The following is a 144,179-nucleotide window of genomic DNA, read 5'->3' as shown; positions in this document are numbered from 1 at the left end:
AACAACCTTGCCCTGATTTTGATTTTTGCACATTGACCCAAGTTTTGTTTATTATCGTGATTTTCAACGTAATGTTTCACTATGTTATTCCAAAAGGAATTCAGATACAGTGGTGCCTTGCATTATGACGTTAATTCGTTCCAGCGAAATCGCTGTAGAATGAAAGTGTCATAATGTGAAATAAAAAAGCCCATAGAAACACATTAAAACCCGATTAATGCGTTCCTATGGGCTTGGAACTCACCGTCCAGTGAAGATCCTCCATAGCGCAGCCATTTTTGCTGCCCGTACAGTGAGGAATCCATCCCAGAAAAGAGCGGGGAGCCATTTTTTTCCCAGTGGCCATTTTGGAACTGCCGATCAGCTGGCCGAAAATCATCGTTTTGTGAGAATCGGTTCCTGAAGCAGGGAACTGATCATCACAAAGCAAAAAAAGCCATTTAAAACATCGTAAAGCGATCGTCGTGATGCGATTTTGTCGTTAAACGGGGCGCTTGTCTTGTGAGGCACCAGTGTAGTTACTTTTAGTTCCATTTTTAAAAAAAAATCAGAAGGGGATAATTCACCAGCCAGTGCTACGAAACACCTAAATAATGAGGCCAGTCAGCCATGTAACTCCAAAAGTAATGAACACAATCACCTTGAAATTGTTGTTATGCTGTAATCCTGATGTAATTTAGTACATTCTGCCCTTCGTTATCACAAAAAAGAATTCATTACAACTTACTTGTTCCTTGCAATTGCTTATTTCCAAGCTGGGGCACCAGTCAAGGAATGTGGCTACTGGTGTGAGAATGGAAATGCTGGCAGGAAAATGCTGTGTTGTTCATGCCGTGTGAGAGCAGCCCAGCAAAATATGCTGTATCAGCCTTTTTGACCCTCTACAGCTCACAAATTGAAATCTTTAATAACTTAAATAAATATGTGATATAAATATATATATATATAAACCCACCAGTATGGTTAAAATAAAACACCAGTTGAAAAAAAATATGTAAACCTCTATAGGAGCATCAAAATAAATCCTGAAAGGTCATTATAATCTGTCTATTTGCTACAAAGGTGCATTTAAGATCATATTGAAAATAAAATAAAACCTCCAAGATATTATGAAGGGCATCACATTTCTTGGGTGAACATTGCTGGGTCACAAAAGATATTGCTTTTAAATATGTTTAACTACAGATTAACATAAAGGCTGTTCTGTTTAGTTTCCAATAAAAAGGAATTTGTTTCGCACTTCACTCTCCTCCCAGGGGACCTGAGCCTCGGTTCGGTCTACAGATGAAGAGGAATGAAGTACAAACTGACAGATGCAGACCAAATGGCAGGCTAGACAGGAAATCCTGGACATATCCTTGAAGAGAAAAGGACGGCTAAAAAGTGGAAACAGGAGCCTGGGTAGTATGGTGGTTAGAGAATTGGAGCATTTCGGGCAAGAAGCACCCACTCAGCCACAAAGCTCACAAGGTGGTCCTCTCTTGGACTGAACTACCTTACGGCATTGTTGTGAGGATGCAGCGACGAGGAAGAAAGCTATCTACATTGCCTTGAGCTCTCTGGAAGAAAGATGTGATATAAGAATAAATATACTGCATAATTATATAAGAATAAGTCATTATGTGTTTGTGATGTTCCCATACACTCAAGATAATGGTCTTAGCAGCCTTTATAACAACCCTGTCTTGGTTGACTGATATTATTTTAGGACTAAACTCAGGGGTGGCGCAATCCACATGGAGAAAATGTATTTGCTGGTTCACATAACCATACAACACTTTTTGACTTTCTTTTCTCAGCTGTCTGTCCCAATATTTTTGGCTCTGCACATACGGAAAGGAAAATGTTGCGCCTTCATAGACCATGAATGACAGTAACTATATAGGGCCAATCAACTCCAAGTATTTTGTTGTATGAAACACACTCAAATGCTCTCCCATTCTGCCCACAGTTCTGCTGCACCTATAGATTAGCCTTTTATGACATCACACATCAGCTTTGTAAGGTAACTACCTCACTCTGACTAATGATAGTGCTGGCACTACCACCATTTCTAGATGAAAATACCAGCACTAAAGGCATTCAAGAGAAAATTGGGCAACCATCTCTCAGATCTGCTTTGATTTGGATTCCTGTATTGTCATCTAATGACACCTTTAAGTATAATCTTGTCTAAGTTTTCACAGGTTGTAGTTTAAGTCTTCAGATGCACCATAAAATGTACCATGCAACTGAAAAAGTGGATTCTAGTCCTTTAAAGTATATGCCCGATAAACATTGGTTGTCTTTAAGGTGCTACAAGATGCTTGGCTGGCTTTTTCCCACCTATAACAATTTAGTTCATGCTTGGGTTAGTTTTGCTACAGACTACAAGGTTACATACAGGGATGTGGTGGCACTGTAGGTTAAACCGCTGAAGCCTCTGTGCTACAAGGTCAAAAGACCTGCAATCGTAAGATCGAATCGATGCAACAGAGTGAGCCCCTGTCGCTTGTCCCAGCTCCCATCAACCTAGCGGTTCGAAAGCATGCAAAATGCAAAAATGCGAGTAGATAAATAGGTACCACCTCGGTGGGAAAGCAAACACTGTGTCTAGTCATGCTGGCCACGTGACCACGGAGGATTTTCTGTGGACAAAACGCTAGCTCTATGGCTTGGAAACGGAGATGAGCACCGCCGCCTAGAGTCAGACATGACTGGACAAATTGTCAAGGGGAACCTTTACCTTTACCTTTTTACAAGGTTACATAGTTATCCCTCTGAACAACTAGTGCACATCCAAATGTATCATCATGAAGAAGCTTTTAGCTTACTCCACTGAATGTAAATAAATATTAGTCATGGGCACCTCTATTCTCTAGTGCACCACTAATGCTTATGTGGACTGCAAAGCAATTCAAGCCTGAAAGTTCAATAAATATATAGTGTGCCAGTGGCACAATTTAACCAAGGTGGATAAGAATAATGATCTCCTTGACAACATTTATACAATCTCTGGAACATATGACAAATGTATTTACACTCTCCAGAAATGCTTGATGCCACTTTCTTGGACATATTCCATTTTATTGGCTGCAAGACAAATCCACTGTGTGCCTCTGAATATACACATTTTTCTTCAAAGAAAAGACACATACACCTGTCTCTAAACTTTCCTTTACCCTACAGCTTCAGAACCTTACATTAGCCTGTGGGAAGAACTATGAAGGTAGACTTAGTGGCTTTCCATTAACTGGCCCTCTAGTGGTTGCAAGATATGGAAATACAGTAACACTCAAGGAACAAACAAGTTAGAAAAATGATGCACAAATAAAACAATGTTTGAGAGCCTAGGACTTTGATGATGCATGTGGACCAGAGTGACTAATTACACATAAACAACAGGACACTTACATAAAATTGCACATTTTCTTACACATACAAGACACAAACCTAGAAATGATTTTTATTATTGAAACAATTTAAAAAATACAACATCTGAGCAAACAGGTCTGTGAACAGTTGACATGTGTGTCTGCTGAGACTTACCATGAATGGGTCCTTGATTCTCTTCTCATGGTTCATCACAGTGAATGGCTGGTTGCTTACCTTTGGTGCAAGTGTGGTTTTTCAAGCGGTCATCTGTGTATGCGTGCATAAAGCCAGTCTTCCGAACCTTCCATTGCTGAGCTCCTTCCTTCTATTTTGGCAGGACTCTCACCCACCCTCTCTATCGTGCTTTTACTGCACAAGCCCGGCAGCCTATTCTCAGTTCCAGTCTGCCAGAAAGGAAAGGCATTGTGGCAGGATGTGTGTCTCCACTGATGACCTCCTGAAGAAACAGTTATTCCAAAGGCAAAATACCCAGCAGTGTCCTCTTGGATGAGGTAGGAATTCTCAATGCGTTCTGCTGTAGGAGACAATGAAGAAAGTAGTCCGGGACTGTTGCTCACGGAAGGAAAAAGGAAGGAGAGGCAATAGCACAGGTGTGGCAGACTGCTGCTGGACCTTGGCTAATACAGAATCATTAATTGTAGGTGACAGCTCTTTGATGTTGATCCCGAGGGACTTCATCATGCAGAGGACCTGATCGGTGGAAGGCTGATGGTCCTTGGATGAAGACATTGATGCTGTCTCCCTCACAATGATCTTTGATGAGGATACACACGGTTTACTTTTACATTGTTAAAAATGAAATATTTCGCCTCTGTCAATTAAGTCAATATTTACGTAGCTGTATCTTTGGGGTTATTCCCCTCGCGATAAGTGTTTGCTGTTGGCATTGGTTAATGTCTTCCATCTGTCTTTGTCATCTCCTTAGATGTAAAAACTTTGTGCCGTAATAGAAATCAACTTGATTTGATTCTAAATGGCTTTAAATATTTTATTGTACAATATTGTAATGGATTATATTATATTGTTTATATTGTTATATCTGATGTATGTTGCAATGGCCTGTGTGCCACGCAATAAACTTACTTTGCTTGCTTGCCCTATTTACACAACGGGGGGACATTGCTGTCATCAGAGTTGTTCCGTGGAGCACCCCTCAGGGCCATGGAGGATTCAAGACAAAATGGACCAGAAAGGCCATAGGTAATGAAGCAGGAGAGGCTGTCAACACCACCACCAGAGGTGGGCCCATGAAACACACATCAGGAAGAGGTTGAGATTTAACAGTAAATGGTGTGAAAGATATTTGGTACACTGGTAAAACTGAAGCAGTTTGGCAGAGGGTGATCAACACACCTTGGCAACGGTGCAGCCAAGGCGTGTGCAAGCAGATCCAGTCTGAGTGCACAGGGTGGGGAATGGAATCACTGCTGATAGCAAGGAGGGAGAGTGGCAATGTCCATGTATAAGAATGGTGAGAGTGCCTGTGGTACTAATAATGAGAATGGTTATAGTGATGGCATGGAGACCTAACCCAAAGTGAGGAGAGTGTTAGGTGGAGTGATCACAGGAAGGTATCTGAGTGGGAAGTCTGGTGAATATGCATGGTAAGTACATGCAGGGGATTTAGATCACAAACGAGATGGAAAATGATCCAAGTGCACCCCATAGTGAGAGACATCCAAAGGTGGCGAGAGATAGATATCATGGGGCATAGCCGATAGGTGATGGTGTTGCTGATCTTGGTCAGGTGAGTGTGGCTGGTTTGAGGATGGATGGATTGGGCCTCTTGAATTGTACTGGATATGATAACTTTCCAGCCAATGGGGATGATACATGGCAATGGACAGGCCTGCAAGAGTAGTAGCAGAATCTCCAAAGCAGCATAGGATGCCAGTGGCTGTTGAGTGAGGAAACCTTGTCGGACCACATCAGTATATGATACAGTAGGAAAGTCAGTATCAAAAAGCAATGTTGAGGATGGAACAAGGCCCAGGGCCTGTGCTGACAACTGATATGTTGTAGACAAAACAGAATTTGAAGGTGGAGGAGGACTAAGGGTTGGTGCCAAGGAAGTTAAAACAGGACCAGTTGGAGTCAGTATAGAAACTACCATGAAGAGAGTTAGTGGCAGAAGAGAATGAGAAGATTCTGATCTTGGATGAGTAGGTAATAGCAAGATAACTGGGCATGGTTGTCTGTGCTTGGAGTGCTCATCCACCTTATCTTTGGCCTTCTTGGGCTCTTTAGCCTCTGAAAGGAGGGTGCTTCAAGGAAGCATACTGGAAACCATGGCTCTCTGATGACTGAAATGGGAAGGGTGGTAGAGAAATGATCTTGCTCCAGGTCAGCATGGGCACAAGTGAGGTGGCAGAGTGCCACATTGGCCATTTCTGCCCATTACAGCAAGGTGACGTTTGTTGATACTAGATTAAGCAATACTGACATGAGAAGGTGGCTGCTTCTTGATCATTTGCTTAGGGAGGGCAACCACTGTGGTGTGCAAAGACTTGTTTTGAGCTGCATGTTCCACTGCAAGAAAAGGCAGAGCCTGGACTTCCAAAAGTGGGGTCCCTGCTTTGCAGATCCTGCAGAGCTGCAAGAGGTTGGCCTCACCAAGGCAGAAAAGGCAGCATAAGTGGCTATCAGTGAGGCTATACTACCTCCACAGGAAAGCCACTTTTAGAAAAGGGCTTTAATGGCCATGCAATTGGGCTATGCCTACTGCAAAGTAGAAGAAAAAAAAAGAGAAGAACCTGTAACCATGGTTCCTCAAGTGGTACTCTGTGAATCTACATGAATGGGTTAATCTGTTCCTGTGCAGGACCACTCAGAACTTTCTAGAGCTTAAAACATGTGATTAGTAGGACGTTCCCCCATGGAGTGCATGCTCCGCCCACCTGAAGGTCCCTCTGTTCCTAAAAAGTCCACCGTTGTCAAAAATATAGAGACGACAATGTGATGGACAGAGGGGAGGATGGACAGGACGTGTGGATTCACAGAGTACCACTCAAAGAACCACGGTTACAGGTAAGTAACCGTTCTTTCTTCTTTGTGGTCTCTGAATGGACATGAACGGGTGACTAGCAAGCTCACTTACCAGTTGGTGGGACGTCACGTTAGAAGTGAAGTAAGAACAGCTGTGCTGAAGCCAGCTTCCTTTTTTGGCTATGATGTCCAGTCAATAATGTGTAATAAATATTGAGGGTGTAGACCAAGTGGCAGCTCGACAGATGTTAGGAATGTTAATGCCGTGAAGGAGAGCAGTAGAGGTAGAGATGACCCTGGTGGAATGGGCTTTGATGGTGTGTGGAGGGGGCTTACTCGCCAGGTCATCTGCCAGGGCAATAGTCTGGACTATCCTAGATATGGTCTGTGATAAGGCTGGTGAGCCCTTGCATGGACCATGATGGCAAATTTGGAGATTTGCGGAAGTCCTTTGTTCTAGAAACATAAAAGGTTAGGGAGCATCTAACATCAAGCATATGCAGCATGTGCTCTATATCCAATGACGGAGAAGGAAATAGAGATGGAAGAATGAGGAGTTGATTGAGGTGAAAATCAGAAACAACCTTAGGCAGGAATGAAACATCAGGACAGAGGGTGACTTCATCAAGATGAAATTGAAGATAAGGGGCATCACCTCTGAGAGCTGCTAGCTCACCAACTCATTAGGCAGATGTGACGGCAACCAAAAATAGAGTTTTGAAAGACAGAAGCTTGAGGTTAATGGATTGAAATGGATTGAAAGAAGAACATGAAGGACAGTTTGGAGTGACCTTTGCAGAAGTGGTGGTCTCTGAGGTGGACTGATGTTGCGGAGGCCTCGGATGAATCTCTTTAAGGTTGGGTGAGTGAAGAGGTGGGAAGATTCTAAGGCAGATGGTTGGTGAACCACAATGGTAGAAATATACACCTTTAGGGTGGAACGAGAGAGCCCAAGGTGGGAAAGGTGTAGAAGAAAGGAGAGGAGAGTTTCCAGGAAAACTGGTATTGCAGAGAGTCCTTTGGAAGCAGCATCAAAAAGAGAGAGATGTCAGGCTTGGAGAGACCTCATATTGAGCCTGGTGTACTGGATTACTGCTGTGGTTGAGGCCATGAGGCTGAGTAGGTGTTGAGTCTGATGTGCTGAGACGAAAGCAAAGGGTCAAAAGGGGCGTATTGCAGCTTTCAATTTGCCTGTTCTCTTGCAAGGAACAAAGGCTCTGGCGACAGATGAGTCAAGACAAACACCAATGTAGTCTACCGTCTGAAAAGGTTTGAGACAGGATTTGATGAAGTTGACCTTGATCCCGAGGTCTGCCAACATGGAGAGAGCAAGGTGAGCTTTCAATATGAATCTGCAATGATCAGCCAATTGTCAATGTAAGGAAAGACTGTTATGCCTTGCAAGCGGAGATGTGCTGCTATTGGTGTGAGGCATTTTGTGAAGGTTCTCAGAGAGGTGGAAAGACCAAAGGGAAGAGAACAGAGCTGGTAAGTGGTGTTTTTGAAGTAGAAATGGAGGTACCTTTGGTGACACAGATGAATAGAAATGTGGAAATATGCATCCTGGAGTTCTATCACAACTAACCAGTCATCGGGGCAGAGGGATAACGGTGTCGAGGGTGACCATCCTGAAGTGATTGGGTTGGATGTATGTACAGTATTGAGATGTCTGAGATCCAGAATGGGGCGAAGACCTCCATTTTGCTTGGGGACAAGCGAAGTACTTGGAATAGAAACCGGTGTGAAGATCTTGGTTGAGGACTTGTTAGATGGCCTGTTTCTGGAGAAGGAGTGACACTTCATCTTGGAGGACAGGGGAATACTAAGTATGTATTAGGTGTCCTATGGGTGGGAGTTCTACCAACTCGAGAAGGTAACCGTGACAGATGATGGAGTACCCAGTGGGGTATTTGTTATAAGAGACCATTTTCGGAAGAAAGGGAAGAGACACATATAAAATGATATATGTTGGCTGATTTCAGGCTGAAGGAAGTCAAAAATATTGCTTGTCTTCTTTTGGGGGCGACGGAACGGCTGGCGATGCTGAGCCTGCAGTTGGGGTCGGAATGTTAAAGATGTGGAGGTGGATGGTTCAGTAAAAGGTATGTCTGATGTTGAGGGTTTGAACTGGCAATAGGGCTATTGTTCATACTGTTGCTGAAAACCAGAGGGTCAGCGCCACTGGGGGCATTGGTATCAGTATGGCTGCTGTGTGGAGTAGGACTTAGCAGTCTTCCTGATCTTATCGAGGTTGTCCATAACCTCATCTCTCTTATCACTGAATAGACCTGCGCCATTGAAGGGGAGGTCTTCTATGCGGGACCTGGCATCATTAGTAATGCCTGCTGAGCGGAGACAGGCGTGGCATCAAAGCACGACAGCCATTGCCATAGCCTTTGAGGCAGCATCGGCAGTATGGCGAGCTGTGATACATTGTTGCTTCACAAGGGTGGAGGCTTCAAGATGGACATTAAGTGCTCCAACCCTGGAATCCTCTAAGGAGGCCTGTAAAATAGGGAGCACTTTATTCCAGAGCTGCCTATGGTAGCAGCTTGTTAAGTGGAAACTTGCATAATGAAGGAAGTCAAAGAGTAAAGACGGTGTCCCAAGATGTCCAGTTTTCTGCCCTCTCTATTTGTTGGAGCTACAGAAGATCTATTCCGAGCCCAAGAATTAGGTGCAGGATGTTTAGTGAGGAAATAAGTGTTGGGGTCATGAGTTTTGTAATGGCTGTCCACCCGTCTTGATATTTGGAGAGAAGATGGTGGCTTGTCCCGAGATTCCTTCACAAGATCAAGCATGGCAGGTATGAAGGCCAGGCTGAGAGGTAGGTATTTGTCCTGGTTGATATAATCGAAAACAAGGTCTTGCTTCAGTGGTGGAGGCTGTGTGACCTTAAGTTTGTGGGATCTTGCCATATGAAGAACAAGTTGAGAATATGAAGTAAAGTCCTCAGATAGTGAAGGTGGATGAGTGTCTGCCACATGAGAATCAGGTGTGGTTAGATTGGGGGGAGACTCCTGAGAGACTTCTGAAGGGGAACCTTGGGTATCAGAACCTGTAGTATCTGAAGAGTATGATTGGTGCCGAGGCTTCAATGTGGTGGTCCGAATTGCAGTACAGTGGTGCCTCGCATAACGTTTTTAATTGGTTCCAAAAAAAAAAACCTTATGCGAAAAAAACTTTATGCGAAACACCATTTCCCATAGAGATGCATTGGAAACCGGTTAATCCATTCCAATAGGCACGGATTGCCGTCCTTAAGCGAAAAAACCCATAGGAAACATCGTTAAACGATACAATGTATCCTCCATTGGAATGTATTGTAGCTGACTCAATAGGTTTCAACGGCTTTGCGAAGTCAATTTTTGCAAAATTAAGTGTGTCATAAAAGGGTAAAAAATGGTTTTAAATGCTTGGATTAGCTTCTGCACCCTCTAAAACGGATGCAAAAGTTAATTTGGCTTTGATCTGACTTTTCGTTAATTAATGGTGAATTTTTTTCCCCCAACTTTTGACAGCTGTCAAAATCTGACAGCTCCATTATTTCCTATGGGGGAAGAAAAAATTCACAAAAAATTAATGAAGACTCAGCAACTGTTCTAAATTCTTGGGTTCGTTAGAGGACCCCCTAAGTTGTGTGCAAACCTGATTTGGCTTTGATCTGAACTTTCGTTAATTTTTTGTAAATTGTTTTCTCCCCCATAGGAAAGCATGGAGCTGTCAGATTTTGACAGGTCCATTGGTTCCTATGGGCCAAAAAACAAAAATTCACAAAAAATTAACGAAACGTCAGATCAAAGCCAAATCAGGTTTGCACATGACTTAAGGGGTCCTCTAACGAATCCAAGCATTTAGAACCGTTTTGGACCCTTCTAAGACACTTTTTAAATTGAAAACAAAAAAAACGTTAAGCGAAGCAGGGGACCTAAAACCAAAAACGTTAAGCGAAGCATGGTCCCAAAAACGCTATGCGAAAATCGCCCATAGGAAAAAACGTTATACGAAGCACAATCTGCCTCTGAAAAAATAAACGTTAAGCGAAAAAAACGTTAAACGAAGCAAACGTTAAGCGAGGCACCACTGTAATTGATAATCCCTATTCTGTGTCAGTTGGAGGTGCGGAAGAACCCCTATAAGTAGTAGTTACTTGAACGGATGAGGATCTAAGTTGAGAAAGGGCAGTACTAGGCTGTGGAACAGAGATGGGGGTTGGTATCGAGGAAGTGCGGGAACGCTTGGAAAGATGTTGGTTGGATGGCTGAGATAGATGGCATTTGAGGGCCAATTTAGTTGGTACAGAAACTGCTGGAACAGGTTGAGGTTTTAGTTGGGAGGAGTGATGTCGGTGTCAAGGCAGAGATGGTGACAGACGGGGAGGGTTCAGGTGGATAGGCGTAGGCATATCGGACCTTCTTTGACTTAGTAACTATTTTCAAAACGTGGATCAATGTCATCGCCTTGATATCAATACTAATCAAATTCTCCACAGTAAGGGTCTCGGTACTCAGAAGACAGATAGTAGCGAGAAGGCTTCTGGATATAATAAATCTCTCAATGTGGTAGATCTTGGTAAGAGAGCAAGAGATGACGCCTCTTTGCTAAGTGTTTGCGAGGGGGTGATTGTTCTAGGGAGGATTATGAGTTGGAAAGTTGAATGATTGTCGCCTGCCTTGTGGATGGAGGGCTTGAATGGGCTGAGGACAGGCTGGAGATAACATCAGCCACCAAAAGGCCAATACTAGGTGAGACACTCATTGCGGAAACTGGAGCCTGGCCAGGAGTTAACAGGAGAGGATCGTCCTCCTCTGACAGAGTCAGGTATATCTCTAGAAGATTCCTCGAAAATCGGCGTTGGGAGGGATGGCTGACCAGATGGAGGCTCAATAGGTTGAGAGGGCTTGGATGGGGTTTTTAAGACTTCTTTGCCCTAGCATGCTCCTGAGCCCAAGTAGATGATGACTTCAGGACCGATGTCTTCAATTTCAAGGAGGGTTTTGAGGTCCCCCATTGTTTTGGAGATGGTGTGGTCGGAATCAATACAGGTTCAGTAGTCTCCTGCCTGGGAACAGGAGTCAAAGTAAGCTCCATGGACTAGGTAGGTGGTTTAAGTGACTTTTCCCAAAGGAAAGAACAGAGACGCTGGAGATGGAGTTTGAGAGGAAGCTTGGTAAGCCCCTTGCACTCTGGACAGGAAATAGGTCTGATGTTGCTCCCTCAAACAAAAAGGGCTGCGGTCATGGCCATCTGATAAGGGGATTTTTTTCGCACATAACATGCACTGCTTAAATAGTCCCGGAGGGGCCATAAAAATGGCAGGAATGGGGGTGGAGGGGGGGAATGAAAACAGTAAAAAAATATTGGGAAAAACAGAAGAAAACGTAGCGGAAACTCGTGGGGAAACATCAAGGAAAAAACAATCGTGAAAGCCTAAGAAGGCAGAATTGTAGACAGAAAAAGATACATGATTGATCAAAGTACGTGGCTCTATTCATCAAGGCCTGACCTAAGTGGCAGCTCAAACGAACTGAGGGACCTTCAGACGGGCAGAGCATGCACTCCATGGGGGAATGTTTTAAATCACATTTTAAGCTCTTGAAAGTTCTGAGAAGTCCTGCGCAGGCGCAGATTAACCCACTTGTGTGCATTCACAGAGACCACAAAGAAAAAAATACAATTTTGTCTTTTTAAAGAAGTGGGATTGCAGAGAATTCGGGTACAGTAGAATTCAGTAGCCCTCTGTACCATGTTTAAACTGACAGATACTGTCACCAGGTTGAATATAAGCAAACTGTACCTGAAATTATGGTGAAATGCACAATATGGCAACAGACACAACCTTGTTCCCTTTGTTTTATGGCAGATTCGGAATCCGTGGCTGTCTAGGTTTCCAACTGAATAAGCTGCTTTAAACAATGCAAATTGATTGGGAAGGCAGGGTATACTTAAAAAAACCACATTTCCCCCCAAAATAACAGTCAAGTGAAGCCTTGACTGTACCCAATAGCAATGTACCCAAGATTCTTCTTGTGAAGGGAATATGTTTTCAAGTTGCTGACATATGAAGGTAGGGAACATGGCATGTTCCCTACCTTTGAGAAGATCCACTGGAAAAAAAATCTGGTAGAAACACAACCGTCTAGGTAACAGACTTAAATAGCTTCTTCCTATTATTTCACTGCAGAGGTCCCAGAATTTGAGCAAAGGATGGTGGATAAGTACTAGCAACTCTTTGAACTACTTCTGCCCATACCCTTACAACAAAACATACATCCCACATTCGCACATCTCAGAAGAAACGAAGCAATACAGCTATTTTTGTGATTATAATTTTTTTCTGGAATGGTTATTTTTCCAAATTCATATTCAAATTGTTTTATGTCTTTTTTTAGAAGTTTAAACCATTCCATATTATCTCTTTATTGCAAAAAGTCAACATGCATCTTAGAAATTCAGAGTGTAATCAATAAAACAAACATTACATGTATGAATTTAAATGTATAAACAGTTAGAAATCCAACAATATCTCCTAATATACTATTACACAAGTTCACAATCTTGTAAAAACTATAATACAAGTTTACTATACACTGAGAGGAATTTAATATTCCTTTTCACATGATTTTGTTAAGAACTGTTGAAGCATCTCCACTGTAGGTGAATATACATTTTTCAAAACAATTTTGGGATGCTTTTTTTTTAATCCTCAAGGATTTTAAAAAATAAAACAAAGAGATTTCACACCACTGTTAAACTGACAATTTATATAGCAGTAGCATTAATATCTGTAAAGCTCTGAGGGCGTGATTCACTGACCATTTACAATGTGGCATTCTTCTGGATTTCAATGGGATTTCACACTGCTTAAGTAGTCAGTGAGGTGCACTCCACATGTGGTAACATTTTATTTTAGATCAATTTAGAGTTCTCAAGTCACTTGGTAGGTACATATTTATATTATTACGCTTGTCAGTTATGGCTTATGAATGTGAAAGTGACAATTTCACAGCTATCAGAAATAAAGTGTTACCAGAAATCAACTACCTAGTAACACGGAAGGTGTCCTACTAAGTTCTAATGCACAACACAGGGAGATCCATAGCCATGTCAAAATCAAGGTCACTTTAAACTAGTTTCCTTTTTCCCTTTGTAGTAAATGAGTTACCACTATGCTGCCCATCACTTATATTCTCACTAACACAATCGTATGCTTTCAGTACATGAGCTGAGGAGCACCAACTTGGTTTATGCTTCTGGGCTGAAAAATCATATTAGGGTGTCAGTAGAGGATTTATGTAAGTCAACAAACATTAAAAGAAAAAAGAAAAGAAAAGAAGGAAGAATTAAAAAAAAAAAACCCTCATTGAACAAAACATTTCCCTATTGGCCCTTATATATCTCTCTCCATGGGGGAAAAATCCAGAGGACAGTCATCCTGGTCTAAACAGAATGCTAACAAAATGTTATTTAAAACCATATGAAAAGGAATCCCATCTGTTCTAACTATGCTAAAGGCTATGGAAATCTCTCTTACAGCTTCACTCACTCACTGTAATCTTCCAATACAAAAATACAAGAATTTTTATGGAAATCTAGATGCTGGTAGTTTCAGTACACAAAAAGCAAAATATTTACAAAATTACAGTTCTTTAAAAAACCCTGTACAATATATATTTACACGCACACACACATATATATAAATCCTTTGTTCCCTCTGTCATTTGATTGAACTATCCAGATTCCAAAGCATTCTGCTGTGATGAGTTGATGCATCTGATGGCTACATACTGAGCCACAGGGGTTCCAATATATGTTACAGGAAATGAAAGAGCAAGGCTTTGCCTGTTAGGATGTGCAATGTTCATGCTTTTTTCCTTATAACTTAACTCTGTTGGATTCAACATTACTAGGAATGTAGCAATAATCTAGAAAACCAAGGCTGTCATGTAAAGGGGAAAATTGCTGTCAGATTACACTTCTCTTCAAGTTTACCTGGAACATAAATTGCTTATGATTTGGACTTTACATACTACTATATGGATACTGAGTAAACTGTACTCAAAATGAAGAGGAACACTTCATGTTGCGAGCCAAAGCTTAATTGATTTAGGGCTTTTGATATGTAGGGTGGATCTAGTAGCAGGTGTAGTGACATATTTGAATACAGGACTTCTAAAAAAAGATGTAATTAATGTTTCTATTTGTCTGCACTATTGTTTTAGTACCACAGAAATTAATACAGTAAAATCTCTCTTATTTCTTTGACCTTTACATTCAGAATGCACTAGCTTAACATCTTTCTTTATATAATATGGTACTCATTTCTACTGAGTACAGTACAGAGGCACTAAAAATGAAGGTAATGACACAGGATAATGTGCTTAGGCTTAACAACAGGAACAGACCACACAAGTTAAGAATATCTATTGCCCTGTCAAAGCTGAATTATATTAACAAGTTTTCCCCACAATCTATATCAGTTACCATGTGGTGCTTTTTAAAAAGATGTATGTGCAGGAGAAATCCAAAAGCATGCAGAAAAAAGGCATCCGAGTAAGCCAAAGTCTCGTAATTCCCTCTCCTGCATAACATTCATTTTATAAAACTTGCTTTGTTTGGAGTTAAGCGCTGTATCACTCCAAGCTCTGATTCAGTATTTATTTTAAAACTGGATTATTTTAGATTTGCGACTTCTTGGGCTAAAGGAAAAATAAGTTAAATGAAATACTGTATAAGCCTAAAAAATTAAAAAGATATCAACCAGTAAAGGAGAAGGAGGTATAATGGACAGCTACTTTGGAAGGGCTAACACACATTCACCACTGTTGGTTGCTCTTCAAGCCTCACTGTGTATTCATTTTTAATATAAATTGTGTATGAGGCTCATATATGTTCCACTGCAATAAATGTGGAATGCACAGCAACAGTTGGTGAACTGCACTCAAGGAATAAACAAAAAGGTCTGTCTGTGGATTGATAGTCATCGAAATATTGTGACAGGACGTTACCATCAGTGCTGTTAGAGAGTAAGTTCTGCTAGATAGCCTATCTCAAATAGAGGAATGTAGGAAAACTTATGTCTTCTACATACTTGTCAAATTCTTGATAATCTGAGAAGTTAAAGTTACACAACCAATTAATTGATTTAACCCTAATGAAGGGATTTCTTAATCAGAAAATTCAATCCATGTTGCTATTCAAAGGAATGTCACATAGAGTTTTCATCTTGGATTCCACAGTAGTATATAAAGCCTTTTTTGTCACTGACAATATACTAATCGTATTTTAAAAAAGGAATTAACACAAACTGGGTTAGAAAGACTGGTGCATATCATCTGTAGAGGATCAAGTCACCTTCACAACTCTGTGAAAGCTTTGAGCCTTTGGCTGATCATAGCTACTTATTCGTTAAGTTTATATGTCAAACTTATGCTTGCTCTCTGATACATATGAAAAGAAAAACAAAAGCAGATTTTTGGCTCACTGACTTTCTTTAAATAATTTGTTTAAGTTGTAGACCAAGAAAATCTAAAACTATGTGATTCCACTTCAAGTTTCATCTCCTCCAGGAGCGGGATTCATCTTCATCTTCATCTTCATCATCGTCATCTTCTGGTAAAAATAAATCTGAGGTTTCAGTTTCCTGAACAAAGAGAACATACAATACAAAATGTGATTATTACAGCAGATGACATCCAAAGATTCAGTGCATTTTAGCTACATGAAGTATAAGACCACACAGAGAAAACTGCAGAACATGGAGATCCAATGGTGAAGCATGGGAGATTTTTAAAGTTGTAAAATGGACTGTAAATCTCATATTCTTGCAGATTTTGTTTGGGGAGTTGTACTGATTGTAATTTTTTTGCCATATATATATATATGTTGCGAGGGGAGAGAGAAAGAAATAGAGATGCTTTCCCTCTTTCATTAATTTTTTTATTTGCTATTTGGTTAATTTATTGTGTATTTATTCTATTAAACTTCCATATTTTGGTGAATTTTTACGAACGGTTTGTATTGCTGTTTGCTTTTGTGTATGCCAGGCAGCTATCTAACTCCTTTCCTTGTCTTTTTTTCTATTGCGCTGCTCAGACCTAAAGGGTCTCTGTTGTGCTAGGTGGGTGGCACTGCAACCAAACTCATACTATTTTTTCTAGTTGTTTGGTGGTTTATTGTTTTTTGAATTGGTTAGTGGGTGACCAAGGTATTTTTTTGCTCTGTGTTTAGGACTGGTGGCATATTTTGGCTGGAAAAGCATCTCTGTATGGCCTCACGTGGTGATGTACATGGGGGTGGGTGGGGTGCAGGTACACTGCCACAGGCTTTCTTTCTCTCCAAATGAGTTCCTGCATAGGTCTGATGATGCTTTTTTTTTCATGTACTGTTGCCTGCTTTTCTAGTAGACCAATTCCCTGCTGCCTTCTTTCCCTGCTCTTTTGGAGTAGCTTTGAAAGAGTATGTAAGGCTTTTGAAGGGCTAGAACATACAAATGGGAATCATGGGAATCACATGTATAAATAAATAAATAAATAAATAAATAAATAAATAAATAAATAAATAAATAAATAAATAGGGAAAGGATCTGAAAGAGGTGGTTGCTTTTATGTGAAATGAAAGAAGCAGTACATGAAAAACGAAAGAGGAACTCACAAAATAAGTTGGAACCAAAAGAAATATCAACATTTTCACTATGCATATCTCTAATCAGAAGGACTTTGTCACAATACAAAGAGAATGCATTCAATCCAGAGATTCTTGCTGGATTATTATGCATACAAGGATGTTTGTAGAGTTAGATTTTTTAAAAAATGTTCACTTAGAAATAAAGATGAAGTTTAAGAGATTTTAAGGTACAACTACTCAAATGCTGGTCCCATACCTCTTCCTTGGGTTCTTCCTCTTCAGTTTCCGTAGATACAGAGGGTACCTTGGGTTTATGCCATGATATCTGAAGTCGCCGGTCTTTGAACTTTAATCCTTGGTTGGCAGCCTAAAGCAGGATATTCAGGAAGGCAAAAAAAGCAATTCATGAGATGATTTTTGGGTACATACGCTGTCTAGAGACATCTCCCTTGACTCAACAAGTGCTTGATGCAGCTTTTCAGTTGGGGCAGGGGGACTTCCAGAATTTATGGGATTCCAGTTATCATTAGCCATCCTGACCAATGGGAATGAATAGTGGCAACAGCAGCTCATCAGCAGGTGGTGGGCCATAGGTTCTCCACTATTTGTTTATATTGCCTACCCATAAGCCTTTTTCAAAAACTCACAATCTGTTTGAGAGTAGCAAAAGGATTTAAACATTCAGCACTTGGAACTCTGAATTGGAAACCCAAAGGGAGATGGCTTATCTCTGCAGCACCCACAGTCATATTAACTGCCTCAGAGGCTGACGTTTGCCTCTAAATACAATAGTAAAGAAGTAGCAAAACATTCTTCTGAAAGCATCAAGAACTTGTTCCATCTTACTTACATTTTCAGCTTCCGAACGCGACTTAAATGTCAAAACAATACTTAAAGGAGACTCCTCCTCTTGAAGGCCTTCAATATCTCCAAATTTCTGTAAGACACATAATATGAATAAAGATCCATGCCTGCTTTTCCAGCATGCTGTACGCCAATGTAGTGTACGGTTTCAAGACAATGTGTGGCATAGTTAGTAGTGTTCAGTCAGACCAGGAGGAGCCAAACTGAAATTGTCACTGAACCAGACAGTTCAATTAATAATTTTGAGCCTAGTACATTATCTCAGGCTAAGTCTACCATACATGGCTGTTGTCCACCAAGTGTATGGCAGGATTTTTTTTAATGGCGGTGGTGCATACATAATATACCTCAGCTTTTATACTAATCTTAGAGTACTAGCAGGTTTGGTGTTCTAGGATTTCTAAAAGAAATGCATCAATCTGTGTTCTGTTCCCTTAATGACATTTTGCTTTTGTCCATAATCTTGTCACCACAAAAAAGCAAGCTCAAGTCAAGTTATATCAGTCCAGGAGACAAGCATTGCTGGATTGATAGGCAGAGACAAACTGCACAGTCTGGAAACACCTAGAAACAAAACCTGCCCTATCTGTGAAGAAAGAGCTGAAATGGCAGTAACTGCTTGGTGCTAAGCTCTAAGTCAATCATTGCAGAATGATTCAACTGACAAATGCGCAAGACCCTCCAGAACAGCTTTGATTCTATAACTCCCACTGAAAAGATAATAATTTCTTGAGATAAGCAGTTTCCCATAGAACAGCAAGTCTGGAAGAATGATAAAGTGGAAACTTCAGAAGGATATGGGCTGGGACATTTTATCTCTCCAGAATTAAATCAAATACATGAGGAACTGATGCGATTCTATTTCAGCTAGAAAGGACACTGGACTAACTGTAAAAAACAACTGATACTGTACTTAAAATGAAGGAAATTTATTTTTAGGCCATCTTTTGTGTTTTTATGTTATCCTAGTGACCATATACAAGAAACTGAAAGTGTTAATTATAACTTGATAACTTACTGAAAAGTGCTGCAGTAACTCATCTTTCTCCTCTTCCACGAATCCCCAAATGGTTAGTGATTTGGGACGGTGATCCACTACCATATGATTCCCCATCCCTCTGCCTCTGCCTCCACGTCCACGCCCTCGTCCTCTGCTTTGACCAGACATCGCTTTTCCACGACCAGCAGGCAGGATACCTAAGCGGGCAGCCTGCAGACAAAAGAATATGTTTCACCTTTCATGGACTTTGTGCTGTACAGTACATACACTAAAATTAATATCACAGTTAAGAAAACAGTGAACCTTATAAACTCACCTCCACCTGTAACTGTGTCAACTTTTTCTTTAATTCAGTTGTATCCTCCCCTGAAGACAGCCTTTTATGAAAGTCCAGTTCTGCATCCAGAAGTTCTTTTTGTGCCTTTGAAAGGTTGAGATGGTGAAACAGAAGAAAACATTTGTATTTGTTCTAGTTCTCTTTGTATACAAACCAGTGTTAATATGTTTCTTGTTGCCTTAGAGCTCTTTTTGAAATTGAAATAGGGAACCATTCAGTGTTAAATATTATAAAACAGGTTATAAAGAGGGAAAAGTAGCAAAACAGATTTATAGTGTTGGTACTAAATGGGAAAACTGAACCAAACTGCATTTGACTACTGGACAAACTGGAGACTCATCAGAAACCTGAAGATTCTGTTTTTTAATATTCAAACACTTCAGCAAAAAGATGCTAAGTAGGGAAAAGAAGAGACAATTTTAAAAATATTTCGAATTCATTGGCCAGTATCCTGTTCAGTATCTATGCATGTGTAGAGCTCTAAGTGTGGAAGCCACAGCAACAGTCTGATCAAGTGCCGGTCACGAACAACCAGACGCTGGACCAGCACTTTGATGAAATTCCACAGCTGGAAGGCCTTGTGTATAATACCAAATAAGATACTGATCATTCCTCCCCAAAAATTGAAACTCAGTAAATCTCAAGTTTTAGAAGTCCTTATAAAAGTTTATATATATATATATATGTGTGTGTATATGTGTATATATATATATGTGTGTGTGTGTGTATATAAATAACAGATTCAGAATGAGTACGTTTATACCAGCTAGCCAATACACTGATCTCAACAATGAACACAACACCCTTAATGCAGCAGATACATGGAATACAACACAATAACATAATAGTTACACCACTATGGTTCTAGTGACTAAGGCACAAGCATTCTTCTGATGAATGAAGTTATTAGTAGCTAATCTATTCACTGCAATCCTAAAGACTGTTTCTTTTCTTTTGATTACTACTGCTCCACATTTATATCTTCTTATTGTATTTATTTGATTTATATGGCACCCAATTACTGCACACACTACTATGAGCAGTTTACAAGTTAAAACTTGCAAATTTTGAAGACAACAATCTGGCAATTAAAAAAGAAAAGAGAAAACCCCAAAACAAAAATAAAATATTAACAGCATCCGGCAGTCTCATTTGTTAAAGACAGTATTAAATAGTCCTGTTTTTAACAGATTCCTGAGGGAAGGAACCTGACATATCTCCACTAGTAACCTGTTCCAAAGAATAGGGTTTACTTATTTGAAAATATGAAAATAAATCTAATTTTCAGTCTCTAGAGCTGAAATAGGGTTTTGAGTGGTAACTAGAGCGAAAGATTTCATGACATGCTAAAAGTGGCACAAACTCCTTTATCTTCTTTGCCTCAACAATGGGCTGGCATCTTGAATTTGAGACAACAGTCAGAGGATGCCTTGTATTCTGAATGTATGTCTTTGCCATACACAGGCAACAACTCAAAAAAGACTTATCAATCCTCAAACCATATTTCTTTCAGAACCAAAAGAAAGGAACATGATTTCAGCGAATTATGTACTTCAGATAAAGTGAGACAGCTTGTCATGACAAGACATGAGCTGTATCAGACCAAAGGCCTACCCAGTACAGAATACAATGGCCAAGCAAATGGCACCAAGAGGCCCACAATGAGAACATGAGTGCAACAGCATGCTTTCAGATAAACTCAGGGAAGCTTTGAAACAAAAAATGCATGAAGAAGAATATGATAAATGCTTAACATAAAGATTCTGATCCATGGCTCTGATCATGTACTGAAACTGGATTCTATTGGCAGCAAACTGATACCAGATTTTAATATGAAAACACAAGATCACAAACATCAAGACTACTCACCTCTGTTTTGGATTTCAGCTTTGATGTTGCAGTAGCAGCAGATGAAGTTTTCAACTCATCCTTCAACTGTGAAATTTTAACTGTTAGCTCCTTCAGTGTCTTCATGATCTCTGCTCTTTCTTCTGGTTTCATACCTTTACTTTTTTCCAATTTTGATATTAACATCTGTGAAAACCAAAATAAGACAGCAGATTGAAAATCCTAAAAACATTCACTAACTTCCTTGTCTACTGAAATAAGCACACATGGACGTGTTAATATTTAAATAAAAAGAATAACCAACCTTTTGACATTCTATTTGTTTCTCTAGCATTTCCTGCTTTTTCTTCCTCATGTCTTGCTGCAGCTTCATTGCCTCCTGGTTAAAAAAAATTGCTTTGAGTGTGCTAGATGGCAAAATCTAATTACTATGGCTTGGAAAAGACAATTAAATCATCATCTTAGGTGTTGATACAAACAGTGTAATTTGAATCACAAACTCACCCAATGTTTTACTGGACACCACAGTTATGTTCCATGATACCCCCACAATTTATGACCTTGCTTGTACTTATGCTTTTTGGAAAGTTAAGCCTCATCATGTTTTCTGGGCCATGTGAAAGAAATACCAACTAACTAACTAACTAAACAAACCAGTCACTCAGTCTTTGGTCACATTCCATAACCAGCTCGAAGTCAGCTACTGCAGCAAGCTCACCATGCCCAGCTGTTCTTGCTTCTCCCCTAGCAAGCATATTACAGATCATGTGCTCATCTTTTGGGATCCCCTAGCACTAAGTAATTCTACAAGGGGAAAGTTTCTGTTGGAATCTGTGTGTTGTCTATGTGTACTCAAACTTCCATTTTAAAAAGTCAGGAAGTTCAGTTCTAAGAAAACCACGAACACCCCCACTACCTTCCATTTTATGAACATGTAATATTGTGCTTCTGTATCCCTTAGTATTCACAACACATTCACACCTGTTGAAAAAAACAGCCCTGACAATTGTTTTGTGTTTGCGTGAGAAGTGGTTAACTGATGAAAAAAGGAGTCAGCTTCTGAGATTTTCCCTTCTTTGGTGTCACTACGTGAATGCTAGTGAGCACAAGGGATAACCTGTAGACCACCATGACTGCTTCCATTGGTGTTGTCAACATTCAGGCTGTCCTTTGCTTTTTAAAGCCTGACATACTTTTTTCTGCTGACAACGCAGGCAAGATGTTATGCAGCAACACTGGGCCACTTCCTGGCATTTTGAATCATGGATACAGAAGCACAAAATCCCACATTCAAAAACTGGAAGGTGGTTTTTTTTGGAAGAAAAAATATTTTTTTGAATATTCCATTTTAGAGTTCAAAAGAAAATTACTATAATATGCAAAAAATTACCTGTTTCTTTTTAAAAACTTCTTGGACATCATGAGATTTATTTCCTACAACAGGTTTTATGGATGTTTTCAAACTGGAGGAACTGTAAACCATCTTTGTATGGCCAGCTGAAGCAGGAAACATCTGAAAACAAGAGGTATCATTTGTAAAAATTGTCAGGTGGCTCTCTCCAAGCAACCTACTTTGATACAAAACTTTTAAAGATGAAGTAAAACTGTATTTCCTTGATTTGTTCAAATACTAGAGATATTAAGGCATTAAGAGTAAAGATCTAGAAGTAACTAGATATTTGGAAACTGAAAAGAAAAAAACCCCTCAACATACAGTGTATCACAGAAGTGAATACACCCCCTCACATTTCATAAATATTTTAGTACATCTTTTCATGTGACAACACTGAAGAAATGTAAAGCAGTGATCATAAAACTTATATAACTAAATGTGCTGTCTCCTCAAAATAACACAACACAGAGCCATTAATGTCTAAACCACTGACAACAAAAGTGAGGACTTCTCATTTTGTCATGTCTACCAAAACCCCACCCACACAGACTGGTACCTACACAAAAACTCCAACCATTATCCATAACAAAAAAGAGGCATAATCAAAACACTGGCGGACCGTGCGAATCGGAACTGTGAAGCTCAATTTCTCAGCACCAAACTCAACCATCTGAATTGGGTCCTGCAGGCTAATCCAAGAGCCATCAAACTGAGAAAACAATACTGAACTGAAGAAGAAAAACAGCCACCCACAAATAAAGTATTTCTGCCATACATCAAAGGGGTCACAGACCACATGGGGAAACTTTTGAAAAAATACAACCTACAAACAGTATTCAGGCCCACCACAAAAATACAACAAATGTTATAGTGAGCAAAGGACAAAAGGGACCCCCTCACCACTGCAGGAGTATACTGGATACTTTGCAGTAATGGCCAGGGATATATAGGGACCACAAAATGCAGCATCTGCACCAGAATCAAAGAAAATGAAAGACACTGCAGAGTAAAACAATCAGAAAAATCGGTAGGAGCTGAACATGCACTGAAACAAACTGGATATGAAATCCTATTTCAAAAAACAGAAGTACTGGACAACACCAGCAATCATTATGTTAGACTACACAGAGAAGCCATTGAAATCCACAAACATCAGCACAGTTTCAACAGAAGAGATGAAAGTCTAAGAAAGCCTGGCTCCCAGCACTGAAAAATACAGCCTGCAAAAAGGTCAACAAACTCTACCTGGCCACAAGGACCAGTGATCACTGCACACAAAAGACCAGCTATCAACACTCATCAATCACAGTGACAGATCATCTCCCCCCTTATCACAACAATACACCCATAACAAAAAATACCTTGATCACCATAATCACCCAATCTCCTGAAAAGGACAAAAAACTGATCCCATAGCTACAAATATTTAACTATCCCACACACTACACCAGAACACAGACAGAGTTCTAACTCCTGTCCTCTGAAGATGCCGGTCACAGAGACTGGCTAAACATTAGGAAGAAAAAACCCCAGAACATGGCCAAACAGCCTGAAAAACCTACAACAACCAAATTTTAAAACTGTTTGGTCTGCAGCATGTCTGGTCTGCATTTTGAGTTCCACTGGAGGCAGTAATCCATTCAGTTCCCATTACTATTTGTCTTCACTGAAAAGTATTATGTACTGGTCCACAATATCAATACCAATGCTTGTGATTCTTAGTGTGTGCAAAAATGTGTATACCAATGTGGATATAAAGTTTCCATCCTAAGCCAGAAATAAAAACAGGTAGAAACCTGAACTTTGGCATTACAAATCAGAAGATGCAACACCCAGACATGGAATGGGTCCAAACAGAACTACTCTTTTCAATATTGAGTTTTCATAGAGGGTAACATGCATCATTTGATTCACATGCTCACACACCTGAGCATCCTCTGCACTTGACTGGTTAAGTACCAGATGTTGAGAGTCTGACTGACTTCCACCAGTTGCTCCAAGCCGATGTTTAACTGGAATCTTGTTAAGGACGTAGGCACCTGATGTCATTGGCTTAGTCACCTACACAAATGTGTATTACACAGAAAAATTTGAGTATGCATTTAATCACTCTCTTCTCTCTCTCTCTCTCTCTTTTTTTGTAATATTGACATCTCACAGGCACAACGTATTTTTTTTCCTAAAAAAGTTTAGGAAAAAGAAAAGCATTCAGGTTGGGTGTACCTTTGGCATAGTGTTATGCATGGTTGCTGCTGGAGCCTGAGCCAGCACCTGTTGCTGCAAATGAAGCTGTTGATGAACTGTTGGAGGTGGCTGGTGCTGGTGCTGGTGCTGAGAGGGTTGCAATGGGGGCTGCTCACTGTTTTCCCGGTGCCACAATACTCGTATAAACCGATTGTTCAACACAGCCTCGGTGCTGGAAATGGCTTTTCTGGCTTCATCATTGGTTAAGTACTGAATCAGAGCAGCTTCAGGATCATTCTTGAAGGCAACCTAAAGAATATGCATTGAAATATGTAAGTCAACATTATCCAATAATCATCTTAGTAAAATAAAACATATAAGACATAATACAGCATTTAACCTTTTTATCCTAATCAAAAGGGGTCCAAACTGAAACTTACAGAAAAACGGATGCTAATTACATATAGTATCTAGCATTCCTACATTTCCCAATAGATAATAAAAGCACTAGAAGCTTAAGAACTAGCAACTGCCTCAATAAAACACTACACTGACCTCTGATACCAGTGAGCTAACTCTATGCTGTTACCGAAGTACTAGTAAATCATTCCATGTAGTATTTTGATACAGTGTCAGAATGGTTTTTCCAAAAATATCCTAAAGTAGGGTAAGTGAACTGTGCTCCTCTGAATGTTACTGAATTCCCAGAAGACCAAGCTAGCATAGAGAGGGACATCATCAGTTGGTTGTCTGCATGAATGCTGGACTGAATTGTTACAACAGAAAATAAGGCACTGTAGGGCAAATATATACTATATCTTAGTTCTCTTATTATTGCTCTTACTATTGGAGAAATGAAAGGGATCTTTGAGGAAATGCAGTTCAGGACCTGCAATGCAGGAGGCAACCACATCCCTACCAAAGTGTTATCCAGCTGCAAATGAAATGCCTTCCTAAGAGAGCACTACTCCTGAAACATATACAGTCGTGCCCCGCTTTACGATTACCCTGTTTAATGACGAATCCGCTTGACGGTGAGGGTTTTGCGATCGCAAAACGATGGTTTGAATGGGGTTTTTCCACTCTGCGATGATAGGTTCCCTGCTTCGGGAACAGATTTTCAATTTATGACGATCAAAAACAGCTGATCACCGGGTTTCAAAATGGCCACTGGATGAAGAAAATGGCCCCCTGCTGTGCTTAGGGACGGATTCCTTGCTACACAGGCACCGAAAATGGCCGCCCCTATGGAGGATCTTCGCTGGACAGTGCGTTTTCAGCCCATTGGAACAAACTGAAAGGGTTTCAATGCATTTCAATGGGCTTTTTTATTTCGCTCTACAGCGATTTCGCTGGAATGAATTAACGTCATAAAGTGAGGCACCACTGTACTGCTGAACAGCTTAAACTGTCACAAAGTATCTTTTAACGTTCAGCCAAAATATGATTCCTTTCAATTTTCATGCATGGGTGCGAGTCTTGATCTCAGTTATACTGTAATATAACTTAACAAAAGGTGATGTTATTGGATTTACCTGAATATTGACAATTGTTCCAAATTTGCTGAAATGTTCATTAAGTTGAGTAATATTATTCAGTTCTGGTGGTATTTTACGAACTTCCAATTTGGTGTTTGTATACTGGTTCTTCTTCAGAAATCCTGGCTTATTCTGGTTGTTATTTGCTTGTCTGAATATGGGGTGGGGGAGAGAAAACAGGCTTATGTTTATATTTTCAAGAGATGAAATTCAAAGGAAAAAGCATGAGGGTTTTTTCATTCCATAGTACCCTAACAACTGCTTTGCTGGATCAAATCAAAGCTGGATTACAAGGCAGCGAAAAGGGTAGGGTGAACCCAAGGTGAAGGACCTCTTATATGCCAAAACATACCAGGATGGGCCAGCACATGTCAGCTGGGTGGAAGGAGCAGTATTTTGCTCTTTATCTCCCAGTTTCTTGTGCCACTGTTTTCTCCTTCCCCAAGTTCATTGTCATTGATTGTAATGAGAACTAAATCCATATCAACTATGCCTAAGATGTAACCTCATCATACGATTTGGGTATATGCCAAGAAAATGAATTCACACGTTCTCTTGATTCTTCCCCTTGATATGTTCCCCTTTCAGATAGTGACACTGGACCTCCAATGCCAGAGAGGCAAGGACTGCAAAGGTCTCCAGTATGGCTGGGAGGGGGCTACAAAAGGCTAGGTCTTCCTACTCAAGATACTTCCATATGCAAGCAAAAAAATATACCAACCTCCCCACCACTCCTTCTTTACCCACAACATTGCCACAGTTTAGCTCAAGTTCTAAGTTTGCTTGTTTTCCTCTCCTGTGCTTTCCAACTAGTCATGCAAATCACTCAGGAAGTAAGCACAAAGCAAATCAGATCATTTGGAGCTTTGTGGGCAGAGTTCTATGCTTCTTTTGCAGTGAATAGGATGCTAGTCCTTGGCATTAAAATCCAAGTTTACTAGGTGGGTCTGGGGCAAGGCACTCTCATCTACACATCTTACTACACTGTGGCAAACCTAAGTCTTTATGTCTTCAAGCAAGCTCCTCCACATCTGAAGAAGAAACATGTTTTAGTCACTAAGAAAGAAACATGTTTAAGTCCCAGAGAGTCAACTGGTGGGGTGGGAATTGTACACAAACCTATCTCAGTGTGCAAGGATGGGAGAGGGATGTTAAAGGGATGGAGTAAGGGGGAGCTTCAGACTAATACCCTGTTTCCCCCGAAAATAAGACCTAACATGAAAATAAGCCCTATGATTTTTCAGGATGCTTGTAATATAAGCCCTACTCCAAAAATAAGCCCCAGTTAAGGGAAACCCTGTCCTCCACCATTGTGCAACAACCAGAAGAAGATGACATGACTGTATTTGAATAAATGTAGACTGTTGTACATGAAAAAAAATAAAACATTCCTTGAAAATAAGCCCTAATGTGTTTTTGGAGCAAAAATTAATATAAGACCCTGTCTTATTTTTGGGGAAACACAGTAGGAGGCATTAAGCCCCTTTTCCAATGACTCCAATACAACTAATTGCTTTCTTGCTGTTAACAGCACAAGGATCAGTGGAATCAGGGAGAGGTCACACCATCCTCCGCTCTCAGCTGCTTCCTTAATAATAAGTCAAATGGAAACAGCAATCTGCCCCCTTGCTTGCCAACAATGACTAATGAATCTAGGTGGTGGAGAAAAGTGGTAGACTATACAGACTGTTAGCAAGGGTTATGAATACAGCAATACATCTTGAGCTTTGTGTAAAGAGTGAAAATTTAACCTCAGCTATTTGGCCAACATCATGACATGAGCCAAAGTGCTTGTCCTGCTGCTGGACAGTGATAAGATACAAAAACCCTAAAGAGTTGGTTCACATCCCTTCCCCAGATACTCCTGCATGTTACTTAGGAAGAATTATTCACTATTTCTTACAAGAGCTGACCTCAGTTTGCCAAGTCACCAGCAGGATATAAAAGTTCTTACTTTCCAATCCAAGGTTTCTTTGGAGTTGGCCCTTCTATGGTATTTGAAACTCGCTTCCTGTTTTCTGGCTCAAGTACCACTCTGGAGACACTAGTGTTGTTATTTGTAATGCCAACTGGAGGCTCAGTCTGGATGATAATATTTGCAGCTGAAAAGAAAAAAAAGAATTCCATGTGTGCAACAACTTGGAAAGTTACTGTATTTACAAATGATAATATGCGAAATGCTTAAGAACTCAAGAATTTAAAGCAATACCTATTCATTTCATAGAGTACCTTCCCTAAGCAATTGGAAAAAAAAATAGCTGAAGTGGTTGGTTGGACACAAGCTCAATATTTACAATAGGATTGTAACAGAAAATACAAGAATAAAAAAGATAAATTGGTTAGCCCTAGACTAGAGGATCTCCCACCAAGCAGTTATTTCAGTACTACTGCTTGTGAAAATTGTGCTGAATCCATACACAGGAACCTTACTAAAGTACCCCACTAGTTATATGAGCATTCTCCAGGAAATACTTCCCAACACTGGATGTCCATCTCGACTCCTTAACATCATCAGGTCCTTTCATGAGGAAATGAAGGGCACTGTAGTTTTTGATGGCTCAACAGCAGATCCCTTTGACATCCCAAGTGGAGTGAAACTGGGATGTGTTCTCGCGCCGACCCTGTTTGGGATCTTTTTTGCTGTCATGCTGAGGCACGCTTTTGGAACTGCAACAGAAGGTGTCTATTTCCGGACTAGATCAGATGGAAAGCTCTTTAATCTCTCTAGATTGAGAGTAAAGACCAAAGTCCAACTGAAATGCATGCGGGACTTCTTCTTCTCCGATGATGTAGCTGTTGTTGCCCACTCTGCTGAAGACCTCCAACAACTCATGAATCGTTTTAGCAAGGCCTGCCAAGACTTTGGACTAACAATCAGCCTGAAGAAAATACAAGTCATGGGCCAGGGCGTGGACTCACCTCTATTACCATCTCCACACAAGAATTGGAGGTTGTTCATAACTTTGTGTACCTTGGCTCAACGATCTCTGACACTCTCTCCCTAGATGTCCAGCTGGATAAACACATTGGCAAAGCAGCTACCATGTTCTCTAGACTCATAAAGAGAGTATGGCTTAATAAGAAGCTTACGGCATATACCAAGATCCTGGTCTATACAGCCTGTGTCCTGAGCATACTCTCGTACTGCAGTGAGTCCTGGACCCTTTCTGCATGGCAGGAGAGGAAGGTGAACACGTTGTCTCCAACGCATTTTTGGTATCAGCTGGCAGGACAAAGTTCCAAACAGAGTAGTCCTACAACAAGCTGGAATTTTTAGCATGTATACATTACTGAAACAGCGACGTCTACATTGGCTTGGGCATGTCGTGAGAATGCTGATGGTCGGATTCCAAAAAATCTCCTGTATGGAGAATCAGTGGAGGGAAATTGCCCCAGAGGGAGACCACAGCTGCGATATAAGGATATCTGCAAATGGGATCTGAAGGACTTAGGAATGGACCTCAACAGATAGGAAATCTTGGCATCTGAGTGTTCAACCTGGAAGCAAGCAGTGCATCATGGCCTCTCTCAATTTGAAGAGACACTTGCTCAGCAGGCCGAGGCAAAGAGGCAGTCCCGAAACCAGCAAAATCAGGGAGCTGGACAGGGGACAGATTGAATTTGTCTTCAGTGTGGAAGGGTTTGTCACTAATTGGCCTCCTCAGCCACCCTAGACGCTATTCCAAGTCCTCCATACAGAGCATGTTACCATAGTCTCTTGAGACTGAAGGATGCCTAATCTAAATTCTCTGGGATCACCAATCATGTCCCCATGCCTAACAGAGGAGCTTAAAGTTGGGGCAGGTAATTTGACAGAACCACCAATATATACAATAAAATCATTTGAACGACTAGAAAAACTTGTCTTTCTATCCACAGTTTCAGTACCAGCATCCCAATCAACCACCTGATTTGACAATTAAAGTTGGTGCAATTCAAGAATTATGCATTCATCTGACTGCATCTTAACACAAGCCATGTAAGGTTCTTACTAATTAAGAGCACTGGTGGACAGGTAGATATTCTAAACTTTTTAAACGCATTCTGTTATAATGTCTTCTGAATAAACAGGAGGAAGACTATTTTTATAGTTCTTTCTCTGTGGTCAGTGAGAACTGGAAAATTGCCTTCCTCCTTTCTCTTCTAGCCTCTGTTGGATCTTGGTTCCTTTTGTTTGTAGAAAATCAAGTCTGGGCCCAATTCACCTGTTCTGGAGTCTGAAAAAGTGATTCTCCTTTTTCAAACACTTTAAATTAAAGATCAGAGGAAAAGCAAGTATTCAATGTAGAAAATCAAGTGACTAAACACAGCATCTTCATTAGTGTTACCTCTTGTAGTGTCCTGCAAAACAAATATTGAAATGTGCTCAGTCTGGACTCGGGACACATGATCTCACCTCTTGGATTTGTATCCATCTCACCAGACGTTAGGCCAATAAGATTTGGACGCTGCATTGGTATCCTTGAAAAAAACTGCCGATACTGTGATCTACCAGTACTGGTGATACTAGGGGCTTCTGGATTATAACCATCCGGTTCATATGTATCTATTATAAGAGAGACACAGAATGGATTCATGGTTAGTTTAAAAAAACCAGTGAGTTAACAAAACACTACTTAGTTAACAAACCCTATGTGTATGTTTCAACTAAAATTTATTTACTATATTCTACCTTTCAATCACAAACTGTACTCAAAGTGGCTAGTAGCACTAAAATATAAAATTGCATTGAGAATGGAAGTCAGTTTGTAACAAAGAGCAGCCATCAGTTAAAACATACTTCAGAGAACGCAATGGAAATGGAAAGCATAGCAAGATATGGTTAAGTTATAATACATGTTTGTTGTGGGTTTTTCGGGCTTCTTGGCCGTGTTCTGAAAGTGGTTCTTCCTGGACACAGCCAAGAAGCCCGAAAAACCCACAACAACCATTAGATCCCGGCCGTGAAAGTCTTCGCGAATACATATAATACATGTTATTCCAAAACAATTTCAAGTTCTGTTACAAAAAAATCTGCACCATGGCTGAAATCCTGTTGCTTAGTGTTGTAAGTAGCACTAGAGTCGGTCCACTGAAACAGTGGAGTATTGTGGTAAACTCTGTAAGTGCTATTGATTCAAATAGGCCTATTGTGGTTGTGACTTACTATGCAACTAGTCAGACTAGAATAGGCCCATTTAAATAAATGGAAGTTACAGAAGAGGGTCACCAAACAAATGCCCACAGATTTAGGCCCTACTCTAGTGCGGCTTACTGCACAAAGCAACAGGATTTCAGTCAATATATGATGCATGGATCATGCCAAGTTGAGCTCCAGATAAGCCAGCACTAGATGAAGTCTTATTCATTCATTCACACTCCATCTTTCTCCTTAAAAAGGAGCAATGGTGGTTTTACATAATTAAAAGACAGCATTTAAAGCTAACAGTGAATATACAGTACAATACTAAAAAAGATCAAACAAATACTATACCAAAAAACAGTACACAAAAGCAACACCAAAACACATTCAATGCAGCAAGGTACAAAAATCCCTTTTGAAACCCCATTCAGGCACCCAGTCACTCAGGGAAAGGTTACCTGAAGAGAAAGGTCTTTGCCCATTTGCAGAAAAACAGAAAAGATGGGGTGAGCTTGGCTGCCTATGGGAGGAAGTTCCAAAGTCTGGGAACAGCAACAGAAAAGGCTCTTGCCTATGTCCCCATCAAACACACCTGTGAAGGTGGTGGGATGAGAGAAAGGCCTCTCCTGATAATCTTAACATCCCAGGAGGCTCATAAAGGGAGACATGGTCTTTGAGATAGCTTGGGCACAAGCTGTTTTGGGCTTTATAGGTTAGAACCAGCACTTTGAATTGTGTCCAGAAATTGATCAGCAGCCAGTAGAGCTGTTGTAACAGAGGGGTTATGTGTTCCCTGTAAACAACCTCAGTAAACAATCTGGCTGATTGGACCCACTAACGTTTTACTGGCACTTTCCAGAGGTGGCTCCACCATAATTCAGCCTGGATGTAACAAAGGCATGTGTCACTGGGGCCAAAGCAGACCTCGCTAGGAAGGGGTGCAGCTGGCACCTACTTTTAATTGTATAAATGCACTCCTAGCCACTGCTGAGATGTAAGCATTGAGACTCAGATACAAATCTAGGAGTATCTCCAAGCCAACAAAATGATTAACAAAAAAGTGAGAGCAAGAAGGGTTGAAAAGAAAGTTGTAAAATGGAAAACAAAAGATTTATGAAGACACTGAAATCTCATTAAGCTACATGGTATACTTTCAACAGTGTAAATTCTTTCCTGTCCTGAATCCCAAGTCATAAACCTGATAAGAGTAGAGGTGTGTCAGTTTTGAAACAAAATGAGATACAGTAGAATATAACATGTTATTTTTTTTACAAAAATTTACAAAAAATTTACAAAAATCCAAATTATTGCAGATTAAGTACTTCATCTAAGCCTAGGCAATTTAGATAACCATTTTCTTAGATATTTCTGTTTCCAAGGAGTAAGCATTCAAGATCCAACAATGACTATCATAGATTTTTCTTAAGATCAGAAAGGTGGAGTACATATCATTCACTGCCTAAAATCCAGTTGTAACAGGCATTTCGTGAAATTATGATGATTTAATTTAAAACTCTTTAGCCCTCCCCTCCTCACGTCCCAAGGCTTCCTAAAGGATCCCTTTTGACCAGCAAAAATTTTAGGAGCCTCAGAACAGGGATGGGGGCTTTAATATGGGAAAATTACCATCAGCAGTCCCACTGTCAGATTGGGACTATCAGCAGAGTTTTTCCAATATTAAAGTCAAAAGGCTTTAGGTTTTCCAATATTAAGGTTTTCCAGTATTAAGGCCAAAAGGCTTCCCCAGGGCAAAAAGGATCCCTAGGCAGCCTCAGAACCTGAAGGGGGGAGGGATTTAGGAAGTATTAAAGATTGATGTTGCCAGGTGATGACATCATCACCATTTATGATTCACATAGTTGTGCTGCAGGATTTCAGCCACAATCTCTTCAAGGATATGACTGATTCAGTTACCGTATTTTTTGCACCATAAGACGCACTTTTTTTCTCTCCAAAGGGGGGGGGGTAGAAAGTCCGTGCGTCTTATGGTGCAAAGGTGGTGACTTCGCCCCCACTGGCCCCGTGGGGGGGAGCGTCGCAAGGGTCCGAGGGAGCCTTCCAGCACCCTTGCGATGCTCCCCCACCCCCCCACGGGGCCAGCGTGGGCAAAATAGCGACCTTCCAGGCTTTCAAGCCTCTCAAAAGGTCCTCGAAGGTCACTATTTTGCCCGGGCTGGCCCCGTGGGGGTGTGTGGGGGGAGTGTGGCAAGGGTCTGGAAGGCTCCCTTGGACCCTTGCCACGCTTCCCCCACCCCCTCACGGGGCCGGGGGGGCAAAATCGCCAGCTCTCAGGACCTTTTGAGAGGCTTGAAAGCTTCTCAAAAGGTCCTGGAAGGTCGCTATTTTGCCTGCGCTGGCCCCGTGGGGGGGTGGGGGGAGTGTGGCAAGGTTCTGGAAGGCTCCCTTGGACCCTTGCCATGCTTCCCCCACCCCCCCACGGGTCCAGGGGGGGCAAAATCGCCACCTTCTGGGGCTCTTTTGAAGCTTCCCAAGCCTTAAAAGAGCCCCAGAAGGTGGCGATTTTGCCCCCTCTGACCCCGGGGGGGCAGGGTGAGTCTCTAAAGGGTCCTGGAACACACTCTAGGACCCTTTGGAGGCTCACCCTGCCCCCCCCCCGCCGGGCTAGAAGGGGCGAAATTGCCATTTTCTGGGGCTCTTCTGAAACTTCCCAAGCCTTAAAAGAGCCCCAGAAGGTGGCAATTTTGGCCCCTCTGACCCCGGGGGGGGGGGCAGGGTGAGTCTCTAAACGTCCTGGAACACACTCTAGGACCCTTTGGAGGCTCACCCTGCCCCCCCCCCCAGGCTAGAGGGGGCGAAATTGCCACCTTCTGAGGCTCTTCTGAAGATTTCCAAGCCTCAAAAGAGCCCCAGAAGGTGGTGATTTTGCCCCCTCTGGCCTTCGGGGGGGGGGGCTGGGTGAGCCTCCAAATGGTCCTAGGTTGTGTTCCATAAGATGGACCTCTCCATAAGGCTCACCAATTTTTAGGAGAAGAAAACAGATTTTTTTCCTGTTTTCTTCTCCTAAAAATTTGGTGCGTCTTATGGAGAGGTGCGTCTTATGGAGCGAAAAATAAACTACAAGTGAAGCAAAAACCAGGAGAAGAGTATTAATGCTTGGGAGCATTAAAACACACACAGCTTTGTACAATTTTTAAGTTACAGTTCCTCAGATTTATTCCTATAGCAAAGCAGCCATGTGCTTTCTAATGTATTATCAATGATTAAGACTAAAGTGTAATTACATATAATACTAAGGTCTGCTAACCATTACAGAAATTCCCCTTGTTCTCTCCTGAGAAACAAGTAGTGAACATTAAATTTGAATTTTTAGAATTTTACAAGCAATATTTTATGTAGACAGTGTGTACGTACTGTACTTGGGAAGTTAAACATAGCACATAGGGAGAAAATGAACCTGGTTCTTAAAGGGTGCCTTAACATTTAAAGTGTATTGTTGGTCCAAGTTATAAAAATTACTGGAAAACAATATAAGGGAGACTTATTTTGCAACCTATCTACAGGTATGACAGGATCTCCTGTGGGTCACAAAAGACATGAGAACAGAAGAATTTAGCACATCACTTTTGAGGGCCATGAGCCCATACTGCTTTACTTTCTAAAAGAATCTCTCCTTCGGAAGTTATCATTGTACCCATTTTCTCCTCTTACATTATTAGAGATGTATATGAATATTGCCCCACAGTTGCAGATAACAAAGGTGCGGCCCACCGGGGGCAAGACCAACCACTCATGATTTCGCCACTACCGCAAGCTTCACGGAGCCTTCCTATTGCTCTGTTGCTCGTGACAGATTAGCCAGTCCTGGCAGAAGGCAGGTTGCAGAGTGGCTAATCTATCGCAAGCAACGGAGAGATAGGAAGGTTCCACAGAGCTCGCAGCAGCAGCGAAATCGTGAGTGGTCCATCTGGCCCCAGGGGCTGGACCCTCATTATCTGCACCTGTGGGGGGGATATTCGTATATGAATACCCCCATCTCTAATTTTTATGCATTGTTCACTCACTCTCACCTCTTTCCTCACTTCCCTTCTTCTACAATAAAGCTTTCTTTTATCTTTGAGATATGGCGTGTGCTCTAATCATATCATATCATATCCCCTGTGGCAAATTTATTGTCCAGTCTGGCCATATAAATGCAGCACAAATCCCTGCATAAATTGCTGAAATACTCAATAGCTGCCATACATGATAACACACATTTACTATGCATGAAGCATTTCTTATTAAAGCTTCACCATAATTTTACACACATACTGTTTACATTAGTGAAAATTCTACTGTATCACACAAGAGTTAGAAGACTACATCTGCTTACGTTCTGAAACTGAATATAGTAGATTTTGTGGTAGTGGAGGAGGTAGTCTTGCTCCCACTGGTGCAAGGCTGGGCACTGTAGTTGTTCCTGGCTGGTCTCGGTTGTTGATCAAACTTGACTGTGATAAAGGAGGTCCTGGAATGAAACAGACAATGCTAAAAGCTCTGTCTAGGTTGCCTCTTCCTTTTTTTTTTTTTTTTTACAACTGCCCCAATATATGGCCTTTCCCCTTAGAGCTCCCACACTATACATTTTAATCATTACCAGACAGTTCATCATCCCTCACTTTTTTTGTTATTTTATTTGGTTCCCTTATCTTATGCATCACTTGGTGCCAAATGAATTCACCATCTTCTTGCTCTGGACGCATATTTCTCTTTGAATCCCTTGCAGCATCTTCCTGCTGTGTCCCGCACTCAGCTGAAGCTCCTCCTTAGCTCTAAAGAATCTCACTGCCTTGGCCCTTATCTCTTTGTTTTGATATACCAATACAACCTTGTGCATGGCATTCAACATTCAGCCTTACCAGTGTGAGTTCCTCTGCTGTCTCAAATTACCACACTTTCTTCCTCTTCCTGGCCTTAAGACTTACACTGTCTCTTGAAATACCTGCATGATGTCACATCTTCAAATCATCTCCAAAGCCATCAAAGTCTTTGGCAGAAACTATGGGTTGCTACTCCCCTGTTCCAACATTATCTTCACAACAACTCAAGAGAGTTTAGGTCGTCCATCTATCTGTCTCCCCTTCTAGAGTCAGGTATCCTTGCTGGGCTTGAAAACTGTCATTAATGCCCAGCTGGGCATTACTCTTGACTATTAACAATCTAGGAAATGAAAAACTCTCTGGAGCTATTGTGTGTGTGTATGCGTGTGTGCGCGTAGACTAGAGGGCTGCAGGGAATAATATATTGTTGTGCTGTGAGATAATCAACAGAAGTATACTTGATATAGGATGAAGATTTAACATCTCCCAAGGTTGTTTGTGAACTCCTCATAAAATAAATTACCTGGGACAACAGAATATGGCACCTTTATTACCCACCATAAGTCATAATTCTTACCTAAAACAAGAGGTATGACCCTCGAACCTTTCTTGGCATAAAAAAGTAAATATTTGAGAAAACTAGTAAGTGAAAGGAAAGTCCAATGCTGTAAAGAAAAATACTGCATAGGAACCTGGAATGTAAGATCTATGAACGTTGGGAAGCTGGAGGTGGTCAAACAGGAGATGGCAAGAATAAACATTGACATCCTGGGCATCAGTGAACTAAAATGGACAGGAATGGGCGAATTCAGCTCAGATGATTATCATATCTACTACTGTGGGCAAGAATCCCGTAGAAGGAATGGAGTAGCCCTCATAGTCAACAAAAGAGTGGGAAAAGCTGTAATGGGATACAATCTCAAAAATGATAGAATGATGTCAATACGAATCCAAGGCAGACCATTCAACATCACAATAATCCAAGTTTATGCACCAACCAGCATTGCTGAGGAGACTGAAATTGAACAATTCTATGAGGATTTACAACACCTTCTAGAACTGACACCAAAGAAAGATGTTCTTCTCATTCTAGGGGACTGGAATGCTAAAGTAGGGAGCCAAGAGATAAAAGGAACAACAGGGAAGTTTGGCCTTGGAGTTCAGAACGAAGCAGGACAAAGGCTAATAGAGTTTTGTCAAGAGAATAAGCTGGTCATCACAAACACTCTTTTCCAACAACACAAGAGGCGACTCTATACATGGAAATCACCAGATGGGCAATATCGAAATCAGATTGATTATATTCTCTGCAGCCAAAGATGGAGAAGCTCTATACAGTCAGCAAAAACAAGACCTGGAGCTGACTGCGGTTCTGATCATCAGCTTCTCATAGCAAAATTCAAGCTTAGACTGAAGAGAGTAGGAAAAACCACTGGGCCACTCAGGTATAATCTAAACCAAATCCCTTATGAATACACAGTGGAAGTAAAGAACAGATTTAAGGAACTAGATTTGGTGGACAGAGTGCCTGAAGAACTTTGGATAGAGGCTCGTAACATTGTCCAGGAGGCAGCAACGAAAACCATCCCAAAGAAAAGGAAATGCAAGAAAGCAAAGTGGCTGTCCAACGAGGCCTTAGAAATAGCAGAGAGGAGAAGGGAAACAAAATGCAAGGGAGATAGGGAAAGTTACAGAAAATTGAATGCAGACTTCCAAAGAATAGCAAGGAGAGACAAGAGGGCCTTCTTAAATGAACAATGCAAAGAAATAGAGGAAGATAACAGAAAAGGAAAGACCAGAGAGCTGTTCAGGAAAATTGGAGATATTAGAGGAACATTTTGCGCAAAGATGAACATGATAAAAGACAAAAATGGGAGGGACCTAACAGAAGCAGAAGACATCAAGAAGAGGTGGCAAGAATACACAGAGGAATTATATCAGAAAGATTTGGATATCCCGGACAACCCAGACAATGTAGTTGCTGACCTTGAGCCAGACATCCTGGAGAGTGAAGTCAAGTGGGCCTTAGAAAGCCTGGCTAACAACAAGGCCAGTGGAGGTGATGGCATCCCAGTTGAACTATTTAAAATCTTGAAAGATGATGCTGTTAAGGTGCTACATTCAATATGCCAGCAAGTTTGGAAAACCCAACAGTGGCCAGAGGATTGGAAAAGATCAGTCTACATCCCAATCCCAAAGAAAGGCAGTGCCAAAGAATGCTCCAACTACCGAACAATTGCACTCATTTCGCACGCTAGCAAGGTTATGCTCAAAATCCTGCAAGGTAGGCTTCAGCAGTATGTGGACCGAGAACTCCCAGAAGTACAAGCTGGATTCCGAAGAGGCAGAGGAACTCGAGACCAAATTGCTAACTTGCGCTGGATTATGGAGAAAGCCAGAGAGTTCCAGAAAAATATCTACTTCTGCTTCATTGACTATGCGAAAGCCTTTGACTGTGTGGACCACAACAAACTATGGCAAGTTCTTAAAGAAATGGGAGTGCCTGACCACTTTATCTGTCTCCTGAGAAACCTATATGTGGGACAGGAAGCAACAGTTAGAACTGGTCATGGAACAACTGAGTGGTTCAAAATTAGGAAAGGAGTACGGCAAGGCTGTATATTGTCCCCCAGCTTATTTAACTTATATGCAGAATACATCATGCGGAAGGCTGGACTGGAAGAAACCCAAGCCGGAATTAAGATTGCCGGAAGAAATATCAACAACCTCCGATATGCAGATGATACCACTCTGATGGCAGAAAGTGAGGAGGAATTAAAGAACCTTGTAATGAGAGTGAAAGAGGAGAGTGCAAAAAATGGTCTGAAACTCAACATCAAAAAAACTAAGATCATGGCCACTGGCCCCATCACCTCCTGGGAAATAGAAGGGGAAGATATGGAGGCAGTGTCAAATTTTATCTTCCTGGGCTCCATGATCACTGCAGATGGAGACAGCAGCCCTGAAATTAAAAGACGCCTTCTTCTTGGGAGGAAAGCGATGACAAATCTTGACAGCATCTTGAAAAGCAGAGACATCACCTTGCCAACAAAAGTCCGAATAGTCAAAGCTATGGTTTTTCCTGTCGTGATGTATGGAAGTGAGAGCTGGACCATAAAGAAAGCAGACCGCCGAAGAATTGATGCCTTTGAATTGTGGTGCTGGAGGAGGCTCTTGAGAATCCCCTGGACTGCAAAGAGAACAAACCTATCAATTCTAAAGGAAATCAACCCTGAGTGCTCACTGGAAGGACAGATCCTGAAGCTGAGGCTCCAGTACTTTGGCCATCTCATGAGAAGAAAAGAGTCCTTGGAAAAAACCTTGATGTTAGGAAGGTGTGATGGCAAGAGGAGAAGGGGACGACCGAGGATGAGATGGCTGGACAGTGTCTGCGAAGCAACCAACATGAACCTGACACAACTCCGGGAGGCAGTAGAAGACAGGAGGGCCTGGCGTGCTCTGGTCCATGGGGTCACGAAGAGTCGGACACGACTAAACGACTAAACACACACACACAGTAAGTGACCTGCTAGTCAGTTCTACTTCCCAAACAAGGGGCAGGTACAGCCTGAGGGGCAAGGGAGAAAGGGCAGCCCATGGACCCTCATTGGTTGCCTGTCCCTGCTTGAGACATTCCTACTTCATTCAGACACCCCACCTCATTTAAAGTGATTTTACACTTGGGGCAATTCATTTTTATTACTCAAATACAGTATATAGATCTAAATTCCTGTAAAATAACAACATAAAAAAAGAACGACCTTGCCTGCAATCTTCCCAATTACTGTAGCTGCACAAAATAAACTGCAGTATTTCCAGTACTTTTAAAAAAAACCTTACTTGGTATAGGAATTCTGACAGGTGGCGGCGGCCGAGGATGCATTTGCGGGCCAGGCACTCGCATGCTGTGAGTTGGGCCTTGTGTAGGCATCATTAACATTCCAGGAGGAGGAAGTCCTGGAGGTGGTGGTGGAAAAGGAATCATGCTTGGCAAAGATACTTCATCTACAACCAATGGGTCATTTCCATGATCAAACTGACAGAGGTCACCAAGCACACAAAATCCTCGCTCTGTTAAGAAACAAAGTCATCACATACAATAGACATTTGGAATAACAATAACAATAATAATATTAAAGCTTTTTGTGATTTGCTCAAGTAGCTTTGAAGGATACAAAAAAAAAGATTGTTTTTGGCTGCTTAATGTATTTACTAATCAACAGCAAGTCTCAATGTGGGGCAATTTTTTTTGAAGAATGGTACTAATCTCAGGACTCATCCAAGATTATATGATGGTGTAGTAAGGTGTAATAGTACTCTGTAATCCTGATAGTGTTTATAGTGTTTATAGTGTTTCAAGCAAAAACAGGTATCAACATTAATTTACAGGAAAGGAATATCCTTCTGTACAAATGCACAATTACTATACCGTATCTAAAACATAACAGCAAAGAAAGAGGGAGAATCAGAACAAAATAATCAGAACTGCACCTCCCACAACACTGAATGAAACTTGTAAGGATTTTAGTGAACATTATGATACCTCATATTGTCTAACTAAGATACTAATTTTTGATGCTATTCAAAATATTTAGTATATTTGTGTGTGGAAGTTATGAGTAAACAGGGTTTTCCTTTCATACCAGGGCTGGCATTAGGAGTCAGCATAACTGGGCACCTGTAGAGATCTATATAAACTAGAGTAACCCACTACTGATGCACAGAGCTTCCTTATTTAACCACTGTCTTTTCTATAATGTTGCAGACTGTTCACCTGTCCTCTCCAAATAAGTAAACAACAGCAAGAAGGAAGAAAAATATTTTGATTTGCCTAGTGCTCCCCTTTGGGTGGTCAAGCAGATTAAGCACATGGCAAAGTGTCAGTCAGCCAACAACTGTTAACAGTTGCAAGGAAATGGGCCCAATGAGTATACATTGCCAAAACAGCCCCACAATATGGAACCAAAATCACCTGTCTGAGTAGAAAACGTACAATACCCACCACTGTTCCAGCACCCAATGCATAATGTAATGAAGGACCACATAAATTAATATAGAATCTAAATCTCATCCACATTGTGCATCTTGCATCACCAACAAAACTGGCTGCAAGCAAAGTTCAGAAGAGAAACAGTTTAGAAGGGTAAGCAGAGGCAACACTTACCATCATAATCTCGACAACGCCTTTTTGGTGGAGCATTTCTGCCAAATGTGTTAGGAGCAGAATGATTGCTATAGTAGTTCGACCAGCTTTCTGTTGTGTTTTCAGAATGGTGAGCAGGTGCAATCACAGTCACAGCACTGGGAATACATTGTGCTCCAGAGGAATACTGCTCACTCGAGTTGATGGAAGACAAAGACGCTGGGTTATATGAGCTCTCCATGTCACCCCTTTCACATTTGAATTTGGCTCGTTCTCTGTGCTCTGTTTTTTTTAAAGCAGCAAAATTAGTTAAATTTCTATGTTTTTCCTCAGTAATTAAAGAAATAGAAAATACTCTTTTATAGATAATTTCAGTTACTAGATTCTTTTTCCTCACAGTCTACTGAACCACTATTTCAAGTTATTTTTTAAAGACAATGTAAGATTTTTTTTGAAATGCAACAAACAGAGCTCAACATTTCTTCTCCGATGAAAGAAACTCAGGAGTTTAAAGCAACAACCTCTACCAACAAGCAAAGTAACACTAGAAGGTACTGATACAGTAGAATACACTTCAGAACAAATTTTTTAAAAAAACACCTTTTAGTCAGAACCCTCTCCAAAGGATAGCTTTTATCCTGCTTTAATGACATAAGCAGTCAGTTCTTTTCTACAAAATTCCATTTGTTTGATAAATTTGTCAAAAAACTAGGCAACATTTTTATCAGAATAAAAAGCATGCTTTCCATATATTGGGACAAAATAAGTCCTTTTCTGACCAACTCCTTGACAACTCACCAATATTTCTGTTTGCGTCCCTGTCTTTGTTCGCATCCTGGTCTTTGCTTCTGCCCCTGCTGCGGCTACGACTCCGGCTCAGACCTCTGCTTTTACTGCGGCTCTTACTTCTTCCTCTTCGCCAGTCATATTTGTCTCTGTATAAGTCATTCCTTTCGTAGTATCTATCATAGTCCCTCCATTTACCATCATCTCTTTTTCGTTCTCTGTTTCTATAAAGGCATACCACATAGACTTGAATGGCTAGCTGACAACAAAGAACTTAAATGGCTTACTGCATCAAGATACAATTATTGGATTTTTACAATATGCAATTTGTGTGAGGTTCTAGGCATTTTTTCCCATAGCAAATATTCTCAGGCTAACATAGCAAGAACTAAAAAAGACCTGGAAGTGGACAGTATTCATAGTCAACAGTAATCACTCCATTAGTTTTTTGTACTAGAGACAGCAATATTAAGTGAAAACCAAAAATCATTTGTACAGTGGTGCCTCGCTTAATGGGCGCCCCGTTTAATGACAAATCTGCATAGCGATGAAGATCCTGGGATCGCTTTTGCGATCCCATTGCGATGTTCCCTATGGGAAAAAATCACTTTGCGATGATGGCTTCCCCCCCATCATCGCAAACGCCCCATTTTCGCACAGCTGATCGGCGGGACACGCAATCTTCGCAAAGGCCCACCGATCAGCTGTGCAAAAGCAGGGCGTTTGCGATGAGGGGGCGAAGTGATCATTGCAAATGCCCCGTTTTCGCACAGCTGATCGGCGGGGTGCGCCAAGGAATCCGTCCCAGAAAAGAGCCGGGAGCCATCTTCTCCTCTCCAGCCCCTCCCCCTCCCCACCTCACAGCTGATTGGTGCTGGTCTTAGAAGCTTCCTCAGGCTTGCCCAGCAGGTAAACAGGCAGTGGAAATGCACTGGGGAAACCTCTGAAACCTGCGCTTTGCTGGGGTGGGTGTGGCAGGGGCAGGCCCGCCACCCTCCTGCCACCCCTCAGCGCCCCCCCCCGCAGCAAAGCGGGGCTTTCAGAGGTGCATTTTCACTGCTGAAAAAGCCCCAGGAGGTTTCTGAAAGCGGCGCGAGGGGGTCTCTGGGGTGGAAGGCCTGCCCCTGCCACACCCCCACCCATCCCCATTCCGGCAAAGCGCCGCTTTCAGAAGCCTCCTGGGACTTTTTCAGCAGTGAAAATGCAGCTCTGAAAGCCCTGCTTTGCCACGGGGGGGGGGTGAGGGGGGGCTCTGGGGGGCGGGCCTGCCCCTGCCACACCCCCACTCAGGCAAAGTGCAGGTTTCAGAGGCTTCCCCAGTGCATTTCCTGTTTACCTGCTGGGCAAGCCTGGGGAAGCTTCTAAGACCAGCGCCGATCAGCTGTGAGGTGGGGAGTGGGAGGGGCTGAAGCAGAGAAGATGGCAAAATGGCCACCCACTGTGTTTTCGCCTGGATTCCTTGTTTACCGGGCAGCGAAAATGGTGGCCGTATGGAGGATTTTCGCATAAAGGTGAGTTTTTTGCCCATAGGAACGTATTAAACGGGTTTTAATGCATTCCTATGGGCTTTTTTATTTCGCATAGCGACAAATCCGTATAGCGACGATTTTGGCTGCACGGATTATCGTCGCTATGCAGCGCACCACTGTATTAGAGGGCTGAAAAAGGTATTTATCTCATAGTGCAACAGCATACATCCCAACCACAGGACACAAAATACAATCCTCTACAACATAATCACTCTTAATAAATAATGTTATCTGTTGGAAGACATTTTGGCTGTAACCTCAAAGAAGGGGGAACACACATGCAATAGCTAAAAAAACCCCACTAACCTTTGTTCACTAGGATCTGAACGATTTTTCTGCGGGCTAGTGTATTTCTTCTTTTTGCTCTCTCTCTCTTCTTCAAAAGATTCCTGAAATGTCCAAGGAAGAACAGCAAACCATTACCACAGGTTAATCCCAGCCCAAAGGAAAATCATAGGAAATAATCTATGATCAAGAAAATATCTCATTTTTACAGCATCTAATAGCACTTCCAACATCAGCTTCAGATCCTAGAAGGATGAGGTTAACTTAAGTGTCATAAATATAGCAGAGTAATGAACAAAACAGAAGTACTTTAATTTCATGGCAAAACATTTCAGTCTCTGCTTTCTTCAGACACTCTCAATAAATTAATCAATAAAATAATAACAATTAAAAACACCTTTACTGAGAACAAGTGGGAAAAAAAAGGTCCTGTTATGATATACCCTCGGCCTAACGCTGAGGGAGGCCTGGAGAGAAAGAACAGAAATCGGGCCTTCTCGGCAGTGGCCCCTCGCCTTTGGAACAATCTCCCTTCAGAGATCTGCCTGGCTCCCCTGCTGGTGTTTTTAAGACCAAACTTAAGACCTGGCTCTTTAGGCAGGCTTTCCCTCCTGTCATCACTTGAATTTTTTTCTTTTGCCACATTATTATTGTTGGTTTTTACTTTATCATATTGTTTTTATTCCATTTTTTATTGTTAGCTACCCAGAGTAGGCTTCAGTCTAGATGGGTGGTGTGTGTGTGTGTGTACGCGCACACCCACACCGACATACACAAAAATATTTGTTTTTTAATTCCTCTAGTACATCTGCTATTTTTCAAGATAAGGCAGGCAAGTGTGGCCCTCCAAATGTCTTCGGACAGCAACTTCAACAATCTCTCATCACTGGCCATGCTACTCAGAGGTGTCAGGAACTGTGGGTCAAAAGCATCTGGAGAACTATGGTTACTCCCTCCTCCCTTCCCTCAGGTGTTCTTGGGAGCCGATATCGGAGGATCCCTTACTTGGAGAGACAATGCCCTTGTGACATAGAATCAACAGAGCACGTGCTCCTTCAATGTTCGTTTTATAGAGATAGTCAAACTAATTTCATCTTACCAACAGTCCATAAATATCTGGGATGCTCAGGTCAATTTTATACCTCCTTGCTGCTGTCAGATACTAATTCTGTTACAACATATGACGTTGCTAGATTCTGTGCGGCTACGATTAAAATTCGCAGGGTGATGACAGGCATCACAGACTAATATTTATATTTAATGTTATGCCTTTTAATGCTTGATTAATGCCATTATATGTGTGTGTGTATACTTATAATTACTTGGAACTATTTTATGACTGTACTTTTTACTTATAGATACACCAACCTCTAAGTGTCACAATACTTATTTAATCCTTTAGAATCCTCTTCTTTTTACTCACTGCCCCCTGGATTTCTATATTCTGGTTATATTAGAATGAATGTGAGGTTACTTTTTAAATTTTAGATGTCCAATTTTGAGTTATGGTTTAATTTGAGTCTTTAATAGGCATATCAATTGACTGCACCCCATCTTCCTTAAGATGGTCAATGATCGTAATAAAGACTTGTTCAGTTTTATAGTTACTCACTCCAGGTTTAAAGCAAAGTATTTTTATTTCAAAACTGCCACGTTAGGATTGCATGTATAACTCTAGAAAGCTATATAAATGTGAGGAACTGTTTCAGTGCTGTTTCATCATACCTTGGCCAAAATCCTGTTGTCAAGATAGGCAAATGACATGAATTGGCATTCATTAAGAAATTTCCATATGCATTATCTGTGCAACAGGATTTCACCCATAGTGTTAAATAGGGTGGGCTATTGCTCGAACTCTGAGGACCACAAAAGAGATGCACCACGAACTGGGGGTCACAATAAATCTGTACACTTCATGTTACAATTTCCTCCCACATTTACTTTGCTAAGATAGAGGAGCACATGTGGGTCTCTCAATACAGATATTGATTAGTCTCACACTGGCTTGGTTTCATATATGCACCTGATCATATAGCTTCAGTTAATGCTATACCTGAACTGCACCTTCATGGTACTGCTACTATTCCTGAGGACACAGCAGTTCCCCTCAAATATGAAAAATATAAGTCAGCACTGAAACTTTTGAAAAAGAACTCAGAAATCAAATCAAACTGGGTGTTTCTTTCACTGGCATCTCTGTTTACCATCAGCTAGCTTTTTGCTCTCAAATGTTAAATCTCCACTACAAATGCAAACATAGGGACCAGTCTTATTCATTCATTCATTCATTAGATTTATATACCACCCATCTAGAATGTTTCTACTCTGGACGGTTTACATATAACATAAAAATAAACTAAGATAAAATCCAGATTAATCACAGAGTTCAAGATGGGAAAGGAAGAAAAAAAAGAGAGAGAGAAAGAAAGAAAGAAAGGGGGAGATACGCTAGGTAATGTCTGTAGGGAAGGCCTGCCTGTACAGCCATGTCTTCAAGTTAGTCTTGAAGGCCCTCAGTGAGGGAGCCAGGCGGATCTCTGCAGGTAAGCTGTTCCAGAGGCAAGGGGCCACTGACAAAAAGGCCCGGTTTCTAGTTTTTCCCCACCGGGCCTCTCTTGACGTTAGGCCCCTCAACTGCCTGGCCTGACTAGAGCAGGTGATATGGGTAGAACTGGGCGGAAGAAGGTGCTCTGCCAGGTATCAAGGGCCTAAACCATTAAGGGCTTTGTATGCAATGGTTAGCACCTTGAAATCAATGTGGAAGCAGATAGATAACCAGTGTAACGTTGCCAAGGTGGGGGAAATACTGTATGGTGAAATCTTTTCATCCCAACTGAGATTCGTCTGGTGCCGACGCTGATGACATTTCAGTGCCAGGTCAAAACCATCCTGTTCCAGAAGGCTTTTAATTGAAATAATATCAGCTGTGGGTCCTGATGGCAATTTTTAGGGTATATACCGTATTTTAATTGCATTGTCTTTTTATTCTATTTTAAATGTTGCAAGCCGCCCAGAGACCTTTGGGTGGTGTGGGTGGCATATACATTAAATAAATAAACAAATAATAGCCTGGCTGCTGTGTTCTGGACCATCTGGAGCTTCTGCATCAGTCTCAAAGGAAGCCCCACGTAGAGAATATTAAAGTAGTCTATTCTCGAAACTACGAGCGATGGACCAGCGTGGTGAGCGCCTCCACGTCTAGATAGCTGGGTGATCTGCCGAAGATGTAAATGGGCAGACTGAACCACGGACACTACCTGGGTCTCCATAATAAGCGCCGGGTCAAGATGGACTCCCAGACTGCAAACTGAATTCTTTGTGGTGAGAATCATCCTCCCCCCAAAAGAAGGAGTTCCCTAAACTACTGACATCAGGGCCACCCACCCACAACCTCTGTCTTGTCCAAGTTCAACCTTAGTCCATTCAACTGCATCCATTGCAGAACGGCCTCCAGGCAGTGCCCAAGGGATGGAATGGCATCCACTGCGGAAGGAAAAAGGAGATGTAGAGCTGGGTGTCAGCAGCATATTGGTGACACGAAGCTCCCGGATGACCCCCCTCCGTGGCCTCATATAGATGTTGAACAGAATTGGGGAGATGATTGAACCCTGCGGTAGCCCACAACTGAGGGACCACGGGACCGATACATTCTCCCCAAGCTGAACTCTCTGGAGATAGCCCTCCAAGAAGGACCAGAGCCAAGCGAGAGCAAGGCCAGAAATCCTTAACTCAGAGATCCTCCCCAGGAGGATACCATGGTCAACGGTATCAAAGGTGGCTGAGATATCAAGGAGGGTGAGCAAGGACATTTTGCCCCTGTTGGCCTCCCTAAGTAGGTCATCCAGTAAGGCGACCAATGCCATTTCCATGCCATGGCGCGGCCTGAAGCCCGACTGAAACGGATCCAGAGCATTGGTTTCATCCAAGAGAGCCTGAGCCTAAAAGTCTTCTGTTTGGGAAGAACCATATGTGACCATCAATTCCATGCACTGTTTCTCTGTTTCCTTCATTTGTGTGCAAGGGGGAATGCACTAACCCCTTGCCCAACTAGAAAGTCCTCTTCAAGGCAATGGGGCAATCTGAATCTTACATAACCGCAAGCTAGAGATCGAAAGATGAAAAAGGTGAAGTGCTTTAGTAATAGAACTCAGTCAGGTGTAACTATTTTATGTTACTGCATTTCTTACAATGGACTACTTGTATTTATTTAAATCAAGGCTAACATTTTATCTTGAAGCTATACCAAACAAAACTGCCTATAGCAGACATACTCCTTCAGTTTTTAAATTAAGATTTTACATCAAAGTAATCAAGAGCTATTTGGAGGTTTAAATTTTTCATAAGCAGAAGAGTTGCAGTCCCTCAATAGTCACTAAAAGCAGTCTGCACCAAACATACATTGAAAGTTGTAATCTCAAAGCACCAAACATACATTGAAAGTTGTAATCTCAAAGCCATTAACTTTTATTACATAATGCACTTTGTACCGCCCTGAAATTTCTGTGGAGGACAGAGAGAATATAATTAAATAAAATAACCTTTTCAGACAAAGGCCAGAAGTCTGGTCTAAACACACTAAAATAGTAAAGGTAAAGGTTCCCCTTGACATTTAGTCCAATTGTGCCCAACTCTAGGGCATGGTGCTCATCCCCATCTCTAAGCCGTAGAGCTAGCTTTTGTCCACAGTCAGACTAGACACGGAACACCGTTACCTTCCCACTGTGGTGGTAACTACTGATCTACTTGCATTTACATGCTTTCGAACAGCTAGGTTGGCAGGAGCTGTGACAAGCAACGGGAGCTCACTCCGTTGCGTGGATTCAATCTTATGACTGCTGGTCTTCTGACCTTGCAGCACAGAGGCTTCTGTGGCTTAACCCGCAGTGCCACCACATCCCTAAACAAACTAAAATACCTATCAATTAATCATCTGAAAGCAAAGAAGAGAACTAGGAACTAGACACGAAAATCACTTCTAATATTACATGATTTACATGCATACGAAAGGGCTGGAGTAGGGCTGTCAGGTGCAAGGATATCATCTCTCATTTGACCTTATCTAAATATAACAAAATTCTTTAATCTAATATCCTCTTCACGGCCAGCCCGTCTGACTCAAGATAATCCTATGCTTAGGGAACTCTGGTTCATCTATGCCACAACATTTTTTCTTAAACAGGCACCTACAGTACTACATATTGTATGGTTTGAGCATCATTGTATACTGATTCAAGCAATCAGAATAAGAACTAAATGAGAACATGGTTGAGATTCTGCAAGATTTCTTTTCCACCACTGCAAAACTAAAAAGAGTTTTAAAAATGGAAAATAAGGAAGTACAGCAGAAAAAGATTTTATCTTCTAACTGGAAAGGTCCAACAATAGGAAATTAAAGATGTCATCTGCCACTGTGATACACTGAACAGTTTGAAATCACCTTGGTTTCTACTGCATATAAATTTTGTATACCCTATTTTTTCCAAACACCAGAATACCCATTGATCACTATTACTTTAATTTGCCCATATTCATTCTCTGGCTGGAGACAGACTGAACAGGTACCACGGCTGAAGAGTCAGTACTGAATGAGAAAGGCAGATTGAGTATCTTCAGATAGTATGAAGATACAAGCTACCCAGAAGCAAAGGCTGTAGCTTTAGCCAGCTTTATCTATCAGGTGAGATTTTCAAGCATGCCTAAATCTGCTATAGTAAAAGGGATTAAAAGATAGAACAAGAAGAAACACAGTAAGAATGCCTCGCCATACTTTCTAACATACTTCAATTTTGTAGTCAGACTGGCCCATAGTACAGCAATTTTATTGGCAAAATTAACAACAGAAGTTGTGAGGTAGGGGTCAACCAGTTGTCAAAGGTGACTGCACTCTTCCTAAAATATTAGGCTCATGGTTTAGTGGGGCTTGTTAATTCATCTTTATCAAGTGATGCAAAGGTACCTCTCTGTTATCATGCACTTTCCACTACCGCAGGCTGTAATAGATAATCCTATAATTCTACTTTGATACAAACAGACTGCTTTTAAGTTGTCTCTGGCAACCTCCCATTTGGACTACTGCAATGTGTTGTGTCTGGGCCTAATTTTGGCCATGGTTCAAAATACTGTGTTCATAACATGGTTCCTGGTTTGCTAGTTAGGATTGTACAAGTATATGTGATGAGCCTCGTGGCGCAGTGGTTAAACCGCTGTACTGCAGCTAAAACTGTGCTCACGACCTGGGGTTCAAATCCCAGGTAGCCGGCTCAAGGTTGATTCAGCCTTCTATCCTTCCGAGGTCGGTAAAATGAGTACCCAGCATGCTGGGGGGGCAATGTGTAGCCTGCATAATTAAATTGTAAACCGCCCAGAGAGTGCTTGAAGCGCTATGGGGCGGTATATAAGCAGCATGCTTTGCTTTTTTTTATATCATATTTATGGGTTCCGATTCTACTTCCAGATCCAATTTAAAATGCTCCTCTTGATTTTCAAAGTCACTGGTGGCTTGGGGCCAAGGTAGCTGAAGGATTGCTTCTTTCCACGAATAATCTTTGAATCCTCTTCTTTGGATACTCTGCTGAGATCAGGTGTGGTGGATGACAATTATTGGTGACATCCCAGTTCTAGAATGCCCTTCAAGGACTTGTTACTTTTTGGTGCTAGGTAAAGATCTTATTTTCAAAAATTCTAAACACTTCATCTTAATCCTCTCTTACTGATTTCTTTGTGTTTTAGGCTGTTTGTTTCCAGTAATTTTTTTATATCACTACTAGTGACTTTTCTACTTTATAATCTTTCATGTTAAAAACTGCCCAGAGAATATTTCAATGTTAGGTTGGGATTTATTTCATCCTAAGTACAACTGCATAAAAGCAGCAGCCAATAGCTGCTAATTAACAAGTATATGCTCAAATTCATGATTACGTGCCAAATTTCAAATTGAGTAACTTGACATTTGACCAGCAAAGCAAACAGCATGTTTTTTACTTAGCAACAATTCAATGCTGCAGTTTACACAGTTACACTTAAGTTGGCATAAATCCCTACAGCATGCTAGATATTATAGGGTGGTTTACAAATGCTGTAAATAAATGAAAAAGGATAAATAGCCAAAGTCTCTCTTCCTGCTGCAAACCATTTCTACTACAGAAGTACCCCAGGACGTTTTCACCTTGGTAGCTGCCATGCATAGTTCCTTTAAAAGGACAGGCATAGGAGGAGTTGGTAAATGTACATGAATTTGTAGATAGTATTTTCACTATATCTTATGGGCAGCCAACACCTCTATTTCCCCTAAAAGCTGAAGAAAAACCCAGCAAATATATATACCATAAAAGTAGTAAAGCTAAATTAAGCATGTAATCCCACCTCATTTCCAGCTAATTATGTCTCGCTAAACACAATAGGGAATATTTTCAACTAGGCATTTACAAGATTGCATTGCAGAGCTGCAAGTCTATGCATGCCCACACAAGTACATACTCTAGTTCATACAGTGACACTTGATCTGAATAAATACACATAGGATTGCACTGTGTTAGAATCAAGAGGAATAGAAAAAGTTAACATTACCTCTTCTTTGATTTCTTCTTTCTCCTGACCTGCAGGCTTTGACTCTGGTTTTGCTGGTTCACTGGGAGCCAAATAATCCTTGGTGTACAGACTCTCAAAGAGTTTATCAACAAAACCTGAAGTTTCTGGCAAAGACATAAAGGAAAAAAGAAATTCATAGTAGATATTATTCTTTCATCCAAGGTAATTTGATCTGTTTGCCTGGAAAGAGCTTTGGGTTATTTTTTTCAGAAGCAGAAGTTCCCCTATACGATACTACGAAATCTTTTGAAATTGTGGGGTGTTGGCCAACAGAGCTGATGTTCTCTTGGTCAGCAAACAAATCAAGTTAGCTGGTGTAGGGAGATGTCAGTGACTAGTAAATAATCTTACTTGGCAGCTATGATCAAGTAGGATGCCAGGCTATGATATCTATTTCTATTTTCTAAATGGTGACATAACACAGATGATTGCTAATTGAAAGAAAATAAATATACTGTACAACATTTTACATTGTAAAATATGTATGCCTCAAATTGCTCTTTGGATCGCATCCATATGTTCTCCAAAATGCATAAAGTATTTACTGGATAATTATTGTGTGTGTAGAAAATGATGACGTAAATGTACTTTTCAACCACTATACAGTAACTTCAATGCATTAGTACTGCACAGGATTGTGGCATTACTTTAAACTCATATGTGCCATCATGACATTTGGGATTTTTCTCAACTGCAAATCACAATATTCTCCAAAATGTTCAACGGCAGCCTGTTTTCTGTCCGGCAAGATTATTACTTTTAATTCATAGCTAACGTATATGCAGTAATAGTATAAAGATTAACCAGTTTAGACCACAAAGAGCAAGTTGTAATGCTGGCCAATATCTTACAGAGCTTCTAGAATATAATATTTCCATCAATATTGTAATGCTGGATTGTGTTATTTGCACAAGTACTGCCACTGGACAAATAGTGAACTCCAAGAAGAAAATCCACCCCCGACCTGTATAATGGCAAGGCTTTCGAAAGCAGCATATCCCAACATTTTTATGCTACTGGGGCTTCTGCTCAGCAGAAGCTCAATAGAAAGACTTTTGTTGAAAGCTCTTTGTTTATATAAATGATTATGGAAACTCTGATGCTAAATTGAAGATTATTTTTTATACTAATTGAGTTTAGAAGTCAAAATTATGATTAAAAAAACACCCTGATCTATTATACTGTGATCTGTGCAGCTAATTTTCTCTAAGAGTAAAATATAGTTGATCTGCAAAAGGGACTAAGCATTTATACATCTGAGTGTTACAACTCAGCTGTATAATTTACCTCTGAAACCTAAAAGAGCAGACCATCCTTGATGAGGATTGTAGGAGCTGTTAATCCCACCCATGTGAAATATACCACATTGGGATTATAACAAAGGATTTCATCTCCATGTTAATAAAACAGTACCATTAACTATTACAAATACACACAATACCTTTTTGTAGAAATACATCTAGCTGATCAGCACAGAATGCTTTCAGTTCCTTCTCTGGTTTGTCTTTTTTCACCAATGCCACAACATAGTTAGCCAAGGCTGATGGATCAGCATCACATCTGAGGGAAAATGACTTTTATGAGTATGCACAGTTTATAAATCTAATATAAACTGAATATCTACAATAACATCAGTTCCAGGAAGGGCATGGTACTAAACATGAATGCTCCCTATTCCTAAACATTTCCTAAATATTTTATATTTTGCAGTATTATACCAGACTGATTTCACTGGCATAGATTTTCAATGCTTAATGTTATGGGATTAAAAGAAATCCTTTAATTTAAATGACACTGAGTACTCTGTCATTCAAAAACAAGTAAAATTTTGCCCACAATCAGATACTACTTTCTAAACAACAGACCAAAGCATCAACCAAACCAAACTTTATTTTCATATATTTTTTTATAAACCAAACTTTATTTTTCATATACCTCCTTGCATCAAGAGTCCTAGAAACCATAATCTAAAGTCACCATGGCCACAATCCTAACTGGCCAAGAGAATTGAGTGCACAATACTTGGACTGAAATGGTGTTGATTCCAAACCACTCAATCTGGGAATTCCTTAGGAATACTCTTGTCCTAGCCTGCATGCTAGCAATAGCATATAGTGGCTGTGAGGTGGGAGAGACTTGGATGTGGCATAACTCAGCTTCTCCATCATTCCGTCCATTTATGTATACAGAAGTATATTGGTTTATGAAATTAATCCGTCATCTGGGACGTTAAGTAATACAGACATCATGTACAGTGGGTCTTGACTTGAGAACTTAATCCGTATTGGAAGGCGGTTCTCAAGTCAAAAAGTTCTCAAGTCAAATCTGCATTTACCATAGGAATGCATTGAAAACCATTTGATCCATATCTGCTCTTTTCCGTCCATAGAAACTAATGGGAAGCTGCTATTCCACCTTCGACCACTAGAGGGGGATATTTCGTTTCTTTTTTTTCTTAGGTCAAGAAAGGTTCAGGGAAGGCAGGGAAAATACAGTCCAGACAGTACAGTACCAGGCAGTCCGAAGACTGTCTCCCAATCCACTCTCTAAACGCTGGGAGGAGTGAGGAAGCAGACAGGCACCCTTTTCACTGGCCAACAGTTAACTGAAAGTTCAAATTTTGAACTTTCCCTGCCTCCCACGTGGTTTTTTTCAGTTCTTAACTCAAATCTAAGTACTTCAGTCAAGTCAATATTTTCCTATGAGAGCGGTTCTTAAGTCAAAATGTTCTTAACTCGAGCCGTTCTTAAGTCAAGACCCCACTGTAAACCAGAACGTGGGCTGCTGTAGCAATGGGGGCGGCACTAGAAACCTCCAGGTACGATGCCTCCTTTTTGTACAGTGAAAAATGTAAACCGAGGCATTATTTCTTAGGGATTTCAGCTCATAAACTGAAAATTACGTAAACCGAGGCACACGTAAACCGAGGTACTACTGTATGTCTTGGTTCCTAAGGCATCCTTAAAACTGCCTCAATACAATGACAGGAAAAGCCACAACTAGGAGAATTCTCTTGTCACAATCTAGATATCTGACCTAGCACACCTATGTCCCCAATCGGCTCACTGCTCTCCCTCCATCCTTCATTACAGTGGTGCCTCGCTTAGTGATTGCCTTGTTTAATGATGTATTCGCTTAGCGATGAGGTTTTTGGAGCAATTTTGCGCTCCGTTTAGCGAAGTTTCCAATGGGGAAATTTCGCAGTGATGTTCGGGACCTTGCTTTGCTTAGCGATGACAGTTTAGGTCCCCCTGTTTCACTTAGCGATGTCCATTTTCGCTAATTTTCCCTCCCATTGGAATGCACTGAACTGTAGGTTTGACAGCTGTCAAACCTACAGTTCAATGCATTCCAATGGGGGGGGGGGAATTCACCAAAAATTAACCAAGAGTCAGAACAAAGCCAAATTAAGTTTGCAAAGGTTTTACAAGGTGCACTAACGATTCCAAGCATTTAAAACAGTTTTTGAACATTTCAAGACACACTTAAATTAGCGAAAACGGACCTTTCAAAACCATTGAAATGCACTGAATAGGCTTCAATGCATTCCAATGGGGGAAACATTGTTTCGCTTAGCGATGTTTCCTATGGCAATTTTCGCTTAAGGACAGTAATCCGCTCCCATTGGAATGGATTATCCGCTTTTCAATGCATTCCTATGGGAAATGGTGTTTCGCTTAGCGATGTTTTCCCATAGCAATGTTTTTTTTGGGAACCAATTAACATCGTTAAGCGAGGCACCACTGTATTTCCATTTACATGTGTTCTTATGTCTGAGGACACCCAAAACAGTGTACATGATCAAAGAGCTGTGAAAATACCATCTGCTTTGCTTCCATCCGAAGTATTTGTATGACACGTTGCAACCAATTTGCTTCAAGCTGATATGTAGCTTGTTCAATTCTATTAGTATCCAAAACTTCTAAAGTTTTTGTATGTAGATGCATTCATCTCAAGAGTGAAGAACCTGAACATGGAGGAAATAAAGGGCTCTGACCTCGAATGAGGAGTGTCATCAACTATTGCTCAACCATCCATGCACAAGCAGAGCTCCCATCAGTTTCTTTCTTTACTTACTCCCTCCCTCCCTCCCTGCACCTCCCCCCCAAAATCAGGAACTGTGCAATCTACTTTTTGCCCAACTTCCACCCTTCAATGAATTCATCCTGCATTAGTTGTGCATACAGTGGTGCCTCGCATTACGACGTTAATTAGTTCCAGTGAAATCGCTGTAGAACGAAAATGTCATAAAGCGATTTTTAAAAGCCCATAGAAATGCAATAAAACCCGGTTAATGCGTTCCTATGGGCTGGAAACTCACCGTCCAGCGAAGATCCTCCATAGCGCAGCCATTTTCACTGCCTGTGCAGCGAGGAATCCGTCCCAGAAAACACCCGGCGGCCATTTTGAAACCGTCGATCAGCTGTTAAAAAATCATCGTGTTGCGAGAATCGGTTCTCGAAGCAGGGAACCGACCATCGCAAAGTGAAATTCCCCCACAGGGAACATCGTTTTGCAATCGCTTCCGCGATCGCAAAAACATCGACGTCAAGTGGTTTTGTCGTTAAACGGAGTGCCCGTCTTGCGGGGCACCACTGTAGTTGGCAATCTGTCAGTTACACCTAAATTCTCTGAAATAAAAGTTGCTGTGCTTAATTTTTAACTTCAGAAGCATCAAAGCAAAATTTGACACTTCAGAGTGCCACAACTGGATTCAAATACTACTTCAAGCTTCTTTCCTTTGCCTCAGATTGGTTTGGAAATGGACAGATACACCTGCTTTGTTTTGTTTTTCCGAATACATTCTGAATCAAAGAAACGTATTGAATTAAAATAATGAAGTATATTAAAATATACTACAAATATAACAATTTAAATAGCCAAAATATATCACCATGAAGCTCTGAAAACTGCTGATTTTTCCGGTTGTTTTAGTCTGCAGTGTCTCTCATGTTCTTTGATTCTGATGTGAATGCTGCGTTTTGTGGTTCTAATATATATATTCAGCAATAGCTGAACATGTCCTAAAACAAGCTGGACATGAAATTCTATTTCAAAATACTGAAGTACTGGACAACACCAGCAATCATTAGACTGCACAGGGAAGCCATTGAAATACATAAACATAAACAGAACTTCAACAAAAGGAAGAAGGCCTAAAACTAAACAAGGCCTGGCTTCCAATACTGAATAATACAGCCTGCAAAAGGTCAACGAACTCTATCCAGCCACAAGGACCAGGGATCATTGCACAAAAAAGACCAGCTAACGACACCCATCAATCACAGTGACAGATAATCTCTCCGCCTTAACACGCTGATCACCCTATCTCCTGAAAAAGGACAACACCCTATCTCCTGAAAAAGGACAAAAGCTGTTCCCACAGCTATAAATACTCAACTATCCAAGAAACAGCAACACAACATGGACAGAGTTCCTACTCCAGTCCTCTGAAGATGCCAGCCAAAGAGCCTGAAAAACCTACAACAACCATCAGATCCCAGTCGTGAAAGCCTTCGAGAATACAAGAAAAATTAATTACATTTTTCTGTATAAACAATGCTTTTAAAAAAAACCCTCCATCCTAACATTCCTTGTTATTTTTACATGTTGTCAAGTTGCTTCCAGCTTACGGTTACCCTATGAATTATGGTGACCTAACATTAACTGGCCTCTTCAGGTCTTGCAAACTCAATGCCCTGACTTACTTTACTGAGTCAGTCAATTTTCAGGTTAGGTCTTTTACTACTGCCTTTTACTTTTCCCAGTATTACTGAATTTTCCAGGGAGACTTGTCATTTCATGATGCATCCAAAGTATGGTACTTAATGGACTTTAATTTCTACCAAGAAGTCAGGTTTGATTTCATATGGAACTCACTTATTTAACCTTCTAACAGTCCATGGGATCCATAAAGCTCTCTTCAAAAAAATTACAATTTGAATTCATCTTTTCCTCTCATTAGCTTCTTTCACTAACCAATTTTCTAATTTGTGCATAGGAATCAAGAATATCACAGTATTGGAGATCTTGGACTTCAGCAACAAATCAGCGATTGATCTTTTCTAGTTCCTTCACATATGTCCCTCTAAGTCTCAGGCTTTTTCTTTTGTATTTAACCACTTTGACTGATGATTTTAAAAAGTATAGAAAATATATAACAATTTGAATTCTTCATCAATATTCAAGTTATGAAATTCTTGTGGTAACATTTTTTCTTCTTTTAATGTTTACCTGTAATCCTGCTTTTCCACTTTCACCATTAGCATTCATTTCAAGTCACTGCTGCTTCCTTCTAGCAATACCATGTCATCTGTGTATCATAAATTACTCATGTTCCCTGCATCATTTTCAGTCCCCCTTCATCAGACTCCAATACTGCTTTCTGTACATGTTCCACATATAGTCTAAACAGATGCCTTTGCCTATTGGAAACCCTTGGTACTGTCAGGATCATATTCTGTCCTGAAAGTAGTCTGTTGTCTAGAATATAACTTGAACATTATAGCAATCACATTTTGCACACCCATTTCTTTTACACTAACCCAGAGCTTTTCATGATCCACAGTCAAAGGCTTTATTGTAATCTATAAAGTAGAAACTGATTTTCTCTGGAACACACCAACAGCTAACATATTTTTGCAGTATCTCTAGTTCCTCTTACTTTTCTTAATTCTGCTTGAGGCATTTTGTACTCCATGTACAGCAGTACCTAAGTTTGTGAACGCCACGGTTTACGTAGTTTTCAGTTTATGAACCAAAATTCATAAGAAATAATGCCTCAGTTTACGCTATTTTCCTTTCCCCCCCGCGAGTACAAAAGGGTTTTCCAAGGGCGCACTGTCCTATAGTGCCGCCCCTTTCGTAGCCTAACTGGCGTTTCTGTTTACGAAATTTTTGTATTACGGAACATCGCGTAGAACGGATCAATTTTGTAAACTGAAGTACACCTGTACAGTAAAGTCTTTGTTGTCAAATCTTGAGATCTCTTTGCTTGCATGCAAAATTAATGCATTGGTCCTATCAATTTTTAGTGTCTCCTCTATTTGGGATTGGAATTGGAATGTATATGGAAAGTTTGCAATCTATGGGCTAGTGTTTTCTTTTTGACTCTTGCTGCTGTTTTTGCTAGGATTTCAACAGATTCAGTCTCTGTAGTTTTGAGCAGCTCAATTTGCCATATCATTTTTGTGGTGATTTATTTCTTCAAATTGCCTTGACAATAAGTTTTACTTTGCTTTCTACAAAAACTGCAACAAAATATGATGTTTTAAACAATATGACATCATTGCATCTAGAGTTCCCCAACCCCCAGTCCGTGGCCTGGTGCCGGTCTGTGGCCTGAGCCGGACTGCCGAGACAGACCTCCCGCCCCACCCCATGCATGCACTAACCCCTGCACAGCATGTTTGCACCTGCAGCACGCTCCAGCACACCCGTACGAGCGCTGCCATTTGCATATGCACACCCCCCAGACAAGTGCTGTCATTTGCGTGTGCGCATGCCTGCCCATGTGAGCACTGAACCGTCATTTGAGCATGCTCATGTGCATGCAGAAAGTCATGCGGCACTTGCACAGATGCACGCTTGCTCGTGCGAGAGAGCACACATGCTTGTTCTTGCATGCGCACAAGCGCGGGGATGCCCTGCCTTCCCCAGCCGGTCCGTGGACCGAAAAAGGTTGGGGACTACTGCTATTTGGTTCTTTGGTACAGTACATTATTCCTATATTCTTATTTTGTCTTGATTAGATAATAAAGTCTCCTGTTGATCTTTTGGTATCCCTGATATTGGTTTAACTTTCTTTTCTTGGATTTTACAGAAGGCATCTCTTGTTTCCTTACATAAAAACTTTTACCTTCGGTAACCATAGAACAAACTTAAATGATGGCTGCTAACACTGTCCAAGGAGTTTGGTTTCCTTTGTTTCATAGATCCTAACTGTTTGTGCTAAAGTTCAGCTCACTATTAGATTTGTTCTTTTGTGTTTATAATTTCTATTTTGTAATTAGCCAGCTGAAAATTTCCTATTCCATCCCAATCCACTTTGCTCAGAGGTACTGCTATGTTTAAACATTTATTTAGGGTTTCCTGCTTGTTCTGGATTGCTCAGTGGTTCAGGTCTCTCGCTGAGGAGCCAGAGGTTAGGAGTTCAGTTTCCCACTGTGCCTCCTTGACAAGGGATGGACTCAAATGATTCACTGGACCCCATCCAGTGCTGCAGTTCTAAGATAATGACATTCCATGCCCTGATTATACATGTTGTGCAGCAACAGACTTTCTTTTTGTCTTTGTGAACATTGACAATTAGAAATCATTTTGGGTTTAATCTAGTTGCTTCATTAGCAATAGCGCAATTCATACTTACCCTTTGCTCCTCCCTAGTAGCTGACTGAGTGCCTTCTGATTTGGGAGTTTTGTTTCCCAGCATTACCTGTTTTGTTCTGGAATGTCTCCTCATAGGTTTTTCAAGGTCTAAAACATTTAGAAGGGGTTACCATGGCCTTGTTCTGCACAGCACTAACAAGAGTTAGCTTGAGTGTCCATGCAGCTGTTTATGAAAGATCATCCATCAGCCTCGCCTTCTACTATTGCTGCTGTCCAGCAGTTGCCCTTCAAGAAATTTTCAACCCTAATCACCATTAGAACTACCAATATTCCTTGGCTCGTGTAACATTGCTTCTTGAAGAGGATGTGGCCGTAGTGCATGTAATCCTCATGCACCAGGATTAAATAAAAACAGCCTCCATTGAGTAAACCTCACACTGCACAGATACTCTGAGGTTTTGAAGAATAATGTCTGAATTGAGACATCAAGTTTATTGCCTTTTATGGGCCTTCTTACTCCAAGAAAACCTAGGTGTCATTCTGGTGAAATTAAATACTTGATGTTTAGACTGTTTGCAACTTCTTCCTTATACATTTAATGATCCAAATAAGGTTTCAGCACTTATCTTTTGGTATAAATATGACTGCAGCTGCAAACTAAACTGCTTTCCATTTCAGCTCAATGCGGCACAGGACAGATGAAAAGGGTTGCCATGAAACAATTGCACACAGTTACGAACACTATAAAGAACTTAAAAGCTTTTGGGATGCATGATTACCGTATATAACTGTGCAACAAATACAGAAATCATCAAGAAATCTGGAGTGATTATTCCCTTTATACTATTTACATATTACTTTATTGTTGGGTAATAAATTAGAATTGTGTAAGTGCAGTAGCAGACACAAATCATTACAGAAGACAACAAAAATAAAAAGTGTATAATTAGTGATGCAAATATTTTCAGCAGAATGTGAACTGTATACAGTACACCTGTAAATTAATTTGCCACAATACTATGTGACAAAACAGAATCATGGCAAGATCCCACAACTAAGACAGAAATGTTTATTTATATGACATTGTAAGTTCCAGACCAGCAGTCCCCAACGTTTTTCAGTCCACAGACGGGCTGGGGAAGGCGGGGCAGCCCCCTGCTCATGTGCATGCACAAATGGTGGTGCAGTGAGCATAGACTCATGCGCACGCACAAATGGTGGCACGGTGCTTGTTTGGGCATGCACACATTCATGCACATGCTCAAACGGCAGTGCTGGAGCGCACCGCAACCACCAACAGGCTGTGCGGGTGTGAGTGTGTGCAAAGGGGCGGGAGGTCTGTCTCGGGGGCCCAGTTCAGCTCAGGTCACGGACTGACATGACGCTGTGGATGGAGGGTTGGGGGCCTCTGTTCTAGACCACTTTATCTTCAGAGAAGCCTCCTTACTAAGATGTATTCAAGTGTGGGGGTAGGAGTGTATAGACAGAACCTAACGCACTGTTCCAAGTGTATCAAATCCATCTTTCTCACACTTCAAAGTTTAGCACAAAGCAGTTAATTGGAGTTAGTAGTAAGGCCAAAGAGAAAATTAAAAACTAACTGCAAAAATTTACTTTATGATGATTCATTCTCTGTTGATTAATCACAGCAAATCTAATGTAGTGATGCATGCTTAAAAACTCTAGAGTGACGGCTTTACAGATAGATCTCATCTTTAAGCACCAGCATCCAGTCATAGGTATACATACATAATATTTACTTTTCCCCTGTAATATCACTACCACCATAAAAATGAAAACAAAATACAGTGGTGCCCCGCATAGCGACGTTAATCCGTTCCGGATTAATCGTCGCTATCCGGAAACATCACAATGCGGGAGGGAAAACCCCATAGAAACGCATAAAACTTTGTTTAATGCATTCCTATGGGGCGAAAACTCACCGTTATGCGAACATCCTCCATAGCGCCGCCATTTTTGCCGCCTCGGTAAGCGAGGGCAGCACACGAAAATGGTTGTGGCAGCCATTTTGGAACCGCCGATCAGCTGTGTGAAAATGGGGCCTTTGGGAGGACCGCGGGGAGGGCTCCCCCACAGTCCTCCCAAAGCCCCCATTTTCACACAGCCGGCCAAAGCGCTTCGGAACGGCGGCGGGGGAGCCCTCCCCCGCCGCCGCTCCGAAGCGCCTGCCGCAAAAATGCCGGCCAGCGCTTCTGAGCAGCCGCAGGGGAGGGCTCCCCCAACGCCGTTCCGAAGCGCTAGCGGGGGAGCCCTCCCCCGCGGCCGCTCTGAAGCACCCGCTTTTGCGATTGCAAAAACGAATCCCTTTGCGGATTTGTCGTTAAATGGGGCACTCGTTATGCGAGGCACCACTGTACAGGCCATCTTTTGTATAACCATCTCAGAATACTTCACACTGAAAATCGCATGTATATTTACTTGCAGTATGAACGACAAAACTGGATTTTATTCATAGCTAAGGAAAGATGGCTGATGGTCGGATTCCAAAAGATCTCCTGTATGGAGAATTAGTGCAGGGAAATCGCCCCAGAGGGAGACCACAGCTGTGATACAAGGATATCTGCAAGAGGGATCTGAAGGCCTTAGGAATGGACCTCAACAGATGGGAAACTCTGACATTGAGCATTCAGCCTGGAGGCAGGCGGTGCAGCATGGCCTCTCCCAACTTGAAGAGACCCTTGTCCAGCAGGCCGAAGCGAAGAGGTAATCCCAAAACCAGCAAAATCAGGGAGCTAGACAGGGGGCAGACTGTATATGTCTTCAGTGTGGAAGGGATTGTCACTCTCGAGTTGGCCTCTTCAGCCACACTAAACGCTGTTCCAAGTCCTCCATTCAGAGCACGTTACCATAGTCTCTCGAGACTGAAGGATGCCTAAAATCTAAGGAAAGATGCTCAGGACGGTATTGAAAAAATACATTGCCTTGTACACTATAAGAACCATTGATTGCCAAACTCATCAAAATGAAACTATGTACCACAATCTCGTCTAGTCTCTGGGGGTTCAGGGGTGCACTACTACAATATGCCTGAGGAACTAATCCAAATTACATCAGGGGACCCGCATAAGATTAAAAACAACAACAACCCCCCCCCAAGAAAAACCCCTGGCATGAACTCTGCCAGAACGCTGACTTGCAGAACTGTAACACATCATATAGTAGACAGTTCCCATTTCTCCATTTATACAGTACTAAAATACTTCTCAACCTACAACTCAATGCACACCATTTTAGATTCCAAAAATGGTGAACAGAAAACAGCAAGAGGCAATATTTTATTTCTACTGTACTGTGGAACTCCCGCAGCGAAATAGTCCTGGCCTAATGCTGAACACGTGTAGTTTCAGGCAATAGGTCTGAAGACTTCGTTTCCCTCTCCAGTGACTTACTAGGAAATGTGTGCTGTTCAGCAATTCGTCGCGGGATAGTTTTGCAGAACTACAAGCAAGTGCAAAGCCAGGATGGGGAGAGAGAGAAGGCACGAAGAAGAAACAGAAGGCGGACACATACTAATTATTAGAATTGGGTGCTGAGATCCGAATGGGAGCTCCTTGGACGCGTGCCTCCCCAGCGCCCACCTGAACGCCCGCTCCTTCCTTCCTTCCTTCCTTCCTCTCAGCCCAGCTGCAACCTTGTTCTGTGGCACCAAGGATCAAGAAAGCCTCCCTAGGAGGCCACCCCGAGTTGCCCCACACGCCCCTCTACCCGCAACATGTAGCCCGTTCTCACGGAGTCTCCCTCCCCGCACCTGTACCTATGACTCCCCCCCCCAACCTTCACCCCACCCCCGTGTTTACTCCCAAAGCGGTCTCCTCACGCAGCCTTTCACAAGGACCGTTCTCCATCCCCCTCCCCCTCCCCCTCCCCCCAGGTCAACCGCCCAAACCCTAACCCCCCTCCCCCGGCATCCAAGACCCCTCTCAGTTTTCTCCCCACCCGCGGGAAGGGCCGCCCCCCTCAGCCCCACCGTGTGTGGAGAGGAAACTGAGACCACACGACCCAATCAACCCCCCCCACACACACACACACACACACGCCCGGCCCGGCCCGGCCACCCCCTTACTTACATTGGCTCCAGTAACTTGGCAAGCCAGGACTTGAGCGCGTCCACGTTCTCTATGATCATGATGAGGAGGAGGACGAGGACGACGTCGACGACGGGGGTGGAGGTCCTGCGGCCGCTACACTCGGGGCAACATGGCCCCGTCCGACTCCCTGAGCAGCTCCTCAGCAGCAGCAACTCCCGCCCCTCCCCCGCCGGACGAGGGCCTAGAACCAGACCAGGAACTAGCTAACCGAGAACGCAACCGAACCTGCTGGGTGCCGGAGAGGGGGGCGGGAGCCCGGTCTTACGGCGGAGCCAATCGCACGACAGGGCTTCGGGGAAGGCGAACCAATCCGAAGCTGCTGAGAGTAGCGGGTGGTTCACTGGTGAAAGGCCGCAGCAGGTTAGGTCGAGTCAGCATGTGTAAAACCCTTGGTGGGGAAGCGGCAAAGTGAGGCGGGGAAATGGAATCTTACGGAAGAACTGACGCCTTTCCTCAAAGCGGAGGGCGGATTTGGGACCAGGCATGACCGCGGCTTAAAAACCATCGTGTTCGGGAACACGTGACCAAGAGGAAGTTTTCTGAGCACGTACAGAGTGCCTTCTCTCATGGACACATGGTGTGGGTGGGTCGGAAGGACAATCTAAAAAGGCACCTTGTGCGACACGACTTTAAAAGACAGTGCATGGAAGGAAAGTTTCCTGTTACTCATTCTCACAAAACTGTTAACACGATTTGTGAAAAACGACCTTCCTAAGGCTGCACTTACAGAAGAGGTAGCCGTGTTAGTCTGTGCTGGCGTGTCAGGCAAAAACAAATCAAAAGTAAAGACAAAAGCGTTTTGCTTTTTGGCTGTGTTCCTAAAGTTGAAGGCACACGAACCTTCAATTTAGAGTAATTTGTGTTGAAAGGAATGAGGTTTACGAGCATAGGAGTGAAGCCGTGCTTGGATTTATTTCCATGTAATCATGCCTCGAACTGAACTGCAAGCATGTAATCCAACATCCTTATTGGAAATTTTCCAATCTGTTGCTCAAATTATGGGAAAATAGTAGTGGGGCTTTTTAGGGCATCCATTCTTTGTTCCACACAATTTTAATAAATCATTGTCTGCATTCTAAAATAGAGTGGGAAGTGGTTACTTCCAACACTGCCATTGCCTTAGGCCAATGAATGAACATGCTTAGTCAGGATCATCTATACACAGCACTAGGTGAAGGATTTGGCAATGTATCCGACTCATTAGATGAGGGAGGTATGAAATGACTAGGTACAGAATAATATTAAAGAAGAAATTCCAACAGCAAGATTACAACTGGACCTTTGAAATATGAGAATAATGGCTACAGACAACCACACGACTTTAAGGTTGAGGATGAAGAAACAAAGAAATTGAAACAATTGAAATGTGGTTTTTTAAAATACCTTGGTTCAATCATCAGTTCAAATGGATACTAGAATGTGTCTGAGAAATCGGAAGAATGAGACTTGGAAGGGCAGTTATGAAGGAATTAGAAAACATCCTTAAATGTAAACTGTGTTGTTAGATACCAAGATCAAAATAATCCAAATTGATTACTATGGATGGATTGATATGGAAATCAGGCATTTGAAGGAACATGACAGGAAAAAAATATTTGAATTGTATTGAAAGAGAGCTTTATAAATAGCCATCTCTCTCTCTCTTTCTCTCAGTCTCTGTACAGTGGACCCTCGACTTACAGACGGCTTGACTTACAGACTTTTCGAGTTACAGACTTCTCTGGCTGCAAAATTTAGATTCGACTTGCAGCCAGAGAATTGACTTACAGACCAGAAAAAAACCAAAATGAAATAAAAATGGAATAAAAACCACTGGTTATGGGATTAATTGGTTTTCAGTGCATTGTAGGTCAATGGAGATTTGACTTACAGACTTTTCGACTTGCAGCCACCATTCCAATACGGATTAATTCCTTAAGTAGAGGGTCCACTGTATCAACTTGTGATAAGACTTAAGGCATTTGACAAGATGACCTGTAGTGTAAGAAAGTCTTATGTTATATATTTATTAGTCTTACCATAAGACTACTTGTTAAAGATAACTAGTGACAGTAAGTACTGTGCAAGGAAAGTAAACAAGATAAAAATTAAATCACTGCTAACAGTATGATTGGAAGTAACATCAGAAGCTATGGGATTAACTATTATATCTATGTGCAAGGTAAATACATGCATGTGTTTGCACACAAATACATGGCTGACAGCACTCTGGACATAGTAAAAGCCAAACAGCAATAGAAAGCCATACTGAAACAGTTTAGAATCAAAGAAGGTGTGTGTGACAGGGAGATAGTGTAATTTTACAAAAACACATATTTAACCAAACTTTCTCTTATACTGTAGAGCCACCCATGTAACTTTAGACATTAAATTGTAAGTCATTTATTTTTTTTAACTCAAAGGTAGGAAAAGAGTATAAGAAAAATAGGAGTTGATTTGCTTGTATTTTCAACATTTATTGTATACATCTGGCATCTGGCTGCAAAGCCAGAGGTTGGGATTTCGATTCCATACTGGGCCTCCTTGACAGGAGCTGGACTCAATGATCCATAAAGTCCCTTCCAGCTTCATAGTTCTAAAATTATAAATTATACATTTATTTAAACATGTATTGCCTATTATGGCTTTCCTCAGCAAAACTAGAGGCCGTTCAAGGTGTAATCTAATATCTGATGAGCTCTCATTTGCAACTTTTTCGCATTCCAATCTATATAGCATAGCTGCTATAGCTCACAAGTTGGAACACCTTGCTGTGTGTGGTGAGATAATGCAGCAGCATGAATATTTGTAGTAATAATTTGATTCTACATTCCCATATTACTATTTTAAATAATGGTTATCAAATAAAGGCAAAAATACTGGGTTACTGTAATATATATAATGAATAAAAACTGCTCTGATATATTAAATAATGTGTTCTGTAAATATAAAAGCCACACCTGGCTAAGGAGCAAAAGCAGATATTGCTGAGAGTGCACAGTACTGTAATTTTTTTTTAGTTATCCGGGGTAACTAAAATTGAACATTGATATCACTTATAAACTGAGCCAATGTCTTGTTGCCTATGCTGTTTTTAAAATTTCGAGTTGTCTGTTAAAAAGGTAAAGGTTTCCCTTGACATTTAGTCCAGTAGTGTCCGACTCTAGGGCGCAGTGCTCATCCCCATCTCCAAGCCGTAGAGCCAGTATTTGTCCATAGATAGTTTCCATGGTCATGTGGCCAGCACGACTAGAAACAGAACACCATTACTTTCCCACCGAAGTGGTACCTATTTATCTACTCGCATTTTTACATGCTTTCAAACTGCTAAGTTGGCAGGAGCTGGGACTCCATCGCGTAGATTCGATCTTATGACTGCTTTTGACCTTGCAGCAGAGAGGCTTTTGCAGTGCCACCACGCCCCTGTTACAGTATCTTTATATTGAGATACAGTTTCCCACAAAGTCTTCTTGTGGTTTCAATTTATATACTATTTTTAATAGTATATGTATGTAATCCGGACTGTATGTAGCATGGAAGATGTGGAAGCCATTTCCTCCTTCTTCAGTTTTTCTACAAATGTCAGATAGTAAGGTTGCTTTCAGAGCTTATATGTAACAGAACCAAACATGCCTGCATGGCTAAATTCAATGAGCAATATCTATATTTTTATCTCCTTAAATCATACCCAGTTTCTCCTCAATCTCAGGATTTGATAGAATTGGCATAACAAGGGAGGGGAATCACAGCAAATTGCCCACTGTCAATTTGCCGCTTCATGAAGTTTATAAATCTTTTATTAAGATCATATTTTATGTATTGTATCTGAGAAAGCAGTCAGCAGTTGATGATACGAAGTATCTCTAATGTTTATGGTGAAGCAACACCGAGCACGAAGGCCTCCTGTAGCCCAAGTTTCAATGCTAAAACTAAACGGAGGAACCAGGGCAGAACCACTATACAGTATTCGGGAGCAAGAACAAAATTCCAATTTATTGTATGCAAGCTGTCCTTTCCCACTAGGCGCCGAGTGTCGTGGACAGCGAATTATAGGCCTCTCCCCTCACAGGCTGAAACTGAGAAGAGCCAAAGTTTGGACACCCCGGTCCTCACACCCGAGACGATTCAGCCCTGTGCGTAATAGGAGCCGCAGTCCTCTATTCCAGGAGCTCACGCTGTGAGAAGAACCGCTCCCCCCCCCATCGGCTTTGCTTTTCGGGAGTTGTAGTCCAACACGCGGACGGCAGCGTCGGAGGCGTGAGAACTACACCTCCCAGGAGCCTCTGGGAAGGAACCGGATTCCGCCTTCCCCATCGTTGCCTTGTGGGAGAACCGGCAGCGTGGAGGAACACGGGGACACCAGCCGAGAGCGAGCAGCTGTCAGGGGCCGGCGCCGGGGTGACGAGGCGCCATGACGGTAAGTCGCCCAGGAATCCTTTCCAGCCCCCAGGGAACCACGCCTGGCGGTCGGATCCTTGAGGCTCGGCTCAGCTGCGGGAAGAGCTCCAGGCAGCCGAGCCCTAGGAGCGTTGGGTCTTTCCACGTCGAATTGCTGAGCAGACTCTTCTGCCAGCCAAGGGAGTGGGATGCTTCCTCATTAAATCGCATATGGCATATATATTTTTTGACAGGGCGGCCATGGGAATCGGTTGCGCCAGAAACGAGGAAGGAGCCTCTTGGTGTCCACAAGACCCACAGACTTGGGCACACCTGGACGGGAGCCCACTTTGCCAGAGACAATAAAAGGAAATTTGTTTTGTCGGTGTGTGTGTGTTGTGATTGACCCTAGCAGTCCCTATAGTACGACCTGGTTGCTTGTTTTCATTCATGCCCAGGGAACTCTGATAATTCCTATTTGAAGTTCAGCTGCTCCTAAAATACCCAGTTATACTTTCCTTTGTCCCAGCTGGGTTTCCTTCTCCACTTCTCTGCTAATATGGTATTTGTTAGGGATCGCCTTATTTTTTTTGGTGGGGCGAATCTGGTAGAAAAGTGGATCATGTTAGGTGTGATCCTAGGTCAATAAAGAGAATGACAAGATTCCTGTTCATGAGATGAAGACTGATATGCAGGTGTGTGTGTGATTTTACCTCATAAAATGGGTTCTTCTTTGTAATTATTAACGAGACAGGATCTCTTTTCTTCATTTGCTTTGGCCACCCTGGGAAAGTGGGATTCTCTATTCAGCTAAACAGCACAAGGGCTAGAAGGATGTGGAAGGACAGGTTTGTGTATCATGCGAGAATCAGTTTCATATCCTTGTGCGTGCATGTGTATGGGGACGTGGAATGGGTGTTTGTAAGCAGTGCAATTATTGTGCCTTTAACTATTGTGTGGCATGGGCTGCTGCTGAGTGCACCTGCTGAATTTCTGCTTTTTTATGTTGGAAAGGGAGCTGTTTCCCTGTGTTCTTGTTGCCCTTTTCTAGGGTCTGTTTCAGGAGCATAAATACTGTAGCAATGTTTCTTGTTACATACACGAATACACTTCTTGTAGCGTTACTTTTTGTGGCTTAGAATTCAACTTTTCACAATTTTTTCCCCTCATAGTCTGTGTGATTAAGCAAGCTGAGGGGTAAATAACAACAGTGCAATCCCTTACCAAAATGTGGTGTTTTAGTGCAGCATTTAAATATATGTTGCCATTGCTTTTTTAAGTAGCTGAATTGGTAGATAGTTTGCATTAAGTAGGTGTTCTGTTTTTGCTATGCAAGCCTCCAGTGGCTGAAATCCAGTAGTAAACTGCAACTAGAGTACTCTCTCTGATCATTTATCCTTAGAAGTTTCCCATGACATCCAAGTGGTGTCTGTATGAAGTGACAATGACAACTATTGCATGTGGTGCATCTCTTTCTCTGTGAAGTGCTGTTGACTACTTCAGATGAACTCGGTCTGATGTGCTGGCTGTGAATGTGAGATTTCCCTGATTCTGTCCTTGGTCTCATTAGCTGGTAATATCACAGGCTGGATCTGATAATTTTATGCTTCACTAACCTGGAAGAACTGTCAGATTGTTCTTGTGCCATGTCTAACACCTCGGTTTCCAATTTAAACACACTCAGATTATCTGACTAATAGCCTGGCTGAAATCCAGTAAATTGCAACAAGACTAGATTTATTGAATCAGTGGAACTTATGGAGAAGTTGATTTATCTAATCCCTACTGATTCAATGGGTCTCCTTTGGTTGCACATTACTAGTGGGTTTCAGCCAGTGTGTTTGAAATATGATTGCTGAGTGCAAATTTAGGTCAACAGCATTGTCATTTTCTATGATGCAGGTTGACTTCTTGGTGCTGAATGTCTCATACTTAAACATATTCTCACCAGATCACTGAGCATGTGATTTCAAGCATAAGTGGTAGCATGTTTGAAGTCCCTTGCTTTCCCTCTTTCTGTGGAAATAGTAATACTTTGGGTCAACATTACTGTTAACTTCTCAGCTGTACCTTTTGCTAAAACCTTTTGCTTTAAAAAACAAACAAACCAGAAATCTGGGCTGGAATGTTAATAGATTAGCATAATTGCAGGGTAGTTAATAGGAGTAAGAGACTGAACGGACTGAAATGCCACAGTTTTGATAGGTATCCTGTTTTGCTCTCATTGTAATGGCGTCCTTACAGTATTTGTACCCTCTTTAGTTTCAGGGTTGTAGGTAAATGAATTATTTTGTGAAAAATCTAAGGCAGTGTTGTGATCTGAGCAATACCTACTATCTTTCACCTCTGAAGCTGAGTGGTTCAGTCTCTTGGAGCAGTACAACACTGGGGTTATAGACATTTTCTAACCTCTGCTCTGATCCTTATGATAAATGGAGTATCCTTCTACACAACCCATCAATCATGGCAGTTGTTTTAGTAGTTTTAAATGACATCCTGTTTTTGCTAGATTATGTTTGGTATCAACTATTCAGATGGATTTTTCTGTTATTTATTGAAGAAACAATGGAAAAGAAAAATATACAATAAAATCTTCTAGTTTTGATTTTTTTAAAAATAGGAAACAGGATAATCTAGAGGTGAATGCACTCTAGTGGATTATGCAAACTGGCTTGTTTGACCAGGATGAAATAGAAGCAAATGGCCACTCAGTCTAAGCATTCATAAAAATTCTAGGGATCTGCAGCTTCCTTAGTTGTGTTTGGACAGAATGTTTTGCACAGCAGTTACCAAGCAAAACATTTTATAAGTCTAATGCCATATTAAATATTTAATGCAGTTGTACATATTTACTCACCTTGCATTTGAAGATGTCATACTTAAAACAGTATAGACAGGGATTGTGGATTTTTTCATTTTTGATCATTGTGTAGCATGGAATAGGCTATGCCATATAAGTTGAAATCAGGTACCGCCTTCAGATGTTGTAAAACTTGACTTGCATTTTTAAAGAGCATTTTTAATCCCAGTACAAAATCATAAATGCCGTCAAACTTCCACATCAAACTACTGTACAGTATATAGGCTAGTGCCTATTGTTACACGTAATTTGCCCAATTTGAGTAAGTTTACTTGCTTGCTCATTACATAATTGGTCATTGGCCTGCCCGTCCTGTACTCGAATATCATCCATTTGCTAGTTCTATGTTTCTCAGCCTGGGGGCTGTGACCCCCAAGGGTGTCACAAAGTATTTTCCAGGTGTGTGTGTCATGGGTCAATTTATATGTGTTGTAGCCCTTAATAAATGTTAAATAATTTCTTCCTTGACCTTTCAGAGTGGGATATTAAAGTTAGTGTGCATGTGTATGTATGAGAAACAAGCCCTTTGAGGAAGAGATCCTTCATTCTGAGAAGTGATGATTTTACCCCATTAAAAATGCCTTTTTATGCAAACATGGTTGGGGGAGCACACAAGTTTCTTGGCTATTATAAAAGGGGCCACATATCGAAAAAGTTTGGAAACCACTGTGCTAGATAATGTAAGTTCCCAAAATGTGGTTACAGCTAATTAATGCATTATAGGGCTCGCAAGCCAAAGCGACTTGCAGGCTTGATCATCTCAATAGAATAAGTTTGATCTCAGCTTGTAGAAGAGAGCAGATAAAAGTGCAATGTGATTTCATATAAAAGCTCTTGCTCTTCTTTTCATGTAGTAGCCTTAAAGAAAAATTTCGGTTGACCAGTCTGTTGGAGTTAAATGTTATGCTATATTAGTTTGCCTATAGTAGGAGAGTTCTCTTATAGTATTTTAGTGGAGGTTTATGTTGACATTACAAACTGTTCAAGCTACTCTAATAATAGAATTCTGTTCTGTTTTAAGGAACGAAAGGGGACAGCCAAAGTGGACTTTCTGAAAAAGATTGAAAAGGATATCCAGCAGAAGTGGTATGATGAGGGTGCATTTGAGATTAATGCATCAGATGCCGCAAGCCAAAAAAGGTGGGAATATACTTTACAAAGACTGCAGAAAAAATGGAGGGGAAAGATCTGAACAGGCTGTGTAACCAGCATTTAAGATGGTGATTTAAACATTGCTGATGTCAGTAGAAAATCAGCTTAGTTTTGCATCAGGTATATGGCTTTTGGTTTTAATCTTCTGCATAGTACTGTGCTCATGGATGGTATTATAGGACACACAGAATGTTTTGTATGTGCAATAGAAGTCTGTATATATTGTCAAAATTAAGTATAAGTTTGTTTTGGTAGAAAATTGGCAGAATCTGGTATTTTTTTCCAGAGGGAAAAAAGCCTCAACAAAACATCCAGGCATTCCTAATGTGAATGGTCTGAAGCCAGGCAAGCTGTCTGCTGAAATAGCAAACATCTTTGGCCATCTCATGAGAAGAGAAGACTCCTTGGAAAAGACCTTGATGTTAGGAAAGTGTGACGGCAAGAGGAGAAGGGGACGACAGAGGATGAGATGGCTGGACAGTGTCTGTGAAGCAACCAACATGAAATTGACACAACTACGGGAGGCAGTGGAGGATAGGAGGGCCTGGCGTGCTCTGGTTCATGGGGTCACGAAGAGTCGGACACGACTAAACGACTAAACGAACGAACGAACGAATCAAATGGGTCAATGAATTGACCAACTCCTGGGTTAAGCAACATTTTGAGCTACTGACACATTTTAGTAATAAAAACTGATATCCTAAGAGGAAGGATGATTGTGATCACTAATTGTGACCATGAAAGTTGCAAAGACTGTTTTTCAGTTCTTTTTTTTTTCTTTGCATTCTGAAAGAGAAATGTGTTTTAACATGGTGGCTGTAGTCAGATCAGAAGGCATAACCCAGTGAGAGAATAGTAACGTTAAGCCAACCAGTGCAGCCCCTTATGTAGGTTTTTTTCCTTTATTTCCTGAAGTTCAACTTTGTTGTTTAGTTGTTTAGTCGTGTCCAACTCTTCGTGACCTCATGGACCAGAGCACGCCAGGTCCTCCTGTCTTCCACTGCCTCCCGGAGTTGGGTCAAATTTATGTTGGTAGTTTCAGTGACACTGTCCATCCATCTTGTCCTCTGGTCCAACTACTGGAGCATTAAAAAAAAAGTATGCTCCTCTTAGAGTCTTAAATTTGTGTCATTCTGTCTTGAAAAGTCGTAGGTTAAAATCTGGAAGCTGTAATGAGATCTGAGTGAAACTGAAATTAAAGATCACACCCTTCTGTACAGTTTCACACTCTGCTGTCCAACATCACTGTTATACCAGCTTTACATTTTGCCAGTCAACTGAGAAAAGGCAGTGAGGTAGCAGATCTCCAATTTTGTTTACCCATGCCTGTCCATCTATAAAATATGAATACTTCTGGTGGAACATATTTCCCATCTACCTTATGGCCCTTTCCCCTACTAATCTGCTCTGGAGAAGCTGGGGGAAACCTTTGGTCTGAGGTTTTGAGTCCTGCAGAGAAGTTGGAGGAAAGAAGAGAAAGTCGTGTTGTGCGAGTTCCTAACGTGACATGGGGCTCCTCATTAGTAGCCACAAGTAGGAGATGTTGGAGTGGCTGCATAGAATTGTTTTGAGAGGGCCTATATCGGGGTGGGGGTGGGGGTGGGGGTGGGGGTGGGGGTGGGCATGTTGGGCAGAAGAGTCCTCTTCTGGTTGCACTGGGTTTTGACTGTTTCCCATTCTTGTTGCAACTCTGCAAGACACAAACCAAGATCTCCCCACACAGACTTTCGGTGGAAGGAGGGGAAGCCGTGAATCTACTGGTCATGATTGCCTCTTCATGCAAATTTGGATCTTGCTTATTTTTGATGGATCTGCATGTGCAGAACTAAAAAATTTATTGACCAGGAATTGTGTTTAACTGGCTAATGGTTCTTTAATTGGATGATAGTCCTAATTTGTAGTTTGTAATCTGCTTTGAGTGCAGTTTTTCAAAGAGGTATGGTATAAATGTAGGAAATAAATAAAAATAACTATTTTTAAATCACCTTTTAAAATCCATGTATGTGAGCCACTGCATTTGTTTGAGAAGGGGTCCCTCTGTGTGTATGTACTGTTGTGATTGTATTAGACATCTTCCTTAACTACTTCAGTATCATAATTTGAGCAATCTAATATAGGATTGTTGTCTTATCTTTTACTTTTGAAAATGAGTTGATTTGTGTTTTTATTTTTGTGTAATCTCTGCTCAGCAATGGGAAGTACTTTGTCACTTTTCCGTATCCATACATGAATGGCCGGCTTCATCTGGGACACACATTTTCTTTATCTAAATGTGAGGTAAGAATTTTCTGTTAGCCATTCTCACAAGTCTGTCCAGCGGGGAGGGAGAGTTATTGGTTTCATCTGTCGAATCTATTGAGTACCTATTTGCATACAGCATACTACAGAAATAATAGGCATTATCCCTTGTATCCTCTGTTTTAGCCTACAGATCTTTTAGTTTAAAGAAAAATTAATGATACTTTAGAAGCACCACATGTGTAGATGTGGAAACAACCAAAGAATGTCCTATGGCTTTGTTTAATGGCTTCCTCTTGGTCTTTTGCTGTAAATATTTTGGTCTCCGTTTACCTCAGAGCCCACCTCTTCCTGGTTAAAATGGATTTAAAATCCATTGCAAACCTGCCTTGTTCTCACTGAGGTGATGAATCTGTGTCTGCCTTTATTGCTTTGGCATTCTCACGGCTGAATGCACCTCAGTACAAAGTGACTTCCTCCACAGGAAACTTAACAGCCGTGGTGGTGGTGGTTTTGGTGATAGTGGTGTAGTCTAGCCTTTATTCAGAGGTGCCAGTTTTTTTAAATACAATACATGACGTCAGCTTATAGTACATAGAATCAAAGGTATATACATGTGAAACCATATTCAAAACACAATAGTTTTTTAAAGTATAAAATCCTCCCCTGTGTTCTGTTTTGTGAATGTACTGCATTCTAAGCATGTATGTACACATGCATATAATGATGATTTTATGTGTTGAAAATGATAATGCATTCATGTTACGTACAAATAGTGCATACAGTTTAGAGTAATTGGACAGTATTTCTTCTTAGTTTGGATTGCTGTTTGGGGTCTTGTAATTTAATTATGTTTTTGTTAGGGACCTCTAGGTGGCTTGTGTATCGTTCAGAATCAGCACAGCAGCACACTAATAATAAAACGCAAACATTTAAAATTCAGAAAGCCACCTAAAATGAGTTCAGCCCAATTGCCTAAAATCTGTCTCAGCCAATTATCAACAAAAATTAAAAAGATCTTATAAACTGATCAGAATAACTGAGAGGGAACTACCGAAATATATACTTTGGTAGAAGCAATTCTGTAAATGAGAAATTGTTTATGAGAATGTTGAAACTTAGGACAGAAATTCATCCATCCATCCATCCATACAAGTAGCTTTGGCATATCATCAGGCGTCCTCAGTGATCATGCCACAACTGACAGATTCACTTAATCCAGCCTCCAGAGCAAATAGAAGACATTTTTACTTGGGCTTCTCTTTGTTGGGTAGTGGCAACATTTTGTTAAAGCTTGGTCAGTTTCAGGCAGATCAGCTGATATTCTAAAATGTTCCCAAAATGTTCTGTGTCTACAGCTTTTAATGGGAAGTAGACAGAACATTTAAGGCTGCAGTTTATAATATGCTTGCTTAGGTGGAACTTACCTCTGAGCAGCCCTGGAATTGTGCAGTAAATATTGTGGAACTGCTTTTACATTCTGTGTTGTAAAGATGTTGGAATGAATGATGTGACTACAGTTCTTTTCAAATTCTATACTGAGTAGTTCTTTAAGCGCAGTGGTTCTTAACCCTTGTTACTCGGATGCTTTTGAACTGCAACTCCCAGAAACCCCAGTCAGGACAGCTGGTGGTGAAGGCTTCTGGGAGTTGCAGTCCAAAACTCCTGAGTAACCCAAGGTTAAGAACCAGTGCTTTAAGGTATTCTGATATCTGGCACTGAAGTATTCCAGTTTCCAATACTGAGTACAATCAGTTCCTGATCCTTCGAAATTACCTATTCATTGGCCAGAATTCTGTTGCTCACTATAGGAAATTGCACTAGAACAGTCCCATTGAATCACAGAGAATTTGGTGAGTCAACTCCTCTGTACGTTTTATTGATTCAGATGGGTATACTCTAACTGACTTACTGTACTAAAGTAAGTTGCAGTTAAGAGTATGCCCAATTGAATCACAGGAACATATGGAAGAATTCACTTTCCAAATCTCTGTTGATTCAATGGGCCTGCTGTAGGGTAGAGTACTACAATAAGCAACAGGATTTCAACCATTGTTCACCCTTCCTCCCATTCTGTCTTATTGTTTGATGTCTGTTTGGGTTTTCATTCTTCCTACAGTTTTCAATTGGGTACCAGAAGCTGAAAGGAAAAAACTGCCTATTCCCCTTTGGACTACACTGTACTGGCATGCCTATTAAGGTATAATTGTGGGTTTGGAAGTAAAGTGGTATGTCTGCTGTATTTTAGATTTGGAAATCCTACAAGTGTGGTAGGTGGAGATTCTTTTGTGTTATAATGAAAGCTTAGGAATTTCTTGTTTAGTAAACTGATTCTCTGCTGCAGCTGTCAGTGGTGATGTGAACAGCATGACAATTGCTACCGCGTCTAGGTTTCTATAAATTGCTTGCTTAAAGGGTTAGGTTGTTGTCCATACTTCAGCTGTGTCAAGTGAGATTTCCTTTCATCTGTCTCTGCAGTTTCTACTTATGGTGGGAGTGTAGAGTAGAAGGCTAGATCCACCCCGTTGTCTTCTCTAGTAGCTGAGAATAAAAATCCTTGTTTTGAAGGATGTTTCTCTTGGCGCAGTGGTTAAACTGTGGTACTGCAGCCAAAACTGTGCTCATGACCCTGGGGTTCTATCCCTGATAGTCAGCTGAAGGTTTACTTAGCCTTCTATCCTTCTAAGGTCGGTAGAATGAGTACCCAACTAGCTGAGGGGGGGGGGGGGGAGACAATGTGTAGCCTGCGTCATTAACTTGTAAATTGTCCAAAGAGTGTTTTGTGCTATGGGGCAGTATATAAGTAGGGCACTTTCCTTGGTTTTTTTTTTTTTTTTTTTGATCCCTCTCTGTAAATCAGTCAACCAGATTGCTTCGACAGCACTATCAATTTCAAATGTTGCCATAGAAAAGCAATAAGGCACCCAGGCCTGAATCCACTTGCTAGTTGCAACAGGAGTAAACCCACTAAACAAGCAACATAACGGTAAATAATTGAATCCCACAAATTCAGTGGTTTTGCTCTAGGTGAGACTTCTAGATGGGTTTAGGTCCAGGCTGGCAATTGCTAAATTGATTCTAACCGTTGTCTGCATGCATCATTGTCCTAACTGCAGTTTCTGGGCCGCTGTGGATTTACTCCTAGGCATGTGCGGATAAATTGAAAAGAGAAATGGAACTGTATGGCTGTCCACCAGAATTCCCGGATGAAGAGGAAGATGATGATGAGGAACCAAAGGGGGAAGAACTGGTCATCAAAGAAAAGGCTAAAGGCAAAAGGGTATCGCTTAAAGCAGGGAGAGGGAACCTTTTTTCCCCCAGTTGAGCTTCATTCCTCTGGGCATATTCAAGAGAGGGCATATTCTGATAGTGAGCATATTCTCCCCCCCCCCCCCTCTCTGGCCACTCTCTTTCCTTTGCCTCTCTTTCTACTTATCCAGTGAACTGGAGAGGGAGAGACACATGGCTCTTGGGACATGATTTGCATCTTTGAAATTCAGCTGTGTGCTTCTGTATGTCGTTCTTAAATGTGAAAACTATAATGGCCTTGTTCAGCTTCCATTTTTTTACATCCCTTTGGTTATTTTTCTCAAGATTGACAGAGCTCTCACATTTAGGCTGCTAGACACTGACTTTTCTCCCTCTCATTTTTTTGAAAAGAGTAAGGCCCTTGCTAAGAAGGACTCTTCAAAATACCAGTGGGGAATCATGAAATCTTTAGGACTCTCAGATGAAGAAATAATGAAGTTTGCTGAGGCTGAGCATTGGCTTGATTACTTCCCACCACTGGCCATTCAGGATTTAAAGAGTATGGGATTAAAGGTACTTGTTCCTTCTCAACTATTCTTGAAAACAAAGGTTTGTCTTAACTGTGATGGTTAGGTATTTCTTTCCTCTTTCTGTTCATTTTTCTAGTGTGCTGTAGTAGTAGAAAATTTAAAATAATTTGGTTCTGTACCTCAGAATGATGTGCACGAACATTTCCTAAATACTGTATGTATATCTGCACATTCATGTTTCATTTTTCTTAGAGCACAAATTGTTTTTAACAAAGAGATTTTAATAGGGCACTAGTTATTGCTAAAATTTTGTGTTTTGTTTAGGCTTATTGAAAAGATTTTTGCTAGCCCTGTTACAATATATTTACCCGTTGAATGGGTGACGCCTGGATATGACATGTTCTACTTCTAAAATTCTCAGGATTTTAAAGTAGTGTTGGGGGATGTGGCCTTCTAGATGTTCTTGGACTACAGCTCCATTACCCTTATCTAGTGCTGCCTGTTCTGAGGGATCATAGGAGTTGTGGTCTGGAAGGCTGCCCATTTTCCAGCTCTGTATTAGCAGCCATTTGCTATTGATATATGCAACGTTGGGGTTTGTGTGTGCAATTGCTCTTGAAGAAATTGAGATCTACAACCTCCTTGGCGCATGGGACTCTCTTCACAGTTCTCTTGGGCTCTGGCCTGCTGAGTGGTTCACACACTCCTGGCACAGTTTAATTCTTTTTTTTATGAATTTTCAGGTGGATTGGAGGCGTTCCTTTATTACTACGGACGTCAACCCCTATTATGACTCCTTTGTACGGTGGCAGTTTCTAACCCTGAGAGAAAGAAATAAAATTAAATTTGGAAAACGGCAAGTATATTTCCTTGATGTGTCTGTTCTGTGAAATGTGAGGGTGCACTGAAGGCTTAGATGTTTGTGCTGTTCTTTAAATCTAGCTTGTGTGTGATCTCTGAGCTCCTGGATATACTCTCAATGAGTTTTTTTGGTCTCTGGAATTTGAGAGTTTACCAATACACTTTTTAAGTTTTCAATTAGTGATCCCAGGAATGATTTATATCATGCTTGACTTGGTTAACACAAGGTAATTAAAATAAAGGCAAATCAATGGTTACATGATCAGACCCAATGTAGCACAATTGTAAACAATGGTTGTATGTGTCGATAAATGAGTAGATCGTTAATTATAAAGGTGCTGACACACAGAGAACCTAGGATGTACAGCTGTTTCTTGAATGGCTAAGTTAAATACAAAAATGTTCAGTTCAAAGCAAAGCAGTGTTACGTTACGTGCGTAAAGTGGCCTCGTTTGATCATTTACTCTGTGTGGTAGAAACCAAGGTAGAAACCCTTTTGGTTTCCTTCTAATCAGTAGCTTTCCTGAAATTATTCTGTGCAGGTGGGAATGACTAGTCTTATGTGAGTCTAATTGTAAGTTGAATATGGTGACTGTGAGATGCAAAGAGTTTTCTCTGTCTTTGGCATGCAGACCTCAGTAATGCATTGATTTATTCTTTAGATACACTATTTATTCACCAAAAGATGGACAACCATGCATGGATCATGACAGACAGACAGGAGAGGTAATTAATGATTCTAGTATATTTAATTCTAATAACTTAAGGCCCCTGAACTGAAAACGATAAAACACATAATGGATTGGATCTAGATATGGATTCAGTGGAATAGCTTGGGAAACTGTGGCTTGCAACGTGCAGTTTGTATTTTGGTCACTGCATCTGTATAAGGGGTAGGTTGCATGATTTCTACCAGATTTCTCCCCACAACCTCACTCATCTTGTTGAGTAAATGTTGGAGATGTAATTAACCTGAAATGGCTTCATTGTTGATGAACAGACTTCAGTCAGTAAGGCCTCACTGCTTTATGGAGCCTTTTGTATTCCTCCTGCCCACCCCTAGAGTGGTCACAATGGCCAGATAGGCGGGATACAAATCAAATAAATAAATAATACATTGAGCTTTGATTCAAACCTGGTCTACATGTCCTGATTTAGGACATCTGATCAAACTCTGAATAGTTCAGAAGAGTAAGATGCAGAGTGGTGTAGTAATAGTCTTTGTATTGGTACTTAGGGTGTTGGACCTCAAGAATACACTCTAATCAAACTGAAGGTGGTGGAGCCATATCCTGTGAAGTTAAGGTAGGTCGCTGTGGTAATTATTGATACTCAGCATAGGGGAAAAAACAGTGGTAGAAAAACTTGCTAGATTGTATGGGGAGAAACTGGCTAAATGTCAAATTATTTTTCTCTCTTTAAAGTGAATGTGATGTATTAGCTTCTTTTTACTTGCAGAACATATTGTATAAATTTTCTTTCACTTCCCTCTGTCTTCCGAGTCCTGTGGAAATGTAACTCATGCACGCCCTGCAGTTCTTTTGGCACCAGCTCAAAACTTCATTTATCTAGAATTTTGAAGTAGCTGGCTCTGTTTTGTATTCGGTGCTTTGTTGTTTTGTTGCGGTTATGTGCTTCATCATTTTAATTACGATTTTACACTACACTGGTGCTCATTAGGATAGGTGTGGTTGGAAATGATTTAAGCAGTAATTATGGAATGGAGGGAAGTCTCACAGCTGTACAACACTCTTGTGTAATATTAGGATACTGGGTTGGCAACTTGTAGTTTTCATGGAAAATGCATCCTATTGGAAGATATATAATTGGAAGTTAAATTGTGCTAAATAAATGGCAATCAAAAATACCAGCACAGTTGAAGTAGGGAGAAGACCATGTTGTTTTTGTGATTTCTCTCTTAATATGGATTTGATCATGTGGAGTATCAGTGGCTAATAGGTCATCGTTCCGCTGCCAGATCAGCTAGATCAAAGTTGAGTATATTTATTAGTAAGCAAAGGCATGTACATGCTTTTTGCTAGACAATGATTTCGCTAAACAGCAATTTGAGTGGAATGGATTATCATCGTCTAGCGAGGCACCACTGTATACATGTTTCTGCACACACTCGCTCACAGATGTATGTGGCTTCATCTAGGTAAAAAAAACCAATCAGTCCCAAATTTACCCTGGTGTTCTCCACCCTTTCTTCTTTTTGGTAGTTCTCTGTCTCTTTCCACCCTGGCACTTAATCAACTTGTGCTGCCTTACCAGATATGTCCATTAAAGCCTATGATTGGGAATTACTGAAGGCTAATTCTCATTGAGCCCAACTAGGGCTTAGAGCAGTGGTTCCCACCCTTAAGTTCCCAGATGTTTTTCGTCTAAAACTCTCAGAAGCCTTTGCCCTGAGCTCTGCTGGTCAGGATTTCTTGGAGTTTTAGTCCAAGAACATCTGGGGACCCAAGGTTGGGAAGCACTGCTCTAGAGGAACAAATGTCCAGATGTTTACATTGGGACCTTAGTAGCATCTGTACAAGGTTTGTATTTCTCTTTATCATTTCAGAGAGCTGAAATACAAACAAAAATGTTGTGGTAGGAACCACTTTCAAGATGTACCCTACCCAGTTAATTAAGTTAGGAAATTTGGAGTAGGTGTGCCAGATTTCATGTTTCTAGGTCTTGCCAAATTGGGAAACCAGCCTTGCCAATTTTTTTTTGAGTTGTCAGCTCAGTAGTACCTGCAAAATTTTATGTTTCTGCGTGTAATCGTTTCACATTACAATTTCCAAGTTCTTTGGAACAAAGAAATGCACAAACTTCTAATGTTGTTTATAAGAGTCTTGAATGAATACTCGCACTAGGTTGCAGAATTTGTAGTATGTAGGCAGCCTCTTGGATTTTATTGCTTGTGTTGTAAAGTATGTTTTCTAGATCATTTTACTTCTTCTTTGCACAGTGGACTTAAAGGAAAGAATATCTTTTTGGTAGCTGCCACCCTCAGACCAGAGACCATGTTTGGGCAGACAAACTGCTGGGTTCGCCCTGATATGAAGTACATTGGCTTTGAGACCCTGAATGGGGATATTTTTATTTGCACTCAGAGAGCTGCCAGGAATATGGCCTACCAAGGCATCACTAAAACCAATGGAGTAGTGCCTGTTGTGAAAGAGCTAATGGGAGAGGTGAGTGTCCGGTAATCTAGGACCAAAGTGATTTCCTGAGAGGCTAGGCCTGCATAGTGGCAGATAAACTTTGAGGCATGCTTAACTCTGCATGTCCACTAGTATATGAGGCCAGGGCTAATCTCCAATTCCCACTCTCATGCATTCGATCCATAGCACTGGTGAATCAGTGCATTCACTCCTAAAACCAGTGTCCGTGTTGTTAAAGAGAAAGAACATGCTAAGACATGGCACTGTGTAAAAACTGAATAGGACAAAATCTGCCATTTGGTGCTTTATTTTGCTCCTGCAGCTGTATTGTGGTCCGAGCTGTCCTGATCTGATCTATCTGCCTTCCACAGTATTTTTTCCTACATCATTTAGCCATTTCTCATAGCACTAAAAATAGTGAAATATTTCTGGCTATCCTTCCAAATAGAAGCCCTTCCAGTATAACTGTGGCTTGGACTCAAACTGTATGCAAGATGAAATGAAAAGCACTGGGGCTTTTCTGTCCCCCTTTCCTGCACCTTGTGTGCTGCTCTCTGCTCTTGAGCAATTCTTGATGCAATACCTCCTGGGGGAGTGCATTTGGATGCAGAGAGGAAGCAGAGATTTCCTCAACCTCATCAGTTTGTGTGGTGATCTGAGGTCCAAGGCTTTGTTGCTTTTCCTAATTTATTGTTTATTTGCAAGTACTTAGAAATAGCATCTGTTTAAAGATTGGAAAGCCTCATACGATTATATATGTTTTTAAGCAAACAAAACAAAACAAAAACCACCCCACACCCATATATGCAATCAGGATACAATACTTACATTATCCGGCAGTGTTTTGTCCCAGTGTGTTTGTTCATGATCATTTGCAAGTGATCCAGTATCTCATGTGTTGCTGCCATATTTCTCTTTTTGTGTAGGAAATCCTTGGAGCTGCAATCTCTGTCCCTCTGACATCGTACAAAATAATCTATGCACTTCCCATGTTGACTATTAAGGAAGACAAAGGTAAAGTAGCTGCTTGTTGATTTCTGTCTGTTTCAGTTTTGTGCATAAGCTGTGCTGAAAGTTTTTCTCTTTAATGGTAGTTCAAGAGATCTGTTTCACAACTGCTTTTCCATAGTGACTCCTATAGTTTTAGATTCCACAGAATGGCTTAGGGATGGATGATGGCTGGGTTATTCTACCTTAAGGGGGAAAGCCATAAAGGCTGAACTATTGGTCTCCCTATAAGTCTGTTACACATCTTCCTGACTGGCAAAGTGAAAATTTCTCCGCCTAATTTTCATTGTATTTATTTGAATCCCACTACAAACATTTCGTGGCCTGCAAATTCAGCATTCCTCACCATTGGTTTTGCTAACTAGGGTTGATGGAGATTATAGTCCAACAACATCTGGAGAGTCTTCATCCACCCAGGTCTCTAAGTGCACTTGCTTCCTCTTGTTCTTTTACTGGATAGAACCACTAGTCATACTTAGTGAACTCCAACCAAATAATCCATGAAGCTGCTGTGACAAACCCAGACCTACTGGGATATGTCACACAGTTACACTAAGCTGCCACCAACCATTCCCTTCAAGAAGTCACACAGACCAGGGATGGATTTTTAAACAATAAAAAGAATAAGGTTTATTTAAATACAAACAGGGTAAATAAAACAATCAGGTGAATAGGGTAAAGTAACGTGGCTTATTCTCACTCATACAAGCATACAGTTTGGTTCACCCAGAACCCTTAACTTAAAGCACAGACCCTGAACCTATCAGTTCTGGCTAACCAACAGACACCTGAACCTATCAGGTTGGTACTCTGACACACAGTAGTACCCTGTCTGACACACAGACTCCCACAACAGCTTCTTCTTCCCAGCTGCTGCTTCGTCACAACCCAGTGTCTCTCAGTGTCTGTCTCAGCATCTCTCTCTCACCACACAGGCATCACATATTTATACAGTACAGCCCCTCCTCCTGATGTCCCGCCTTCCACTCCCCATAGGATGGAACTTTCCCTCCAAACCCATGACAGACAGGTAACATCAGTGCTGTTATGTAACACCTCCCCTCTTTATAAGTTGTTTTGTAGGGGGAAAGCTAACGTGCTTTTCACCAAAAAACAACCTGTATAAAATACACAACAACAGTTATACATACAATATAATACTTACTTATCCTTACACTCTAAGTTAACCATAGCAAATAGGCATTTAAACATTTATCATATACATTACATCAATTTACCTTTATTCATACAAACCAAATTCAGAAAAACCAGGTACATTTACTTTTTGTCAACATATATACACATAGTCCATGTTCTTTCGCCGTCTTCAATCTTCAGGTCTTCTTGATAAGGCGTCAGCAACACAGTTCACTGACCCTCTGACCACCTTCACTTCAAAGTCATAGTCCTGTAGGTTTAAAGCCCACCTCATAAGTTTGCTATTGTGGGTTTTCATTGTCTTTAACCATTGCAATGGTGAATGGTCAGTACACAGAATAAAATGTCTTCCCCAGATGTAAGGCTTGGCCTTCTGGATCGCGTAGACTATGGCCAAACACTCCTTCTCCACGGTTGCCAAATGTCTCTCACCTTTTTGGAGTTTCCTACTCAGGTAGGACACTGGATGCTGGTCACCATTCTCATCCTCCTGGCACAGAACTGCTCCTACCCCGCTGTTAGACGCATCGGTGTAGATGATGAACTCCCGGTCGAAGTCTGGAGCACGCAGGACTGGATAGTTGATTAACGCCTCCTTCAACCTCTGGAACGCCGCCTCACAGTCGCTGGTCCACGGGATGCGGTCATCAGCCTTCTTCCTCGTCAGATCGGTCAGCGGAGCCGCAATCTCGCTAAACCTCGGGATGAACTTTCTGTAGTAGCCCACCAACCCAAGAAATGATTTGACTTTTTTCTTGGTGTTGGGTCTAGGCCAATCACGAACAGCTTCTATTTTGGCCTCCAGGGGTTTTATCATTCCTCCCCCTACCATGTGACCCAAGTATTTTATTTCTGGGCTACCCAGCTGACACTTGCTGGCCTTTACTGTTAGCCCTGCTGCACTTAACCTCTGCAGCACTAACTCCAGGTGGATCAGGTGATCTTCCCAGGTATTACTGAAGATCCCTATGTCGTCAATGTAGGCCACTGTAAAGTCACTGAGCCCTGCCAAGGTCTGGTCCATCAGCCTTTGGAATGTGGCTGGTGCATTTCTGAGACCAAAGCTCAGGACTCGAAACTCATAGAGACCAAAAGGGCTGCAAAAGGCAGTCTTTTCTTGATCCCTGGGATCAATTCTTAATTGCCAATATCCCTTTACCAGGTCCAATGATGAGATGAACCGACAACCCCCTATGGTTTCAATCAGGTTGTCTAGCCTGGGCATTGGGTAGGCATCAGGAGTGGTTACACGGTTTAATTTCCTGTAATCGACACAAAACCTAATGCTCCCATCAGGCTTGTCCACAAGGACTATCGGAGAGGACCAAGGACTAGAAGAGGGGACGATTATGTTCTCCCTCAGCATCTCGTCCAGCTCCTTCCGCACCTTGTCCCTATAGGGTCCCGTTACTCGGTATGGGGATACTGCCTGCGGGGGTGCATCCCCTGTGTGGATCCGATGCATCACTCCCTTCACTATCCCCGGCTTGTTGGAAAACACCTGTTGATATTTATTAAGCAGCATTTTTAGTTCTTGCTGCTGGTCTTGGGTGAGTGCAGGACTGATCTTTACCTCCTCTGGGTTGTATTTTACTTCCCCTCTACCCTCCCAGAAGGGTAATTCAGCTTCCTCACTCTCAGCTGCTTTTATCGCGAATAAAACCCTCTGTTCCCCTCTGTAGTAGGGTTTTAGGGCATTCACATGAACCACCCTCCTTGCTTGGTTCTCCTCCTGCTCTATTAGGTAGTTCAGGTCTGACATCTTGGAAATGACCCTATATGGTCCTGCCCATTTGAGCTGCAGTTTATTCTCTCTGCAGGGCCTAAGCCAAAGCACTTCCTCCCCTGGGTCAAAGTGCCTCTCTCTAGCTTTGTGGTCATACCATGTTTTCTGTCTGACCTTCTGCGCTTGCAGGTTTTCTGCTGCCAGCTCTAGATTTCTCCTTAGGTCATTCATCAAGGTGTCTATGTAAGTCACAACGTCTTGTGGGTCATCCTGGGTGATCTGCTCCCAATTTTGTTTGATCAAATCAAGAGGCCCTTTCACCCTTCTCCCAAATAAAAGTTCAAATGGACTGAACCCGGTACTGGCTTGTGGCACTGATCGATAAGCAAACAAAAGGGATTGCAGCTTCTGGTCCCAATTGTTTGGATTCTCTGCCAAGTAAGCCCTAATCATGCGCATTAGAGTCCCATTGAACTTCTCAGTTAACCCATTGCTTTCAGGATGATAAGCAGTGGTTTCCTTGTGCTTAATTCCACAGATCTGCCATAAGCGTTTCATGAGCTTTGATGTGAACGATGCTCCCAAATCTGTGATTATCTCTGAGGCAAATCCCATCCTGGACATATACCCCACCAAAGCATCGGCCACTGTGTTAGTTTCAATGTTAGTCAAGGGTATGGCTTCAGGATACCTTGTGGCATGGTCCACAATTGTTAGAATGAACCTGTTCCCCCTCTTTGTGGCCTTGGGCAAAGGTCCCACAATATCCACCCCTATGCATTTGAACGGAGTGTCAATCACAGGCAAAGGGCACAACTTTGCTTTGGTCCTGTCGCGGTTATTCCCCTGCCTTTGACACACATCACATTGTTTACAGAACTCCCTGATCTGCTTCCCTATGTCAGGCCAGTAGAAATTCTGTGTGATTCTCTGCTGTGTCTTGTTCACCCCTAAGTGTGCAGCAAACATGTCAGAGTGACCCCTTTGTAAGATCATGGGGCGATACTTTTCAGGCACCACCAGCTGACTTCTGATCCCATCTCCCCCTTTTGAGATATTCCTCAGGGTTTCTCTATATAAAATCCCCTTTTTCTCCAGAAACCTCACTGGGGTTTCAGATGTTAGCTGGGCGTCAGTCACCTGTTCAAAACACTTTTGGAGAGTGGCGTCTGCCTTTTGCTCCTGTCCAAATCTGCTGTCTGTGGTTAAGGTTTCCACCACAGCTTCTGAACTCCCCTCTGCTTCCGTCTCTGGCTCATCATTACCCCCCTGAACTGTCCCTGTGGTGGCTTGTGAGCGTGTAATCACTAGCACCCTTTTCACATGTTCAGCCAGGTCATTTCCCACGAGCACGGCTGCTGGCAGAGTAGATGAAATCGCTAGCCGCCAAACGCCCCTCCAGCCTTGAAAGTTGACAGGTACCTCTGCTACTGGCAGAGAGATTACCTGCCCCTCAATCCCTGCTACCTTTATGCTCTCATTTGGGATTATAAGCTCCCTAGGAATAATATCTGGATGGCACAGGGTTACCTGGGAACAAGTGTCCCGCAGCCCCCTATACTGACGGTCAAGTATTCCTACGTCCACCCCTGCTGTCTCAAACAACTGAGAATCTGTTTTTATCAGCAAGCAGCGCTTTACCTCCACAAGAGGACCATTTTCCTCAGCCTGATCAGCCAAGGTAGCTGTTCCAGACTGAGTAGCCATGGCAACAGGCTCCCTCAGTGACACTGAGCCTTGCTCTTTCTGGACACAGAACACAGCTTTTGGCTTGGTCCCACTAGAATTCTGAGGCACCATTCCTTTTAGCTGCTTTAATTTCTCACACTCTGAGATTAGATGACCCTTTCCCTGACAGAAATAACATTTTCTGGTGTATTTTGATTCTCTCTCATCTTGTTTTGGTTTTCCCTCCAAAATCTGAGGTCTTAGTTTCATGTCTGAGGGCTTCCCTTCACCATGGGCCCCTCCCCCTTGCTGGCTTTTTCCTTTTATTCTCAAATCCAGCTCCTTTTGCTTGGCCTCAAACTCAGCCCTGATCTGTAAAATTTCTTCCTCAGCCCTAGCTTTTATCTCTTTTACTTTTTCTTCCGTCTTATCTCTGATTTCTTTTAATTTAATGTCTTTTTGCTGATTATATTTTTCAAGATCTTGCTCCCTTTGTCTGGCCTGAGCCTCATACTTTTCTTTCTTTGACATTTCTTCCACTGATAAATTGTTAATGAACTTATTTAGGAACTTCAATTCTAATTGTACCATTCTAATTTGGAGTTTCAGTTCCATCTGTTTGATCCTCATGTCCATTCCCCTTGTCTTGGCATCTGCCTCTGCCTGACTGATTTCAGCTCTTTCTTTTCTCCTGATTTCCATTTCCCTCACCCTCAGTTCATTCTGTTGGGCTAGGATCAATTTTCTGAGTTCTGGGTTCTGCTCTCCTGTGCTGTCACCCTGCACTGAGCCAAATTCATCCTCAGAACCTTGGTCAATCTGGGGGTCTTTCACTTCACTCATGTCTGCTATCTGGCTTCGAGTCAAGGGCATAATCCCCCCTCAGAACAGGCTGCTTTAAAAGTCAAGCCTCAAAATAAAACGACCACTTTTTTCCTGTTTGCCTCAGAACCAGCTCTCCCTAGAGATTGCTGCTGTTCTTCAGCACTAACTTGCAACAGTATCGAGTCAGAGCCTACCCCCCTCTGCTGGGCCTCTCAGCTGGCAAGCTAGCTCACTGTTACTACGCAGTTTTGCCTCAGCTTTTTCCCGCCAAAACTAGGCTGCCTCAGAGCACCTTAATCTAAGTCTCCCCAGTTGGCACGTTCTTCTACTAGCGCACCTCCCCGTGAGGTACACCTAGAAGATTACCTACGCGCCTCAGACTGTCCCTGACTAGACCCCCCTTGCTCTGGGCACACCTGCCAAGGCTTTGCTGGACCACTGGACAACTGGACCAGTCGTATCCCACACGCTGGACACCAATCAATGTGACAAACCCAGACCTACTGGGATATGTCACACAGTTACACTAAGCTGCCACCAACCATTCCCTTCAAGAAGTCACACAGACCAGGGATGGATTTTTAAACAATAAAAAGAATAAGGTTTATTTAAATACAAACAGGGTAAATAAAACAATCAGGTGAATAGGGTAAAGTAACGTGGCTTATTCTCACTCATACAAGCATACAGTTTGGTTCACCCAGAACCCTTAACTTAAAGCACAGACCCTGAACCTATCAGTTCTGGCTAACCAACAGACACCTGAACCTATCAGGTTGGTACTCTGACACACAGTAGTACCCTGTCTGACACACAGACTCCCACAACAGCTTCTTCTTCCCAGCTGCTGCTTCGTCACAACCCAGTGTCTCTCAGTGTCTGTCTCAGCATCTCTCTCTCACCACACAGGCATCACATATTTATACAGTACAGCCCCTCCTCCTGATGTCCCGCCTTCCACTCCCCATAGGATGGAACTTTCCCTCCAAACCCATGACAGACAGGTAACATCAGTGCTGTTATGTAACAGCTGCTTCATCTCTGGTTCTGCTTTTGCACTGGGATATCAGAGAGGAAGCTGATAGCAGTCAGTTTTGATCAGGAAAGGTCCAAGATACATGGGAGTACCTGCTTGCAGTGACTGCATGAAGTGCTTCACCTGCACAGCAGGAATGACATCAGTCGCAGATTGCTGCTGATTGAAGTCTCCCCTTTGTGATTTTAAGGTATACATGAGTCATACACAATGCAACAAACTTGTGCGCACTCTGAACTAGCAAAAGGAAGCTTTTAATTAGCAGCAATCTCTTGCCACTGCTGCTGATGCCATTCCTAATGCACAGGTGAACTGCACCCAGCAGACTTTCAGCCATATGTTGCCCACTGCTGGTGTTATGCACATGAAGAAGTAATATGCAAGAAAAGGGTCGGTGGATTTCTGTCTGTTAAGTTCCATCCCTGGTATCATGTGACTCCCCCAAGCCTCTTCCATGTTGAGGAATAATCTCTGTAATAGGGAGCTTCTGCTGTACGGTGAAGCTTCCTGCACAGTTTTGAGTGTTGATTTTCTAAAATATATGGGGAGCTACTGCAGATGGAAAAGATTCTCTGCTACAGGAATGCCCTGGACCGGGGGAGGGTTTATTCCATTAACCCACAGTCCCATATATTGCTCTTTAACATGAGACCACACCTGTTTAGGACTATAGTGTAGTTTCAGAGCTACATCAAAAGTGGAGTTATAGTTAGCTGTGAAAAAAAAAAAGCTAACCATGACAGTGAAAGATGCAGCTACTTGTTCCCTCGGCTGTTTTCTGGTTTACTTCTGTGTTTACATAAGCCAGCTGGAGATATCTCATAGCTAGAAACCTGTTAGAAAAGCTGCACCTAGCTTGGTGTTTTTAGCACACCTTGTGCCATCATGATACAAACGGGATAACCTGTGCTTCCTGAATTTCGCTTGTAAGGTACTGGGATAGTGGCATGTGTCCCCTCCGATTCCCCAGATGACATTGCAGCCCTGAGGGACTTAAAGAAAAAGCAGGTGAGTCTCTATAGCCTGTGAATGTCTCATTTGTTGGCAGCTGGTAAGTAAACACACAGAGAATGCAATGAAACCAGCACAAGCTTTTCCTTTTAACTGTACTATGGATAAAGACTTGGGTGTTTTATAGCTTGAATGTCGACTGCATAACTTTGGTCAGTGTCTGGTCAGATCAGTTCCATTTCTTGGGCAATTGTGAAATAAGGCTAATACCAAACTGATGTTTAAAAAACATCCTCTGGAATGAATATGGTTTCACTCTGTTGTCAGAAATATGTAGCCTTCTGGTGTGGTTGGACTAAGATTCCCATGAAACCTAGCCGGCATAATTCATGACAAGAGATGATGGAGGTTGCAGTCCAACAGAAGTGTCCCTGCTTTACATGTTGGGAGTAGAAGTGTACAGATCTGTCTTTTTGGGGTGCAACTCCCCACATGCCAGTGGCCATGCTACTTCAGGAATTCCAGGAGTTGTAGTGCAAGAACACAGATCTGCACATCTCTGGTTGAAACTGTGATGTGGGAGCTGCTTTTCTCTTGGGTGCGGCAGAAAAGAGATTCACACAGTATTGCTCATTAGTTCACATATTTCTGTTGGACTTGTCAGCTAGGCTTGAGGGGGATGATCAGGTGGAGAAGGGCCTTTTTGAGTGAGCCTTTGAAAATCTAGTGTGGGAAAACATATGGGCCTCTGGATGTTGTTGGACTGCAGGCCCCACAAATCTTAGACATCAGCTGCCGGAAAGCCAGAGGTTGGGAGTTCGATTCCCTACTGGATCTCCTTGAGAGGGGCAGGACTCAATGGTCCGTAGGGTCCAGCTCTGCAGTTCTAAGATTATCATGGCCAAAGGTGAAGGATGTTGGTAATTGTAGCGCAGCAACATCCTGATGGTCACATGTTTTGTACCCTAGCTTTGCATGTTCATACTAGTGCTATGGGAGGGACCCATGCAAAAATAACTCTTGCTGTCATGTTCAAAGCAGAGATGAGGAACCTGTGGTGCTCCAAGAAATACAGGACTTCGGTTTGAGTGACCAGCAACCGATTCTGTTGCATCACATCTGTCTGTAGCATATGCAGACTTGTAGGCAATCTGGTGCCTCCCAGACATTTTTCTGCAACTCCCAGAAGTCCTGACTGTTCACCATGTTGGCTGAAATTTGTGGGAGTTGTAGTGCAAAATAACTAGAGGCTGCTCGTTACTTGAGAGGGGAATCTACTATCTTTGCATTTATTTACATGAGAATAAAAGAACACAGTTGTTCTGTGGCGAAAAGCATCCTTGTTTTGATGGCAGGGATCCTGCTGGAAGCATCATTTTTCCCTCTGCTCTGTGGCTTGGGTGGGAAATGTCTGTCTTTTCCCCCTCAGATGATGTTTGCCATCTGCAGTTTTTAGGAGGGCTTATATTTAAATAAAATCACTTATACTTCATTTAAGCATGCAGATTTTGAGTTGGTCAAATGTTTCATTGGTTTACCTACCTGTTTTAACCTGGAGGAACAAAAACATCTTTCCATGTGAGGTTGTTGATTCTTATCTTTTGTTTCTCACTTCTTTCTAGGCTTTGAGAGTGAAATATGGGATAAAAGATGAAATGGTCCTGCCCTTTGAACCAGTAAGTGCAGTGGAGAGCAGTTGCCCTAAACTTTGACGCTGATCACCTGTATCATTCTCAGCAGATGTGCTTGTCTGTGCTGAACAGCTTCCCAATGTTGAACAGAATCTTCAGATCCCATACATATAGGCACAGGTGCTGATCTTTCCCCTAATAGATTTCAGATGTAAACTTTAGCTTTCAAGAGCTGTTCTTAGAAGGATTGGGACAGATGTGGGGAGGCTGTTCCCCCCCCCCCCAACCAAACATTGGTGAATTATCACTCCTGGGGTCATTGACCATTAGTCAGTCTGGATGGAACTAATTGCAACTGGAGTGTAGCAGCACCAAGAGGTCCACAGGCAGTCCAGCTCTTGGCCAGGTTGTGGCTGAGAAAAATAGTGTAGGAATTCACGCTGCATCTTTAGTATGGAAAGGAGACCCTGCTGCATCCGGTGGCCAGCAAACACAGGCTGAGGACTTGACCTCTTCTGACAATCACATATAATTCCTTCTTGTGTCTCAGTTTTGTTTGGTAAATAATCACTAGAGTCTGAAAACAGGAGCCTACAGAAACAACCTGGACTGAACTTGGCACTTTCAGTCGATTTAATTTTGAAAGGCCTTCCCGGCAATCCAGATTGTGCTCTGTTTGACATACTGGCTTCTTGCAGTCAATTATTACTGAGTGGGAAATTTCTCCTGAAAGCCCATCAAAGTATAGTTTTCAGGTGTAATGATCATTCATCCTTCTTGTCACCTGCACCTTAGATTTTATTAGGGGAATTGCTTTGACAATGATTTCTCATCCATCGTAGTCCTAATCTGCTCTTCTGCTTTTAAATGGGCAAAAGCTTTCATCCATAGTATTACTGGCCGCAATCTAAGGATTGTTCTGGATCCCTTTAGTCTGATTTAGTCCATGAAGAAGACTGCGGGGCAGGGGGGAAGCCTGGCCAGTTGGGTCTTTAAATTAAGCTCTGCAGTGGCAACTGAAAGTCGAGTGGTTGTGTCTGATCTGAAGCATTGCTTTTCTCCAATCTTTTGGTGTTTCTTACCTGTAGTGCAGGCAGAGACCAGGTAGTGGTGCTTTAGAAGTAAGATTAAGAATTGAACTTACCTAGTTCTTGGATAATTTCTGAAAGCGTGCATGTGGTCACCACACCAAATATTGATCGCCTCACCAAGTGTTTAATCAATTTTAAAAAAATAAAATGGTTAACGAACCTTCCGTCCCCCCCCCCCCCCGAAAAAAAACAGGTCCCAAATTTGGGCTATTTGATGCATGTATTATAGCTATTCATCCTGCAGGTTTTATATTGCTGTCGTTGGGTGGAATTAAGAGGCTTGGTTTCACCTTTCTCATGTGCACATTTGCACTCCATTGGTCTTTAAGTAAGACAGGTGCAGATGATGAGTGATAGAATACAGATGGCTTTTCTTTAGAAGGCACAGGGATAGGACAGCATTCCCTTCATGGCTTTTGATGGACTTATGTGGTGGACAACCAACTGCTTTGTCTGACTGCTGTATATTCCTAGGTGCCCATCATTGAGATCCCAGGCTACGGCAACCTTTCTGCCCCATTGGTCTGTGATGAGCTGAAAATCCAGAGTCAGAATGACAGAGAAAAACTTGCAGAAGCCAAAGAGAAACTGTACCTGAAAGGATTTTATGAAGGGGTGAGTTGAAGTTAACATATTCACAAAGCACTTAGGAGAGAGCTTCCATGATTGCACACACCGCCCCTTTCTTCCTCCTGACAAAAGGTAGAGAAGAAAACTACTTGACTGGGGTGGTGAGAGATGTGTACGTTTAGTGCTGCTTTTCCAAGCAGAGGTGAAAAGTAATTTTGTTGGAAGATTTATTTGGTTTGTGACCCTAGAGGGCTCCACAGCCTCATGTAGTATAGACCTCATGGTGTGTTCTGTGAAATACAGTTCTTCCTGATGCACCTTGTTCTCCTTCAGTCTCTTAGTTAATCTGTATATGTATGAATAAGTGGGAGATATTTGGAAATGTAGCTTTCAGGTTGTAGCATGTATTGTTGTTGATGTTGTTTAGTCATTCCCGACTCTTTGTGACCCCATGGACCAGAGCATGCCATGCCCTCTTATCTTCCACTGCCTCACGGAGTTGCTCTATAAATGTAGCATGTATAGAGCTAGGCATTTTCTTCTTTTTAAATAAAAGTTATGAGCTGCCTTCTTTGAACCCACTGACACAAATACTTGGCTGGATAGAGAAAGCAAAATAAATTTTTAAGTGAAAAGGAAACAATTTTAATGGGAACATCTCCAGTTGGTTTGAGGAGTGCTGTATAGTTAAGGCTTATGATAAAGTATCCCACTGAAAGTAGCTGGTTGTTAGGCAGTGTTGGAAAAGGGCCTTGATGTCTTCTGGAAAGATCTGCTAGATGAGTGTCAGGGTGCCCTTTATCGGTACCTTAGTGAACAGGGATACTACATCAAAGCTGATCAGTCTGTCCCCAGGGTTGAGTTTTAGGATGCTGATCTTGCTTATGAAATGTCCTGAGTCTTTGATGTAGGATGAGGTTTGTCCAATGTGGGTCTGTAGGAGGGTGGCTAGGTATTTTGCTAATTCCTATGTTGGGGAACCAATGACACTTACAATGGGCCTGAGTGGGATTGAGTCTTTGTAGATTTTGGGGAGTCCATATAGTCTTGGTGGGAGAGCTTCTGTCTTGCAGATTCATTGAAGGACGTTGGGGTGCAGGGAGGAATTCTTGATCAGCATGTTTGTTTGTTTGGTGATTTTGTTGGTTGGGTCCCGTTTCAGTTTTTTGTAGGTTGTTGGGTCTAGAATATGATAAAGTGTTAAGAACGTAGCAAAGTATAAAAAGGCCAGGGCCCTGTTGATTAATGTACTCTGGAGAGTTGTTGACTTTGCAGATGTTTTTATCTCCCAACTCCCTCCAGCCCTAGTTGTCATATGGCCTCTGAGAAGGAATAGAAGGGGGTGTGATCCGGAATATCTGCATGGCCAGGATTATATCTTGGATGACATGCAAGGGGACATAACACCAACTCCTTCCTGGACTGAAGGAGTGTGTAATTGGACGCGGTGTCAACAATGCAGGTAAAGGGATGGGAAATCTGTGTCTTGGGCACATTAAATCCAGATCTGAAAGAATTGCAGGGATGGGCAGGTAAGGCGATTCCTTGCAGGTCCCATATCAGAGTGCAAAGTGAATTGAGCAAGCCTTGCAAGTTCCCTGTTCCTTTTCCACATCATCTATGATCTTTTGAGGTCAGTGGGTTAAGGGATCAGGATTTTAAAAAAGTTATCACCTATTAATAATTATAGGGTTTAGGTGAGTTTCTGAATGGAGAGTTTTAAGCAATCTTCTGGGAAGAAAAGGAAATGATATGAACTATTCCACCCAGACCTGAAATACCTTGAAAAGAACTGTAACCTCTGCAATTACTTCCCTTTACAGATAATGCTTGTGGATGGATTCAAGGGCAAGAGGGTCCAAGATGTCAAGAAGACTATTCAGAAGATGATGGTAGACAATGTGTGTAGTGGTTTATATTGTTTTTTTAGATGATACAGTAAATTCCACAACACAGTTTTGCTGGCTGGTTTCTACAAAAGGCTACATGATTTCTTGGAACAGAATCACAGCCACAGGAAACAAAGCATTAAGTCAAAAGGTTTTGGGTCTCATGTAGAAAAGAGAGCTAATTACACATGACCCATCAAATAGAAACAATTGCTTTTTGTGAACAGAGCCTGCTGGTTTGTTTTGTTTTGTGAACTAATCCCATAACATGTTTGCTACAGACAAGGTTTTGTGACCTCGGAAATACCATTTTGAGCATTTGGGAAGAAAGAAAACAAAATGCCACCGAAACAGATGGACTCAGTAGGATTTCCATCTCTGCAATTCTGAGAGGGAATTACTGTAGTCCAGTATTTCCTCTAATTTTCCACCAGTGCTGGGCGCCAGCGGTGACCAGAACCAAATGGGCAGCAACTCTGGCTGTGGCACCCACGCAGCATAGAGGGACCCTTACTGTAGTCACTTCTGTAACCTTGACCATTTTCAATGTGTTCTTCCTTTTATACTGTATGACAGCTAATGGCGTGTGTATGCACATTCTGTTCACAAGAGGGCAGCTGAATACTATCATGATCTTCTGTCTTACGTGAAGCAGTCATTCTGCCACCTAGGGAGAGGCAGGGAGTGTGATTTCAGTGCTAGGCAAGGTGCTGTGAGACCACCCCCTTTGCTTTCTTTCAGGATGGAGCCCTGCTACTCTAGCTTTGCTTTTACTGTAATTAGGCTTTACTTGGCCTTTGAGCCGTCGCCAGCGACATGCCACCTCCATGTTCTACATTTCTCTTTCTTCCAATCCTCCTCCATTTCCCCCATGACAGTAGCTTCTTTGTTCTTCTTTCCCACCATCTCCCCTCCTGCTCTGCTGGGGCCTTTGGTAGGTAAAATAATAGTCTACTAACTTGCAGAGGAGTGAGAAAGAAACTTGATTATCAGTCAAAGCATCTTTAGAAACAAAAGGCTAACTGCTCTGGCTGCTACAGGGATGCTTGCTGTGAATATCCACAGTACGCTACTTCATAGGAAACAAGATTGAACAAGACTCCCTCTGGAGCATGTGTGACCTGGTGCTGTAGCATCGGAGCTCAAGTCCTTCACCTCAGGTGTAAATAAGTGAGAATGTAGCCAGCTGCTGCCGCCGTCAGTCTGGCATCTCTTTGCCAATATTTTTCTTCCTGGAGATATTGGTACTGAATGCATTTCCCTTTGACCATTAGATGGCGTATGAAGAGTATTCCAGGATGCTGAGAATTTCTGGGATGAGGAGGGTGCAAACAAAGAAGGACTCTAGTGAATGAATAAAGGCTAAGCAATCATAAATATGCATAAAGTACAGAGTTAGAATTCTCTGATTGTGTAATAAGAAAGTCTAGGTTGTTACAGATGATTGTTCCAAACAAAGTAAGAGGGAAAAGAATTGCAGAAAGAGGAAGAACGTAGTGACTAAAGATCCTTGGGGACTGGTTTGAATGCCGCACAACATCACTGTTCAGAGTTGCCACATTTAAAGTTGCTCTAGCCATGATAACACCCCGCTTCTGGCAGGAGACGAACAAGGAGAGGAAAAAGACTGGAGAAGTGCAGCCTCAGCCTGGTCCCCTCCAGAGGCTATTGAAACCCTCTTCTAATACTGATTAGCATCATCTTGTGAAAGCTGGCCTCATCCTTCCCAGTTTTACTTGTGGAAGTCCATATCTGTACCTGAAGAGGTTCCTCAGATGGGCAGCACCCATTGGTGCTCAGTGAGGGAGCCTGGACTGTTTTGTCCTCAAGGCCCTGGCTTAAGCCTTCATTTGCCTTTCTGTGTAGCATTACGGTAAGAGTGCCCTTACTTGGAGTGGCCTTCCTTGTGGCTGTTGTATCAGTCAAGAGGGTATCAGAATTAAATGCTCTCTCTCTCTGGAAGACCTGTTGTGCATGGGTAAAGCCATCACCTGGTCCTCCCGTTAACCTCAGAAGTAAACACTTTATATTACAGGCCTTATGAATTTAAAATCACCCCTATTCTGCTCAAAACTCTCTTGCTACTCTAGGTGGACTTGGCACAAGTTGGATATGCACAGAGTATATCCGGTGCGTAAAAGGTGCCTCTATCGCTTGTTCCCTTTCAACCTTCCTTAGGAGAAAAGACATCAAGCTCTACTACTACCGTGGTGCTGAAATCTAAAATTTGTTTTCCCGTTTAAATCTACCAGAATAATATGTACAGTCCTTTCTATCAGATATTGGAAAAGTTACATTTTTGGGAATGCATATACCATAATTTCCAGTTCAGTATGGCTACTGGTGTTCTCCAGTGGGCATCAGACATCTTTTCCAGTGCTCAAGGACAGGCTTTGGAGTTGTGAGCCAAAATAGTCCCTTTTCCAAGCTAGCTGTCCTTTCATGTGCCTCCCTCAGAAATGCATGTGCTTCATATGTAAAACATTCCAAACACCTTTGCAGAATGCTACAGACTATTTTTTGGTGCTTCTGCAGAGGTGTCTTAGGGGAAGGTTGCTCAGACTTGTTTTTCCCCCATCCCCCCCTCATGTTTCACTCACTTTCTGGTTGTCCACTGCCTGTCATGAATTATCTTGTACATAGTCCATTATTTCATAATCAAAAAGCAGAAGAACATGCAACTGACGCTTTCTGGTTTGGCATAAGGGAGCCGTCCAAGCCACACTCTTCTTAGCTAGATGTGGTCTACCCTGAGATCCCAGCTCTATGCTGTCATGTTTCTTCTTGTGATAGGCTAACGAAGGGGGATTTCCTGGTGCTGAGTAACTTCAAGAGTTTCCTGATTCTGCTGTTGTTCGTACTGTGCTCATCCAAAGTTAATCTCCATAATAGATGCAAAGCTTTTCTTGCTTTGAATGAACAGCTTTAGGAGAGAAGGTGCATTGTTGCACCTGTGGTTCAGCTGAGAGGGTCTCAGAACATATGCTGTTGAGAAGGCACTTTGTGAGATCTCCTCTGGTTGTCAGTGCCCTGTGTCTATAGCACTTCAAGCAGGTATGGGGAAAACTTGGTGTTTCAGATTTCCCCCTACAACTCCCACCAGCTTTTGCCACATGGCTGGTGGTAAGGGATTGTGAGAGTTTTAGCCCAAAAAATCTGAGGAGGGACGAAGGTTCCCTATTCTGGAACAAGAATACCAGTGTGTCAGTTTTCAGTGAGGCAGCTGATTAAGCTGTTTTTTTTTAAAAAAAACATACTTTAAACATTTCCCAATCTGGTAGTAAGGTAAAGGTTCCCCTTGACATTTAGTCCAGTCGTGTCTGACTCTAGGGCGCAGTGCTCATCCCCATTTCCAAGCTGTAGAGCTAGCATTTGTCCGTAGACAGTTTCCGTGGTCACGTGGCCAGCGTGATTAGACACAGAACATCATTACCTTCCCACCGTGGTGGTCCCTATTGATCTACTTGCATTTGCATGCTTTCGAACTGCTAGGTTGGCAGGAGTATCTGCTAGTACTTGAAGATAAGTAAAGATGTAGAGTACAAATGTTCATGGCCTTCAGTTGAATACATCAGATGTGTCCTCAGTATGTAGAGATCTTACCTTTCATTTCAGATCTCTAACCTTGAGCCAATGTAAGTTTGGACTCTCAGAAAGCAACCCTTCTGGGTTGGGGGATGGTAGATGTGAATCTAGAAAAATGGTTTTATCCAAAGACCAATTGGACTTGTACCGGTCAGACATAAGGAAAAGAGGAGCAACTCCTTCCTCCCTCATTAACTGTTTCCCTTCCACTGCTACCAATGGGAAGGAAAGGATCTGTGCTAGTTGTAGTACTACTAGTTGTAGTTCTTCTCCCATCCTGTATGTATACCAAGGTCTTGGGATCTTGGATCCTGTAACTCCACAGCTTCTCCCTTGACTCCTTCCCTTCTTGAATTCTTCTTATGAGCTCTGCTATTCAAGAGGTGCCAGTTGGAGGACCTTATCACAGTATCATGGAGGGGGTTTGAGAGGTTGGGTCTCTGCAACAGAGGATGGGCCCTTCAATCTCTGTCCTCAAAGGATAAGATGTGGAAAATCCTGTATACCCCGGGGTGCCCTCTCAGAGACCATAGGTTTATGACCTGAGGTGGTTGCTCGTTAAAATAGAATTCAAGATATTCGTATGGTTAAAATCACCTTCTGGCTGGATAGGTATTTAACTGTGGAGCCAGAGGTTGGGAGTTCACTTCCCCACTGTGCTTCTTGGGAGAAGAGCCAGCCTATGTGGCCTTGGGCAAACTGCATAATCTCAGGGTGTCTTCGGAAGAAGGGAGTGGTAAACCACTTCTGAGTATTCCCTACCTAGAAACCCTTGGAAATGGCTGCCATAAGTCAGAACTGACTTGCCAGCATGAAGTTATTACGGTTACTTAAGTTACTTCCATATCTCATCAAATTCCCTTTTGCTGTCCCACAGTTGTAATACTGCTCTTCTTTTTATTTAGGATGAAGCAATTATTTATATGGAGCCAGAGAAACAAGTCATATCTAGATCTTCTGATGAGTGTGTGGTGGCTCTTTGTGATCAGTGGTGAGTTGGAAAAAAATAACATGATGGAATTAGTTACATTCTCTCCCACCTTGTCTTGTTATAATACTTTTTGTCCTACTTCAGGTACTTAGATTATGGCGAAGAAAAGTGGAAGCAGCAGACTCATGAATGCCTGAAGAATCTTGAGACGTAAGTTATGGAGAAAAGGACCAGGGAAGCTGTGAGTTCACGTAAATGTAGAAGGATGGAGGAAAGATTAATTTTCTGCTGTTTCCAGATTTGGTGAAGAGACAAGAAGAAATTTTGAAGCTACTCTGGATTGGTTACAAGAACATGCCTGTTCAAGGACCTATGGATTAGGTAAATAACTTCTCTTTCACTTGGATGAGAATGCTACTTTATTGTGTGACCTTTTAAATCTTACTAGCTTTTGGAATGTGTGCAATATTTGAATGGCACAAAATGAGACACTATAGGCAGGCAAATTAGCATTTTATATAACAATGCAACTTCTCAGCTTTTGATTGGAATTTTTCTTATAGATTTCTAGTACTTTAGTGGGAAAATGTGGATTTATAAGCCTCTTTGGGATGTGTCTATTTTACCGATACAATTTCATGACAAGCCTAAGCACATTCCTTTTAAGTTTGCCATCTAATCCGCTTGTATAAACTTTTGACAACAGCTCCTAATGGTTGTTTGTAGCAATGCTTGCAAGTAGAAATATCTGATGCTTGCTGATTTATCTCAGTGTGAAACGTAGAAGGTTTTTAAACATGTTTTTTATTGGCAGCAGTAATCCTAACAATTTGCCTCCCCCACTTCCACCATGAGTCTAAGACCTAGACGGCTTAAAAGGAGAACACTTGTGTTGCTTTGTCTCTTCCTCTTTCCGAGGAGACTTCATCCCTCAGTACCATGAAAAGTTCCCTACCCCAGTTTAGAAAACGAGAATGCCAATGTGTAATGAACATATTTTGTCATCTTCTAGGTACTCGTTTGCCCTGGGACGAGCAATGGTTGATAGAATCTCTCTCTGATTCTACTATCTACATGGCCTACTATACGGTTGCCCATCTTCTGCAGGGGGGCCATCTCAATGGGCAAGGAGAGCCTCCATTAGGGATTAGGTGAGAAGGAAAAGGGCGGTAAGGTGTGATGTGTGTATTCTTTTGCAAGTGGTTGATGCTGTGCTTTGTATAATGAAATTAAGGGTGCATTTTTTTCTGTTGCTGCAGTTGTTTTATGCCAGTTTACGCTGGCATAGCAGGTGCAGAGACTGACGTGTGCTGGACTAGCACGGATGGGTGCTTTGCAAGGTCATTGTAAATCTGATCATGGTCAGAATGAAGAAAGTAACTGAAACCAGAATCAAGAGGCTAATCTTTTTGTTTTACTGGCTATTTGCCATTCTTAGTCAGGAACCTATTCTTGTATAAACTGTTTCTGCAGTCCCCACTGTACATTCAATAGCTATTTTTGTCCCTGTGTTTCACAACGGTTACAAAGCTTTTCAGATAAAAATTCTCTTTTCAGGACCTTGAGCCCATCAGCAGAGCCCCAACCTTATGCTTCCAGCAGTATTGCCACTTCCAAGTTGAATCTAAACTTTTGTGTCATTAAAGATGAAGGGTCATTTTTTTTCTTCAGCGTGATGATTATAGCCTGAATTAATTATGGACTGTTAACCAGCAGCTCTTTTACTTGTACTAAAATGTATTTTTTCCCAGTGAATTGTTTTTCTTGGTTCTCTGAAATGCCTCTGGAGTAGCTGCCCCTTCATGGTGTAATCCATTGCATTTTCTGAGTTGGTGGGATGAAGCCTTCATTGGGTGAAGCCATACATGGATGCTTTAGGAATTTTAATAGCATTCTAGTCTTTTCTTTCAAAGTATGGGAAATGGATGCCAAGAAGATTCCTTTATGCTTTTTTGGTGTGTGGTGTGCTCAAAGAATATGCATCTGGACTCTTAATTAAGCTGGCTAATAATTGTCTCTCTCATGGTCATCGGGGGGGGGGAGAGGAAGCAGGTAGAAACGAAAAGGGTGTTGTTTGGCAACAATTATGCTATTCACTCCACTGTTGCTTCTTTAATCCAAATTATCAAAGAAGTCTATGAGAACTGCTCTGTGGAATTTGATTTCTTGATTCAGATGTGTTGAACTTCTGAAAGGAAACAGAAAACTGAATTAAGATTGACTCAAGTAGCATATCAACGGTTGTGTATGCACCCAGGTCAAAAAAGACATAATCTATCACTACTGGATGCTTCTCCCATTTACACTCTACTTGCTCTTTGTGGTACTCATGCCACCGTCAAAAGTGACTTAAAGCACCCCAGCCTCCACACAAGTACAGTAAATGCAGTTAGGTGCAAAACTGGTGATTATATGTTCTAACATTTTACTGTTTCACTAACGGCAGATACTGACACCAGGACTAGTTGGGCTACAGATTGGATACAGTTATGTGAGATCTGATGCAATGTACAGTCGTGCCCCGCTTAACGATTACTCTGTATAACGACGAATCTGCTTCACGATGATGTTTTTGCAATCACAATTGTGATCGCAAAACGATGTTTTAAATGGGTTTTTTTTCGCTTTGCGAAGGTCGGTTCCCTGCTTCGGGAACTGATTCTTCGCATTACGAGGATCAAAACAACTGATCGTTGGGTTTTCAAAATGGCTGCCGGCTGCTCAAAATGGCTCCCCGCTGTGTTTTTGGACGGATTCCTCTACAGGCACCAAAAATGGCTGCCCCTATGGAGGATCTTCGGTGGATGGTGAGTTTTTCAGCCCATTGGAACGCATTGAGTGGTTTTCAATGCGTTTCAATGGGCTTTTTTATTTCGCTTTACAATGTTTTCATTCTACAGCAATTTCGTTGGAACAAATTAACATTGTTAAGCGAGGCACCACTGTACAATGTCAATTTTCCACCTCTAATTTTTCAAGGTCATGGGAGTCATCTGTCTGTTACATACTTCTGCCCCAAACTGACTTGGCAATGGCTGACTTCATGTACCATAATCAGCTGTACTTTTTTGTGAAATTGTAAGCTTTAACTTGTTTTGGACTCTTGGATTTTAAAGCAATGGAAGTATGAAGAGGCAGGACAGACAGTGCAACAAAAATAGTGTCAGTGATGCTAGTATGAATAAATAAATATTTCCTCTGTGGTCAAATGACCTGATCAAATAAAATATAGAGGCTGAGCCACTGTATGCTTAGCTAGCAGTATAAGCGATATCTATCTGAAGGCTATTTTCATTATTTTCTTACTCTTGTAATCACCCTCCTCTCAATGTGCACAGGGCAAACCAACTGACCAAAGAGGTGTGGGACTACATCTTCTTTAAGACAGCTCCCTTCCCTGCAACAAAAATCCCCAAAGAAAATTTGGATAAGCTGAAGCAGGAGTTTGAATTTTGGTATCCAGTGGATCTGCGTGCTTCTGGCAAGGACCTGGTTCCAAATCACTTGTCGTACTTCCTTTATAACCATGTGGCCATGTGGCCAGATGAAAGGTTAGTTTGAAGAAATCCTGAATTTGCCCAGTTTTTAACAAGTACCTTTTTGCCACATTTATCCCTGAAGGGTGTTCCCCTTTTTGCCACATTTAACCCTGAAGTGTAATAGAAACGTTATTCTGGCCTTCAGAAAAGGATGGATCTGATGCACAAAGAGAGCAACAGCGTGAAAAGGAGACAGTCTGCTACGTGAGCCTGCTAGCCACATGCACGGGGGAACCTGAAAACCCATCGTTCTCCAGTGTGTAGTGAGGCTTACCCGGATGGCAGACAATCACTCCTCTCCTGCAGAGAAGGACAGCAGAGGGAGGAGGGCCTAGGCTTCTGCTCGTGTGTTCAGGTTCTTTTCCGAATGGCTGAAAAAGGCTATACTGCTTTTCTCCCCAGACTGCCCTGACTAGACTGATTGTGACAGTTAAGCCTATCGAGGCAAATTACCTTGCCAGGCCAAAGCTGTGTAATTCTAACAAGTGAGGAAAAGAAGCTCTTCCCTCCCCAGCCATGGTTAACTAGGATGCTGACCAGAAAAAGGTCCTGCTCAGCCAAAATGGCAGCCTGTTGAATTTGCCCTATTGAAGTTATGGGGGAGAGGGTGGGAGTAGTGTACTGTGGTTACCATGGAATGCATTGAAGGAAGGGGGGGAATGCACAGTACTTTTTTATTTTAAAACGTTTTCCTTTATATACTGTACACACTTTCCTTCCTTCCTTTGGCTGTGCCAACAGTATAACTATTTCTTCTTCATGGTCTCTGGGATTCACACTAATGAGTTCGTTCCACACCTGCATAGACATCTTTGGAGTGATTCAGAGCCTGAATAACCATTAGTCCATACCTTCTTCACAGCTCATGCTCCCTACCCTGCTCTGAATCTTCAGTTCCCTTTCAGCTGACACTGAGGAAACACCTTAAGAACTTTTGGAGCCTTTTTGTTTGGACATAACTTTATTCTGAATATACCTACCTCTCCTTTATAATTCTTGCCTGTTGATCTGTTTCTCATCTTGTGAGTTGTTCATCATTATTCTCCCCCCCCCCCCAAAAAAAGTTATTTGTGTTCTTCCTGTCAAGGCCTTCCTGCTTTTTATGGCCTCTGTGGGGCTGTTGAAGAAATAAGCAAATTACAGTAATGAAATACTCCTCACATTCTAAGTACCTTTAGTATTTTGGTGAGGGGCATCAGACTCAGAACTGCCAGATTTGCTAAAAATTCACCAAAGTAGCCATCAAAAACTGGTAGGGGGGTCCAAAGTTTTACTTGTGGTCGAGAGACCATATTGAAAAGCAAATAACAGCATTGTTTTCAAATTGCAAAATACCACCCAGACAGGTCTTGATGGAAGCCATTCAGTCAGAAATGACATAAACAAATCCAACCCCCAAATAAATTGGTAGTATTAACTACCAAAATCAAGGACAGGCCATTGACCACGAAATCAACCTCAGTGTCAGCAACCAAACAGAGGAAGATGTTTACTGATTCAGGGTATAGCTAGGTAAAGAAAGCAAAGATCAAACAGAAATTGGAGAAGAATAAGGACCATGAGTCTCCAGCATGTTGCCACCATGATGCTGTCCTCAAAATAAAGAACATGAAGACCTGGTTTGCTTGCGGTTGGTGTCTGAGGAAAAAAAATCTCAGGAGCTTGGAGCTTCTTCTGCCATCAGTGAGTCTCCAGAATGGAGCCAGATAACTCAATAGACTGTAAGCAGACTCTTAAATCCATGCCCTATGGTCCAAAACACAAAATAAACTTTATGTAAACAAGCTGGAGATGTTGGCTGTCATAAAAGCCTTCAAAGCCTTCAGAACAATAATCAGCAGTAGAGTAATACAAGTGGCTACAGACAACAACACAATGATGTAGTACAGTACATAAACAGTGAGGAACACCGCCAATGTCACGTCTCTATCCAACTATGGGAGTCGTGTGTTCAAATGCACACCCTATCTATATCTGCACGTATGGTGGGAGAAGACAACCAGATGGCCGATCATCTAAGCTGACGGAATTCCCAAATGGGAACTGTCCCTAATCATGTTTGAGAACATTTGCAGACATGGGGATCATCCCATGCTTGATTTGTTTGTGATGAAAGTCAACAAGAAATGCAACAATTATTGCTCATGGTCGTAAGCATGGCTCTCTTGGTGATACATTTATAATCAGGTGGTTAGGGATGCTAGCATAGGCTTACCCACCAGTCCCTATTCTATGCAGGGTAATGATAAAATTTTGCCAAGGAAAGAGTAACGCTATTCTCATTGCTCTATGGTGGCCACATCAAACCTGGTTTGTGACACTGAGACTAATGGTATCAGACATCAATTAGCTGCCAGTAACGCCAGACTTAATAACGCTAAGCTGAGGGTCGATTCATTACCCAGATGTTGCACAGATGAAATTGGCAGCCTTGAGAATTCACCAGTGCTGAAAGGAATTTTACTAGAATTAAAGAAACCATCCACTAGGTGTTGTTACAAATACAAATGGAAGAAATTTGTGATCTATGCTTAGTCAATGGACCAGTGCTACTGATCCCGTTTGGCGCACTGTCTTGTGTTTCTTGCTGCAACTAGAGCAAAGGGACTTGTCACATTTGTCACAAAAAGTTTATTTGTCAGCAACAGTAGAACACCAACTTCCAGGATCTCCTACATCACAGTTCTTTACAAATCCAACCCTTTAAAAGTTTTTGAAAGGGTTGAAGAATTGTCTACCCTGATGTCACAGAGAACACTAACGTTAGTGATTAACCAGCCCATGAAGCCACCGCTTGAGCCAATGACAATAACACATCTCAGAGTCTTGATTTATAAGACATTTTTCTCCATGACAAGAATATTGACGAGTAGAAGTGAACCAACCATGCACTCTTAGACATGACTCTCCCTTCCTGCAATTCCACAAGGAGAAAGTGACACTCTGTGTGTGTGATTCATGGAGACCATGAAGAAAAAGGATCTATAACTGTAATCCTTTGTGTAGTCTTCTGTGAATTCACACAACCAGCTAATCCTCTCTTGGTCCACCATGCGGACACTTTTATCAGTGGCAGACTGGGGAAACTGAGGATGAGTAAGGTAGGGAGCATGCACAATGGAGAGGGTATGGACAAATGGGCTTGTCAAGCTCTGGAATGTTCCAAAGATGTCTGCACAGGTGCAGAAGGAGCCTATTGGTGTGAATGCAAACTGTCCTTTCCACTTCCATCAGTTGGCCCTCAGATGTTTGTTTGTTTGTTTGTTTGTTTGTTTATTTATTTAATTTATATGCTCTTGCACTTGGATACCTATGAGCTTCAGCTAGTAGATAGTGGAGATAATGATAGTGGAGAGGCATGATGGAAGTAGGAGTTCATCAAAAGCTGAAAGCCTGAAACGTCCCCACCCTTGCTATATTCCTTTAAAAGGTTGGGGGCCAAGATTTCTAGTAATGAGAACTCTTAGAGTTTATGGGGATGGGGAAGGCTAAACTTTCAAGCCAATGGTGGAATTTCTATTGCACTAGTAGAAGGCTTCAGTGAAGCTCCAAAGATGTGGCGTAGGGTAAGATTGTTGTGATCTAAGTACTTTTATGGGATCACACCTCTTGAGTTCACCTGTCCTGCCAACTTCCTGATTTGGCTCTCATCTTCCATTGGTTCTGTTGAGGTTGTATTCCGTTGATGTTGATGTATATTGTAATTGAGTTTTTGGTCTTGCTACATAGTGATATTTTAGCAGAGATAAAGTACTTGTGTTTTATCTCTTGTTATCTTGAAGAGTACAGCCACACTGCTGGGGCTACCCATGTGAGCAAGCTGCCTGAAAAGTGCACTCCTACCTTACTAATCATTGGTGTTTTGTCAAGAAATCCATGAGAATGAATACTGAGTTTTTCTGGTTTTCCAATGCAGGGGAAAGTGGCCTCGAGCAGTGAGATCAAATGGGCATCTCCTCCTGAATTCAGAGAAGGTACATAATTTTGTTTGGCCAGTATGGCACAGTTATGATGTAAAAGACCAATAGAACAAGTTCTATTTCTGTTGGAGAAGTTTTTTAGTTATCAGGCATCTACACAGTGTTCTCAATATATTTATTCAATAGGTTCCTGCTTGCTTTCCTATAGTCAGGTCAGTCCAAGGAGAAACTGTGGAGTCTGTCCAAGAATTCACATTTCTTGGCTTTCTCTTTCATGCTTAAATCTATTTTTTTTATCATTTTAAAAAAGCATTATTTACCTTGAAGTTACTTTGTCTTTGCTTGGCAGGAGCTAAAAAAATGCCTGTAGGGATTTTGACGGACAAAAAATTCATAATGAATTTTTTTCAGAACCTCATGCTGTAAAGGACCTTTAGCTGACATTTCTCCTTGAATGATACAATCTGTCTTTCAAAAGCTTTCATGGGGTCTGCGTAATGTAGGAAGTGCTCAGGGAGCACAACCTCTTCTGTTTTTTGTTCTGCTGCTCTCCCACATGTGGTACATGAGATGTTCACCCACACAGAAATCAGACCATAGTTTTGATGTCAGCCGTGGATGTCAAGCAGTAGCCTTTTGCATCCATGATGGCTAGAACTCAGCACTGATCACAATGCATCTTTCTATGAGCGAGGAGTTTAACTCAAGGGGGTTGACCATTCTGTAACTTTGCTTACTTGTCTCTCACCAATTCTTCTTTTACTACAGATGTCTAAATCTACAGGCAACTTTCTCACGTTGAGTACAGCTGTGCAGAAGTTTTCTGCTGATGGTAAGAAGGCATAATAATTTTAGAAATAAAATTATTTTAGAACTGGAGAGCTGGAAAGGATCCTATGGATCATCCCTTCCAGCCCTTTTTTCAAGGATGCACAGCGGGGGAACAAATTTCCAACCTCTGGCTCCACAGCCAGAACCTAAACCAGTGGTTCTTAACCTTGGCTTACTCAGGTGTTTTTGGACTGCAACTCCCAGAAGCTTTCGCCATCAGCTGTGCTGGCTGGGGTTTCTGGGAGTTGCAGTTCAGAAACACCTGAGTAACCAAGGTTAAGAACCACTGACCTAAGCCATTAAAGTTACCTTGAGTCAGAATCTGACAAACTCAGTGGTAAAGTATCTAGTATTTTATTAGGCATCCTTCAGTCTCGAAAGACTATGGTAGCGTGCTCTGTATGGAGGACTTGGAACAGCTTCTAGTGTGGCTGAGGAGGCCAATTCGAGAGTGACAATCCCTTCCACACTGAAGACAAATCCAATCTGTCCCCTGTCCAGCTCCCTGGTTTTGCTGCTTTAGTGACTTCCTCTTTGCCTCGGCCTGCTGGGCAAGGGTCGCTTCAAATTGGGAGAGCCCGCGATGCAGTGCCTGCCTCCAGGCTGAACGCTCAGATGTCAGGGTTTCCCATCTGTTGAGGTCTATTCCTAAGGCCTTCAGATCTCGCTTGCAGACGTCCTTGTATCGCAGCTGTGGTCTCCCTCTGGGGCGATTTCCCTGCACTAATTCTCTAGTAATATTTAAGCATTTTCAGATGAAGCAGCAAGGTGGGTCTAAGAACCTGCAAGTTATCCTCAGGTCACTTTGCATGCCCCTACAAATTAATTTAATTTGTGTTGGCATTTTGGAGGGTTAAAAAACGCTGGATTTTTTTTTGGGGGGGGGGACTTGTAGCCAATTGCAGTTGAGGGAAATGGAGCAAAAGAAGAAAGTGCCAGGGTAGAAGGAGACTTACAGCTGAAGCCCCAGCAAAGAGCAGGACCTCCCTGGAAATTCAAGTCCCTGAATCTCTGAGGAAGGCTCAGACCAACCCCACCAGCCTGCATATATTGCCACCCACTTTGCTGAGCAATCATTTTTCATCTGAGCAAGGCAAAAAGCAGGTGCTACATTGCCTACTAGACGGGCTTCCTTTTAGAATTATTTTTTTCTTTTTTTTTCTTTTAAGTCTTAATCACACTTTGCATTGAATTTGTATATGACTGTGAGATTAATGACAACTCTTTTGTGCAGGCTTTGATTGGATAGGTCAAAAGAGCACAAGGGCCTGTTTTCCTCCCTTCTGCTAATATTTTTAATGTTCTTCTATTTCTGAATGCCTGCTGTTGGCTGATGTTGGGTAGATTCATGGATAAGTGAGAACTGAGCGAGGAATAGAACACATGGCTCTGTGTTGGGGTGGGTGAGTGGGGGAGGAAGCGGGTAGGAGCTTTTCCTCCCTGTAAAGCTTTGCCATGTTCAACAGATTGATGGCACTGTGCAGCACCTGCCATCACAGGACATAGCCATTTGTTCTCCATGTCTGCAGTCCTCCCAACATGAACCAAGAAGTAATCAGTCCAGCCGACCTTCGGGCCAGCTCCAAGCAGTGCAGTCCAGATCTGTAAAATAACAATTTGGATACAAATTGAATCAGGCTGTACTGAAACATACCTACTTAAGTATTCATTTTGAAATGGAGCGTGTAGGCATGTGTTTGGATAATCAACAACTTCTTTGAGAATCCCAGCTGATGAGCCTCTTTGGATTGCATATGGAAGGGTTGTAGAGCATATTGAAGCAGGGGACCTAAAACTAAAGACCAGAGGCCTCATGGGAAAATATGGCGAATCCTTTTGGTTTTTCTTTCCTCCAAGTTAGGGGAGGGCCCAGTTGCCTTTCTGGAGCTTCATATTTATACCCAGGGCAATGCATGAAGACGTCAATGTACTTGCATTTGTTGTCATTGTAAGCATGCCATGTGCTCATTTTGCTGGGAACAGAGTTGCTATAGCTTTCAATGTTGTAGATTTGTTTTCCTTCTAGGCATGCGACTGGCGCTGGCTGATGCAGGTGATACAGTTGAAGATGCCAACTTTGTGGAAGCCATGGCAGATGCCGGTGTCCTCCGCCTGTACACGTGGGTGGAGTGGGTGAAGGAGATGCTTGCTAACTGGGACAGCCTGAGAAGTGGGCCTGCCACCACCTTCAATGATAAGGTCTTTGCCAGGTATCTGGAAAAAGCTTACCTTCCTGGATTTTTTCCTTCAGAAAAAGAAGCCAGAAGAATTTTAGACTTCTACAATTCCCTGTGCACAATTCAGTTTCCTCACAGATGCTTGTATTGTGATATTTCTCCCTGATCTAGATTTTTTCCCTCTCCTTAATCTTATCCAGTGAAATCAATGCAGGAATAATGAAAACGGATGAAAATTACGAGAAGATGATGTTTAAGGAAGCTCTTAAAACTGGCTTCTTTGAATTTCAGGTAGGCTGCCAGCTCTCCAGAGCACAAGCTTTCAGAAATTCAGTTTGGGCATTTACTCCATAGACTAGTAAGGTAACTTAGGAAACACTTAAAACCATGCAACAACAGTAGAGTAAAACTACTAGTATTGAAAGAGCAGACAATCAAACAACTTTGCACTTCTCATTGAACTTCATATACCCGGTGCCTGGGATGGAGAGATAGCAAGACATAGACAAATACATCAGTAGTTGCCTTATCATGCCTTGACTAGTAATGAATCAGTTAGAGTGAGAAGAATGCTCTAAAATCTTGTGCCCTGCCAAGTGAAGAATGTTCTTCCTCTGTTCCTCTGCTGCTTTACATCCTTCAACCATGATGTGTTGGGGATTGATCTTTAACCTTACACATAATTCATCATTGAACTGTGGCTCATTTCATAATAGTTTCCCTGCTTTCATTATATCAACAAGCATAGACTTGATAAATAAAGGTAAAGGTAAAGGTTCCCCTTGACAATTTTTGTCCAGTTGTGTTCGACTCTAGGGGGCGGTGCTCATCCCTGTTTCCAAGCCATAGAGCTAGCGTTTGTCTGAAGACAATCTTCCGTGGTCACATGGCCAGTGCGACTTAGACACGGAACGCTGTTACTTTCCCACCGAAGTGGTCCCTGTTTATCTACTTGTATTTGCATGCTTTTGAACCGCTAGGTTGGCGGGAGCTGGGACAAAGCAACGGGAGCTCACTCCATCACGTGGATTTGATCTTACGACTGCTTGGTCTTCTGACCCTGCAGCACAGGCTTCTGCGGTTTAGCCCGCAGCGCCACCACGTCCCTGCTGATAAATAGGAAGAAATAAATAGATTAATTTGTCTACGGTCAGTGCTCTGTTGAGATTACCCTTCTGGAAGACACAGTTTTGACTATCAGGGAGTTACAGCAAGAGGTGTGCAGATTTCTGTTTATGCCTAGCAGCTGCCTGAGGTATTCTGGGATTTGTAGTCTGAAAGCACAAGCCTCTAGTTAACAACCATTGGTTGGCCGTGAATAATTGCAGAAAAATAATTAAAGAAAAATACTTTCTTGCTCTCTGCCTTTCTCTTTCACAAATCTTTTCTTTTCCTCGAATATGGTCGGAGCAGAAAATTATTCCCCTGGCCATTAAGAAGCAGAATGTTTTCTGCAATGGTCCATAAGGTGTCAGTAGCTCTCACACAGCCGCCGCGTGTTTTTGCTGGGGAATCAATTGCTCTAACTTCTTTTCCCAGCTGCCTTTCATAAGGATGGTTCCGCTGGTTGAACCATGTGCATAATAATAGATCACATTTATTGCCTTTTCTTCTTACTAACTTAATGGTAGCCTTTTATGTGGACCATTCAGAATGATGGCGCCTAATATACAGTTACAGTTATCCTTGACTTTTATGTCCATGCCGATAGATGTCTTTTTTAAGAGGTGTAATAATGTGAAGCTATATAATGTCCAACTGGCAGAATTTCATTTGATTCCAATCCCAGTTGGGTTTTAAATTTTTTTTTAAAATTGGCCCTTTTAATAATCCGTTATAGGCTTATAAGTAGTTTATGTTTTAAGGACAGATCAAAGCAAGGAAAATGTCTTTTATGCAGTGCTTTTCTATGACAGTTGCAATGTCCTTAACGATGCTTATGCTGGCTCTCTTTCAGGCAGCAAAAGACAAGTACCGTGAACTGGCAATAGAAGGCATGCACAGGGACCTGGTGCTCCAGTTTATTGAATCACAGACACTTCTGTTAGCTCCGATCTGCCCTCATGTGTGTGAATATATCTGGACATTGTTGGGCAAGGTACTGTTGATTTTCCTGTGTTTTTCTGGAGGAGGCCTTGTCTGTTGCAGAGATTTGAGCGAAGATCCTCTTACGTTTCCAGTGAGTGGGAGGGTCCCATCAGCTTAGCAACACCGGGTCACAGTGCTTATGTTAAATGTTGCCATTGTGCAAATAGAGGGTGGATTTTCTGGCTGGATAGCTCAGCGGTTCTCTGGCTGTTGGGAGTTCAATTCCCCACAGTACCTGTTATGAACAGAGCCAGCCTTCATAGCCTTAGGCAAGCTGCATAGTCCTTCATGTTTGCAGAAGAAGCGAAGGGCAAAACACTTTGAAGTAGCATTCGCCACCTGGAAAACCCTGAAAAGGGTTGCCATAAGTCAGAACTGACTTGGCAGCACATGATGATGATGATGATGATGATGATGATGATGATGATGATGATGATCATCATCATCATCATCATCATCATCATCATCATCATCATCTTTACGGAGCTCCCCCTTGCTCAGGGGCAGCAGTTGTCCTGATAGTGTTGCTTTGCCTTGCGGACCTTTCCATCAGTGAAAGCTCAATAAGATACTGGCCTGGGGAACAGGAGATGTAGAGGATTTTCTTCTCCCATAATCACTGTTTTTGTTGTCAACTCCAACTTGAAGCCTCACTCCATCATGAAAGCTTCCTGGCCAGTGCCTGGCCCTGTGGATGAAGTGCTCCTCCGCTCGTCCCAGTACCTCACTGAGGTGGCCCATGATCTCCGTCTGCGTCTTAGAAACTACAGGGCACCAGGAAAAGGGAAGGTGAGTCCTGGCATCTCCTCCTGCCATCACATGCTTTCAAGGTTTATGCACTTGACTCAGAGACATTTTCCTTTAATGTTTTCTAGAAGGGCAGTAAGGAGGTGCCTCAGAAGCCGTCTCACTGTACCATATATGTGGCCAAGAGCTACCCACCATGGCAGCACACCACATTGTCGGTTCTGCGCAAGCATTATCAGGTAATCACACGGCATGCTCATGTCCTTCTTTTGAATCAGAGGATCTGCACAGTGGGCTTACGTGCAAGTAAGAGCTCCATTAAAACCAGTGCAATATCACAAGCAATAGTATGAACTAACACTATATCACTATAGGTGGTGAGAAGAAAGCAAGAATGCCAGCTATCCTACCACCACTTCCTTTTGTTCTATTATTCTTTCCTTGCTTGTCCTCTCATCCCTTCTGTCTCCTTCCCCATCAGAAATAAAACCAGCTTGGCATCAGGTTCATCGACTCAAAGGGGAAAAATATGTGTTTCCTGTATTTTTAATAAAGCTGTGCAGATCTTTCAGTGTTTGATGATTATGTCCTTTTGGGTGCATTATTAAGTTTGCTGTATGATCTCATTTCTAGTGACATTTAGAAACAGAGGACAGTCTGAGTTTGTTATTAATCTTTTGTGCATTCGAAGCTTAGTAAGCTGTTTACTTCAGTATCGGCTGGGCTGCAGAATTACTGGCTCTTGTCAGATCTGTACAGCTTCCTTATTAGGCAGATACCTTTACCTTCTCCTCTAGTCTTCAATGGGTATGATAATTCTTTGGCTTTGTAGGAAATGTACTGGTGCCCAATAGGAGGTTCTTCCTTGTAACTAACACAATGCAAAGAAATTTAAAAGGAGCAGTCCCAGAGTCTTTGAGCTGTTGGAAGTGATCCTTTAACTGTTGTGGCACAGGAACAATAGCACCGCTCAAGTGGAAGAGCCAAGCAAGTGAGTTATCACTTGCAGGAATTTTGTTAAATTAATTTCCTTTTAATTGGGAACAAGCATTTCTTTGTAATTTGGTGCTCATTTCCATCAATTAAGATTGGAAAGAGGACTAGAAACAAATGAACAGTCATTTTCCATCCACTTTGGGATTTCTAGCAAGGGGAGTTAAATTGAAATGTACACTTAAAGAACAGTGTGAGAAACAGAATTCACTTCTCGGTGATGCACCACTAACATAGCAAAGCCCAATCCGAGATGGGACTGATTTGTTTGAAACATGGTGCTGAAGGGGAACTTTGCTCCACCCTGGACCACCAGGAAGAGGAACAAGTGGGTCCCAGATCAAATCAAGCCTGAACTATAGAGGCAAAAATGTTGAAACTGAGGCTGTCTTACTTTTGGCTCATCATAAGGCAGGATTCTCTGGAAAAGACAATAATACTGGAAAAAGTGGAAGGCAGCAGGAAAAGAGGAAGGGCAAATACAAGGCAGATTGGCTTCCTAAAGGAAGCCACAGGTTTGAGGTTGCAAAAGCTGGGCAGGGCTGTTGAGGACAGGGCATTTTGGAGATCATTAATTGGGTTGCTGTAAGTTGAAGACAACTTGAGAGCATGTAACAAGAAAAGTCTGAGATGAACCTGGATCCTTCCCTCTCCTGTTCTTGTAATGCCTGGCAGCCAGCAACAGCCAAAAGGTTTATTGAGCTTTGTGCAAACCATGATGATAACGCTGAGCTATGTTTGGGTTGTCCAATTACTGTTTCTGAGAGCCTGAGCAAGTAGCTGTTCCTTAAACGGTTTAGGGCAGAGCATGATGTTTAGAATGTAGCTACACAGAGAAAGATGGGCTTTATAAAATAAAAATTGAGCCTATCTGCATGGATTTCTTTATCCATTTGAAAAAAAGTTTATAATAAGCAGCACTTACGAAGAATCAAAATATAACGAGTTCTGGAGAAAAAAAGGCATTTAATGCCATTTTATGTATGCATTTAGAGACAAGTAAGAAGGCAAAGTTTTAGGCAGAGATGTGTCAAACTAATTTGTCGAACAAGTTAAACTGGGGGATGCATGGACTTACCTCTCAAACCCAAACTGCCATATAATATAATTGGAACTTGTATCTGCTTTGTTACAGGCCAATGGAGGAGACCTGCCAGACAACAAAATAATTGCCAGTGAACTCAGTTCCTTAGCAGAGCTGAAGAAATACATGAAAAGGGTTATGCCTTTTGTTGCTATGATCAAGGTCAGCCTTTCTAAAACTTATTGTTGCTCTTTAGGAAATCATATATAAATCCCATTGCATTTGCAGACTTCATTCTAACGTCTAAAAAAGAACACCCTAGAAATTATCCAAATCTTTCAGGCAAAGTGGCGTGAAGAACTGAAAGAATCCTAATGTGTGAAATGTCTTCAATCCTAGAGGGAAGGAGATAATGTCATTTATTTATTCTTCCTGCAGAAACAGGGAATGAGGAATGTAATAATTGCAGAATCTAGGTGGGCTTTCATGTTGAGTTCTGAATTGCAATTTGGAGGTTTTGTGATCGTACTTCTGGGTATCTTGTCATTAATATGCTTTCTTTCATTGACCGTGCATAGGTCTAGAACTAGCAATGTCTGAGAATATTTATGCAGTTCAAGACCTATTGCTGGTACTAGGTCAATGTCCTCCATTAAACATTCATTATCACTTGATTTTTTCACTCATTTCTCAGTTGAACCCACTTCCTTGTACTCCCAACATGCTTTAAATTTGAACAAGTTAATACTTGTAAAGTATTATGTGTTAATGTTATGTGTGGCCCCTGAGAATTTGAACCGAAAGAGGAAATCATGATGACGATTTCACTGTCTTTAATGTGTTTGCATGGATTGAAAAAAGCAACTTCACTGTTCTCACTGTTATCGAGTGCTTCCATTATCCATAATACGGGTTGAAAAAGATCACAGTCAATTCTTTCTTGAGAGAGAAGGAGCACAATGTTGAATTTCAGGAAGAAATGATGGAAGTGTGCCTGTTTTATCTTTTTCATTCTTCAAAAAAGCACATCAGTAACTTCTCCTTTCCAGCATAAGTTAGTTAAGTACATTTAGATTTTAGCTAAAGAACAAAACAGGAACGAAACTTGAACCAAGATATACAGAAAAAACTAAGAAGACGAGGAAAACAACGAATGAAAGTGTATATATAGCCCTTTTTAGAAAATTTAAATTTGTGCCTAAATATATAACTTCTAAAATGAATGAAAATAAAATAAGTTCTCATTTAAATAAGAAATGAGCAAAAATAACTATAAAGCCGCATATATGGCAAAAGTTTTATTTCAGAACTGCAGGGCTGGAAAGGACCCTATGGCTCCTCGGGTCGAGCCCGTGTCAGGGAGGCACAGTGGGGAATTGATCTCCCGACCTTTGGCTCCACAGCCAGATGCCTAAACTACTGAGCTATCTGGCAACCTTCCATAGTTTTAATTTATGTAGAGAGGCTTTGCCTCAAGTATTAGTGGCAGCTACACTTCAACAAAGCTTTATTTCTCAGTGACACTAAGAAGAAGCTGGTGGAATAAAAGTATTATACCATGTCAAACATATATTCAAGAAATCAATCCTTCAGTCATGGAGTCTCTCCTCTCACATTAGGAATCAAAATTCCAAAATATATAAGTTAATATCTGTAAAACTGCAGACTGGTAGGGATAAAAAACATAGATGCCTTAAGGTTAGAAAATGTGTAAATCGTTCAGCAGATGATAAAAGGCCCATACTTAAAAATCTGTGTATGAGTCTGAAAGGTGGACAGTAAAGAAAGCTGACGGGGGGGGGGGGGGAAATGATTACTTTGAAAAATGGTGTTGGAGAGAGAAGCTTTGCAGATCCTCTGGACCATCAAAAAGATAAACAAGTGGGTCCTAGAGCAAATCAAGCCCAAACAATCTCTGGCGGCAAGAATGACAAAACTGAAGCTGTCCTTCTTTGGGCACATAATTAGAAGGCAGGATTCTCTGGAAAAGCAATAATGCTAAGAAAAGCTGAAGGCAGCAGGGAAGGAAGAAGACCAAATACAGTGGGTCTTGACTTGAGAACTTAATCCGTATTGGAAGGCAGTTCTCAAGTCAAAAAGTTCTCAGGTCAAATCTGCATTTCCCATAGGAATGCATTGAGAACCATTTGATCCGTATCTGCTCTTTTCCGTCCATAGAAACTAATGGGAAGCTGCTATTCCGCCTTCGACCACTAGAGGGGGATATTTTGTTTCTTTTTTTCTTAGGTCAAGAAAGGTTCAGGGAAGGCAGGGAAAATACAGTCCAGGCAGTACCAGGCAGTCCGAAGACTGTCTCCCAATCCACTCTCTAAACGCTGGGAGGAGTGAGGAAGCAGACAGGCACCCTTTTCACTGGCCAACAGTTAACTGAAAGTTTAAATTTTGCACTTTCCCTGCCTCCCACATGGTTTTTTTTCAGTTCTTAACTCAAATCTAAGTACTTAAGTCAAGTCAATATTTTCCTATGAGAGTGGTTCTTAAGTCAAAATGTTCTTAACTCGAGCCGTTCTTAAGTCAAGACCCCACTGTATGAGATGGGTTGACTCCATAAAGGAAGCCACAGGCTTGAGTTTGCAAGAGCTGAGCAGGGCTGTTGAGGACAGAACCTTTTGGCGATCACTTCTCCTTTGAAGGAAGATAAAAGGCTTTGTTTTATATAAAGGAGGCTCATTGTGGATTCAGTTTAATTGGAATGAACTTCCAATCACTTCCAGATTTGAAAAAATTCAGTTTTTTTTTAAAAAAGCATGCAGACATTTTCAATGGGGATGTAACCTGGGCTGCTTTGAGGAGATCAGAAATCAGTCCTGGATGCCCACTGCTGCTGTGCAGGGGAGGAAGAGAAGAGAAGACAGAGAAGGCAAATGCACTGGGCAGTTCAAAAACTAAGTAAGAAGGCAGTTGTTTTGGCCACATTAGGACAGGGTGATTTGTTTGTTTAAGGAACCACCAGTAAGTTCTGTCACACCGTATAAATCCCAAACAGCAAGTTTTGACTCTTCTTAATTCAGCCGTATATTTTTCTGCAAAGCTTGTAGAGTGACAGAAGGAAAAGACAGCTGTTACTTAATCTTAGTGTCAGTGTTTGCTTTCTTAAGCCAAAGTCATAGAGTCTCAGAGCACTGTTACGGTTCAGCTGCATCACTGCCGCTGCCACCCATCCCCTGCCAAACGCATTTGTGGCAGTAAGGAGCATATGCTGCATTCTTGATGAAGCAGGAACCTGATTCTAGGAAATGGAACAACTCTTCTTCCTCCTCTGCCTTCCTAGAACTTTGTAAGCGATACACTCTTTTAATGATGCTTCCATGATGTTTATTCATCGCATTTCCCTTGGAGTCCTTTGTTGCTTCCCAGTCTTCTTGTACGTCCCAAATGCTCATCAGATTGCCACTCCATGTGCATGGTGAATTGAAGGAAGGAGGCAACGGCACAGAAGCCACAGAGATATGAATCTTCAATTCCTTGGCACTCAGAGTTGCCAAGCTCAATTGAAATTCACTGAGCTATTTGTTAGTCCTGTTAGGTCAAAGACTTTAGTGTAACAGAAAAGGAATCTGCTGTCTTGCAAAGAGATGTAAACTACCAGTAAAGCATTCTCGCATATAGAGGAGGCATCAGATAACAAAGGTGATATCTTCTCTTTGGTTTTGAGTGGGTTTGTTGCTCTGTGGGAAGCATGTCTAGAGAGTGAAGGGGACTTAACTCAGAAGGAGAGGCTTTGCAATGGAAGGTGCCTGCAGATCTTGCCTGATTGATGACTTCTTGCAGACTGCTTGTTTGGGGAATTCCTTCATCAGTGCAGATCTTTCTTTACTGCGTTGAAGGTAGACGTGTACTGTATCCATATGTGTCTGCCTGTGGTCCCCAATCTTCATCTTATGACCAGGTTAAAAGAAAAGGGGAGTGCAGTGTAAGAACCAGTATAAATGTTTTGACTCAGCTCATGAACTTCATGATGTTGATCTGTTCTTTGGGTTAAAACAAGAGAGAAGGTCCACAGTGCATGTATTCAGTCTTCAGAGATGACGAAAGCCTCGAAATGTCAAACAGGTTTGGGTACCTTCACAGATCAGGGGCCACACCAGCTGGGCCCTGCAGCTATCATTTTCAGACACTTCCAGTTTCCAGGGGGAAAGCGTATAAACATAACAGTCCAAATGACCTTAAGTGGCTAGGGAACCCCCGCTCCAATATCCCTTGAAGAGTGATGGGCCATTTTAATGGTCGCTTTTCAAAGGTTCTGGCTGCACATAGCATTTTTGTCTTCTGGGTTAAAAGGTGATCATGTGATTTGACGCTCAAGCTTAATCCTGATAGATATCTTGATGTAATGGAGAAATGAAATTATAGTTTGTTTCTTCTAAATACAGTAAGCTTTTAAAAAGTTCATGGAGGTAAAATGTACTACATTTCTCCAAAGGGTGCATGTCATTCTTTCTATAAATCTTAATAGTTCCACTTGTGGCTTGGTTCCCATTTGTTGGCTGTGGGGAAGCCTCTTCAGTCTGAGGCTTAGGTTTGCAGAATGGGGGCACCTAAAATAAAAATCCAACAAGAAGGAACCTGCGGATCTCTCAAATAGTGAAAAACAGTAAGATATTCATAATAAAATGTGTATTTTAAAATATTTTTGCACACCTGAAGTGCTGGCCTAAAGCTGGCTCAGCCTTACTATTCAATTTTTATAGTAATGACTTAAATTAAAACATGTTGTTTCTTACTTTTGGCATCACAGGAAAATTTGGAGAAGAAAGGGTCACGTGTTCTTGATCTGGAGCTGGAGTTTGATGAACAGGCTGTGCTTAGAGAGAACATCGTTTACTTGACAAATTCCTTGGAGGTGAGCATTTCTTAAGAATCAGAAATAGTTTATTGAACATGGTGGAAAAGAGTAAAGGAACCGCGTTGCCTTCATCTCTTTTGTGTGTCTTTTCTTGACTTAGGTTTTGTTCACATGCATTTCAGGTTTTTTTTTATGTTAAAGCTTTCAGGAGTTACACACTCAAGAATTAGCTCCAAAATGTGTGTGTGTGTGTGTGTGTGTGTGTCATGTTGGGGACTGTTACTCATCTGAGCTGTGAGAGTTGCATCCTCTGTGATATACTCTGAATGTCTGAAATGTTCTCAAAATATTCTAACTCAGAATTGGATTTCTATAATAAGTGCCATTGGCCTTCCACAAGGAGTGTGTACCATTGCGTGTTTTTAGACTGTTGTGTTTTTTTTAAATACTTCATTGTGTTTCCTGTGGTGGCTCCATTTAGCTTGCTGCCTTTCTAAGGTTAAAAGATAACCTTGTTGTTTTAGTGAAGCATGCATTCAGAATCTGTTATTCAGAGGGAACAGTAGCTGCTTGTAGGCCAGAACGGTGGGCAGCTGCATGGAAAAATATTGAAGCCCATGGAGTCGGTGGAATGGATTGTTTTGAACACAGTCAATTAACACTAATCAGAATCCTCATGGCTGCAACAAGGAAGATTTGCTTCCAACCAAGTTTAATGGTTTATTTGACATTCACCTGTCCCAACTATTCTGTTGCTCCCTCTCTATGACTAACATTGTCGGGAATTTCCCTTCTCAATTTCTAAAGCTGGAACATATCGATTTGAAGTTTGCTTCGGAAGGAGATGAGAAGATTAGAGAAGATTGCTGTCCTGGAAAACCCTTCTGCACATTCCGAGTAGAAGTAAGTTCGTGAGTCTGAATTGCTTTCTTCTTTTGCTTCTCCAGAAGCCTTGTCTTCTCTAGGTGCTTTGCCTTGTTATTTCCTGACTCAGGGGAAGTCTTTCACTTGCACAAGGTGGTATCTCACTTATGAATGTAATGGGGGTCCTTGGTCTCTGGTTAACATCAGCCCTTCTCCTCCTTGTCTGTCACGTCTCAGATTGTAGCCTGTTAAGCTTCTCCATAGACTGTATTTAGGTCCACTGAGAACTGACTCAGACTTTCTCTGGTCAGGCCTATCTCAGGATCTTAATCTCTTCCTCCCCTTCCCTTGCCTCCTTTCCATTTCTTGATGTGGAAGAGGATGATAAGAGTGTGTCATTCCCATTATGGGAGTATGCGGTAGGAGAAAGGGGCAGAAAGAAGTCTGCATGTTGGAGGGGACTGGTTATGGGTGGGTGGGCACAAAATGTTTCTGTGCTCCAGCCACAGTCGATACTGGCAAGCTGGATTTTGTTCTCTCTGCAGCATTGCTTGTATGATGCTTTTTCTCTCCCTCCCTCCCATGCGAGTGGAAGAGTAGCAATTCTGCAGGAACTGAAGGAATGCCCTTGCCAAAGTGCAACGGGTACATGGTAGACATGCCCTCTGTGTTTAGAAAAAAGAGGAGGTTGTGGTCTCTTTTATTGACATCTGGTTGCAGCCCATTTCTGATGTCCCTTCAGACTTGGCCTTTATTATCACAGCCCATCCCAGGGTTCAGTTTCTTGGTGCAATGCTGGAGAGGGTACTCTGGGACCTGATTTTGAGGTTATATTAACATGTGTAATGGTGTATTTTTGCATGGTCATCTATATCCTGCAAGGGGATCCTAGAATGTTGCTGGGTGTGTGTATTATCAATAAAAGTGTTGCTGCTTCAGAAGATGGGTCCACCTTGTCTCACAAATGGGCTATGCAGTATATTTATGATTTTGTGTGAGAGAGAGACCATTTTGGCACAGTGCTTTTTGAGTAGTTGTCAAATTGTGAAAACAAAAACAAAACAAAATGGGGAAAAACTCACAGTGTCATGTAGATGTTTACAGGGAGAAAATGGTAACATGTCACAGCCAGTATGGTGATTAGACAGGCTAGACCAAGGAGACCAAAATTCAAAGTTCTGTTGGGCTACAAAGCTCACTAGGGCTGGTCAACATCTTTTAGCAGCGAAGAGGGAGGACACAACCCTAGGAGGGAGAGGGTTTGTCATCTAGATATTATTGGGCAAAACCTCCTATCATCCAATACCCTTGGCTTTTCTGGCTGTGGCCAATAGAAGGGAGCCAACAAAATCTAAAGGGCTGAACATTCCTCCTTCCTGACCTCACATAACTTTCTTTATGAGATTTTCATGACAATAACCAAGTGTAGGAGAACTATTAAGTCTCCCCTTCTGCTTCTCAGAGGAAAGATGGATTAGAACTCAACAAATACATATATCTGAGTATCAAGGACATTATCTCCTTGTCTTTTTGTATGCATGGAAGTGAGCCACACTGGGAGTAGATGGCCATGAGTTTGTAAACTCTGTGTTCAGTTCGGCAATTACATTTTAAAATTTGATTTTGGTGTGTTTCTTTTTATTTTCCTACAGCCTAGTGTGTCTGTCTTTCTGGTGAATCCTCAACCAGCAAATGGCCACTTTTCTACAAAAATTGAGATCAGGGAAGGAGATGGTCGAGATGCAGTAATCAGACGCTTGATGAAGATGGACAGAGGAATCAAGGGTAACATTCAAGCTCAGTTTCAGATTTGTATTTCAGCCCAGTAGATGTTAGCTGTCATACTAGGTGGCCTGTCTAGTTAGTGCATATAATGAAAGAAAAGCATTTCCTTGCTTTTTGGTGTCTCCTTATAATTAATAAATAGAAGAACACAGAGAGGAGCATGTCCTTGGTTTTTGTTGTTCCTGTCCTGGCACATTAATTCTGTAGAGCACACTTCACAAATTTTTATCACCCTAGCATTATCAGATGCTACCAAAATAACTGTTCACTGGAGTGATTTCTACACAAAGTTCTTGCAGAGCTTGGAAAAGTTATTTTACGGATTACAATTCCAAGAATTCTCCACCCAGCATAGCTACTGACCATGTATTTCTTCTGTGTTTCAGTAAAAGAACAGCAAACAAATCAAGGGAATAAATACTTTGTAATTTATTAAGGAACTGTTGATACCTGCCCATGCTGGCTGTGGGATTCTGAGAGTTGTATGTTTTCCACACTTGAGGCTTTTATGACATAGATCTTGTTTGAAAAGTATACCAGGGATATACGGACAGCACTTTTTTTCCTAGAACCTACAACTGTGCACAGACACACACATAGGCATCACAAAGGTTCTCATGCATGTGCCTAATAAGAATGATCTCTCCACAGAAAGAGCAGTATGATATCGGGAGCAAAGCAGTCTTGTCTGGTGGCTCACCTTTGTAGTGACTTAACATGTTGGCGAAGTATTCATTTCCTTGATTTGTTTGCTGCCCCTTCTTCTCCTCCTCCTCCTCCTCCTCCTTCTTCTTCTTCAAGCACTGGAGAAATACTGTACAAGAAAATAAAAAATAGCACACAGCAATAGGAACAGCGGCAACAATATTAATACAAAACTTTGAAACAATACGATACATTTTCCAATACATTAGGCGTTATATATTCCACTGTGTCTCTTGGTTACTAATAATGGTAGTTCAGGATGGCCTGAGCGAACCAATGTCTGATGTACTGGAAAATGTATCGTATTGTTTCAGAGTGGATTTGAGGAACCAGATCCTATCATGCTCTCAGCTGCATCATCAAGATTGCAGCCTGGCCCTGGCCCTTCCTCACCTCTAGTATCCTATTTGTTTCCCCTAAAACTAACTTCAGAATATCAGTTGTAATAGGAAGGGTTCTGTTGTCTGACACCAAGGCCTCCATTAAGGCCCAAGTCCGTAGTCTTCAAGCTTCAGACATTTTGAACTTCGAAAGAGCCAGGATGGCCAGTGGCCAAGAGTTTCAGGAGCTGAAGTCCAAAACAAGGTTTGGGCGTTGCAGGCCTAGAGCACTGGTATTTATTTATTTATTTATTTATTTATTTATTGAGCTTATATGCCGCCCATTTAGACATAGTCTACTCTGGGCGGCTCACAAAATGCAGAATAAAAACAAATAACAATTTACAGCATTTACACAAAACGAAGTAGATAAAGATAGAGAAAAAGAGGAAGTTACATAGTGCTCGGAGGGAAGACCTGTCTATATAACCAGGTCTTGAGTTGGTTTTTGAAAATGCCCAGCGAGGGGGCCAGACGAATCTCAGGGGGGAGCTTGTTCCAGAGACTGGGAGCCACTGCCAAGAAGGCCTGGTATCAAGCCTGGTAGTATGCCAAGCCTTATAAGATAGGGCTGGAGCCATAGCCTCTACAGGCAGGCTTTTAAAAACAATAACTGAGCCCCTGGATGCTGGTTTTTAGCTAAGGACGTTTGCTTTTTGAATTTTTAATATTTTTAAACATTATTGAATGTGTTTTAAAATTATTATTATAGGTTAATTGCTTTTTAATGTGTAATTTATTGTGTTTTAAATTTTACTTGTTTTATTGTGAGTGGCCTGGAGTCTCCTCAACAGGAGAAAGGTGGCCTACAAATGACACAAAATATATACAGTGGTATCTCGCTTGACGACGTTAATCCATTCCAGCGAAATAGCTGTAGAGCGAAATCATTGTCAAGCGGGGGAAAAAAACCATTGAAACGCATTAAAAACAGGTTAATGCGTTCCAATGGGCTAAATGCCTAATAGTCCAGTGAAGATCCTCCATAGGGCGGCCATTTTCCGGCACCTGTTAAGCAAGGAATCCGTCCTAAACACAGCGGGGAGCCATTTTGCACAGCGGGTGGCCATTTTGAGAGCCACCGATCAGCTGTTTTAAAATCATCGTTTAGCAAAAAATCGGTTCTCGAAGCAGGAAACCCATCATCGTTAAGCGAATTTTTCCCATTAAAACATCATTTTGCGATTGCAAAAGCAATTGCAAAAACCTCATCGTCAAGTGGATTCATCATTTAACGAGGTAATCGTTAAGCGAGGCACCACTGTAATTCAAATTGCCAAGCCTTTTTTTTCTTGTAAGTGAATTTCACGGGGGCGTGGGGGGAGGAAGTTGAACTCAGCTAATGGTTTGAAACTGAAGATCTGAAATTTGCCACCATTACTAGTTCCCACCTGCTTATGCCAGACCTGATCCTACAACCTAAACATGAGGGATACATTAATCCATTAGGAGTCCCAGGAGTCCTTCCCCAACTCACCCCATGCTTTCCTGATGCATGAACAGCATTATTTTTGAAGTCTTAAATTTCTGACTATGCAGTGTTACATGCGGTGCATATCAGCTCCATGTCTCTGAAAGCACTTAGGGTTCCCGGGCACTAATGATTGGCGGCATAAAGGCATTAAAGCAAATGCACTTCGTCTCATAGAAAGGCAGATCTGATAGCTTCAGTGGCTGTAAAAAGTATTTTTCTCTACCCTGCAATACAGAATTTAAACTAGCTTTAACAAATTACTTCTCATCAGGTTGAAATCTGACTTCCAATCATAGACTGTTGTAGAACAAGTTTGTATTTTTTTTTGAAGATCCACAGTGCTTCCAAGCCTGTGTGTGGGCAGGAATCTCTTAGCTTCTCTGGTCTTTAGATTGCTTTGTCACTTTTCTCTGTTTGCACTGTAAGGCTGTCAGTGGCTGCTAGAAGGAATGGTTGTACAGTATATAATGGCCAGTGTCAGAAGTATTTCTCTGTATGTCAGGTGCTGGCAAATGTGAGACAAAATCCTGTTGCTCAGCTGTGCTTGCTCCACAGGATGGTGTCATCTTTATCAGCAGCAATTTGCTGCTAATTTAGACTTCTCATTTTGGAGTGCTCATGGTTAGCATTCAGTGGGACAAAATTATGGGCTCCTCAAAATTGAGAGTCTTTTATCCTTGGCAATCTGCTGCTGGTACCATTTCCATTGCACAGGCAAACCTTGCCCAACAGGATTTGGGCCAGAGGGTGCAGTTGGCATTCTGTCTTATGAGTCAGCTCCCCGTCATTCAACTGATTTGCTGTTGTGTGAACAGAATGTAGGACTAGGTGGTGCCTTTAGGCTGGTCTAGAATGCAATTTCTTATGTGTGTGACTCTGTGTGTTTGTGTGTGACTCTCTGTGTGTGTTTGTGCATGCAGTTAAGATATAATTATTCATGTTGTACTGCTCATAATTTGGTAGCCCCTAAGCCAGCTTGAACTGCTCCAGATATCCAGCCCTAGAAATGTAAAGGGGAAGGAACTAGACAAGTAACAGCAGTGCATTCTACTCCTTACAGCCTCTCAAATTCTCTAGTCCATCCATTTCCCTAGCAAAACTAATTGCTAACTATGAATGACCTGCTATCTAGTATAGTAGTCCATTTATGTTTTCACACCAGTCCCCAGATTAAGGAGCGCTTTGATTTCCTCATCATTAACCAGTTGTTAATCGTCTTATTCTGCAGCTATCCAGTTAAAGTAAGTGAGGCATGGAGCCTCAGTAGCACAAGCCGCTGTGATGAACAGGCTTGGCAGCATCCCCTCTTTTTAAAAGCAAAGCTAATTTTTTGAGGTGGAAACAGGAACAACCATTATTCCAGCACCTACTGTCTATAATACATCACTAGAATCTACCATCGACAGACAACCACTAGTACTGCAGATTTCAGATGTGAGACGCGCTTTCCAGAATATTAACGTTCGAAAGGCAGCTGGACCAGATGGAATCATGGGACGAGTTGTTAGGGGCTGTGCTGCAGAATTAGCTGGAGTTTTTACAGATATTTTCAAGCTATCCTTGTTGCAGTGTTCTGTCCCCACTTGCCTGAAGACATCTATTATAGTGCCAGTCCCCAAGCAGTCAGCTGTGGTATCTCTCAATGATTATAGACCAGTAGCTTTAACATCTGTTATTATGAAATGTTTTGAGAGATTGGTGCTGGATTACATTAAGGCTAGTCTTCCACCTTCTTTGGATCCATGGCAATTTGCATACAGGAGAAATAGATCTACTGATGATGCTGTGTCCATTGTACTCCATACTGTATTGAGCCACTTAGAACAACAGGGAACTTATGCGAGGCTGTTGTTTGTGGATTATAGCTCTGCTTTTAATACCATTCTACCAAATAGGTTGTTTTTTAAAATGATCAACCTGGGATTACCTCAGGAGATCTGCATGTGGATAAAGGATTTTCTGACAGATAGGCCACAGTCAGTAAGGATGGGATCTCACAATTCTTCTACCCTGGTACTAAGTACAGGAGCTCCCCAGGGCTGTGTGCTAAGTCCCTTCCTCTATTCCCTGTACACACATGATTGCACCCTACTGTATAACACCAATGCAATTATTAAATTTGCAGATGATACGACAGTGGTGGGGCTCATAAATAAGAACAATGAGTCTGCTTATAGAAAGGAAGTACAAAGGTTGATACTTTGGTGTAAAGAAAATCATCTCACACTTAACATCAAAAAAACTAAAGAACTCATAATTGATTTTAGGAGGAAGAGAAATGTACATTTACCACTGTACATAAACGGTGAGGAAGTGGAGAGAGTTGGTAGTTTTAAATTTCTGGGTACTTACATCTCAGAGGACCTCTCATGGACTATAAATGCCAACATGCTAATGAAGAAGGCACAGAAGAGGCTGTATTTCCTGAGAATGCTCTGCAAGTTAAATTTATCTCAGCATTTACTTCTGTCCTACTATCGTAGCACCATTGAGAGTGTCCTAACCTATGGCATTCTGGCATGGTTTGGGAGTAGCTCTGTAGCAGACAAAAAAGCTCTACAGAGAACCATTAAAATTGCCCAGAATATCATCAGGCTCTAGCTACCAACCCTGGATGACATCTTCACATCCCGCTGCCTAAGGAAGTCACACAGCATCCTGAGAGACTCTTCCCATCCTGCTTATAACTTTTTTGAACTGTTACCATCTGGCAGAAGATATAGAACAATTAAGATTCGGACCACACGTTTTCTCAATAGTTTTTATCCCAGAGCTATAATTAATAATGACCTTAAAGACCACCAGTAGTGAATAATTAGTTGGACTGTGTTACTTGGCCTACGGTGTAGATGTTCGTATTTTTAGTGGGGGATTTTTTAGTGGGTGGGGAGTGTTTGGGGAATTTTATGTGTGTGCATGTGTCTGGTCTCTGGGTGTCTGTGAATTTCGTTGTATGGGTATACTGTGTATATACTTACAATGACAATAAATTATTATTATTATTATTATTATTATTATTATTATTATTATTATTATTATTATTATTATTATTATTATTATTATTATTATTATTATTATTATTATTATTATTATTTCCAGTTTGCTTGGTGGCTTTGCTGATTCCAGCAGTTGTGAGCCAGGCAGGAGAATGGTGTCTCCGCCTAAACTTTCCAAGGAGGAAAAATAATTTATTTTCCTCATCACTTCAACAGCTTGTGTGTTTTGATCTTGGGGAAAGAGTCAAATTTTATATTACAGTGGGAAGCTGTGTTATGACAAAAAAGCTGAGGGGAGGAAATATATAGTGTAACTTGTTTTGCAAAGCAAAAGACCAACCCCCACCATCCCCACCTACCCCCTGAAAATAAACCCAAACCCAAAGTAGAATATATTTCAGTCTTGAGCAGGCAATTACAATAGATCCACAACCTGATTGTTTGAAGTGAATAAAAAGGCAATTGAGACTAAATCAGTAATACTTTTAAAGGGCCGCTTCCAGAAGATGTCACTGTTAGGCAGGCACTTGAAAAGATTGCCTGATAAAAGCTAGTGGTAAAAGAGCAGCAACTTTGGCAGGCTAAAATAGCTGGCTCATTAGGAAATTTCCACTTAGCAGTTCTTGCTGAGAAATCGTTTGAACTTTTAGAGAGGACTTTTTGGGAAGAAGTAATTGTATTTGACAACAAAACAGAGACAACTCTTGCTGTTTTGTTTTTATTGAAACACATTCTAGCTCCTTGGGAATGCAAAACTTCCCATAATCTTCCTGTCCGTCACAATAGCATGCCAGCTGTATTGATTGAAAATGCACTCTTCGTTCCCCTTCTTTATGCAAATATTAGTTTAAAAGGGAGGAAGGAAAGACAGGAACAAGATTAAGAAAATGGCTGGAAGAAGATGGAGAACTGGTTTTGTAAATAAACACCCACATCCCCAATATATACAGTATATCACAGAAGTGAGTACACCCCCTCACATTTCATAAATATTTTAATATATCTTTTCATGTGACAACACTGAAGAATGACACTTGGCTACAATGTAAAGCAGTGAGTACATAGTTTGTATAACAGTGTAAATGTGCTGTCCCCTCAAAATAATATAATAATATAATAACAATTAAATAATTAAACAATCATTTAATTAATTAATTTTTATAAATTTTTCTTGAACTTGTTATGCTTTATGTTGTAAGCCGCCTAGAGTGGTCGAAATGACTAGATAGGCGGGGTATAAATAAATAAATAAATAAATAAAATAACACAACACACAGCCTTTAATGTCTAATTAATGGGGTGTACTCACCTTTGTTGCCAGCGGTTTAGACATTCCTTCCAAATTCCTAGTTCCTATCTAAACATTTCATTGTGTTAACTGCTTCTTACCTATAGCTTGCAGAAGCTTTATCTCCCCCTGAAAGAGATGCTTCTAAAATGTCTCCTTGCTATACTTGCTCATCAGGGGAAAGTTTCATGCCATTGGATTAAGACATGGCAATCAGGAATGTCTGAAGGAGAATCTACTTGTGACGAAATGGGGGGGGGGAAGGGGGGGGTCTTTGGTTCCCCCAGATGCTTTGGACTTCAACTCCTGGAAAGCCCAGCCAGTATGGCCAGGGATCATGGCAGCTGTAGTCCAAAACATCTGAAGTCCCTTTTCCTTAGAGAGTGTGTGTATGTATGTGGAGAGAGCGCAAGAGGGTGTGTGTGTCTGTAAGTATGGTAGTTATATATACTACAATATATATTCTGAGCTTTAAAGTCTAGTGCCTACTGCAGCCATAACCAAGCGTTGGGAAAGTCCTGTATGCTCAGATTCATAGGGAATCTGATACATTTTAAACATAGTTAAATTTCGTGCAGACCATGATAAAGTCTCATAGAAAAGACAACATTCAAATGGTGCAAGAGCTGAGGAGGGAGCACACAACACCACCAATCATTTGAGCATAGTTAGAAACTAAGAGAGCTTAGCTGAGATCTTCGTATTATCTATAGCTAGGTTTTCTAGTGTAACGGTATAGTTATAATTTTATAACTGTTTATATTTTTTTTCTGATATATGGAACTATTACTAGAAGATAACATATAGAATTACTATGATAAATATTGATTTGTAATGTATCCGTTGAAATCCACCCACTCCGAAGGTGTCCCTATCCCAGATGGTCCCAACCTCATCCCACCCTTATAAGGAAAATAAAAAATTATACAGGGGAAAAAAACCCAAGTCAGAAGAGTCATGATAATATTATTTAATATCTAACCTCCAATAGGAGAGGAACAAAAAGAAGCAGCATTTGCCTCCTTCCCTTGCTTATTTCATCATGCTAAGGCATGTCTCAGTGTAAGCACTTTTAAACTATATATTCTTGACCCCGCTTTGCCTTCTAATTAAGAGTGATTAAGAGCTTCGGTGACCTTTGAAGCAACTGGCTTGAATAGTTACGTTGTAAACAACATTCCAGGTACAATTTAAGCAAGCCAACATTACTTGGTGCTGTTAAAGCCAATGGCTCTTGTTTAAGTATCTTGCATCAGCCTTACTGTGATACGTGTACTCATGTAACAAATGCTTTTCTTAAACTTTTCTCAGATCTCTCCAAAGTGAGACTCATGCGGTTTGATGACCCCCTCCTGGGCCCTCGCCGGGTTCCTGTCCTGGGAAAAGAAGATGCTGAGAAGTCTCCTATTTTCGACCAAGCTGTCTTTCACATAGACCTGGCAGAAAAGCGAGTCCGCCTGACTGAGAATGGGCGGACAACCAACATTGGAGATACACTTGTCTACTTGGTTAACTAGGATTTTTCTTGAAGTTTGTCTAAACATTGATGAATCTTTCAATAACACTGGTAGCTTTCAAGTTAACTATGAGATGAGCTTGACTTCTTGGGGGGTGGGCAGTGGGGGAAAGAAACTTGTAGTTTAACAGTCAAACTCTTGCAGCTTTCAGATGTGGTTACAATAAATATATTTTCCATCTCTGTGGCTCTTCTTGATATAATTCCCATAATTGAAGTGAGGACAGTTTAGAAATATCTTCCAAACTTTTTTTTTAAAGAAAAGTATTCTAAGACAGTGCCATGCTTCTGTATTAGTGAATGCTGGGCTTCTGATATGTACAGTTGAGTGATAATGGGCACTCCATTGCCTTTGGAAGAGGTTAGTGCAGTGGAACAGTACATTCTGCAGTTGTCACTTCTACCAAAAATAGGGGTGGAAGAAGTGGGAAGATGGCAGAAGTGAGAGGCTACTTTTCATGGGTTAGTCCTGAAGTCTCTCCTGCCACCTGACAGTCCGTTCTTGTTTACAATATGCTTAGAGCCAAGGTAGAGCAGAGCATGGGCTAGTAAAGGGAGAAAAGGAGCAGATTTTACTGAAATGTTGCTTCCTTTCATAACCAATGTCCAAAGTGACCATGACTGCTGCTTTGCTGCAGGGCCTTTTAAGGATCAGAAGCACCCAAAGGAGGGTCATTGTGTGGTTGCTCTCTGCATGTGTTTTGCTTCTCCGCAGGCAATGATTCTAGTTTTGGGTGGCAACCGTTTGTGCAATTTAGGAAGATCTTGACAGGAGGAAGCATTGCTCCTTGGTTGGAGGGAAGGAGTCTTGCAGGGCCTGAAAGTTCCTCACTGAGGTGTCCTCTCATGCTGCTTTAACCAGAATAATGAGAATGAGGAACTGAATGTGTCACGATCAGCTTCCTCTAAAGGAGAACTTGACCGGTTGGACAGGGAGTAATTAGAAGTCTGGGCACCCTCATGCAGCTGGGTTGAGTCCTGGGTGACCTCAGCCAAGGCATGCAACAAACTTCCTCTTACAAGTCTGCCCTAAAAAGATGCTTGCTCAACCTTAGGAAAAATCAATGAGAAATTACACATGAGCTTTGTAGTCCTTAGACCCACTTGGCTCAATAAGGTAGGACTCAGTAGCTTAATGTGGCCTTGCTTCCCCCTCAGGGTATCGCTAAGACAGCTTCACTGTTCAAGAGACCAAAAGATTTTATAATTATTATTTTTATTGAAAAAATATAGATTTACAGAATAAAATCAGCTTCATGCAAAAGCATAGCTAATTACCGTTTTCAAGGCTTGATACAAAATACAAATAAAGCAATAATTCCCTTCAATTACAATAGCACTAAAAATCCCTAAAAATCTCTAAAAGCTTCCTTAGGGCAGGCAAAAGGCAAAAAGGCCCCCTTTCTTTCTTCCTTGTCTCCATACATCTCCTTCAGTCCTTTACCTGCACTGGGCAGCAGGCAAACAGACCTAGAAAAACTATGATGGAAAAAGTACACCAAAATTGTAGAACAAAAGAATGAATCTCTGCACATAGTAAAAGTTCATTTTTCAAGCTTCTTGGAACCACCCTTCTCCTCTGTCTCTCAAGCTGTCATCCAATCACGGCATAAGGTTATGGAAACAGTCCCTCCTCATGAGAAACAGGTGTTGTTTTTCTCAGTCCATCGCCTTCTACGCCACAAGTATCTGGTCTTCTTATCTTGTAATGGTTGTCCTGGCCTAAAGGAAAACATTCCCACAGCCCTCTGGAAATACACTCCCAGCATGCAAGATCCTTCATACATAGAACCAATATGGAATCCATTTTACATTGTTCACAACTACATATCCTATCTTCAATACATGATTTAAACCATATAAATCAACCCATGACAGAATGAATATTCTTTTCTTAACACACCTAGCATAGGAACAGGTGGCCTTTCAGATGTTGGACTGCAAAGGGCATCAACACTAGCTAGCCAGTGGTGAAAGAGAATTATAGTCCAGCAACATCTGAAGAGTTACATTTCCCCATCCATGCCCTACACCAGCAGTTCTTAACCTTTTATTTACCCTATTAATATATTTTGTTTCTGTGGACCACCATAAGACGCACTTTTTTCCCCTCCAAAAGGGGGGTAGAAAGTCTGTGCATCTTATGGTGCGAAGGTGGTGACTTCGCCCCCACTGGCCCCGTGGGGGGGAGCATCGCAAGGGTCCGAGGGAGCCTTCCAGGACCCTTGCGATGCTCCCCCACCCCCCCCCACGGGGCCAGCGCAGGCGAAATCGCCAGCTTCCAGGTGGGGGGAACATTGCAAGGGTCCTGGAAGCTCACTCAGACCCTTGCGACACTCCTCCCACTGGCAAAATAGCGACCTTCCAGGACCTTGTGAGAAGCTTTCCAGCCTCTCAAAAGGTCCTGGGAGCTGGCGATTTCACCAGGGCTGGCCCCGTGGGGGGTGGGTGGGGGCAGCCTGGCAAGGGTCCTGGGAGGCTCCCTTGGACCCTTGCCACGCTACCCCCACCCCCCCATGGGGCCAGGGGGGGTAAAATCGCCAGCTTCTGGGAGTGTTTTGAGGCTTGGGGAGCCTCCAAACACTCCCAGAAGCTGGCAATTTTACCCCCCCTGGCCCTGTGGGGGGGTGGGGGTAGCGTGGCAAGGGTCCAAGGGAGCCTCCCAGGACCCTTGCCAGGCTGCCCCCCCACGGGGCCAGCCCTGGCGAAATCGCCAGCTCCCAGGACCTTTTGAGAGGCTGGAAAGCTTCTCACAAGGTCCTGGAAGGTCGCTATTTTGCCCATGCTGGCCCCGTGGGGGGGGTAGCGTGGCAAGGGTCTGGAAGGCCCCCTCGGACCCTTGCCACACTACCCCCACCCCCCCACGGGTCCAGGGGGGGCAAAATCGCCACCTTCTGGGGCTCTTTTGAAGCTTCCCAAGCCTTAAAAGAGCCCAGAAGGTGGCAATTTTGCCCCCTCTGACCCCCGGGGGGGGCAGGGTGAGTCTCTAAAGGAGGACCCTTTAGGGTCTAGGACCCTTTGGAGGCTCACCCTGCCCTCCCACCAGGCTAGAGGGGGCAAAATTGCCACCTTCTGGGGCTCTTCTGAAGCTTTCCAAACCTCAAAAGAGCCCCAGAAGGTGGTGATTTTGCCCCCTCTGGCCTTCAGGGGGTCTGGGTGAGCCTCCAAAGGGTCCTAGGTTGTGTTCCATAAGACAGACCTCTCCATAAGGCTCACCAATTTTTAGGAGAAGAAAACAGATTTTTTTCCTGTTTTCTTCTCCTAAAAATTTGGTGCGTCTTATGGAGAGGTGCGTCTTATGGAGCGAAAAATACAGTATTTATTTAAGTTTCTCATGAAGGATCTTCAGATTTGGAGAGAAGGCAGAAATAAGTTAATTTCTTAGTGTACACACTCCTATTATAATATTTTTATTGCAATGGTTCCATACACATGTAAAATACTATCACACTGACGCTGATTGAGTCTGACTCTATCTTCCCATGGCTTCTGACTGTCTGCACAGTAGCAAGAAATGTCACATGCCGTCTCTCAGCCACTCAGGGTCATTCACTTGCATGTTCTCACCGTGTGCAGAAATATCAAACAGTTATATGCTATCAAACAGTTGTTTTCGTAACTGATTCTTACTTTTGTTTGCTTTTAATGGAGGCAATAAAGCCAAGTTGTACACAAAAAAGGGAAACCAAGATTTTGTTCTATGTTTTCTTTCTCATTCATTCATTCATTCATTCATTCATTCATTCATTCATTCATTCATTCATTCATTCTATCTGTAAAAGATCTTAACGTTTCTTCAAGCCTTCACAGGCCCCCAGTGAGGACATTGGGGCTCCCCAGGGGTCCGTGGGCCACAGGTTAGGAACCTAGGCCCTACACTATAAATTGTCTCACCTGCCTACCTATTCCTGTTTTGGGCTGCACTGCTGGGAACAGGAAGCTGTGTGTGACCTGGTTGACATATAAGGGAGAACAATGAAGGGCACTGTCTGTGGGAAGGATCACCAGATGTTGATTCCATACCTGTGGTACTGTTTTCCTAGGCTCAACGATCTCTGACACTTCCTCCCTAGATGTCGAGCTGGATAAATGCATTGGCAAAGCAGCTACCATGTTCTCAAGACTCACAAAGAGAGGATGGCTTAATAAGAAGCTGGCAGCATAGACCAAGATCCAGGTCTATAGAGCCTTTGTCCTGAATACACTCCTGTACTGCAGTGAGTCCTGGACACTTCATGCATGGCAGGAGAGGAAGCTGAACACGTTCCATATGCGCTATCTCCAAAACATTTTTGATATCTCCTGGCAGGACAAAGTTCCAAACAGAGTAGTCCTAGAACGAGCTGGAGTTTTTAGCATGTATACATTACTCAAACAGCGACGTCTACGTTGGCTTGGGTATGTTGTGCGAATGGCTGAGGGTCGGATTGCAAAAGATCTCCTGTATGGGGAATTAGTGCTGGGATATCGCCCCAGAGGGAGACCACAGCTGCGATACAAGGATATCTGCAAGCGAGATCTGAAGGTCTTAGGAATGGACCTCAACAGATGGGAAACCTTGACATCTGAGCGTTCAGCCTGGAGGCAGGCAGTACATCATGGTCTCTCCCATTTTGAAGGGATCCTTGTCTAGCAGGCCAAGGCAAAGAGGCAGTCCCGAAACAAGCAAAACGAGGGAGCTGGACAGGGGACAGATTGTATTTGTCTTCAGTGTGGAAGGGATTGTCACTGTTGAATTGGCCTTGTCAGCCACACTAGACGCTGTTCCAAGTCCCCTATTCAGAGCACGTTACCATAGTCTCTCGAGACTGAAGGATGCCTATACATGGTACTGTTTGCTTTTTGTTCACTTTGGGTTTTTTCCCCCCAGTATGTGGTTCTTAGTGTATCTGTTGCATATTATAAATTTCAGGCTGTTAGTTAAAGGCAAGGTATAAATTTACTATATATACAAATAAGAAATGTGGCTATTTAGATGGGCAATTAGCATTTTAAAAAGTGCCGAGCAGTTCCAAAATGAGCAACATCAGAGAGAAGGCAAACAGAAAGCGTGTGCACAGCAGATGAGACTCAAGAAACACTTAAAGAGACAAACAGTTTTTAAACCCCCTAGTCTGTTTCCTGTTGGATTTTTTCATGTGGACTGGCGACTGCAGAAGCAACTCTATGTATTTGGTGAAGTGCCCATCACTTGACCAGGCACACAGCCGGTGCCTTTGCCAGACAGTGCCCAGTTCTGCAACTGCACTTCCACCTATAGAAAATCCAACAGAATGCTGCCCCTGTTCTTATTATTTTTAAACAGTTAAGTGGATACCTCAGATATTATTAATGTTGGTGTCTCCTTGTTGTCTTTGGGGAAGGTTTTCCCTGGATAACTCTTCCTCTCTGAGTTAGACTGTCCCTCTTAGCGGCATGTTCTGCCTCACCAGCCCCAAGGGAAAAAAGATTTCAAAGGTAGGTCACGTTTGTCCTCAGATAGAATAGGCATCTTCCATGCATTTTAAAAAAAGGTAGCATAGGCATCCTTCAGTCTAGAGAGACTATGGTAACGTGCTCTGAACCGAGGAGTGTCCTCTCCAGAGCATGAAGCCTGGGTAAAGTAATATGGAGGATAAGCTGTTACCCAAGCATCAGATCCCCCCTCTCCACATTGCTGAAATGGTCCAATGGAAAGGCAAGAGCCAAAACGACTGGTTCCAGCAATGTCGCAGGAGTTGGCAGAACGACACGAGCTGCCTTCGGGACTCCAGCTCCGGATTTTGCCTCTAGGTTAACTCCTGAAGCCTTTTCCATTAGTGGATATAGCCACAAGGCAGTGGAGGTTTGAAATCGGAGTTTTCCTTCTCCTAGATGGGCTGCCTTCCATGGCTGAAGGCCTTAGGAATGGACCTCAACAGATGGGAAACCCTGACATCTGAGCGTTCAGCCTGGAGGCAGGCATTACATCACGGCCTCTCCCAATTTGAAGAGACCCTTGTCCAGCAGGCCGAGGCATAGAGGAAGTCACAAAGCAGCAAAATCAGGGAGCTGGACAGGGGACAGATTGGATTTGTCCTCAGTGTGGAAGGGATTGTCATGCTTGAATCGGCCTCCTCAGCCACACTAGATGCTGTTCCAAGTCCTCCATACAGAGCATGTTACCATAGTCTTTTGAGACTGAAAGATGCCTAACTAAAAACTAACTAAAATCCGTGAGAGGACCTTCAATTTATCTCATGATCACAGAGTTTGCTTAGAGGGTCTTCTGAGATGAACTCTGTCAGAGGTCTTTTGGAAGTCCACAGGAACAATGTTTACCTGATCCATGTGCTTACCGACACTCTCCATAGAATTTTAAAACGTTCATGAGACTAAACAAGTTTTGGGGAAAGCTATGCTGATTTTTCTTCAATAAGACTCATCTTTCTGTGTGTGAAGTCAATTCTGTCTTGAACAGTACTTTTGGTCAATTTACTTGGAACAATTTGCAAACAAATTTGTTTGCAATTTTATAACTCACTTGTATATCTTAATTTTTTTTTAAAAAAACTTAGACATTGCACAATAGTGGTGGACTGGACAATAGCCAGAGGACAAGTTAAATATTTTTGTAAAAAAGAACATCAGTCATGTTTGAGTTCTTCAAGAATTCTTCGATGAGTCCAATGGTTTTGTTTGTCTTCTGTTTATGAATAAGATTTGAAATTCCTTTATGTCTACAGCCAATTTCAGTTCCTCAGACTCCTTTCTCTAAACTCTCAAGTGGGGTATTGAGATACCTTAGATGAATAGTGAAGACAGGCACAAATTAATTCCAGTTTTGCAATTTCTTTATCTGTGCTCTCCTTTCCTTTCTTTACCATCCAACTCTGTCCCTTGCTCGGTTCCTATTTCTGATGTATTTCAATGTTTATTTCCATTATTGCTGGATGTTGTTAAATTATATGCTTCTCAAAATCTTCGCTGCTACTGTTGTTTACACCCTTTACGCTTAGCTTGCATTTCTTTTCCGTAAGATGTATACCTTTCTGTTTTCATCTGAGGAAAAACTTATTTGACACTGGTTGTTAACCATGTTGGTGAGTTGATGCACTGCATAGAAAAAATTAGAAAAAGGCTGTGTGGTCCTTGCAATAATACAACTGCAAGAGCAAATTATACCTTTATTTAACCACTGAAAACCCCTGAATAACTAGTTTTTGATGGTAATCCATCTTCTATGCACCACGATTTTGTGGAAATTTCAGGGGGGAAAAGCATGTTTATGAGAGTCTTCAAAGTTCATGCTTGATCTAAGTCTGCTTCTTCTTCTCTCTCTCTCTCTCTCTCTTTTTTAACTATAACATAAACATACAATGCATAAACCAAAATTCAAATTAACTGTGTTCCCCACCACCAATTTTCTTCCTCCATCTATATTTTTCTTCTTTTTTATTGTCCTCTTCTCCAGAACTGCATTGATTCTTGATTTGGAGCTTTCCCTTTTCCTCTTATTAACAAATATTCCAAAAATATGCCCCATAGATCATAAAAATTATTCTTTTTCAACTCTCCTTTCTTAACCTTTAAATTACAAATTAGCTTATCATTTATAGCTATATTCCATATTTCATTATACCATTCATCCATTCAAAATTCAGATTTTGATTTCCATTGCCTAACTATTATTAGTCTAGATGCTGTTAATAAAATGGTAATAAATTCTTTAGTAATCTTATCATATTCCACCTTCTCAAATATTGATAACAAATCAATCTCAGGATTAAATTCTATATCTTTTTCACATATGTCATTTAGTTCTTTAAAGATTAGTTTCCAAAATCTTTGTACTTTTTCACATTCCCACCACATATGAAAGTATGTACCAATTTCCTTCTCACATTTCCAACAGACATTCAGACTAGCATTAATTGTATTCAATTTTGTCCGTGTTAAATATCATCTTAAGCCCAATCTTAATTTTTTTCTCTTATTCTCACTGACATAAATCTTAAACCCCTCATTTTCCACATCTTCCTCCATTCTTCCTCATTTATTCTTTTTCCTAAGTCTTATTCCCACATCAACTTCAAACCTTCTTTCTCACTTCCTTCTTCTAAGTCAAGCAGGAATCTATAAATTTTACTCACTGCATCCTTTACTGAATCAGTCATTTGAATATTTTCATATGGTAATAGAAATTGTTCATACTTTGTGTATTTTCTATCTTTATTATATTTCTTTACCCGTTCATTAGTCCATCTTTCTGTAGGCATCCTTCAGTCTCAAGAGACTATGATATTGTGCTCTGTATGGAGGCCTTGGAACAGCGTCTAGTGTGGCTGAGAAGGCCAATTCAAGAGTGACAATCTCTTCCACACCGAAGACAAATCCAATCTGTCCCCTGTCCAGCTCCCTGGTTTTGCTCATTTCTGGACTGCTTCTTTGCCTCGGCCTGCTGTACAAGGGTCTCTTCAAATTGGGAGAGGCCATGATGCACTGCCTGCCTCCAGGCTGAACACTCAGACGTCAAGGTGTCCCATCTGTTGAGGTCCATTCCTAAGGCCTTCAGATCCTGCTTGCAGATGTCCTTGAATCACATCTGTGGTCTCCCTCTGAGGCGATATCCCAGCACTAATTCTCCATACAGGAAATCTTTTGGAATCCGACCATCAGCCATTCTCACGACATGCCCAAGCCAATGTAGACGTCGCTGTTTCAGTAATGTATACATGCTGAAAATTCCAGCTCGTTCTAGGACTACTCTATTTAGAACTTTGTCCTGCCAGGTGATACCAAAAATGTGTTGGAGACAACGCATATGGAAGGTATTCAGCTTCCTCTCCTGCCGTGCACAGCTTCCTCTCCTGCCATCCATCTTTCTAATTGCATTTAATTCAACCATGAAATATTCTTATTCTGAAGGATTTGTTTCATTTGATCTTTTGATCTCATTTTATACAACCAGTCTTTCAATGTAATCATTTTTTAAAATAATTCTGCATAAACTTTCATATTGGCAGGAAAATTCTTATTTCAGTCACTAATCCTAATAGAGAGTTAGATGGGCATAAAGTATTTCTATATTTATACCATATTTTTAACATTGTCTTTTAAAATGGGTTATTAATTTCACTTATTTTATATTTCTTGACCATACCAAACAGACATTTTTCAATATCTACCTGTAATTCTGATGATTCCATTTCCCACCAAATTAACCTTTCTGGATTATATATAATTTCTCCAATATTGTCTGCTTCTGAACAGCCTTGGGACAATCATCTGACATAGATTTTTTTGGACTGTCATAAATATTTTGTCTGAACTTCCCACAAAATCTTAGTGTACAGCCTGAGGAAAATGGACTACCATTGAAAGTTAGCTGTATGCTTGATTTTTTTTTTTTGGTGATCTAATAAAGTTATCACCAACTCTTATATGAAGAATACATCATGCGAAAGGCAGGACTGGATGAATCCCAAGATGGAATTAAGACTGCCAGAAGAAATGTCAACAACCTCAGATATGCAGGTGATGCCACTCTGATGGCAGCAAGTGAGCAGGAATTAAAGAACCTCTTAATGAGGCTGAAAGAGGAGAGCACAAAAAATGGTCTGAAGCTCAACATAAAATAAACTAAGATCATGGCCACTGGTCCCATCATCTCCTGGCAAATAGAAGGGGAAGATATGGAGGCAGTGACAGATTTTACTTTCTTGGGCTCTGTGATCACTGCAGATGGTGACAGCAGCGACGAAATTAAAAGATTCCTACTTCTTGGGAGGAAAGTGATGACAAACCTAGACAGCATCTTAAAAAGCAGACACATCACCTTGCTGACAAAGGTCCGCATAGTCAAAGCTATGGCTTTTCCAGTAGCGATGTATGGAAGTGAGACCTGGACCATAAAAAAGGCTGACAGCAGAAGAAGTGATGCTTTTGAATTTTGGTGTTGGAGGAGACTCTTGAGAGACCCCTGGACTGCAAAGAGAACAAACCTATCCATTCTAAAGGAAATCAACCCTGAGTGCTCACTGGAAGGACAGATTTTGAAGCTGAAGCTCCAATATTTTGGCCATCTCGTGAGAAGAGAAGACTCCCTGGAAAAGACCCTGATGTTGGGAAAGTGTGAAGGCAAGAGGAGAAGGGGACGACAGAGGACGAGATGGTTGGACAGTGTCTGCGAAGCAACCAACATGAATTTGACAAATCTCCCTAAGGCAATGGAAGACAGGAGGGCCTGGCGTGCTCTGGTCCATGAGGTTATGAATAGTCAGACATGACTTAACAACTAAACAACAAACAAGCGTCTAGGTAATACCATATTGACACTCTTGACTTTATCTTTCAATTGCTATTTTATCAGTGACTCTTTTTGTTTTTGTTTTAGATTTTCCCCTTTTGAAGGCAACTGCGACTTTGCTGGTCCTCCTTGATTCGAAATAAAATATGGGAACAAAAGGTCCCTAGCCCTCAACCACAGGAATGATTTTACAGTTATATTCCTAAACACTTCCAGAAGACCTTTTCCCAGACTGTTTGAACATACAGTAGCTTTCACTAAGATACGCTTTCTGGTGATGGATACTTAGAAGCCCTCTCTCCCACTTTTATTAGTTTTATTTATTTATTGGTTTTGATCTTCCTCCAGCTGGATGTCTGTCTGTCAATGTGTCTGTCTTTTTATTGTAGCGGCAAGTGGGAGCCAAACACTTTTTTTTTCCACCCTAAAGGAAAAGTGTCAGCTACTTGGGAGTCAAAGAACAGTAATAAGGGAAGAGCTTGATGTAGAGCGCTTTGCATCACACCTGAAAGCTTTATTTTTGCAAAGGCAACCCAATCCTTTTGGCTACTGTGGATATTTTCGGTGACTGATCTTCCCTCCTCAGATATCTAGCTGGCATCAGAGTTACTTTTTCCCTATTTTTTCCCTAGTTTGAAAAAAAGGAAATGAAAGCAGAAGACTATATCCCGACTTCTCTCCTTCACCCCTGCCTTGTTATCACTTTGATGAGGCTTTCCGCAGCCAGCCAGGCGGCCTTTCTAACAAGAGTCGGCCAATACAAAAACGAGTGGTTCTAACTCTGCAATTACATTGTCTGCTGAATGCTTGCCTTTGCAGCAAAAAGGAATCCAAACTGCGTAGGGAGAACAAATTACAGCCAGGGCAGCAAGCTAACTATGCCCTGTGGCTGTGAGAGCTGCCAGAAAATGATGGAGCCCTTGGCTCACGTCCCCTGTTGGCAGACGAGAAAGAAAGAAAATGCAGCAGGATTTTCAAGGGAATTTGCTGTGTATAGTCCCCTTGTTTAGCCCATGCTGTTGTCCAAAGGAAGAAAATAAGTGCCTTAAAGGAGATCAGAAAGTACCGGAAAATGCTTGCTATCTGGGATCCATAGATATATACTATATCCACAATTGTCTGTCTGTAAGCAATAGCTAACCCTGCCATCTCTCTGGCTCTGGGGGTTTCTTCCCCACCCACAGGTCTATTTTCAGTTCCTATATTTCACTAGATTTTATCCCTTATTACTATAACCATATTCTTAGTCTTTTCTCTCTCATTCAGTGTCATTTTTGTTTTCATCTACCACCAACATGTTGCAGTGCGGATTGCACCTGTTCAGGATGCTAGCCAGCTAGCCAGTCATACCCCTTCCCTTGAAATACTGTGCCTTCTTTCGGTTCACCATTACTTATTTATCTATTATTTATTTTCCCCCACTAGCCAGCCTCCTATTTTATTTATTTATTTATTAAATTTATACCCCGCCCCTCTAGACCATGTCTACTCGGGGCGGCTTACATCCTACATACAATACACTCTGGCTTCTTTGGAGATGTTCCACCTTACATTTTGTTCCTAATTGTTTTTTCTCCTGTATAGACTTAAACCTGCCGATACGCCTCTACTTGTGTGGATGATCCAGTGGAGTTTTGTCTACATAGAAATTCACACCTGGAGAATGGGTTTCCTATTAATGCTGGCTCGATAGCTCAGTGAGTTAGGTATCTAACTGCAGAGCCAGAGGTTGGTAGTTTGATTTGCAAGCTTCACAGTCCCAAGGTGCCCCCCAGAAAAAGGGAATAGTAAACTACTACTAAGTAGAGATGGGTACTTGCCGTACTTTTGTGCGGTTTGGTGGATCAGGCCCACAAGCAAGTACCACGGATTCCTCACCCTGCCTCCTCATGTGGGTGCCCTGTCAGAAGCAGCACTACAGGCTTCTCCGCCCTCCCTTGCAACATCTGTGGGTCCGATCTACTGAACTGAGCCAAACTGCATGAGGTGCCCATCTCTACCTCTGAGAATTCTCAACCTGCAGAACCCTGACAAAGGTCACCCTAAGTCAGAACTGACTTGACAGCGCATAGCGATTCCTATTATTATTAGTGTACTCGACACCATGACGACTTTTTGAACCTCTCTTTGAATGGTGCTCCTGAGTCATTAGAATGCATTGTGGGTAGAGAATGGTACATCTGCCACAACAAGGATGTGATAAGAGATGATATTAATGATAATCATTTCTGTGCTACCGTGCCAGAGTTGTAGGAAGGTCCCTGCAGTTCAAGACTGTGCTCGTGACTAATTCATATTTTGTATTGTACATCTTCCCTATCAGGCTGTTCCTAAATACAGGCTTCAAACTGGCCAGTTCAATTGCCATCTCTAATCAAAGGAGGACATTGTTCCTCCGTGCTCCACCTCTTCTCCTCTGAGGCTCGTCCTTGTTCAGAATGTGTCCGTT

At 41.8% G+C, this 144,179-nt stretch overlaps 2 protein-coding genes across 4 annotated transcripts; one reads left to right on the top strand and one right to left on the bottom strand.

The window, feature by feature from the left end:
- Nucleotides 1–12,675: 12,675 nt before the first annotated feature.
- Nucleotides 12,676–64,102, bottom strand: RBM27 (RNA binding motif protein 27). Of its 3 annotated transcripts, none has more exons than XM_020806497.3 (21): nt 63,839–64,102; nt 52,864–52,982; nt 51,402–51,526; nt 43,857–43,939; nt 42,034–42,245; nt 41,257–41,517; nt 39,933–40,163; nt 35,606–35,740; nt 30,547–30,696; nt 28,105–28,252; nt 26,148–26,301; nt 24,652–24,921; nt 24,355–24,489; nt 22,426–22,548; nt 21,340–21,414; nt 21,057–21,221; nt 19,167–19,271; nt 18,869–19,060; nt 17,837–17,923; nt 17,243–17,353; nt 12,676–16,003 (listed from the first exon to the last, which is right to left on the bottom strand). In XM_020806497.3, exons 1-21 carry the CDS (start codon nt 63,895–63,897, stop codon nt 15,917–15,919), a joined length of 3,027 nt encoding a protein of 1,008 aa, XP_020662156.3. In that variant the 5' UTR covers nt 63,898–64,102; the 3' UTR covers nt 12,676–15,916. The 3 variants fall into 3 exon arrangements, with proteins under 3 accessions (XP_020662156.3, XP_072846316.2, XP_072846317.2); XM_072990215.2 differs by having other exon boundaries at nt 43,857–43,949; nt 51,403–51,526; nt 63,839–64,042; XM_072990216.2 differs by lacking the exon at nt 24,355–24,489 and having other exon boundaries at nt 43,857–43,949; nt 51,403–51,526; nt 63,839–64,042.
- A 3,995-nt stretch (nt 64,103–68,097) lies between these two features.
- LARS1 (leucyl-tRNA synthetase 1) lies at nt 68,098–131,644 on the top strand. The gene is made up of 32 exons (XM_020806469.3): nt 68,098–68,255; nt 72,097–72,215; nt 74,417–74,504; nt 76,585–76,665; nt 77,611–77,745; nt 78,126–78,287; nt 78,988–79,100; nt 79,768–79,831; nt 80,343–80,410; nt 82,065–82,290; nt 83,187–83,274; nt 90,613–90,689; nt 92,255–92,308; nt 93,829–93,969; nt 95,748–95,825; nt 100,304–100,389; nt 100,474–100,539; nt 100,628–100,710; nt 101,342–101,480; nt 103,668–103,880; nt 107,785–107,842; nt 108,557–108,620; nt 110,646–110,829; nt 110,997–111,087; nt 112,754–112,894; nt 113,533–113,673; nt 113,760–113,870; nt 115,760–115,870; nt 120,408–120,512; nt 121,263–121,358; nt 122,972–123,104; nt 131,259–131,644. Exons 1-32 carry the CDS (start codon nt 68,250–68,252, stop codon nt 131,462–131,464), a joined length of 3,528 nt encoding a protein of 1,175 aa, XP_020662128.3. The 5' UTR covers nt 68,098–68,249; the 3' UTR covers nt 131,465–131,644.
- The last annotated feature ends 12,535 nt before the right edge of the window (nt 131,645–144,179 follow it).

The sequence above is a fragment of the Pogona vitticeps genome, chromosome 2, assembly GCF_051106095.1.
Source record: "Pogona vitticeps strain Pit_001003342236 chromosome 2, PviZW2.1, whole genome shotgun sequence".
Taxonomy (NCBI): domain Eukaryota; kingdom Metazoa; phylum Chordata; class Lepidosauria; order Squamata; family Agamidae; genus Pogona; species Pogona vitticeps.
The sequence above is the reverse complement of the archived record's forward strand: the minus strand, read 5'-3'. Positions and strand labels throughout refer to the sequence as shown.

Bases quoted from the DNA above. Each gene is read 5' to 3' on its own strand.
- RBM27 (XM_072990215.2), bottom strand. From the start codon at position 63,897: ATGATCATAGAGAACGTGGACGCGCTCAAGTCCTGGCTTGCCAAGTTA. The intron at 40,164-41,256 runs GTAAGTGTTGCC...GTTTCTTAACAG, and splicing joins GCGTTGTCGAGATTATGATG to AGCGAGGATTTTGTGTGCTT. The intron at 35,741-39,932 runs GTAAGGTTTTTT...GTTTCATTCCAG, and splicing joins TGTCAGAATTCCTATACCAA to GACCTCCTTTATCACAGTCA.
- LARS1 (XM_020806469.3), top strand. The intron at 83,275-90,612 runs GTAAAGTAGCTG...TTCGCTTGTAAG, and splicing joins GACTATTAAGGAAGACAAAG to GTACTGGGATAGTGGCATGT. The intron at 93,970-95,747 runs GTGAGTTGAAGT...TTCCCTTTACAG, and splicing joins TGAAAGGATTTTATGAAGGG to ATAATGCTTGTGGATGGATT.